Below are 141,962 nucleotides of genomic sequence, written 5' to 3' on the forward strand. Positions count from 1 at the left end.
TGTGGAGCCAGGACGCTTCGCCTTTGGGGAACGCTGGCGCAGGGCTTGGGCCTCGGCAGGGTGGCGGAGCCCCTACCCACTCCGGAGAACCCCCGGCCCCGCCAGCGCGGCCGGGCTGCTGGCTCCCCTGGCGTCAGGTCGGGGCGCACACCCGCCTCGGTCCGACGGTGACCCCGGTGAGCTTCGGACCGTTCCGCCCGGGGACCTCAGCCTGAGAAGGCCGAGGCCCTGCCAGCTGCCGGAGCCATAACTTCAGTTGAGTCGCTTCTTCCGCGGATCCTGAGCTGGGCAAAAGTTGAGGAGTCAGGAAGGCTCAGAGGAGGGATCGTGGGCTTCGGAGTTCCCAGGCTGCTGGCGTGGGGCACCAACACCTTATATGGAGGGGTTTCTGCTGCCAGAGCAGGCAAGGCCCTCCCCTCCCTGGTTTCTCACTTGCGCCTTCTGGGTGTCCTCACGCAACTACACCAGCCACTGGTTTCCGCACTTTCCAGAGGGCCTGTGGCAACTACGAAGCCGAACACTGTCAACCCATCCACCCAGCATCCCCGCAGCATGCACAGAAAGGTTCACCCAGCATGGTGTGCAGTAGGAACCTAAGCTCCTATCTCAGCCTATTTATGGACTGATGCACGCTGTGCAAAATGCCATGGCAGCAGGAAGAGGGCTGCACATAGGCATGGGCGTTCTGGAAATTGAGACATCTAGAGGAGAAAGTATGTGACATCCCGTGATGGCAATGCCACCGCCACCCCCTTGCCTAATCAAACGGTCCTCTGCGCCGGGCAGGTGGCCATCTGGGAGCATTAGCCAGGGAGGCACCCATTGTGTCTTGCCATCTCGCCCACAGAGGGGGCCCCACACCTTGTCATACTCATTTGACAAACTGTCCAGAACTACTGGTGCCAGCCCCCACGGGTCATCTTACAGGCAACTCCAGACTCCACAATGTGAGTCTAATATATGTTCCAAGTATCAAACAGGATGAGCACCAAGGCATAAAGCTTAGAAATAGCAAGACCGCTTTTCAAATGCACACGCACACTTGTTTTCCAAAGGAATTAGATTTATTCTGCATGAAAACGGAAAGTCAAGTGTTCACTCCCCAAGCTGAAAGCTGAGGAGGTGGCACTGTGCTGAGAGCCCAGCCAGGGCTTGTGTCCTGCCCCAGTCTGACAGGCCTACTGAGCCTGGAAGGGGCCCAAGAGAAAGTCCCTGCAGAGCCCCAAAACCTACATGCTAGGAATCATGTTCTGGAGTCACTCAAAGGGGCCTGTAGCTGTCAATCATCCTAGCTTCCCCCGGTCGGCGGCGGCGAGTTCTCCCTTTCCGATGATGATGATGATGAAGTCTCTGCTGGCAAGCCCCTTGTATCTATCCGGCAGAACACGCATTGGGTGAACACTTCAGAAGAGGTGTCACTCTTGAAGATGGAGAAAGGCCTGTCACATCTTTCGCACTGACATGGGATATTTTAAAAGAGCAGAAAGGAGGTGCTGGTCAGAGGGGATCCAGGCAAGCCGTTAGAATTCTCCTGCCTGATCCAGCTACTTTGAGCTGGGGCAAGGCAAGGGCTCCCCTCTCTGGAATCTCTTTTTTGTTTGTGTTTTTTTGTTTTTTGTTTTGAGACAGAGTCTCACTCTGTTGCCCAGACTGGAGTGCAGTGGTGCCATCTTGGCTCACTGCAACCTCTGCCTCCCAGGTTCAAGCGCTTTTCCTGCCTCAGCCACCCGAGTAGCTGGGATTACAGTCATGCACCACCACATCCAGCTAATTTTTGTATTTTTAGTAGAGATGGGGTTTCTCCATGTTGGCCAGGCTGGTCTCAAACTCCTGGCCTCAAGTGACCCACCTCGGCTGCCCAAAGTGCTGGGATTACAGGCATGAGCCACCGGGCGCAGCGGAAATTGCAGAGAGAGAATGAGCACAGGCTTCTTCCCCACCAATGGCTAAGTAGGTCCTGCCAGCTCATGTCTCCTGCCATGGGGGCCCTGAGGACATGCGTGGCAAGCCCCTTGACAGTCGGGAGGATGGGGGTGGGTGTCCAGCCCCATCCATTGTTCTGTGCAGAGTAAAATTGTGGGACTAAGAGGATTACTCCCTGACATCCTGAGAACACCCAACTTTTACAGAACCATGAGACTAATGTAGGCAAGATTTCTGAGCAAAGCAGCGGTGTGAAGTAGATTGACGCAGGTGCTACGCGCCCTCCTGCGTCCATGAGCCTGTTTCTGGCCAAAGCTCACAGAGAACACTGGAAACAAATGGCACAACTCACCCACCACGTCTGCTTCCCACTAACAAGCAAGAATCCCATGGGATGGGGTCTCCCAGGCTATGGGCAGAGGCCCCTCAGGGGTTCCCGCCATGCATGGTCCCCTGGAGAAGAGCCTGCAAGGTGGCACGCCCCTGCTCTGGCTTTCCCAGCCCCTAGGCTTTGCTGTCTTGCCCGCTCCAGGACACTGAGGCCTGCTGGAGAGAGGGGTAAACCCCGCCTGGGGCAGGCCTCGGGGCAGCCTGGCCTCTGAGGCTTCTCATGTTGATTGATTCAGAGCAAGTCAAATGCAGCAGGTTCATCCTTGCTTCAGCTTCAGGTAGGCCTCTTTCTTTTCCTTTTTTTGCAAGAAATAAATTAGATCCCAGTTCGGGAGCGGATAGCTCACGCCTGTAGTCCCAGCACTTTGGGAGGCTGAGGTGGGTGGATCACTTGAGCTCAGGAGTTCGAGACCAGCCTGGCCAACATGGTGAAACCCTGTCTCCAATAAAAACACAAAACAATTAGCCGGGCGTAGTGGCAGGCGCCTGTAGTCCCAGCTACTCAGGAGGCTGAGTCAGGAGAATCACTTGAACCTGGGAGGCGGAGGTTGCGGTGAGACGAGATCGCGCAACTGCACTCCAGCCTGGGTGACAGAGCTAGACTCCCTCTCGAAAAAGAAATAGAGAAAAAGAAAAAAGAAATTTGATCCTTTACCTACCTTATCCTACATTCCTACATCCCACGGTCCAACCCCAGAACAGCAGGGCTGACAGAGGAGGTGGCTCCCAGGCCCTGCCCTAGGTGGCCAGTGAAAGACAAGAGCCATCACTGCTCTGTAGCAAGTCAGCTTTCAGGGTTTAATGGCCAACACAGCCACAGGGACAAGGCCCATTTGAGTCCCACCCCTCATACTCCTGCCTTGCTGTGCGGCTCCCAAATTAGCCATTCCCAGAAGCCGTGGCTCCCAGTCAAACCTGAAAGGAGGTCAAGTCTAGATGGCTCCAGGATTCCCAGGGAAGGACTCAAGTGGGCCCAGCCCACACTCCAAGGCAGCAGCCAGGTGTGTGCACAGAGAGGCTGCAGCGGGGAGTTGCCTCCACTGCCCAGGGACAGCCTCTGTGGCCAGCCTGGGTTGGGCCTGGTGAAGCAGAAAATATGCTGGCCCAACCACCAAGCTCTTGCACTAGAGAAGCGCGGGCACCTGAGTCTCTTGCATGGGAAGTGGGGCACTGGGGACCTACCCAGGGTAGGAGGCTCACGCAGTGCCCAGCTGTGTACCTGGCCATTCCTCCACTGACCAGTGCTCCTGCGGGCTTCATCCCCTCCACGCCCCCTCACTCCATCCCTCCGACACACCGCTGGCTCCTGCCTCTCAGGCTCTGCACTCTGCACTGGCTGTTCTCTTTGCTGGGAAGTTCTTTCCTTTTTTTTTTTTTTTTTTTTTTTTTGAGACAGAGTCTCGCTCTGTCGCCCAGGCTGGAGTGCAGTGGCGAAATCTCGACTCACTGCAACTTCCACCTCCCAGTCCCAGGTTCAAGGGATTATCCTGCCTTAGCCTTCCGAGTAGCTGAAATGACAGGCCTGCATCACTACGCCTGACTAATTTGTTTGTATTTTTAGTAGAGATGGGGCTTCACCATGTTGTCCAGGCTAGTCTTAAACTCCTACCTCAGGTAATCTGCCTGCTTCAGCCCCCCAAAATGTTGGGATTACAGGCGTGAGCCACTGCATCCAGCTGGAAGTTCTTTCCTTTAAATATCTACATGGCTCACCCCCTCACCACCTTCAAGTCGACACAGCGGTCACCTCTCAATGAGACTTATCCTGACCACCCTTTAAAATCTGGCAACCTCCAGCACTCCTATTCCCGTTTCTTGTGTATTTTTCTGTCAATTACTTATCACCATGTGACTTACTACACATTTTTCTTGTGTCTTTCCTCTTTGTGTCCTCTCTTTTAGAATTTAAGCTCCCCCGGGGCAAAAATGTCAGTCCGTTTGTTCACGGTTGCATCTCCAAGTGCCCAAAGTTCATTTAAATAATAAATTAATTTATAGAGGGAACTAATGAAAGCTTTCCCTAGGCTTAATTTTACCCAATACCAACCTGTTTCACCTTTAAGCCCATAGCCTTTTTGTACTTGATTACCAAAGGAATTTCGTCAATTTCTTCAATATTCCACAGTCTCATGGTCCTATCCTAAAACAAATAGCAAACCAACGGTCACCAAACAGGCTGTGGTACATCCATACAAAGGAATATCATTCAACAATCCAAAGACACGGGCTGTCAAGGCACCAAAAGACAGAGGAGCCTTCAATGCACATTGTTAAGCCACAGAAGCCAACCTAAAGAGGCTACAGAGTATAATTCCAACCACATGACATTCTGGAAAAGGCAAAACTAAAGTAAATAGATCAGTGGTTGCCCAGGATTATGGGAAAGAGGAGGAGGGATGAATAGTAAAACTATTCTGTATGGCCAGGCGCGGTGGCTCATGCTTGTAATCCCAGCACTTTGAGAGGCCAAGGTGGGTGAGGTAGAAGTTCAAGACCAGCCTGAGCAATAATGGTGAAACCCCATCTCTACTAAAAAATACAAAAATAGCTGGGTATGGTGGCGTACACCTGTGGTCCCAGCTACTTGGGAGGCCGAGACAGGAGAATTGCTTGAACCCAGGAGGCAGAGGTTGCAGTGAGACAAGATCGTGCCACTGCACTCAAGCCTGGGTGATAGAGCGAGACTCTGTCTCAAAAAAAAAAAAAACAAAAAACTATTCTGTATGACACTGTATTGGTGGATATATGATATACATTTGGCAAAACCCGTAGAACTATACAACACAAAGCATGAAACGATGTAAACCATGATCTTTAGTTAATAAATAATAGTTCCCGAAAGGAATGCAGTCCTGTTGATACCTGGATTTTAGCCCAGCGAGAGCTTGTCAGACTTCTGTCTTACAGAACTGTAAGATATTAAATTTGTGTTGTTTAATGTTTAAACAGTACAGTCTAGTAACTTATTATAGCAGCAATAAAAAAACGGATACACTGAGTATGTTACATTTCTTGATTCAGCAGTTGCAACTAAATGTCCTATGGGAAAACAAAGGGGACATTTTTGTAATAGATGTGTTGACTTTTTTTTGGTAATAGATGTGTTGGCTTCATGCTGAGTACAGCGGTCAGATCTTACCAATAAGCATACTTCCTACAGTATAGCAAGTGATTTGCCAAATCATGGCAACAAAAAATGTCCTCCTTGCTCTTAGCTACTTTAATTTGAAAGTTAGTTTCAAGCTGGGCATGGCGGCTTACACCTGTAATCCCAGCACTTTGAGAGGCAGATGCGGGAGGATGGCTTCAGCCCAGGAATTCAAGACCAGCCTGGGCAATATAGCGAGACCTTGTGTCTGCAGAATAAAAAAAAATTTTTTTGTTAGGCTGGGCATGGTGGCTCACACCTGCAATCCCAGCACTTTTGGAGGCCAAGGCATGCGGATCACCTGAGGTCAGGAGTTTCAGAGTAGCCTGGCCAACATGGCGAAACCCTGTCTTTACTAAAAATACAAAAATGAGCCAGGTGTGGTGCTGCATGCCCATAATCCCAGCTACTCAGGAGGCTGAGGCAGGAGAATCGCTTGAACCTGGGAGGCGGAGGTTGCAGTGAGCCGAGATTGCACCATTGCACTCCAGCCTGGGTGACAGAGCGAGCTCTGTCTCAAAAATAATAATAATAATAATTTTTTTTAATTAGCTGGGTGTGGTGGTGCACACCTGTAGTCCCAGCTACTCGGAAGGCTGAGGCAAGAGGATTACCTGAGCCCAGGAGTTTGAAGCTGCAGTGAGCTATGATCGCGCCACTGCACTCCAGCCTGAGTGACATGGTGAGACCCTGTCTCTAAAAAAATTAAGTTGGAGTTTTTAATCTTCTGGATTTCTATGAAGATTTTAATAAAACTGCAGAAAACCAAAGCATGTTGGTCCTCATCTAAATGCAAACTAGACTTTGCTCGTCTATCTCCATATTCAGCAGACAGTGCCATTGTAAATTTTGGCAAATTCCATTCCTTCTGTAAATTTCTTACCAAATGGCAAATTCCATTCCTTCTGTAAATTCTTACCAAATTTCTTACCAATGCCAAATGGCCTGCACACTTTGTACACAAAACTCCTAAAAGGGGAGTGTGGTTTTCTTACCTATAATGTTGGGTCTTTCATAATAAAAGTTTAGGGCCACTTTTCACCTTCCTCAAAATGTACAGAAGCACTTAATGAGATTTTTTTTTTTTCTTTCTATAAGACAGGGTTTTATTCTGTCACCCAGGCTGGAGTGCAGTGGTGTGCTCTCAGCTCACTACAACCTCCGCCTCCCAGGCTCCAGTGATTCTCCTGCCTTGGCCTCCTGAATAGCTGGGACTACAGGCACACACCACCATATCCCACTAATTTTTTGTATTTTTAGTAGAGACGGGGTTTTGGCATGTTACTCAGGCTGGTCTCAAACTCCTGGGCTCAGGCAATCTGCCCACCTCAGCCTCCCAAATTGCTGGCATTACAGGCATGAATCAACATGCCCAACCAAGATTTTCAATTAGCGAAATGGAAAGAGATATCTTCTTTAAACATGTGCCTACAAGATGGCTATTATCATTTCTGAGCATAGAAAAGATGTTAAAATGGGCTGGGCACAGTGGCTCATGCCTGTAATCCCAGCACATTGGGAGGCCAAGGCGGGTGAGTCACTTGAGGCCAGGAGTTTGAGACCAGCCTGGACAACAAGGCCAAACCCCGTCTCCACTAAAAATACAAAAAATTAGCCAGGCATGGTGGCGGGCACCTATAATCCCAGCTACTGGGGAGGCTAAGGAAGGAGGATTACCTTAGCCTGGGAGGCTGAGGCTGCAGTGAGCTGAGATTGTGCCACTGCACTCCAGTCTGGGCAACATAGCAAGACCCTGTCTCTTTAAAACATAAATAAATGGGCCAGACGCAGTGGCTCACGCCTGTAATCCCAGCAATTTTGGGAGGCTGAGGTGGGTGGATCACCAGAGGACAGGAGTTCGAGACTAGCCTGACCAACATGGAGAAACCCCATCTCTACTAAAAATACAAAATCAGCTGGGCGTGGTGGCGCATGCCTGTGATCCCAGCTACTCAGGAGGCTGAGGCAGGAGAATCGCTTGAACCCAGGAGGCAGAGGTTGCGGTGAGCCAAGATTGCACCATTGCACTCCAGCTTGGGCAACAAGAGAGAAACTCCGTCTCAAAAATAAAATAAATAAATAAATAAATAATGCACATTTTAGATAGATATAGCCTATACCATGAGTTTATAGTGCAAAGGACTTCATTGACAAATACCTGATCTTTTAAAGCAAGCTTATAGATTTAGTACATTGAACATTTTTGGAGTGCTGGGAAATAAAGCCTGCAAATCAAAGAACCTGTTGTTGCCAATAAGTAAAATCTTTTTTTTTTTTTTTTTTGAGACTGGGTCTCACTCTGTCACCCAGGCTAGAGTGCCATGACTTGATCTTGGCTCACTGCAACCTCCCCTTCCCGAGTTCAAGCGATTCTCCTGCCTCAGCCTCCCAAGTAGCTGGGACTACAGTCACGTGCCACCAAGCCTGGCTAATTTTTGTATTTTTAGTACAGACGGGGTTTCACCATGTTGGCTAGGCCGGTCTCGAACTCCTGACCCCAGGTGATCCACCTGCCTCGGCCTCCCAAAGTGCTGAGATTACAGGCGTGAGCCACCACCCCCGGCCAGTAAGTGAAATGTTAAGTATCCATGCTCAAATGATTTTGCTGAGGGGATATTTAGCTTGAAGTTATCACATTGGGCTGACACCAGGAATCAGTATAATGTGGGCTTGATAAGAATGGAGCTGTGAATTAAAGCGAGTTTTACATTTGACAGTGTTTAGTTTTATTAAAACTACAGAAACTAAAAGGATGTCCTGAAGGTTGCAAGCAGTTCAGAGAAGTATTATTTGCCATGGAAACAGAAAAGCAAAGATATCCTACTGTATTAAGGGACAGAAAGAAACATGTCATTGTTGGTTTTTTTAACTTGTGATAAAATATATACAACATAATATCATTTTAACAATTTGTAAGTATACAATTAAGTCACATTAAATACTTTCACAATCTCCTATCACCATAACCAGTCTCTATACCCAAAACTTTTTCATCATCCCCAACAAAAACTCCATTACCCATTAAATAATTACTTTCTCCCCACCCTCCAGCCCCTGGCAACCACCATTCTACCTTCTGTCTCTGAATTTGGCCATGCTGGATTCCTCGTCTAAGAAGAATCATTACCGTATTTGCCCTTTTGTGACTGACTTATTTCACTTAGCATGTCATCAAGATTCATCCGTGATGTAGCATGTCAGAATTTCCCCCTTTTTATGGCTGAATTCCCTTGTATGGATAGACCACACTTTATGTATCCATTCATCCAACACCTAGGTCGCTTCTACCTTTTAGCTATTATAAATAATGCTACTGTGAACATTGGCATATAAGTATCAGTAAGGCCCTGCCTTCAGTTCTTTTGAATATAAACCCAAAAGTGGGCAGGGCATAGTGGCTCACACCTATAATCCCAGCACTTTGGGAGGCCGAGGCGGGTGGATCACCCGAGGTCAGGAGTTTGCAACCAGCCTGGCCAACATGGTGAAACCCTGTCTCTACTAAAAACCCAAAAAACCTGGGCATAGTGGCACACACCTGTAATCCCAGCTACTCAGGAGTCTGAGGCAGGTGAATCACTTGAACCCAGGAGGTGTAGGTTGCAGTAAGTGGACATCATGCCATTGCACTCTAGCCTGGGCGACAAGAGTGAAACTCTATCTCAAACAAACAAACCAACCAACAAAACACCCAAAAGTGGAGTTGCTGGATCATATGGTAGTTGCATTTAAGCTTTTGCGGAACTGCCAAACCATTTCCCACAGCAGCTGCACTATTTTACATTCCCATCAGTCATGCACAAGCGTTCCAGTTGCTCCATATCCTTTGCCAACATTCATTATTTTCTGAGTTTTTTTTTATTATAGACCTCCTGGTAGATGTGAAGTGGTACCTTACAGTGCTTTTGATGTGCATTTCCCTAATGACTAATGATGTTGAGCATCTTGTCATATGCTTCTTGGCCATTTGTATATCTTCTTTGGAGAAATGTCTATTCGAGTCTTTTGCCCATCCTTGAATTGGGTTGTTTTTTGTTGTTGAGTTTTCAGAGTTCTTTATGTATTCTGCATATTAATCCCTTATCAGATACATGATGTGCAACTATTTTCTCCCATTCTCTAAGCTATCTTTTCACTTTCTTGATATTATCCTTTGATGCACAAAAGTTCTTTTTTTTTTTTTTTTTTTTTTTGAGACGGAGTCTGGCTCTGTCGCCCAGGCTGGAGTGCAGTGGCCGGATCTCAGCTCACTGCAAGCTCCGCCTCCCGGGTTTACGCCATTCTCCTGCCTCAGCCTCCGGAGTAGCTGGGACTACAGGCGCCCGCCACCTCGCCCGGCTAGTTTTTTGTATTTTTAGTAGAGACGGGGTTTCACCGTGTTCACCAGGATGGTCTCGATCTCCTGACCTCGTGATCCGCCCGTCTCGGCCTCCCAAAGTGCTGGGATTACAGGCTTGAGCCACCGCGCCCGGCCAAAAGTTCTTAATTTTGACAAAGGTTAGGTTGTCTATTTTTGCTCTCATTGCCTATACTTTTGTTATCATGTCCATGAAATCACTGCCAAATTCAATGTCATGAAGATTTTCTCTACTGTTTTCTTCTGAGGGTTTTACAGTTTAGCTCTCAAGTTAAGGTGTTTGATCCTGAGTTAATTTTTCTATACAGTATTAGGTAAGGGTGCAGTTTCATCCTTTGCATGTAAATTTCCAATTTTCCCAGAAGCATTTGTTGAAAAGACTGTCCCTTCTCCATTGAATGGTCTCAGCACCCTTGTCAAAAATCCCTTATTTCTGGGCTTTCTATTCTAAGCCATCAGTCTATATGTCCCTATGCCAGAACCATACTGTTTTAATTACTATAGACTTGTAGTAACTTCAAAGTCAGGAAGTGTGAGTCCTCCAATTTGCTTATTCTCCTTCTCCCTCTTACTCTTCTCCTTCCCCTTCTCCTTCTCCTTCTTCAGGATTGTTTTGGCTGTTTGGGGCCCCTTGCAATTTCATATGAAAATGCTGTTGGAATTTTGATAGGGATTATGCAGAATCTGTAGATTACTTTGAGTAGTACTGACATCTTAATGATGAGTCTTCCTGTCCATGAATATAGGATGTTTTTCCATTCATCCAGGTCTTCTTTAATTTCTTTAAGCAATATTTTATAGTATTCATTGTGCCAGTCTCTCACCACCTTTGTTAGATTTATTCGTAAGTATTGTTTTAGATGCCATTGTAAATGGAATTGCTTTTCCTTTTCAGATTGTTCATTGCTGGTGTATAGAAACACAACTTTTTTTGTGTGTTGATTTTGTACCCTGAAACTTTGTTGAATTCATTTATTAGCTTTAGTAGCTTTCTTGTGAATTCTTTGGGATTTTCTATCTTTATGATCATGCCACCTACGAATAGAAATAATTTTGGGGCCAGGCATGGTTGCTCATGCCTGTAATCCCAGCACTTTGGGAGGCAGAGGCGGGCGGATCATGGGGTCAGGAGTTCAAGGCCAGCCTTGCCAATATGGTGAAACCCCGTCTCTACTAAAAATGCAAAAAATTAGCCTGGCATAGTGGCACATGCCTGTAATCCCAGCTACTCAGGAGGCTGAGGCAGGAGAATTGCTTGAACCCAGAAGATGGAGGTTGCAATGAGCCGAGATCATGCCACTGCACGCCAGCCTAGGCAACAGAGCAAGACTCCATCTCAAAAAAAAAAAAAAAAGAAAGAAAGAAATCATTTTGGCTGGGCATAGTGGCTCACACCTGTAATCCCAGCACTTTGAGAGGCCAAGGCCAGCAGATCACTTGAAGTCAGGAGTTCAAGGCCAGCCTGGACAACATGGTGAAATCCCATTTCTACCAGAAGAATTGCTTGAATCCAGGAGATGGAGGTTGCAGTGAGCTGAGATTGTGCCACTGCACTCTAGCCTGGGTGACAGAATGAGACCCTGGGAAGAAAGAAAGAAAGAAAGAAAGAAAGAAAGAAGGAAGGAAGGAAGGAAGGAAGGAAGGAAGGAAGGAAGGAAGGAAGGAAGGAAGGAAGGAAGGAAGGGAGGGAGGGAGGGAGGGAGGGAGGGAGGGAGGGAGGGAGGGAGGGAGGGAGGGAGGGAGGGAAAGAAAGAAAGAGAGAGAGAAAGAAAGAAAAAAGAAAGAAAGAAAAGAAAAAGAAAGAAAGAAAGAAAGAAAGAAAGAAAGAAAGAAAGAAAGAAAGAAAGAAAGAAAGAAAGAAAGAAAGAAAGAGAAGAAAGAAAGAAAGAAGAAAAGAGGATGGGAAGGGAGGGGAGGGGAGAGGAGAGAAGAGGAGAGGAGGAAGACAGGAAGGAGAGGCAGGCAGGCAAGTTGGGAGGGAGGGAATGAAGGGAAGGAAGAGAATTTTACTTCTTCCTTTTCAATTTGGATGCCTTTTATTTTTATTTTTTTTCTTGTCTAATAGCTCTGGCTAGCACTTCCAGTACAATACTGAATAGTAGCAATGAAAGTAGGCATCCTTGTCCTGATCCTGATCTTAAGGAAGAAAAATTTTAGTCTTTTACCACTGAGAATCATGTTAGCTGCAGATTTTTTATAAACACTCTTTATCATGTTGAGGAATTTTCCCTTTATTCCTAGCTTTCTGAGTTTTTTATTATTATCATGAAAGGGTTTTGGATTTTTTCAAATGCTTTTCTGTGTCAGTTGAAATGATCGTATAGGTGTTTTTCCCTTTGTTCTATTAATGTGATATATCACACTGATTTTATGTTGAGCCACCCTGTATCCCTGGGACAAATCCCACTTGGTCATGGTAAACAATCCTTTTAATGTACTGTTGGATTTGATCTGCCAATATTATGTTGAGCATATTTGCATCTATATTAATAAGGGATATTGGTCTGTAATTTTCTTTTCTTGTGACATTTGTACTTGGCTTTGGTATCCAACTGGTGCTGGCCTCATAGAATGAAGTCACTGCTTTATATTAAATATAAGTGATGTGTGTTTCATCAGTTCTATTTTATTTGTGTTTGCTTTTTTAAACAGTCTTACCTCTGTGTATGTTAAGAATATATAATATAACCTACAAAATTTATTTATTTATTTGTTGGACACAGGGTCTAGCTCTGTCACCCAGGATAGAGTGTAGTGGCATGATTGTGGCTCACTGCAGCCTCTGCCTCCCATACTCAAACCATCCTCCCATCTCAGACTCCTGAGTAGCTGGAACTATAGGTGTGCACCACCACTCCTAGCTAATTTTTTGTATTTCTGGTAGAGACAGGGTTTCACCATGTTGCCCAAGCTGGTCCCAAACCCCCGGGCTCAAGCGAACCTCCCGCCTCTGCCTCCCAAAGTGCTAGGATTACAGGCATGAGCCACCGTGCCTAGCCAAAAGTTTAAATATTCAATACTTTTTTTTTTTTTAAGAGACAGGGTCTCACTCTGTCGCCCAGGCTGGAGTATAATGGCATGGTCACAGCTCACTGCAGTCTCAGCCTCCTAAGCTGAAGCATTCCTCCCATCTCAGCCTCCCAAGTAGCTGGGCCTGGAGTAACTGAGACTCTAGGCTCACATCACTATGCCTGGCTAATTTTTTGTAGAGACAGGGTTTCGCCACATTGCCTAGGCTGGTCTCAAATTCCTGAGCTCAAGCTATCTGCCTACCTTGGCCTCCCAAAGTGCTGGGATTGCAGACATGAGCGGCCACCACACCCAGCTTTTTGTTTTTAGACAGGGTCTCATTGTTTGGCCCAGGCTGGAGTGCAGTGATGCCATCACGACTCACTGCAGCCTCGACCTCCCAGGCTCAGGCCATCCTCCCACCTCAGTCTCCCAAGTAGCTGGGTGGTCTCCAAGGCTTATCCATTCGCTAATGCTTTCCCTTCAAGCCCCCGATTGGCTCCACTGCTCACCGATCCAGTCAGACTCTTTTTCCAACAAAGTTCAAATGTCAACAGTTCAGACACAGAAATACCTGGAAACTCCTTGCATTTGCAGACGGAAGGACATGCTCTCCACATTCCCAGGCAGCTCCGTGAACACTATGGCCCGGCCAGGTACAGCTCACCGAACCCACCCAGGAATTTTATACTTGGCAGTAACTCTTCCACCATCACCAATTCTGACGAATGTGATCGATATTGTAAGCTTGGCCACTTTTACCTTGGAAGCAGACAGGATCCATTTCTTGTTGTTGCTAATGGCAACATCCATCACCCAGTCATTATGGCCCTGAAGAAATATCAAATTTTAATGAAAACCTGGAGAAAATAATTTTGAAAGAACAACAAAAACAAGCTGGGTGTGGTGGCTCACACCTGTAACCTGCCCTTTGGGAAGCCGAGGCGGGAGGGTCACCTGAGCCCAGGAGGTAGAAGCTTCAGTGAGCCATGATTGTACCACTGCACTTTAGCCTGGGCAACAGAGTGAGGTCCCATTCTAAAAAAACAACAGAGTCAAGAACCCAGTGTTGCTAACATTTCAGAGTTCCTGGCTGAGCACAGTGGCTCATGCCTGTAATCCTAGCACTTTGGGAGGTTGAGGTGGACAGATCGCTTGAGTCCAGGAGTTTGAGACCAGCCTGGGCAACGTAGTGAAATCCTGTCTCTACTAAAAATACAAAATATTAACTGGGCATGGTGTGACGTGCCCCTGTAATCCCCACTACTCAGGAGGCTAAAGTGGGAGAGTCACCTGAGCCCGGGAAGGTTGAGGCTGCAGTGAGTCATGATCACGCCACTGCACTCCAGCCTGGGCGACAGAGCGAGACTGTCCCAAAACAAACAAACAAACAAAAAAAAGAGCAGAGCAGCTCATTGTACTTCCTTGGTTTCATCAACAACATTTAGGGTGGAATACAAAGTATAAAGATGTGGGATATATGTACATTCTATGTTTTTTTGCTGTTGTTTTTTGGGGGCTTTTTTTGGTTTGTTTTTGAGACAGAGTTTTGCTCTTGTCGCCCAGGCTGGAGTGCAGTGGCGCAATCTCCACTCACTGCAATCTTCACCTCCTGGGCTCAAGCGATTCTCCAGCCTCGGCCTCCCAAGTAGCTGGGATTACAGGTGCCCATCACCATGCCCAGCTAATGTTTCTATTTCTAGTAGAGACGGGGTTTCACCATGTTGGCCAGGCTGGTCTCGAACTCCTGACCTCAAGTGATCTGCCCGCCTAATCCTCACACAGTGCTGGAATTACAGGCATGAGCCACCACGCCCTGCCCACTCTATATTTATTTAGTTAGTTATTTTTATTTTGAGACAGGGTCTCACTCTGTCCCCCAGGCTGGAGTATAGCAGCTCAATCATAGCTCACCGCAGCCTCTACCTCCTGGGCTCAAGTGATTCTCCTGCCTCAGCCTCCCAAGTAGCCGGGACCACAAATCTGTGTGCCACTGTGTATGGTTTTTTAAAATAGTACTCGGGTGTTTAGCAGGATTGGGGGGAAAATATTATATTCCCAGCTGGTCTCAGGTTTTCGTTTGCGTTCTTTGTTCTAGGGAATACCCCTCAGAAGCCCTGTAAGCGAGGGGCTTTTGGCTTCCAATAACTGCAAATTTGATCCACTGTGGCTTAAGCAGAGGAGGAGTGGGATGTTTTCTTTAGGTAAATAGGAGCTCAGAGCAGGCCGGGCGCGGTGCCTCACGACTGTCATCCCAGCACTTTGGGAGGCCGAGGCAGGCGGATCACGAGGTCAGGAGATCGAGACCATCCTGGCTAACACGGTGAAACCCCGTCTCTACTAAAAAATACAAATATATATATATATATATATATATATATGTATAGCCAGGTGTGGTGGCTGGCGCCTGTAGTCCCAGCTACTCAGGAGGCTGAGGCAGGAGAATGGCGTGAACCCGGGAGGCAGAGGTTGCAGTGAGCCAAGATCGCGCCACTGCACTCCAGCAGAGACTCCATCTCAAAAAAAAGAGGAGCTCAGAGCAGATAGCTGCTATTGCTGCCTCAGGCACTGAATGATGGCTGGGCTTTATGCCAGCATCTCTGTCCTTCTTTGGCCTTCCCCCTACGGAAAGAGGCAGAAAGTGAGGCCATCGTGTGGTCAGAGAAAAAGGAATCAGAGAGAAGGTTAAACCGCTCAGTGTGATAAAAGGACAGGAGTTTGGGGATGGGAGAACAGAGAGGAGAGAAGAGGAGAGAGAATAGAACAACCAGCTCTGTCACCCAGGCTGCAGTCCAGTGGTGCAGTCTCAGCTCACTGCAGCCTTGCCTCCCAGGCTCTAGAGATTCTTATGCCTCAGCCTCCCAAGTAGCTGGGGCTACAGGTGGGCATCACCACATCTGGCTAATTTTTGTATTTTTAGTAGATATAGGGTTTCACTATGTTGGCCAGGCTGGTCTCGAACTCCTGACTTCCAGTGATCCTCCAGCCTCAGCCTCCCAAAGTGCTGGGATTACAGGCATGAGCCACTGTGCCCAGATGACAGAGAGACTTTAAGCACAGAGAGGTTTAACATTCCATTTTAAACTGTTTATTTGCTGTGAGTAAACTCGCTTTGTCTCCCCAAGTCCTAGGAGAAGACAGCTCAGCTAGACCAGCCCCAGGGACCTGAACATGGGCTGCTGGAGGACACATGTCTACTTTGTGTCCCTGGGGACAGAAAGACCAAGAATCAGGGATGCACGCATTCACAGCCAAAGGTGACAGTGAGATCGTGAAACCAGGGAGTGTGCAGAAATCCTGGCATGCGGGGCCCCTTGGGGGAACGGGGCACAGCATGAGGCAATCGTGGGTTCTTGCTGTGTTGGATAACACATCCCCTTATCATAGAGCCACTCTGAGTTGGGGCTCCTCTCACTTGTACCCCAGAGCATCCAGTTGACGTCTCCATTTTGGAGCCCCACGCTTTCTGTGCATGCCTCACTATGGTATGTGTCGCTCTTCATGGTCATTTCTGGTTTTTGTTTGTTTTGTTTTGTTAGAGACACAGCCTCGCTTAATCACCCAGGCTGGAGTGCAATGGCACAATCTCAGCCCACTGCAACCTCCGCCTCCCGGGTTCAAACGATCCTCCCACCTCAACCTCCCAAGTAGCTGGGACTACAGGTTCACACTACCACACCCGGCTGATTTTTGTATTTTTAGTAAAGACAGGGGTTTCACCATGTTGGCCAGGCTGGTCTCAAACTCCTGACCTCAGGTGATCCACCCACCTCAGCCTCCCAAAGTACTGGAATTACAGGCGTGAGCCACCGCGCCCGGCCCTGCACAGTAACTTCTGCTGTTCTTGCACACTCCCACCTCAGGGTTTTTGCATCAGCTGTTCCTTCTGCTTGGACTGCCCTTCTTCTTCAAGATCCCCACTTATGCAGTCCTTTCTGTGCTCAGCTCAAACACCTCCTTCTCCGGGAAGCTCTCCCTGCCCGTGCAGTGTGGATGGGTCCCCCGCATCTGTCACCATCATGTCACCCTGTTGTGGTTTCTCCATTTCACTCCTCACTGTTGGTGGTGTGTTTGCTGGCTTCCTGTCTGTCCTTCATCAGCCCACGGAGGCATCTAGACCTGTGTCGCCCACGGCTGTATCCCCAGCACCCAGCACTGAGCATGGGAAGGACTCAGGAGGGAAGTTCAGATCCTCAATCTCATGCTGGCCACATGTACCTTCAAGGAGAGCTTCCGGTAGCCTTCTGCTACGTCCCAAATAGCCACAGTCCTATCAAATCCTCCAGAAATGAGAAAAGAGCCTGCAACCGAAAATGAAAGGGTGGAGATTGGGGTCATATTTCTAAGCCAAGTGAGCCCAAAGCCAGCTGAAGATGCCTTGGCAAGGTGCCACCTCAGCTTATTCTGATGACACTGAAACCCCTTCCTGGGGTGGCTCCATCACCCCAAGCCAATTACAGCTGATTCTCATCATTCACAGTAGTTATGTTCTATGACAGGTGTCCCCAACCCCTGGGCCACAGACTGGTACCAATCCGTGGCCTGTTGGGAGCTGGGCCACACAGCAGACAGTGAGTGGTGGGCAGGTGAGCCAAAGCTTCATCTGTATTTACAGCCGCTCCCCATCGCTCATATTACCATCTGAGCTCTGCCTCCGGTCAGATCAGCTGCAGCATTTGATTCTCACAGGAGCATGAACCGTATTGTGAACTGCACATGCGAGGGATCTAGGCTGTGCGCCCTTTATGAGAATCTAATGCCTGATGAATCTGTCACTGTCTCCCATCAGCCCCGGATGGGACCATCTAGTTGCAGGAAAACAAGCTCAGGGCTCCCACTGATTCTACATGATGGTGACTTGTAGTTCACTGTATATTACAATGTAATAATAATAAAAATAATGGGCACAATAAATGAAATACACTTGGATCATCCCGAAACCATCCACCACACCTCCCATTTGTGGAAAAGTTGTTTTCCGTGAAACCGGTCCCTGGCGCCACAAAGGTTGGCGGCCTCTGCAGTTTTTGCAGACACTAAATTAGCAAATACTGAGCCATCACTCCTAGGGGAAATACAGGGTCAGGTTCCTGTGAGCCTCTGGTCACATTCTCATCAGTTGATCAGTACGTAACCTTGTTTTATGTGTGTTTCTGTTTAAAGACACCTTATTGCATATCTACTGTTGATTTGTTTACATTGAACTCACAGCGAACAGCTATAACTCATGCATGAATGGATGCACGCATTTTCCCCATCATAGCGCTCTTGCACTTAGGAACAGTAAACAGCACTTCAGCACTGTGGTTAGGGATCATTTTATTTATTATTTATTTATTTATGTTTAGAGACAAGGTCTTGCTCTGTCACCCAAGCTAGAGTGCAGTGGTGCAATCCTAGCTCATAGCAGCTTCAAACTCCTGGTCTCAAGTGATCTTCCCAATTCAGTTCCCCAGTAGCTGGGACTACAAGCAGGTGCCAGCACACCTAGCTAAATTTCTTTTTTTGGTAGAGATGGGGTCTCACTATGTTGCCCAGGCTGATCTCAAACTCCTAGGCTCAAGCAATACTCCCACCTCAGCCTCCCCAGCACTGAAATTCAATCTGTGAGCCACCACACATGGCCAAGGGAGCCATTTTACACAGGAAAATCACCAAAAAAAAAAAAAACAAAAGAAAGCCTGGGTGTGGTGGCTCATGTCTTTAATCCCAGCACTTTGGGAGGTGGAGGCAGGCAGATCACATGAGGACAGGCGTTCAAGACCAGCCTAGCCAACATGGTGAAACCCCATCTCTACTAAAAACACAAAAATTAGCCAGGCATGGTAGTGTGCACCTGTAATCCCACCTTCTTGGAAGGCTGAGACAGGAGAATCACTTGAACCCAGGAGGCGGGGGTTGCAGTGAGCCAAGATCGCACAACTGCACTCCAGCCTGGGCAACAGAGGGAGCAAAACAAACAAACAAACAATCAAACAAACGGTGGCACTAAACAGACCACATAAAGGACATTTTACCACTTGGGAGGTGAAACAAGAAGGCAGAGTGTTGCCTTGTCCAGCCTCAGCTGGGAGGTGACTTAGATTTTTTGCTGCTTTTCACGTCTGTGAGTGACCTTGAAAGTGCCATGAATGTTGACTTTAAGTTTCCAAATAGATATCAGCAAGAAGGTGAATTCACAAATACAGAATCTGGAATAATAATGATTGACTGAATGTGATTCTTTTTTTTTTTTTTTTTTTTTTTGAGACAGAGTCTCACTCCGTCACCCAGGCTGGAGTGTAGGAGCACAGTGGCATGATTTTGGCTCACCTGCATGTGATTCTGAACCCCGTAAAGCCAAGGACAGCAGCTGGCAGGGCGTCTCACAGTGGGACTTAGACAAGGGGTGCTGCTGAAGAGGGCAAGTTGCCCAGAAACACCCTAGCACTTCTCAAGCCAAGCCCCAATGGCATGTGTGCCAGCTGAGGCCCCCAGACACACAGAGCTTCTCACCAGGAGAGGGGAGCATACGTTTGGCTCCTGAGTGTCAAGAGCACCCACTTTCCTCCCTGGAGCTGGCTAGCTGCGGTGGCTTCCTGTCACTGCCCCCATTCACATCTATGTCCCTTTATCTGGCAACAGCTCCCCACTTTCCTATGGGGAAACACTCCTTCCCTACTCTTAGTCCCTCTGCATCAGGGGTTCTGACCCCAAACCCTAGCTCTGCAGGTGGGCAAGTCACCCAGACCTGGCCAATCAGAGGCTGTCATTGCCCCCTAAGTGATTCGTTAAGAGATGGACATGTGTCCCAAGCTGAGCCAATGGGAGTCTTCCCTGGGACTTGTTCTGGCACCATCAGACAGAGGGTCTGTTTCTCCAGGACTGCCAGGGGCTAGAACCAGGCTGAGCTGGACCACTAGAGGTCCTCTTTACCTCTTTTATTTTATATATACATACACACACACACACACATTAAAATATATAAAATAAAATTATATATAATTATATATGATAAAAATATATAATATATATTTATAACATATATAAATATATATTATATATTATATATTATATAATATATAATATATAAATATATAATATATATATAAATTATAATATATAATCATATATATATATATTTTTTTTTTGAGACAGAGTCTCTGTCACCCAGGCTGGAGTGCAGTGGTGCTATCTTGGCTCACTGTAGCCTCCGCCTCCCGGGTTCAAGTGATTCTCCTGCCTCAGTCTCCTGAGTAGCTGGGATTACAGGCACCCACTACCACACCTGGCTAATTTTTGTATTTTTTAGTAGAGATGGTGTTTCACCATGTTGGCCAGGCTGATCTTGAACTCCTGACCTCAGGTGATCTGCCCACCTCAGCCTCCCAAAGTGCTGGGATTACAGGTACGAGCCATTGTGCCTGGACTTTTTTTTTTTTTTTTAGACACAGGGTCTCACTCTGTTGCCCAGGCTGGAGTACAGTAGCACAATCACAGCTCACTGCAGTCTCAAACTCCTGGGCTCAAGTGATCCTCCCACCTCAGCCTCTTGAAGAGCTGAGACTACAGGTGTGCACCACCACACCCAGCTAATTTTTTAGTTTTTTTGTAGAGACAGGGTCTTGCTATGTTGCCCAGGCTGGTCTTGAACTCCTGGCTTCAAGCAATCCTCCCACCTCAGCCTCCCAAAGCATTGGGATTACAGGCATGAGCCACCGCATCTGGCCATCTTTGCCTCCTTGGGGGTAAAGACTGATACACAGGGAAGCTAGGTTGAGAGACAGAGTGGAAGAGTTGGGTTCCCAGTAGCATTGACTCTCTTGTCCCATCGATGCCTGAAGTCAGACCTGCTCTTGGAGTTTTCCATTACAGGATTAATCAATTTCTTTGGTTGCATAAGCCACATTGAGCTGAGTTTCTACCACTGTAAACTGGTGCCTGTGGTCTTCCCTCTTGGCTTTTTTGTTCTCGTGGGGAAGAATCCGCCCTCCCTGTCAGCATCATTGGAAATCACTTCTCCATTTGAACGGAACATGGAGAACTCTGCCCAGCACTCCCATGGGAATGAAGGCCTTCTGTGTGTTAATTACTCACTGTCTCTGGCAAAGTGACAGGAACTGACGGAACCTTCGTGGCCCTGCATCAGGGTCACACAGGCTCCGCGGTTTCGAAACTCCCCTGTGTGGACGTTCCATATTTTTAAGTTTTTATCCCAGGAGCTTGTACACAGGAAATGGCCACTGAAGGTAAAACAGCAGTTTGAGATTGCATTGGAATGTGCCCTGAAACACAGATGGTGAGGTGCACACATTAGTGCTTTGCTCCTGAAGGACCTGAAGACATACCTAAGCGGGGGTCAGTCAGCATCTCCTGTGAGCTCATGTTCATCTTGCCTTCGATCGCTGCCTACCGTGGTCCAGATATGAATTGCTCAGCCTGTCACACTGTTCCAGCGTTTCTCAACCGCACCAATTTTTAGAAAAATAATAATAGAGACAGTGTTTCGCTCTGTTACAAAGGCTGCTCTCAAACTCCTGGGCTCCAGTGATCCACCTGCTTTGGCCTCCCAAAGTTGAACTGTGATTACAGGCGTGAGCCACGGCACCCGGCCAACCACACCAAGGTGGACATTTTGTGCTGGGTTACTGAGTTGTGGGGGCCGTCCTATGTTCTGCAGGAGGTGGAGCAGCATCCCTGTCCTCACTAGATGCCAGGAACCCCCACATCCAGTTGTGACCACAAAACACGTGTCCAGACATTGTCAAATGTCCACTGGGGCACAAATTGCCCTCGTTTGAGAAGATTCTGCAGTATTCCCTTGGCGCTGGAGGGAAAAGCAGCTGGTGTCAGGAGCGGCTGATTGACAGGCAGCTTTTGGGACTTGGTGCTGGATCGTGCTTACACAGAGGCTCTCTCCTGCTCCCCATCTTTCCCCCGACAATGTCAGGCATGGTCTCCCCCTGTTCCACCCCTCTCTTCCTTACTCCTCTGCTTCTCCACCCCAACTATTCACTCTCCCTTTTTCTTGCTTGTATCCTCATTTGTCTTCAGTGCTATTCAAGTATATTTCAGTGTTGTATATTTAATTAATACAATTTTGGGTTATTTGGCTGGGTGCGATGGCTCATGCCTGTAATCCCATTGCTTTGGGAGGCCTAGGTGGAAGGATTGCTTGAGCCCAGGATTTTGACAGCAACCTGGGCTACATAGCAAGACCTCATTTCTACAAAAAATATGAAAATTAGCTGGGCATGGTAGCACGTTCCGGTAGTCCCAGCTCCTCTGGAGGCTGAGGCAGGAGAATCACTTGAACCCAGGAGGTGGAGGTTGCAGTGAGCCAAGATTGTGCCATTGCACTCCAGCCTGGACAACAGAGCAAGACTCTATCTCAGGAAAAAAAACAAAAAACAAAAAACAAAAACCATGGGATTATTCATTCCCATTTTTAAGCATCTTCTTTTTCAGAAAAATAATAATAATAAAAAGCCTGTCTGTATTTTGCCACTTTTTGTTTGTAACCCTCAATGTCTTTCTCCTGTGATTCACACCTCCTCTTGTAAGCAGAGTTTTCTCTGAGTAACCTGGATCATAAAATCAATCATTTGACCTGAAGAAAAGGTTGAGCGAAATGATTTTCTACAGCTCAGGTCAGAGTTTTGGAACCCATTTTGGTTCTTTGAAATGCACAAACTGAACAAGGCCAAAGGAGAAGAAATGTCAACTTCGCAGGGGCATCCAGGATAAACCTCACCAATTCCCAGTGCCTGGTGAGGTAAGAACCATGCTGGCGTATCATGGAGGTTGACTGCAAGCTCTGCCAGAAGCCAGACATTGTCATTGAGGTTTAAACCAGAGGTATACCCAAAGGATTATAAATCACTCTACTATAAAGACACATGCACACGTGTGTTTATTGCAGCATTATTCACAATAGCAAAGACTTGGTATCAACCCAAATGCCCATCAATGATAGACTGGATAAAGAAAATGTGGTATATACACACATGGAATACTATGCAGCCATAAAAAGGAACGAAATCATGTCCTTTGCAGGGACATCATTCTCAGCAAACTAACACAGGAACAGAAGACCAAACACCACATGTTCTCATTCATAAGTGGGAGTTGAACAGTGAGAACACGTGGACACAGGGAGGGGAACATCACACACTGAGGCCTGCCAGGAGGTCGGGGGCAAGCGGGGGAGGGAGAGCATAGGACAAATACCTAATGCATGTGGGGCTTAAAACCTAGATGACGGTTGATAGGTGCAGCAAACCACCATGGCACATGTATACCTATGTAACAAACCTGCACATTCTGCACATGTATCCCAGAACTTAAAGTAAAAAAAAAAAAAAAAGACATAGCAATTTTTAAATAAAAAGGCCGGGCGTGGTGGCTTACACCTGTAATCCCAACACTTTGGGAGGCCGAGGCAGGCAGATCACCTGAGGTCAGGAGTTCGAGACCAGCGTGGCCAACATGGTGACACCCCATCTCTACTAAAAATACAAAAATAAGCTGGGCCTGGTGGTGGGCGCCTGTAATCTCAGCTACTCGGGTGGCTGAGGCAAAAGAATCACTTGAACCCGTGGTCTGTCAAGAGATGGAGGCTGCAGTGAGCCGAGATCGTGCCATTGCAGTCCAGTCTGGGAGACAAAAGTGAGACTTCGTCTCAAAAAAATAAAATAAAATAAAATAAAATAAAATAAAATAAATAAACCAGAGGTATCTCTATGGACTCTCATCTCACATAAATCCCACTTCTCACAGAAGGCCATTTCACCTGTACAGAGGTTTGGTGAAAATGGCTATGCTGCACGTACAGTTCTGGACAAGACAGAGTCAACTTCTTAAGTGATTTTTTTAAATGGCTGAAATTTTACCAAATTTGGCAAAATATATAAACTTACAGATTCAAGAATCTGAGTAAAACCCAACAAGATAAATCCAAAGAAATCTATACCCAGACACATAATTACACATCTGAAAACTAACAACAACAAAAATATCTTGAGAGCAGCAAGAGAGAAATGACTTTTTACCTATAGGAGAAAAACAATATGAATGAGAGTGTAAATGAAAACCACAGTGTCGCCAGGCACAGTGGCTCACACCTGTAATCCCAGCACTTTGGGAGGCCGAGGCGGGCGGATCACAAGGTCAGGAGTTTAAGACCAGCCTGGCCAATACGGTGAAACCCTGTCTCTATTAAAAATACAAAAGTTAGCTGGGCATGGGGGCAGGCGCCTATAGTCCCAGCTACTCAGGAGGGTGAGGCAGGAGAATTGCTTGAACCTGGGAGGCAGAGGTTGCAGTGAGCCGAGATTGCACCACTGCAAATGATATAGCTGGTCTTGCTAGAGGATTTAAAAAATTCATAATCTCGGTCAGGCTATATCATTTTCAGTTCTCAGTGCAAAATTAATAAGCAAGGTCCCCATTCCTGAAAAAGCTAAGCACAGTATTACCATATGATCCAACAATTCCACTCCTGGGTATACAGAGTAAAGAATTAAAAACAGGCCAGGTGCAGCGGCTCACACCTGTCATCCCAGAACTTTGGGAGGCCAAAGTGAGAGGATCACTTGAGTTCAAAAGTTCAGGACTAGCTTGGGAGACATAATGAGACCCTGTCTCTACAAAAAAAAAAACACAAAACTTAAAAATTAGCCAGGTACAGTGGTGTGCACCTGTAGTCTCAGCTACTCAGGAAGTTGAGGCAAGAGGATCACTTGAGCCCGTGAATCCGAGGCTCCAGTAAGCTATGATCACACCACTGCACTCCAGCCTGGGCAATAGAGCAAGACCCTGTCTCAAAAGAAATAAAATAAAATGAAAAGAATTGAAAGCAGGAACTCAAAGTTACATGTACATGTGTTCACGGCAGCATTATTCCCAATAACTAAAAGGTAGAAACAGCCTAAGTGTTCATCAACAGATGAACAGATAAACAAAATATAGTGTGTACACCTATAATGAAGTACTATTCAGTCATCAAAAAGAATGAAGTTCTTAATCCCAGCACTGTGGGAGGCCGAGGCCAGGAGTTTGAGACCAGCCTGGTCAACATGGTGAAACCCCGTCTCTACTAAAAATACAGAAATTAGCCAGGCATGGTGGTGGGCGCCTGTAATCCCAGCTACTCAGGAGGCTGAAGCAGGAAAATCACTTGAACCCAGGAGGCAGAGGTTGCAGTGAGCCGAGATGGCACCGCTGCACTCCAGCCTGGGCGACACAGAGAGACTAAGTCTCAAAGGAGAAAAAAAAAAAAAAACAGGAATGAAGTTCTGATGTTCCAATGCAGGCTACAACACAGATGAACCTTGAGGACATTAGTTTAAGTGAAATAACCCCATCACAAGAGGACAAATAATGTATGATTCTACTTATATGAAATATCTAAAATAGGCAAATTCATAGAGACAGAAAGTAGAATAAACATTACCCAGGGCTGGGGGCATGGGCAATGGGCAGTTATTGCTTAACGGGTAAGAGCTTCTGTCTGAGATGATGAAATCATTTTGGAAATAAATAGTGGTGATAGTTGCACAACACTGTGAATGTAATGAATGCCAGAGAATTGCACACTTACAAATGGTTAAAATGTCATGTTTTATGTTGCATATATATATATATATTTTTTTTTTTTTTTTTTTTTTTTTTGAGACAAGAGTCTCACTCTGTCACCTAGGCTGGAGTGCAGTGGCACAATCTTGGCTCACTGCAACCTCCTCCTCCTAGGTTCAAGCGATTCTCCTGCCTCAGCCTCCTGAATAGCTGGGATTACAGGTACCCGCCACCACGCCCAGCTAAATTTTGTATTTTAAGTAGAGACAAGGTTTCATCATGTTGGCCAGGCTGCTCTCGAACTCCTGACCTCAGATGATCCGCCCCTCTCGGCCTCCCAAAGTGCTGGGATTACAGCCATAAGCCCCCGCACCCGGCCCAAAATTTTTTTAAATGATAATGTAGTATCTCCAAAATGACTTAATTCATTTTATTTATTTATTTATTTATTTATTTATTTTATTTTATTTTTTGAGACAGAGTCTCGCTCTGTCACCCAGACTAGAGTGCAGTGGTGCGATCTCGGCTCACTGCAACCTCCGATTTCCAGGTTCACACCATTCTCCTGCCTGAGCCTCCTGAGTAGCTGGGACTACAGGTGCCCGCCACCTCGCCCGGCTAATTTTTTATATTTTTAGTAGAGATGGGTTTTCACCGTGTTAGCCAGGAGGGTCTCGATCTGCTGACCTCGTGATCCTCCCACCTAGGCCTCCCAAAGTGCTGGGATTACAGGTGTGAGCCACCACGCCCGGCCTATTTATTTTTTTAGACAGGGTCTTACTTCATTGTCCAGGCTGGGGTGAAGTGGTGCAATCATAGCTCACAGCAGCCTCAAACTCCTGGGCTCAAGCAATCCTCCAGCCTCAGCCTCATGAGTAGCTGGGACTACAGGTGTGTGACACCACACCCAGCTAATGTTTAAATTTTTTGCAGAGATGAGGTCTCATGACATTGCCCAGGCTGGTGTTGAACTCCTGGCCTGAAGTGATCCTCCCACTTTGGCCTCCCAAAGCTCTGGGATTACAGCCATGAGCCACACGCCCAGCCAGACCTTCCCATTTTACAGGAGATGCTGGAACTTCACATTTTGTGGGATTCTCTGCACAATGGTTTCTACTAGTGGCTCACATTGAAACAAATGCATCTGAGGCCCAGCCAAGCCCACAGGCTGCAGCTGATGGCTCCCTCCCGCCTGCCTGTCCCCAACCTTCTCGGAGCACCCATGACCAAGCTACAGACGTGTCCACATGGATGCTGGCTTGTGTGGAATCCAGGAGGGCATGAATGGGGACGCCCTGTCCAAACTCCCTTCTGACCTCCTGGGGTCCAACTCACTTGGTGATGGTGAGCAGCGTGGCCTGGGATGTAACGTCCCAGATCTTGATGCACCTGTCCAATGAGACAGAAGCCACCCTCTGGCTGTCGGGGTCAAAGCAGCATGACGTGATGGACCTTGTGTGATGATCTGCAGAACACAGAAGAAAGGGACTCGAGATCACGCCTTCCACATGCTGGGCTGGAGGACTCCCACGACTTCCCCAGCTAGCGACAAGATTACAAAACACAATTCCAGTTTTCATGAGGAGCTACACACCTGCACAAACATTCCTGAGTGACTACTATGTCCCAGGCTTTGAACCGGGAGCACACCTGGCCTGTTCCCTGCCCCTACAGAGCTCCCAGCCTGATGGAGGAGACACCCCGGAGCAGGCAATGACCTGCCACATGCCACGGGTCATGAGATGAGTGCACTGGCCACCAAGGCCCAGACAACAGAAGCCTGGCCACCCCGAGGGGTCCAGGAAGGGCCCAAAAAGTCAGCGAGGGAAGCAGAAATGGAAGAGCACTCTAGAAAGAAGGAACAGTGCCTGCAAAGGCCTGGGCTGGATCATGGAGCAGTGTGGGGCAAAGCTGGAGTCTGAAGCATGGTGGGGACATAGTGTCAGGTGGGCTATTAGAGGCTACTAGGGAGGCTGTGGGGCAGTGTACATGGCATAGTGCCACATCGTTAAAAAGAAACACAAAGCACATACGAGAAGCAGTGTTGTGTGTGCAAATGTGTACGCACAGGGACACACACACGGTTCAGGAAGGCCACGTATGGTTCATAACAGGTGCCTCTGGGGAGGAGACAGGACAGACACAGCAGCCTTTTGGTTTTTTCTTTACATAATGAACGATTTTTTTTTAAATTTTTGAGACAGAGTTTTGCTCTGTCGCCTGGGCTGGAGCACAGTGGTGCAATCTCAGTTCACTGCAACCTCCGCCTCCTGGGTTCCAACAATTCAACCTCAGCCTCCTGAGTAGCTGGGATTACAGGCACCCGCCACCATGCCCAGCTAATTTTTGTATTTTTAGTAGAGATGGGGTTATACCATGTTGGCCAGGCTGGTCTCGAACTTTTGAGCTCAGGTGATCCACCCGCCTTGGCCTCCCAAAGTGCTGGGATTACAGGCGTAAGCCACCGCGCCCAGCGCATAATGAATGTCTTTACAATGATTACACATTTTTTTAACTTTAATTTTAAGATAATTGTAAACTCACATGGAGGTGTAAGGAAAAACAGAGAGATCAGCCATATCCTTCACCCAGCAGCCCCTATAGTAGTAACTGTCATATGACAATTACTACTATTCCTATATTTTAAAACTAGGCCGGGCGCAGTGGCTCATGCCCACTCGAGGCCAGGAGTTTGACATCAGCCTGGGCCACGTAGCGAGACCCTGTCTCTACAAAAAGAAAAAAAAAAGAAAAAAACAGGTAAAAATATTAAGAAGGCTGAGCCTCCATTCAATAAAAGATTAGGCTTCAATGACCACATGAGGTTGGAGTCAAACATTGTGTCGTTTGTTAAAAGCACAAGACTGAATGAATGGAAAAGCATTAACTGAAGAGGATCAGTTTTGGGGTGTTTTTTGGGTTGTTTTTTGTTTTTTGGTTTGAGATGGAGTCTCACTCTGTCTCCCAGGCTAGAGTCCAGTGGCTCAATCTCAGTTCATTACATTGTCCACCTCTGGGCTCAAGTGATCCTCCCACTTCAGCCTCCCAAGCAGCTGGGACTATAGGTGTATGCCATCACACCTGGCTAATTTTTGTATTGTTTTTGGTAGGGACAGGGTTTCACGCTGTTACCCAGGCTGGTCTCAAACTCCTGGGCTCAAGCAACCTCTCAAAGTGCTGGGATTACAGGTGTAATCCCAGCCACCGCACCTAGCCTAGTGTCCCAGCTTTAATGACGTGCTTCATACCATTACGGTTTCACCAAATAACGCAATGGAAGGTCACTGTCAGTCAGTGACAAGTGGCTATTCCTATGGCAGACTAAAGAGTCAGGGAGCCGCACACCCTCACCTTTGATGACGGAAACAGTGGTGATGTTCTCAGCGTCCATTATGCAGATTCCATGATCCACGTCGAAGCCTGAGACTACGTATTTACCATCAGGAGAAAACTTACAGGAGACGATGAAGGTGTCATACCTGACCTTCCACTGAAATGAGCCAACAGTCAAAAGGTTGTTTTAAGCCAGGTGTGGTGCGTCGCACCTGTAAACCCGGTGCTGGAAGATCGCTTGAGACCAGGAGCCTGAGACCAGCCTGGGCAACATGCAAGATCTCTACAAAAGTAAATCATTAGCCAGGTGTGGTTGTGCTCGCCTGTAGTCCCAGCTACTTGGGAGGCTGTGGCGGGAGGATCATCTGAGTTTGAAGCTGCAGTGAGCTACGATGGCACCACTGCACTCCAGCCTGGGTGACAGAGTTTGCAAGACCCTGTCTCTAAAAATCGTCGTCATCATCATCATAAAATAAAAACTTGGCTTATCTTGTCTTTCTAAAAATGTTTACAATGAATATAAACTGACCTTTGCACTAACAAGAAAGGTTGTTTTTTTTTTTTTTCTGTTGCCCAGGCTGGAGTGCAGTGGCCGGATCTCAGCTCACTGCAAGCTCCGCCTCCCAGGTTTAAGCCATTCTCCTGCCTCAGCCTCCCGGGTAGCTGGGACTACAGGCGCCTGCCACCTCACCCAGCTAGTTTTTTGGTTTTTTTTTTTTTTTTTTTTTTTTTTTGTATATTTTAGTAGAGACAGGGTTTCACCGTGTTAGCCAGGATGGTCTCGATCTCCTGACCTCGTGATCCGCTTGTCTCGGCCTCCCAAAGTGCTGGGATTACAGGCTTGAGCCACCGCGCCCGGCCGAAAGGTTGTTTTTTTAAGGAAAGGAAGGAGGAAGGGAGAGGAAAGGCCTGCAGGAGCTGAGCGGGAGGGACCGCAGGGGTGGGGCAGGAGACCCCGAGGAGGCCCCTGAGCAGGGCTGAGGCTGCCTGGGGCGGGTGCAGGGCCAAGTGGGAGTCTTGGCCCTGTGGGATGGATGGAGAGCGGCCCCCTCCAAGATATAAAGAGAACAGACTGGTAAGGGCCAGAACCCTGGTTCTTGGGGGCACATGGCCTTTGTCCCATGGCCTCAGCCCCACTTCCTCCCTAATCAAATCCAAACATCTTACCGGGGAGCCCGGAATACCAGCCCCCACATCCCACCCCCCATTCTGGCTTCTTTCTGTGTATCCAAATGCGTCCCATCTTTCAAGCAGAAGCCTTGGTTCCATCTGCCTCCTCCAGGAGTCTTCCTCCTCCAGTGCCCGCCCTCTCACCCTCCAGACTTTTTACAAGCAATGGCTGTTGTGGGGTGCAGTTCACATCTGTACCTTCCATCCCCAGGAACACGCTTCCTTCCTAGAAGAATGGAGTTCTATCACCTCCCCCTACCCAGGGTCCAACCCAAAGCTGCCTGAGGCTTGGTCAATCTGCAACGTGCCCACTGGGCAGGCATACGTACCAGCAGCTTGCCTGTCTCCAGGTCCCAGGCCCTCACAGTCTTATCGTAGGATGCGGCAATGACTCTGGAAATAAGATGATGAACATTGTTTCTTTTTTTTTTTTTTTTTTTAGACAGGGTCTCCTTCTGTTGCCCAGGCTGGAGTGCAGTGCAGTGGTGCAATCCTGGCTCACTGCAACCTCCGCCTCCCAGGTTCAAACGACCCTCCTGCCTCAGCCTCCCGAGTAGCTGAGATTACAGGCGCCCACCACCATGCCCAGCTAATTTTTGTATTTTTAGTAGAAACAGGGTTTTGCCATGTTGGCCAGGCTGGTCTCACACTCCTGACCTCAAGTGATCCACCTGCCTCGGCCTCCCAAAGTGCTAGTATTATAGGCGTGAGCCACCGCGCCTGGCCAAACATTGATTCTTAACAACAGAGACAGTTAGGTCTGTGGTCCTTTTATCCTCCCCTCCCCTCCTTTCCTTTCCTTTTTTGAGACAGGATGTCACCCTGTCATCTAGGCTGTAGTCCAGTGGGGCAATCCTAGCTCACTGCCACCTTGAACTTCTGGGCTCAAGTGATCCTCCTACCTCAGCCTCCTGAGTAGCTAGGACTGTGAGCACTCACCATCATGCCTGGCTTTTTTTTTTTTTTTTTTTTTTTTAAGAGACAGAATCTCACTATGTTGCCCAGGCTGGTCTCTCCTGGCCTCAAGCGATCCTCCCACCTCAGCCTCCCAAAGCACTGGAATTATAAGAATGAGCCACCATGCCTGGCCTGCCTGTGACTTCTATGAAGACTTTTTTCATTTTTCTAATTTAGGACCAAGATTATAAATAATACAATCATCTTTAAAAGACTGCTCCATCACCCATCGTAGGGACCATTCAGTTCTCATTGAAACTAGAGAGAACCAGCCAAGCAAGGTGGCTCATGCCTGTAATCCCAACATTTTGGGAGGCTGAGGCAGACAGAACACCTGAGGTCAGGAGTTCAAGACCAGCCTGGCCAACATGGTGAAACCCCATCCATACTAAAAATACAAAAATTAGCCAGGCGTGGTGGTGCGCACCTGTAATCCCAGCTACTCGGGAGGCTGAGGCATGAAAATATCTTGAACCACGAGGCAGAGGTTACAGTGAGCCGAGATCACACCACTGCAGTCCAGCGTGGGCAGGAGAGGCTCCATCAAAAAAAAAAGGAAAGAAGGAAGGAAGGAAGGAAGGAAGGAAGGAAGGAAGGAAGGAAGGAAGGAAGGAAGGAAGGAAGGAAGGAAGGAAGGAAGGAAGGAAAGGACGGAGGGAGGGAGGGAGGAAGGAAGGAAGGAAGGAAGGAAGGAAGGAAGGAAGGAAGGAAGGAAGGAAGGAGATATAACCTAACACACAAGGAACCACAGCACCATCATCCCCCATACTCTTCAATCACCCACACATGCTCCTTTATATCAAGGGCTTTCAAAGTATCATTTCTTCTGTTTTCCTCTTCTTCTTTTTTTTTTTAAGACAGAGTTTCGCTTGTCGCCCAGGCTGGAGTGCAACGGCATAACCTCGGCTCACCACAAACTCCACCTCCCAGGTTCAAGTGATTCTCCTGCCTCAGCCTGCTGAGTAGCTGGGATTACAGGCATGTGCCACCGTACCCGGCTAATTTTGTATTTTCAGTAGAGACGGGGTTTCTCCATGTTGGTCAGGCTAGCCTTGAACTCCCGACCTCAGGTGATCCGTCCGCCTCGGCCTCCCAGCTGTTTTCCTCTTCTAAAGGGGTCTCTGCACCCACAAGGATCAATCACTTTGCTCTCTGCTCACATGTCTGTGTTTTTATAGGAATATAGTTTAAGAGACTACTTATTTTGTTCTGAAATGTTTTCTTGTACAAAAAAACATAAATGTATCCTTGTCTTCTTACATGGCATGTTTCTGGGGCAAAGTTTGTCCTCTATATAAGATAAATTCCCATGTGGGCATGGTGACTCACGCCTGTAATCCCAGCACTTTGGGAGGCCGAGGTGGGTGGATTACCTGAGGTCAAGAGTTCGAGAACACCCTGGACAACATGGTGAAACCCCTCTCTACTAAAAATACAAAAATTAGCCAGGTGTGGTGGTGTGCACCTGTAGTCCCAGGTACTCAGGAAGCTGAGGCAGGAGAATCACTCGAACCCGGGAGTTGGAGGTTGCAGTGAGCCAAGATCGTACCACTCTACTGCAGCCTGGGCAACAGAGCAGGACTCCATCTCAAAAAAAAAAAAAAAAAGATAAATTCCCATGAAACTTACATTTTCTTTTTTCTTTTTTTTTTTTTTTTTTTTTTTTTTGAGGCAGAGTCTCGCTCTGTGGCCCAGGCTGGAGTGCAGTGGCCAGATCTCAGCTCACTGCAAGCTCCGCCTCCCGGATTTACGCCATTCTCCTACCTCAGCCTCCCGAGTAGCTGGGACTACAGGCGCCCGCCACCTCGCCCGGCTAGTTTTTTGTTTTTTTTTTTTTAGTAGAGACAGGGTTTCACTGTGTTAGCCAGGATGGTCTCGATCTCCTGACCTCGTGATCCGCCCGTCTCGGCCTCCCAAAGTGCTGGGATTACAGGCTTGAGCCACTGCGCCCGGCCGAAACTTACATTTTCATACCAGTTTTCTGCTAACTATTTTATAGCTGCTGTTCAGGGTTAAAGTAAATCCATTTTAAAACAAATTCCTAGTAAGGGTGGTGGCTTATGCCTATAATCACTGTATTTGGGAGGCCAAGACAGGAGGATTGTTTGAGCTCCGGAGTTTGAGGCTGCAGTGAGCTGTGATTACACCACCACACTACAGCCTGGGTGACAAAGCAAGACCCTATCTCAAAACCAAAAGAGGCCGAGCACAGTGGCTCACGCCTGTAATCCCAGCACTTTGAGGCACCAAGGCAGGACTGTTTGAGCCTAGGAGTTTGAGACTAGCCTGGGCAACATGGCAAAACCCATCTCTACAAAAATACAAAAATTAGCCAGGTGTGGTGGTGCACACTTGTAATCCCAGCTACTCAGGAGACTGAGGCAAGAGGATCACTGAGCCCAGGAGTCCATGGCTGCAGTGAACTATGTTTGCATCACCGCACTCCAGCCTGGGCAACATAGCAGAATCCTGTCTAAATAAAAAATTAAAATTAAAAAACGCCAGGTGTGGTGGCTCATACCTGTAATGCTAACACTTTGGGAGGCCAATGCAGGAGGAGAATCGCTTGAGGCCACAGGTTTGAGACCAGCTTAGGCCACATGGTAAGACGCCATGTCTATTACTTAAAACAAAAACAAAAGTGTCACAGGCATGCCTATCTATGGCCTGCCTGCTCGCCCTCCCTCTTCCCAGTGTAAGATGAGGCAAAGATCACCTGCTGCTGTCGGCTGTGATGCTGCACTCTACAACAGGAGCCTTGGGCCTGTGCTCAAAATCGCGAACCACAGAACCATCCACCGCATCCTCAAATCAATGGGGGAGAGAGGAGAAGAGAGTGGTCACTGCCGTGTTTGCTGAAGTCATAAATCGAGGTCAACATTAGCCCTTAGCTTATCTCTGGTAGCAAAATCTGAGAACTCCACGGTCCTGGGACTCTCACTCAGCTCCGAAAGAGGAAAGGACTCTGCAACATGTCCCCTGAGCGGGAAGGACACCCTTGCCATTCTTGGCATCCATGGGAAATTACCCCACAATTCCACAGACACCAGGTGGAAACTGGCCATGCTGGGGGCAAAGCTGCAAACGGATGGTGTTTTCCTTTCCTACCGGCCAAAAAGGCTTTGCAGAATCTAGCAATGTCTTCCGGGCCGGGCGCGGTGGCTCATGCCTGTAATCCCAGCACTTTGGGAGGCCGAGGTGGGTGGATCACTTGAGATCAGGAGTTCGAGACCAGCCTGGCCAACATGGTGAAACCCCATCTCTACTAAAAATGCAAAAATTAGCTGGGTGTGGTGGCACGCACTTGTAGTCCCAGTTACTGGTGAGGCTGAGGCAGGAGAATCGCCTAAACCCAGAAGACAGAGGTTTCAGTGAGCTAAGATCGTGCCACTTCATTCCGGCCTGGGCAACAGAGCGAGACTCCGTCTCAAAAAAAAAAAAAAGAAAAGAAAAGAAAACGATCGTCTTGGGGTGTGGGATCAAGGCCCATGCACGCACTCTGGGCCGGCTGCGGCCAGCTCAGGGCAGCGCCAGAATGGATCAGGGTCCGTGGGGCTGTGCAGCTTTAGACTCAACAGTGACACCACGTGGCCAAGAGCAGGAACAGTGACTGTGCACAGTTTGGCCCACTCCCTCCACACTGGGCATTTGGAAGCAGGACCCCACCCCTGTGGACCCAGACAATTTAAAAGGCAAATACTGGTTAGACTTCAAATGAATGAGGGAAAGGGGGTCTAATAAATAGTTGGAAAATGAAGGAGATGTGACAATATTTGGCGTCTAAGTTTATGGTGAGTACATATTCAGTATTTCGGTACAGTCCCAATTTCATAAATGTATGCGGACGTGCGTGGACAGGAAAAAAATACCTATGCCAACATTTTCACAGCCGTTAACTCTGGGGTCAATGGAAAGATGAGTTTTTTCTTTCTTGTGTTTTCATGTCTTTCCTGTAATAAAATCATATTACCTTTGTAATAATATGAGAAAAACTACCAAACTTTTTTTTTTTTTTTGAGACAGGGTCTTGCTCTATCACCCAGGCTGGAGTGCAGTGGCAAGAACACGGTTCACTGCACCCCTTGGCCTCCTGGGCCAAAGCCATCCTCCCATCTCAGCCTCCCAAATCACTAGGACCACAGGCACACGCCACCGCACCTGGCTAATTTTTTGGTTTTGGTAGAAACAAGGTCTCACTATATTGCCCAGGCTGGTCTCAAACTCCTTGGCTCAAGCGATCCTCTTGCCTCAACCTCCAAAAGTGCTGCGATTACAGGCATGAGTCACTGTGATCAGCATTTTTTTTGTTTTGTTTTGTTGTTTTGTTTTTGACACTGGATCTCACTCTGTTACCCAGGCTTCAGTGCAGAGTTGCACTTATGGCTCACTGCAGGCACCACCTCCTGGGTTCAAGCAATCCTCCCGTCTCAACTTCCCGAGTAGCTGGGACTACAGAAGTGCACCACCATGCCTGGCTAATTTTTTATTTTTTATTTTGTAGAGATGAGGGTCTTGCTACATTGCCCAGGCTGGTCTCAAACTCTTGGCCTCAAGCAACCCTCTCGCCTCAGCCTCCCAAAGTGCTGGGATTACAGACGTGGGCCATTGCACTCAGCTTTCTAGGAGCCTTAAACCCTTTCTTAATCCTCTGGGGTAACTGAGAGGCCCAGGGGCAAGGGAGACTCTCCCCTTGTCATTGCCCAGGGGATAGGATGGTAACTTACCACCTGTACGGTCCACCTTGTATCTTCCAATTCCCCCACATTATTCCCCCTCCCACCACCACCCCCCCCTTTTTTTTTTTTTTTTTTTGGATTTTTAGTAGAGAAGGGGTTTCATCATGTCAGCCATGCTGGTCTCGAACTACTGACCTTGTGATCCACCCGCCTGGGCCTCCCAAAGTGCTGGGATTACAGGCATGAGCCACTACGCCTGGCCCTTGTTTCCCCTTTTGAGTTGGCAAAAGGCCCCCCGGGGCTGCTGTCTGTGTTGGCCAAAGGGCTCTTTTCTCCGTGAAGGGAAAGATGCCTGTTTTCACCTTGGTTGTTGTCCCAAGATTAGAGACCCTAATCTTGGAGAGACCCTCGGTCCCCACAGCAGCCTCCTTGTTCTTGTTCCCTGCCCGTTCCATGCCGCATCCACAATGCAGGCACTGCCACCTCGGCCACCTCGTATGCCCTCCTTCCCATAAGCCGTCCTTCTCCACGTCCCAGGAAGCACATCCAAGTGCTCCCCACCCACACCACAGACCACTCCCAGTCCTCCTCCCTCCACCACCTTCTCCAGGCAGCCCCCATCCCTGTGCTCCCTCCCTCTGCCCTCCTAGCGCCTTCGCCCCTTGTCCCATAAATCGCCACCTCTCCTCTGAGCCCCTACCTTTGCTGGTCCCATTGACTGCCACTCCAGGAACCTGACTCCTCCCCTGGCTCTCTCCTCCCATCTTCGTCCCCTCCTGCTGGCTCCTTGAGACTCTCAGTTGTGGCTCCCACCATGTGCTCCATGTCCCTCCGTAGGGGGTGAACCCATAACCCTACACAGTCACCTCCTCTTGTCACAGTATCTTGGCCAAAATCTCCGCTGGCCTCCCCTCTCTGCCTCATCCACTGACCCCGTTTCCAGTCCCTGCCCCCAGCAACACCTCAAATCCAAATACCTTTAAATCTTTTAAAAGCCCGTTTTCCTCTAGGTGCGGTGGCTCACGCTTGTAATCCCAGCGCTTTGGGAGGCCAAGGCAGGCAGATCACCTGAGGTCAGGAGTTTGAGACAAGCCTGGCCAACATGGTGAAACCCCATCTCTACTAAAAATACAAAAATTAGCCGGGCGTGGTGGTGGGTGCCTGTAATCCCAGCTACTTGGGAGGCTGAGGCAGGAGAAGCGCTTGAACTCAGGAGGCGGAGGTTGTAGTGAGCCGAGACCACGCCATTGCACTCCAGCCTGGGCCACAAGAGCAAAACGCTGTCTCAAACAAAAACAAAAACAATAAAAACCCTTTTTTCCTAATTGGAGATTACTGTGAATAACTTGGAAAGTCCATAAATGTACAGAGAAGCTGGGGAAAATATTCTTAATCCTATGTCCCATCTCCCTCTAATATATTGCCACCTCTTTTCTGGTCATTTAAAAATAAGTTTGGGGCTGGGTTGTGGTAGCTCATGCTGTATCCCAGTGTTTTGGGAGGCCAAGGAGGAAGGATGGCTTGAGGCCAGGAGCTCAAGACCAGCCCAGGCAACAGAGGGAGATCCCCTCTATATAAAAAATGATAATATTAGCCAGGCATGGCAGCCCATGCCTGTGGTCCCAGACACTCAGGAGGCTGAGGTGGGAGGATCACTTGAGCCCAGGAGGTCGAGGCTGCAGTGAGCCATAATTGCACCACTGCACTTCAGCCTGGGCAACAGACTGAGATCCTACGTCAAAAAAAAAAAAAAAAAAAAGTGCTCCCACACCTGTAATCCCAGCACTTTTGGAGGCTGAGGCAGGAGGGTCGCTTGAACCAAGGAGTTTGAGACCAGCCTGGGCAATGTAGTAAGACCCTGTCTCTACCAAAAACAAAAAAATTAGTCAGGCATGGTGGTGTGTGCCTGTGGTCCCAGCGACTTGGGAGGCTGACATGGGAGGATGCCTTTAGCAAAGGAGGTAAAAGGTGTAGTGAGCTGTGTTCTTGCCACTGCACTCCAGCCTGGGTGATAGAGCAATACCCTGTCTCAAAAAAAGAAAAAAAAAATGCAAGTTTGGTAGTTTTTCTCATATTATTACAAAGGTAATATGATTTTATTACAGGAAACACATGAAAACACAAGAAAGAAAAACATTCGTCCTTCCATGACCCCAGAGCTAACAGCTGTGACTATGTTGGCATGTTTGTCTTTTTTTTTTTTTTTTTTGAGATGGGGTCTCTCTCTGTCTCCCAGGTTGGAGTGCAGTGGTGCAACCTTGGGTCACTGCAACCTCTGCCTCCCAGGTTCAAGCAATTCTCCTGTCTCAGCCTCCAGAGTAGCTGGGACTACAGGCACCCGCCACCACACCCGGCTATTTTTAGTAGAGACGGGGTTTCACCATATTGGTCAGGCTGGTCTTGAACTCCTGACCTCAGGTGATTCGCTTACCTCGGCCTCCCAAAGTGCTGGGATTACAGGCGTGAGCCACTGCGCCCAGCCAGCATGTATCTTTTTTTTCTTGTCCACACAAGTCCGCATACATCTATGAAACTGGGACCTTGATGGCCCATGCCTGAAATTCCAGCACTTTGGGAGGCTGAGGCAGGAGGATTGCTTGAGGGCAAGAGTTGGAGACTAGCCTGGGCAATGTAGCAAGACCCCCATCTCTACAATATAAATATAAAAAATTAGCTAAGTGTGGTGGTGCACTCCTGCAGTCCCAGCTACTCGGGGTGTTGAGATGGGAGGATTGCTTGAGTCCAGGAGGTTGAGGGTGCAGTGAGCCATAATTGCACCACTGCACTCCAGCCTGGGTGACAGAGAAAGACTCTGTCTCTAAAACAAAACAAACAAAAAATGCCTCTAGTGTCATCCTGTGGGGTGTGGGGGTGAGGCTCCCAGAGAAATCAGTAGTTTTTCTAACAAGATCTTGAGGCTCTGGGCTCTGTGGGCCAGGTGTCCATAAGGACAGCTACAGAGGGCAGGAGTGGAGGTGAGTTGAGCCCCGGGGCAGCCCCTTCACACAACTGGTCCTGTGCAGCACGGGCAGACCCAAGGAGGCCCAGGAGGTCATGCAACCCGCTGGGGTCACACAGCTGGTAAGTCCTAAACGTGGGGTCCACCACAAACCCTCCTGCCCAGTTGGCATGGCCTTGGCACAGATTGTACCTTGTGGCTGTGTGTGTGTATGTGTGTGTGTATGTATGTGTGTATGTGTGTGTATATGTGTGTGTGTATATGTGTGTGTGTGTGTGTATGTGTGTGTGTGTGTGTGTGTGTATACATATTTTCTCCCATTTCCATTTCACAAAAGAACAAGTATGACGATATAGGCCGATGGTCTTAAATTCATTAAAAAAAAAAAAAAAAAAGACAACAGTGGGGATTGACTGATAATGTCTCAAAAAAATCCTCTGTTCCAAACCCTTAAATCCTTTTGCCTGTAACGCCCTAAGAACCACTCAACTGATGTCTTTATTTCGGATCTCCGTGTGAGTATCTGTCCCCCTAGCAGGAAATACCACAGAAAACACTCTCCTGAGGTCGTCTGTAGGGTGAGGGGCTATCCTCTTTCCCATTACCCAAACCAGAACCCAGGAACCAGCCGCAACTCCCTCCACTCCTGTCCCTGAAGCCAGATGCTGCAAAACTAAGAACGGAGCGTCCTCTCCCGTGAGCCCCAGCCAGCCACACAGCCTTCTGTGGCCTGGCCCCATGGCCACTGCCTTCCCCCAGCCCTGCTCCTCCCCAGCCCTCCTGAGTGACCTGCACTGCCCGGGCCTGCTGCCCATGCCCTGCAGTCCCCAGAAGGGCTCCAGGAGCCACCTCTGCCAACCTCATGTGAACATCACAGCCCCATCCCCGGTGCCCCTGCCTCCACACCTTGGGGTGCTGATCTGAACCCAGGCCTACATCTTCCAACCACCCCTCATGAACAGGTCCCAGGCCTGGACACCTTTCTGTCCTCTGTGACCACATAGACCTGGCCATCCAGTCTCTGTGGATGGAACTCAGTTTTCCAGATGAGAAGGAGACTCAGAGAGATGACATCCTAGGCCCCAAACACAGCCAGGACTTCCGTTCTCTGACAGGTGTGTGGGGTGGCCGGGCGCCATGGCTCACGCCTGTAATCCCAACAATTTGGAAGGCCGAAGCAGGCAGATCACTTAAGGCCAGGAGTTTGAGACCATCTTGGCCAATATAGTGAAACCCTGTCTCTACTAAAAAAAAAAAAAAAAAGAAAAGAAAGAAAAAAAAAATTAGCTGGGCATGGTGGCATGCCTCTGTATTCCCAGCTAGTAGGGAGGCTGAGGCAGGAGAATCACTTGAACCCGGAGGCAAAAATTGTAGTGAACCGAGACCGCACCACTATACTCCAGCCTGGGCAACAGAGCAAGACTCTGTCTCAAAAAAAAAAAAAAAAAAAGAAAAGAAAAAGAAAAAAGAAAAAGAATAAAAGTTGTGGGGGCCAGGCATGGTGGCTCACACCTGTCATCCCTGCACTTTGGGAGGCTGAGGTAGGTGGATCATCTGAAGTCAGGATTTCAAGACCAGCCTGGCTAACATGGTTAAACTCTGTCTCTACTAAAAATATAAAATTAGCCAGAAGTAGTGGCACACACCTGTAGTCCTAGCTACTCAGGAGGCTGAGGCAGGACAATCACTTGAACCCAGGAGGCGGAGGTTGCAGTGAACTGAGATCACGCCATGACACTCCAGCCTGGGCGACAAGAACGAAACTCAGTCTCAAAAAAAAAAAAAAAAAAAAAAAAAAACAGGCCAAGTGCCGTGGCTCACGCCTGTAATCCCAGTACTTTGGGAGGCTGAGGTGGGTGGATCACCTGAGGTCAGGAGTTCAAGACCAGCCTGATCAACATGGTGAAACTCGATCTCTACTAAAAAAAAAAAATTAGCTGGGTGTGGTGGCACATGCCTGTAATCCCAGCTACTTGGGAGGCTGAGGCAGGAGAATGGCTTGAACCCAGTAGGCGGAGGTTGCAGTGAGCCGAGATCATACCAATGCACTCCAGCCTGGGCAACAAGATCAAAACCCCGTCTCAAAAAAAAAAAAAAAAAGTGTGGCACTCTCAGTCCAGAGGTCTCCATCCCATTCCCACTGTTTCCAGGCCCACAAGCTGGCAGCAGCCACCCTAACTTCATCCAGGCTGGGCTCTCACCTTCCCCTCCTTCTGGCACTTTGCTCAGAAGACCTGCAAACCAGGACCCACAAGTGCCTGCGAGTTTAGTGCTGGGGAACTGGACACGGGAGTGCCTAAGCTTACGAAAGGTTTTCGCTCCGGGAGCACCTGTCAGTGGGCCACCTACCCACAGCTTCACCGTGCAGTCATGGGAGCCGCTGAGGAGCTTTGTGTCATCCACACAGAAGTGACAGGTGCTCACAGCGTGCTCGTGCCCACTCAGAATTTTAAATGGGATCTGAAAAAAGGAGAGACCAGATCAGTTAAACATATTGCAGGACACAAGATCAATGTACAACAGTTAATTTTATTTCTAAACACTTGCAATAAACCACCTGGAAAAAAATGAATTTAAAAAATTCTGGCCAAAGCAGGGTGGCTCACATCTGTAATCCCAGCACTTTGGGAGGCCAAGGCGGGCAGATCACCTGAGACCAGCCTGGCCAACATGGCAAAACCCCATCTCTACTAAAAATACAAAAATTAGCTGGGCGTGTTGGTGGGTGCCTGTAATCCCAGCTACCTGGGAGGCTGAGGCAGGAGAATCGCTTGAACACAGGAGGCGGAGGTTGCAGTAAGCCAAGATTGCACCACTGCAATCCATCTGAAAATTTTTTTCCATCTGAAAAAAAAAAAAAAAAATTCTGCCTGGGCATAGTGGCTCATCCCTATAATCCCAGCACTCTGGGAGGCTGGGGCAGGAGGATTGCTTGAGCCTGGGAGTTCAAGACTAGTCTGGGCAACATAGTGAGACTGTCTGTACAAAATTGGAAAAAAAGAAAAGAAAATGAGCCAGGCATGGTGGCGCATACTTGTAGTCCCAGCCACTTAGGAGGCTGAGGCAGGAGGACTACTTGAGCCCAGAAGGTTGAGGTTACAGTGAGCTATGATTGCAGCACTGCACTCCAGCCTGGGTGACAGAGCAAGACCCTACCTTTAAATAATTAAAATTAAAATTTTATATGGGCAAAGGATTTGAATAGATGTATCTCCAAAGAAGATATGCGAGGGCTGGGTGCGGTGGCTCACAACTATAATCTCAGCACTTTGGGAGGTTGAGGCAGATGGATCACTTGAGGCCACGAGTTCAAGACCAGCCTGGCCAACATGGCAAAACCCCATCTCTACTAAAAAAAAAAAAAAAGTAGCCCGCTGTGGTGGTGTGCTCCTGTAATCCCAACTATTTAGGAGGCTGAGGCATGAGAATTGCTTGAACCCGGGAGGCAGAGGTTACAATGAGCTATGATCATGTCACTGCACTCCAGCCTGGGCGATAGAGGGAGACCTATCTCAAAAAGAAAAAACAAAACAAAAAAAACAAAAACAAACAAAAAAATATATATATATGCAAATAGTTGATAGCACATGAAAAGATTCTCAACATCACTCACCACATCAGTAAAGTGCAAATGAAAACCACAGTGTGGCCGGGCGCGGTGGCTCATGCCTGTAATCCCAGCACTTTGGGAGGCCGAGGTAGGTGGATCACCTGAGGTCAGGTGTTTGAGACCAGCCTGGCCAATGTGGTGAAACCCCGTCTCTACTAAAGGTACAAAAATTAGCCGGGCATGGTGGCATGTGCCTGTAATCCCAGCTACTGGGGGACTGAGGCAGGAGAATCGCTTGAACCTAGGAGGCAGAGGCTGCAGTTAGCCGAGATCACGCCACTGCACTCCAGTCTGGGCAACAGAACAAGACTGTCTCCAAAAAAAAAAAATGTGTCATGGCCATGCAACAGAATATTACTTGGTAATGAAAAGGGAAGGAAGCACTGCTACAGGCTACAACATGGATGAACCTTGAGGACGTTATGCTAAGGAAACGAAGTCAGTCACAAGAGACCACATATGGCTTGATTCTATCACTATAAAAGGTCTAGAATAGACAAATCTATGGACAGAAAGTAGAATTGCCTGGTCTGGGCAGGATGGGTATTGGGGAACTGGGGAGTACAGTACTCTGTGAATACCCTAGAAACCACTTCAGCTTCTATGGTTAAATTATATGGCATGTGAATTATATCTCAGTAAAACTGGAAGAAAAAAAGAGGACAGAGCACGGAAGCCTGAAGTGTTCCCCCCGGCCCGCCCATGGCGACACGTCCCAGGTTGAGTTGTGGAAGTGTAGGGGTGGGGAAAACATTGGAGGCAAGACGAGGGGTGTGGCCTGGAAGGCAGTGTCAGGCTGCTGGGCTGAGTCGCCAGGAGGGCAGGGGTGAGGGGATGCGACGGTTGAGGGCGGCGGTGGCCCTCGGGTTGCAGGTGATGTGCGGGGTGTTCGGGAAGCGCAGGTGGGGATGGAGGGGATGAGAAGATACCCCGCTTCTCGGGGACTCGGGGACACAGGGACACTGGAACGTGGGCTTGGGCCTCCAGGGCGCGGGAACACGGGCTCCGTTGCCAGGGAGCGAGGAAAGCTGGGACTGGGCTTTTCTCCGGTAGAGTTCGCTAACCCCGGGCGGTCCGGGGCCGCGCGTGCAGGAACGGCTCCCTACCCCAGGAGCGGCCCCAGTCCCCGGGACGGGACGTGACCTGCGCAGCCCTCCCGCACCGCCCCCGCCCCTGGCGACCCCAGCCCCCGCCGCTCCTGCAGGGTTTGGGTTATCTCTCTCATTAGGAAAACCGAACTATCATTAAAAATTGAAATTAAATTTGCTGGGTGCAGTGGCTCACGCATGCAATTCCAGCGCTTTGAGAGGCCGAGGAGGAGGATTGCTTGAGGCCAGGAGTTTAAGACCAGCCTGGGCAACATAGGGAGACCTCCCTCTGTACAAAAAAAAAAAAAAAAAAAAAAAAAAAATCAAAATTAAAATTAAATAATTTTTTAAATATACAATTTAATTTTAAAAATAGGAAAATACACACACACACACACACACACACACACACACACACACACACCCCTAGAACTCCATCATGGGAAAACATTAGCAAGAGGGAGAATCCATTCCACTACCCCCACCACCACAGGCTTTTCTGGGGCCCTCCTTTCAGGTTTTTTTCTGCACATAATCCCTCGGGATCCACTAGGTAAAGGGGTCCCAGGGGTTGCAGAGAGAAGTCCCCAACACATAAGTACATTTCAGAGGCACTGACAAAGCTCATGCAGAGGACAGAGAATTTGGGCTAAAACAAAACGGTTCTTCTATGTGTAGCATTCATTCACGTATTCCACAGATAAACCTAGAGAGCCTCCTCCCCCCCCATGGGGCCTGGACCTGATGCTGCAGCTCAGCAGCCACCTAGGAGCAAAGTCTCCACCTTTGAGGTGTCAGTTGCTGGCAGCCAGATGACACCTTGAGGACAAAACGGGGATGTCAGGCCATGGCAAGAGGCACAGAGGAGACAGTGGCCCCGGCTACTTTAGACGGGCAGTCAGGGAGGGCCTCCCCAAGAACACAATACCGTGGAGGCAGGGACCCGCCAAGAGCCCTGAGGCCAGATCTGCTTGTAGGTCAGCAAGACAGGGGGACCGGGGAGGAGAACATGGAGAGGTGCCAGATTTGAAATGGCCTGGAAGGCCACAGGCAGATCACCAGACTTCATCTTAAACATGCTGGGAAGCCAGGCAGAGATTTCGACGAAATTACTAAAAACACACTCTGACATCTGCATGTGAGTGCATTAAATCAAGGCCAAGCGTGAAACGCTACTTACTGAGAATGTTCTTTATTGGGTTTTTGTTTTGTTTTGTTTTTGAGACGGAGTGAGATGATCTTGGCTCACTGCAACCTCTGCCTCCTGGGTTCAAGTGATCCTCCCGCCGCGGCCTCCTCAGTAGCTGGGATTACAGGCACACACCACCACGCCCAGCTAATTTTTGCATTTTTAGTAGAGAAAGGGTTTCACCATGTTGGCCAGGCTGGTCTCAAACTCCTGACCTCAAGTGATCTGCTCATCTCGGCTTCCCAAAGTGCTGGGATTACAGGCATGAGCCACCGCACCCAGCCAGTTTTTATCTCTCTCTCTATATATATATACACACACACACACATAAATAGATTATATATATATTCAGCATATATATATATTTATTCTGGAGACAGAGTCTCACTCTGTTGCCCAGGCTGGAGAGCAGTGATGCAATTATAGCTCACTGCAGCCTTAAACTCCTGGGTTCAAGGGATCCTCCTGCTTCAGCCTTTCAAGCCGCTGGGAACACAAGTACGCCCCATCACACTGAGCTAAGTTTATTTTTTGTAGAGATGACCTCTCACTATGTTGCCCAGGCTGGTCTCAAACTCCTGGGCTCAAGTGATCCTCCCACCTGGGCCTCCCAAAGGGCTGGGATTACAGTTGTGAGTCACTTTGCCTGGCCCAATTCATTGTTGTTATTATTAATTATTATTCTGAGTTTCCCGTTTCTTCTGACGCTAACTCTATCTCCTGGAGGGGGAGAGCTGAGCCACCCACCCTTGGGCTGCAATTAGGAGCATCACTGTGGATGGTCCTACGGAGACTGTAAGGTCTAGGTGGGGTCAGGGTGCACATGGAGGCGCAGAGCCTCTTCCCAGCCAAGAGTCCTGCCTGGTTCTCCAGCAGGTGGCAGTGCGGGGAGCCCCCGCCAGCATCTCCAGCAGGCCCTGCTTGGCAGTCTGACCTTTTCCCTCTGATGTACCACAGATGGGGGAATGGGCCTAGGGACTCTCTGGAGGCCCTGGTGAAGCCAGGTGGGTTTTCCATGGGTTCCCCCGACAGCCCGAGCGCCTTCCTCACGTGTGGGGAACAGGCCACTGTCCCCCGCGGCGGTTCTGACCTTGGAGAGAGGCTCCTGGTCGCCCCAAATCAATTTCTCCGGCATCTGCTGCTTCTCAGGCGACAGCTGCGGCGGTGGTTCCCTGTCCAAGGCCAGGGGGTCGAGGGTGGCCAGCAGGCGCGTGTGCGGGATCGACAGCGTGAAGCGGCCTAAGGCCCTCGCCAGGGTTCCCCAGGACAGCTTGCCAGGGGGATACTCGCCGGCAGGGGCCGAGGGTGGCGGCAACTTGCATTCCCTGTCCGGGGCTGTCTGGGAGCACCGCCGCGGCGAGGCCATCTCGAAGCCCTGCCCGCCGGTGGCCGCCCGCAAGCCTGGATGGGAACGGTGGCGCCGCGCGCCCGCGCCCGCACCAAGCACTTTGGAGGCGCGCGCTACGCTGGGCCCGCAACTTCGCTGCCTCCTCACCCGCTGGGTGAAAAATGGTACCACCCCGCGCAACACAGGTTACCCATAGAAAAATGCGCTTTGCAGCTGGGCGCGGTGACTCATGCCCATAATCCCGGCACTTTGGGAGGCTGAGGCGGGCGGATCACCTGAGGTCAGGAGTTTGAGACCAGCCTGGCAGGGTTTAGTGAAACCCCGTCTCTACTAAAAAAAATAAAATAAATACAAAAATTAGCCGGACACGGGGGCGTGCGCCTGTAGTTCCAGCTACATGGAAGGCTGAGGGAGGAGAATGGCTTGAACCCAGGAGGCGGAGGTTGCAAAACAAAGAAAAATGGGCTTTGCATTCGGGGACCAGGCCGAGCCAGCAAAACCAGTGCCTCAGCCTCCAGCCCTCCCCTGTGGTTTCCCTGGCTCCCAGTCACAGGGCAATTTCTTCATGTCCTCTGCCTGGGTACAGCTCCTGGCCAGCCCACTTCAGGTCAAAACAGAAAAGGTCAATAGTTTATGGGGTAGCCCCTGCACGAAATAAGATAGTTATTAGGGGCAGGTTTGCAACTTTTTTTTTTTTTTTTTTGAGACGGAGTCTGGCTCTGTCGCCCAGGCTGGAGTGCGGTGGCCGGATCTCGGCTCACTGCAAGCTCCGCCTCCCGGGTTTACGCCATTCTCCTGCCTCAGCCTCCCGAGTAACTGGGACTACAGGCGCCCGCCACCTCGCCCGGCTAGTTTTTTTGTATTTTTTAGTAGAGACTGGGTTTCACCGTGTTAGCCAGGATGGCCTTGATCTCCTGACCTCGTGATCCGCCCGCCTCGGCCTCCCAAAGTGCTGGGATTACAGGCTTGAGCCACCGCGCCCGGCGGTTTGCAACATTTGTAATAGCATGAGGGAAATATCTGTCACAACCCCAACAACAGTAACGGAATAAAATGCTACCACCAGTCAGATAACAGCCCCATAGCTGGAAAAGGACAGGGTGGAGTGATTCAAAATACTGAAGGTTGTCATCTTTGGATGATAAAACTAAAAGTGATTTTCTTCGTGTGTGTGTGTGTGTGTGTGTGTGTGTGTGTGTGTGTGTGTGTGTAGATAAGAGTCTCTGTATCACCCAGGCTGGAGTGCAGTGGTACAATTTTGGCTCACTGCAACCTCCACCTCCAGGGTTCAAGGGATTCTTATGCCTCAGCCTCCCACACAGCTGGGATCACAGGCGTATGCTCCACAGATCTGGCTAATTTTTTTTTTTTTTTTTTTGTATTTTTAGTAGAGACAAGGTTTCACCATGCTGGCCAGGCTGTTTTCGAACTCCTGGTATCAAGTGATCCGCTGGCCTCGGCCTCCCAAAGCACTGGGATTACAAGCATGGGCCACCACACCCGGCCTCTTCCTTCTTTCTGCTTTTAAAATTGTTGTGATCTAGGATGTTACTTTCATAATGTAAAACACAAATGCTCAGTACTTTATTTTTTGTGGAGACAAGGGTCTCTATGTGGCCCAGGCTGGTCTGGAATTCCTGGGCTCAAGCCATCCTCCTGCCTCGGCCTCCCAAAGCTCTGGGATTACAGGCATGAGCCACTGCACCTGGTCTGCACTTTATTTTTGGAAAAGGTCTCCTTGGTGCACATGAAATGGCCTCAGAGCAGGGAGCTGCAGCCATGCAACCCAGGCTGTGGGTGTACATTCTCCCACCTGGTTTCCCTGCCTGTCTCAGACACTTTAGTGACATCTACCCTGAGAGGATGAGGCCCCCTGCCAGGCCCTGGCTCTGCCCTCCCATGGGGCTTCCCGGGTTGAACCAGCAGCAACCCAGTCACCCAAAGAGGGAAGAGCTTCACTCCCAAGAAACGGCAGGAGGGGGCGCAACCGCCCCCTCTCACACACTTGTCCTTCAGTGAGTCCAGACTGTCTTCATCACAAAACCAGAGAGAAGCCTTCACTTTTAACTTCTTTTTTAACATCCCAGGAAATTTTTTAAAAATCACGAAGAAAATAGAAAAATTCCACCTTCATTAAACTGTTCAGTCTGGATTTTTTTCCCCTGACACTAACTGAAATTAAAAATAGAAATCAATTTCTGCGACCTTTCAAGGCAGTCTTTGAAACGTCAAGGTTTTAAAAATTATTTTACAGCAGGAATTTACATATAAATACACTCTGTACAATGCGTTAACCGAACAGTCACTGGGCTTCCATCACGGAGGAGAAATGATTCCAGGACGAGCCAGTGCAGCATTCAATTACTGCCTTGTTAGCGGAAGACTTTTCAGCCTGGAAAAGAAAACAGAAAAGAAAGAAATGGAAAGTTAGCTACAAGTGAAAAACCAAACAGCTCTGTGAAGGCTGAGAATGCCAGGCCTCCCCAAATCACAGCAGCATGTCTGCACCGATAAAATGCACTCACAATAACCCACAATGAAGTACTGCCTCATCTGTGCTTTTTTTTTTTTTTTTTTCCTCCGAGATGGAGTTCCCACTCTTGTTGCCAAGGCCGGAGTGCAGTGGTACAATCTCAGCTCGCAGCAACCTCTGTCTCCCGGGTTTAAGTGAGTCTCCTGCCTCCGCCTCCGGAGTAGCTGGGATTACAGGCGCATGCCACCACGCCCAGCTAATTTTTGTATTTTTAGTACAGACAGGGTTTCACCATGTTGGCCAGGCTTGTCTCGAACTCCTGACTTCGTGATCTGCCCTCCTCAACCTCCCAAAGTGCTGGGATTACAGGCATGAGCCACCGCACCCGGCCAATCTGTGTTCTTAAAATGCTTCTTCTATTACCCTGAAAACATAGACAGACTCACTCACCCACACCTCGTATTAAGACCATTTATAAAAGCAACTTTTTTCCCTAGTCTTATTTAGCCTTGAGAATACAAGCAATTTTTAATTTCAGTTTCACTCACCTACCGCATCTGTTGCATGACCCTTGGGAAGGAACTAAAATATATTCACTCCAGGGCCCAAAGCATCCACGTTGTCTTTTTTTTTTTTTTTTTTTTAATTTTTTTATAGAGACAGGGTCTCCCTATGTTGCCCAACCTGGTCTCGAATTCCTGGGCTCAAGCGATCCTCCCATCTTGGCCTCCCAAGGTGCTGGGATTACAGGCATGAGCCACCATGCCCAGCTCCCAAATTGTCAATCTTAAATATGAATTTTTTTTTTTTTTTTTTGAGACGGAGTCTCTGTCACCCAGGCTGGAGTATGGTGGCGCGATCTCGGTTCACTGCAGCCTCCGCAATCTCGGTTCACTGCAGCCTCCACCTCCCAGGTTCAAGCGATTTTCCTGCCTCAACCTCCTGAGTAGCTGGGACTACAGGTGTGTGCTGCTACGCTCGGCTAGTTTTTTTAGTAGAGACAGGTTTGGGGTTTCACCATGTTAACCAGGATGGTCTCAATCTCCTGACCTCATGATCTGCCCGCCTTGGCCTCCCAGAGTGCTGGGATTACAGATGTGAGCCACCACACCTGGCCTAAATCTGAATTTCATACATATAGGAATGTTCGTGGCAGTTCTATTTGAAACAGAGCTGGGTCACACTGGCTGCAGATCCCTGCTCCACAGCCTCAAAGTAGAAAACCCAGTATCCACACAACAGAAGAGATAAACACACTGGGGTGCTCACAAGAAGGAATCTTCCACAGCAATGACTACAAGCCCCTCACCGCAGCCTACGATCATCTGAAGGAATCTCAGAAGCCAGACGCTCAAAGAGTTCACACAACACCCCTCTTCCAAATAAAGATAAAATTGGCAAGCGTAGTCTGGCGCAGCGGCTCATGCCTGAGGTCAAGGCAGGAGGATGACTCGAGGCCAGGAGTTCGAGACTAGTCTGGGCAACATAGGAGATCCCATCTCTACAAAAAAAGACTTTTTGTTTATTTATTTATTTATTTATTTATTTATTTATTTATTTATTGAGACAGAGTCTCGCTCTGTCACTCAGGCTGGACTGCAGTGGCTCGATCTCGGCTCACTGCAAGCCTCACCTCCCGGGTTCACGCCATTCTCCTGCCTCAACCTCCTTAGTGGCTGGGACTACAGGCACCCGCCACCACACCTGGCTAATTTTTTTGTTTTTGTTTGAAATGGAGTCTTGCTCTGTCACCCAGGCTGGAGTGCAGTGGCGTGATCTCGGCTCACTGCAAGGTCTACCTCCCGGGTTCATGCCATTCCCCTGCCTCAGTTTCCCCAGCAGCTGGGACTACAGGCGCCCACCACCACGCCCGGCTAATTTTTTTGTATTTTTAGTAGAGATGGGGTTTCACTGTGCTAAGCCAGGATGGTCTTGATCTCCTGACCTCGTGATCTGCCCGTCTCGGCCTCCCAAAGTGCTGGGATTACAGGCGTAAGCCACCACACCCGGCCAATTTTTTGTATTTTTAGTAGAGACGGGGTTTCACCATGTTAGCCAGGATGGTCTCAATCTCCTGACCTGGTGATCCACTTGCCTTGGCCTCCCAAAGTGCTGGGATTACAGGTGTGAGCCTATAATAAAATAAAATTCATACCCTATGAATATATGCTATATAAAATTATATTACTTATATTTAAAATGTGCACAAAAATCTGTATATAGGCCAGGATGGTGGTTCACACCTGTAATCCCAGCACTTTGGAAAGCCAAGGCGGGTGGATCACCTGAGGTCAGGAGTTTGAGACCAGGCTGGCCAACATGATGAAACCCTGTCTCTACTAACAACAACAAAAAAAAATTAGCTGGGTGTAAGGGCGGGTGCTTGTAATCCCAGTTACTCAGGTGGCTGAGGTAGGAGAATTGCTTGAATGCGGGAGGCAGGGGTTACAGTGAGACAAGATCGCACCACTGCACTCCAGCCTGGGTGACAGAATGAGACTCCGCCTAAAAAAGCAAACAAAAAATGTGTATATGCATCCATGTATGTGAGTGAGTGTGTGTGTGTGTGTGTGTGTGTGGTTGCACAAAAAAGGTCTTAAAGGTTACATATGAAACTGATGGCAGAAGTTACTGTGGAGAAAGTAGAGGTTTGGAGAATTGGTCAGGGCTCCTTTAAGCATTGGCTGTAAGGTCTGAATTTTCTTTTTTTTTTTTTAAGGTCTGAATTTTCATTATGATAATATATTCACTTATCACTTACATAATTAGATATTCAAAGTTTTTAAAAAGCCTAGTTAATACACACATTTTTTTTTTTTTTTTTTTGAGACAGAGTCTTGCTCTGTTGCCCAGGCTGGAGTGCAGTGGCCGGATCTCAGCTCACTGCAAGCTCTGACTCCCGGGTTTACGCCATTCTCCTGCCTCAGCCTCCGTACACATTATTTTTTTTAGGGAGAGGGTCTTGCTCTATCACCCAGGCTGGAGTACAGTGGTACGACTGTGGCTCACTGCAACCTCCAACTCCCCGACTCAAGGGATCCTCCCACCTCAGCTTCCCAAATAGCTGGAGGCACAGCTGTGCACCACCATGCCCAGCTAATTTGTTTTTGTTTTTTTTGTGGAGATGGGGTCTCACTACATTGCCCAGGCTGGTCTGAAACTCCTGGGCTCAAGTGATCCTCCCGCCTCAGCCTCCCAAAGTGCTGGGATTATAGGCATAAGCCACTCCACCAGGCCTACCAATTTCTCATTTCTGATATTTGCCTCTAAGCAAACATGTCAAGCACTCAGTAAGCCTCTAAAGGTTTCTTAAAAACCCTCCATCTCCCACTGCCCACCGTCTCAGCAGCTCCTGGGGCGACACGTCTGCTGTTTCCTCGTCACTCTGGCTGTCACTGCTGTCGGAACTCTCGGAGCTACTACTTTTTTCTGGTTTTTTATTCTTTTGCTTGCCTTTGTGTTTGTGCTTCCTGTGTTTCTTCTTCTGTAAAAAAAATAAATAGTGGCAGGGGGAAACAAAGGTGTTTTTTCCTCCTTCATTCAATACAATGAAAGGTTAACAAGGCTGCAGTGATGGAGTCATTAAAAAAAAAAGTTTCAACCTCATTTAGAGTGAGTGAGAGTGAGAGCCTATAAGAAGACAGCACAGGGCAGATGGCTGTGCCCCTCTCAACGGTGCACCCTGACCCAGCTGCGCCTCCAGCAACAAACACAGCAGAACCAATTAGGCGCAGACAGAACCCATCGTAACACTTGGTGTCATAAGACGTGACACCACACATCTTACGCGTGGTGACCTGTGCCACCTCCGGTGAACCTGACTTGTTTATTGTGTCAGGCCCCTGGGAAACTTCATGTCAGGATGATGGGCACCCAGGAAAACCACAAGGAAGAAACTGGCAGAAGGTTACCCAACAGCAGATACACTAGTAAGGACACACAGATTTGGCTGTCGCGCATTTTCTTCCTTTCACTAGGAGGGAACACCAGCCATCCTCTATACATGGGAGTGCTTCCTTCTGGTGGCCAGCAAGAAAACTGTTTCTAATGTCTTCAGCTGCTAGTCCAGACTACTTTGGGTACCCGACAAGAACATTAACCTAATTAAAAGTCTGTGCCGTAATCCAAAAGAAGCCATGGATGATGAAATCAGAGACGTCAACAGTGGAAGCACGTGCCTGCCTTCCATTCGAATTCTTCTACTTCAAATGACAAGTGATGGACTAAAATCTCAAACTGTAATAAAGACAAGGCAGCTGAGAAATGCTGAAAATAATACCTTCACTTAATATTGAATAAATAAGAAATTGTTTTATTATTTAATATCCATTGCTCTAAAATCCTTAAATGCCCTTTTTTTCTGCTTTTTAATGTTCACAAAAAACTTTTTTTAAGGGCTGGGCATGGTGCCTCACGCCTGTAATCCCAGCACTTTAGGAGGTAGATCACTTGAGGTCAGGAGGTCAAAACCAGCTTGGCCAACATGGTGAAACCCCGTCTCTACTAAAAATACAAAAAATTAGGCAGGTGGCACACACCTGTGGTCCCAGCTACTTGGGAGGCTGAAGCAGGAGAACTGCTTGAACCCAGGAGATAGAGGTTGCAGTGAGCCGAGACTGAGTCACTGCACTCCACCCTGGGCAACAGAGTGAGACTCCGTCTCAAAAAAAAACGGAGGGGATGATGCGGTTTACGTGCAAAAGAAAATGTTTCTGAAAAATCAAGGGTTTACATCGAATGTCGACATTTCTGTTAAGTCTCAGAGAGAACTGTGACTTGGCCACCAGGTCCGCTCTTCAACTGCGGTATATGACACTCCTGGGGGCTGACCAACGGGTCCCACCCCACACTGATCCTGGGGTACACACAAGTCTCTCACCTTCTCTTTCTTCCGCCTGTGTTCTTTCTTGGCCTTGTGCTTGTCTTTGTTCTTTTTATGTTTCTCTTTTTGAGGAACCTCAAGTGTCTGACGAGCATCTGAAACACAAAGGTAATAAACACAGGACCTATAGAGGGTGAAAACAAAGACATCCAAAACTAAGCTCCTAAATTGCTGAATCAGGCATCTAGTGTAGACGGAACGTTGAACACTGAGGAAGAACTCCTGCCCTGGGATTAGCTTCTGCCTCACTGAGAAACAGATTAGCACACCACCTTGCAGAGCTGTATTTAGAAAGCCGCCAGAGACCTCAACAAAGACCTGTGTGATCCAATCAGTAGCCTGCTGTGACCCCAGCTGCCAGATGCAGATAAAGTCAGACCAGAAAGCCCACAAGCCTTTTGTAATTCAACATCATCAGATAAGCTCAGAAAACAGACCAGAATTGGAACTCAGCTCTGCTGCCAGCACTGTGATTTTCAACACATCGCCTAACCTCTCCCAGGTCCAGTTTCCCCAACTATAAAATGGGGACAATAAGAATCCTGATCCTTTTAGGGACACAGATTAGACGAGACAGGGCCATGTCCATGATTCCCAAAGCTCAGAATCTGGCACCTAAATGTTAGCTCTTCTTATATCGTCCTCTCTCTACAAAAACATATTTTGTAAGAATTTGTCTTATAAGTGGAAACACTGAAAAAACTACCATCAAAACAACATAATGGGCTGGGAGCAGTGGCTCGTGCCTGTAATCCCAACACTTTGGGAAGCCCAGGCAGGAGGATCCTTGACCTCAGGACTTCAAGGCCAGCCTGGGCAATATAGTGAGATCCTATCTCTACCTAATTAAAAAAATAATAATAATGTATATAATCATTAAAAATCATTAAAGAATTTGCATGTGCCTCAATTCTCCATCTCCAAATTCAGATCAAAATGTTTTCATTTTCATAGGTCATTAATTTCCAGGTAACCAAATCAACAAAAATTCATAATAGTAGAAGCAGTGAAAGTCATTAAACCAATTTTTTTCACCTAAAGAAAAGTTTCAGCCAGGAACGGTGGCTCACGCCTGTAATCCCAGCACTTTGGGAGACTGAGGTGAGCGGATCACTTGAGGTCAGGAATTCAAAATCAGCCTGGCCAACATGGTGAAACCCCATCTTTACTAAAAATACAAAAATTAGCCGGGCGTGGTGGCATGCATCTGGAATCCCCACTACTCGGGAGGCTGAGAGGCAGGAGAATCACTTGAACCCAAGAGGCAGAGGTTGTAGTGATCCGAGATTGTGCCACACTCCAACCTGGGTGACAGAGCAAGACTCCATCTCAAAAAATAAATAAATAAATAAAAAGAAAAAGAAAAGTTTCAAGATGTTTCGTAAGGGTGAATATTTTCTCAACTCGGTTAAACAGATGCCTGTAACTTTGTAGTCCTGTTTCTTTGTGGTTTTTTTGGTGGTTTTTTTTTTTTTTTAGACAAGTTCTCGCTCTGTCACCCAGACTGGTGAGCAATGGCGCAATCACAGCTCATTACAGCCTTGACCTGGGTTCACATAATCCTCCTACCTCGGCTTCCTGAGTAGCTGGGACTACAGGCATGTACCACCATACCCGGCTAATTTTTTTTTTTTTTTTTTTTGTGGAAATGAGGGTCTCCCTATGTTGCCCAGGCTGGTGTCAAACTTTTGAACTCAAGGGATCCTCCGACCTTAGCCTCCCAAAGTGCTGGGATTACAGGTGTGAGCTACCATGCCCAACCAGATTTTTCAAAATTCGACCTCCCAAAACTTTTTATTTTTCCAAAATTATTTTAATTTAATTTTATTTATTTATTTTTTTTGAGATGGAGTTTCACTCTTGTTGCCCAGGCTGGAATGCAATGGTGTGATCTTGGCTCACCCCAACCTCCATCTCTCAGGTTCAAGCGATTCTCCTGCCTCAGCCTCCTAAGTAGCTGGGATTACAGCCATGTGCCACCACGCCTGGCTAATTTTGTATTTTTACTACAGATAGGGTTTCTCCATGTTGGTCAGGCTGGTCTCAAACTCCCAACCTCAGGTGATCCGCCCACCTTGGCCCCCACAAAGTGCTGGGATTACAGGTGTGAGCCACCTCACCCAGCCTTTTATTTATTTATTTGAGACAGCATCTCACTCTGTTACCCAGGCTGCAGTGCAGCAGTGGGATCATAGCTCACTGCAGCCTCAACTTCCTGGGCTCAAGCAATCCTCCCACTTCAGCCTTTTGAGTAGCTGGGACCACAGGCACGCACCACCACACCAGGCTAATTTTTTTCTTTTTTATTTTTTTAAGAGATGCAATCTCTCTGTGTTGCCCAGGCTGGCCTCAAACTCCTGGACTCAAGCAATTTTCCCGCCTCAGTCTTCCAAAGTGCTAAGATTACAGGCATGAGCCACCACACTCAGTCCAAAACTGTTTTTTAACACTAGTTTTTTTCAAAAATCATTTCCCTAAATAACCCATAGACCAAATTAAGTCACTATTACAAGGGTATCAAAGACATTATGGGAAAGGGACATAAAAGACTTGGCTTTCAAGTGCTGACACCAATTTGAAACTAAAGAGGCCGGGCGCAGTGGCTCACACCTGTAATCCCAGCACTTTGGGAGGCCGAGGTGGGCAGATCACGAGGTCAGGAGATTGAGACCATCCTGACTAACACAGTGAAACCCCGTCTCTACTAAAAATACAAAAAAGTTAGCCAGGTGTGGTGGCGGGCACCTGTAATCCCAGCTACTTGGGAGGCTGAGGCAGGAGAACGACGTGAACCCGGGAGGCGGAGCGTGAAACCCCGTCTCTACTAAAAATACAAAAAATTAGCCAGGCACCTGTAATCCCAGTTACTCCATTGGCTGAGGCAGAAGAATCACCTGAACTTGGGAGGCAGAGGTTGCAGTGAGCCGAGATCACGCCACTGCACTCCAGACTGGGTGACAGAGTGAGACTATCTCAAAACAAAACAAAATAAAACAAAAGTGCTGAACAACTATAGCAAATAAATACATTCACTGCAATTTGTCAAAACTTCGTACTTTTTTTCCTCTGCTTTTTAATCCTGTCTTTGAAAGCAGTTAGCTAACCAAACCAGTATTCATATATGGGCACCATGGGAAACTATAAAGTGAGTAATGGAATTTATATGTTATTTATATATCTGGGCCATGTTACAGATGTTTGTTAACCTAGCCCTCAAAGAGATGATAAACAAGTCTAAATGTTTTAACTTGAGATGCCGATTTAAGATGGCATTGAATAGAAGTTGTTGACAGACATTTAGGGAACGGAATGGGGGACAGATTGTATTCACTTCTGAGAGGACCATTTTATGCTACATTAGCTAAAGTAAAAAGGAGGCTTGGCGGCCGGGTGCGGTGGCTCACGCCTATAATCCCAGCACTTTGGGGGGCTGAGGCAGGCAGATCACCTGAGGTCAGGAGTTCGAGACCAGCCTGACCAATATGGAGAAACCCCATCTCTACTAAAAATACAAAATTAGCTGGCCATGGTGGTGCATGCCTATAATCCCAGCTACTCGGGAGGCTGAGGTAGGAGAATCACTTGAACCCGGGAGGCGGAGGTTGCAGTGAGCTGAGATTGTGCCATTGCACTCGAGCCTAGCCAACAAGAGCAAAACTCCGTCTCCAAAAAAAAAAAAAAAAAAAGGCTTGGCTGAGTGCAATGGTTCACACCTGTAATTCCAGCACAGTGGGAGGCTGAAGTGGGTGGATCACTTGAACCCAGAAGTCCAAGGCTGCAGTAAGCTATGACAGCACCACTACACTCCAGCCTAGGTGACAGAGTGAGACCCTGTCTGAAAAATAAATAAATAAACAAATAAAAATTTTTAAATAAATAAGAGTGTTAAATACTCTTCTCCTTGCAATTCTCCTCCAATTTTGTATACTATTTTTTAAATTTCTCTTTTTCTCTTTTTTTAATTTTTATTTATTTATTTATTTATTTTTTGAGACGGAGTCTTGCTCTGTCACCCAGGCTGGAGTGCAATGGCAGGATCTTGGCTCACTGCAAGCCCCGCCTCCCAGGTTCACGCCATTCTCCTACCTCAGCCTCCCCAGCAGCTGGGACTACAGGCACATGCCGCCAAGCCCAGTTAATTTTTTTGTATTTTTAGTAGAGACTGGGTTTCACTGTGTTAGCCAGGAGGGTCTCGGTCTCCTAACCTCGTGATCCACCCGCCACGGCCTCCCAAAGTGCTGGGATTACAGGCGTGAGCCACCGCGCCCGGCCTTTTTTTTTTTTCAAATAGAGATGGGCCTCCATGTGTTACCCAGGCTGGTCTCAAACTCCTGGGCTCAAGCAATCTGCCTGCCTCGGCCTCCCAAATTGCTGGGATTATAAGCATGAGCCACCGCACCCGGCATCTTTTTCTTTTCTTTTCTTTTTCTTTTTTTTTTTTTTTTGAGACAAAGTCTCACTCTGTCACCCAGGCTGGAGTGCAGTGACATAATTTCAATCTCGGCTCACTGCAACCTTCGCCTCTAAGGTTCAAGTGATTCTCATGCCTCAGCCTCCTGAGTAGCTGGGATGACAGACACACACCACCATGCCCGGCTAATTTTTATATTTTTAATAGAGATGGGGTTTCACCAAATTCGCCAGGGTGGTCTCAAACTCCTGACCTCAAGCGATCCGCCCACCTCAGCCTTCCAAAGTGTTGGGATAACAGGCGTGAGCCACCCGCCTGGCTAGAGCCACTGTGCCTGGCTGCAGCCTCTTTCTCTGTTTTTTTTTTTTTCCTTTTGTTTTTTTGAGATACAGTCTCGCTCAGTCACCTGGGCTGGAGTGCAGTGGCACAATCTCAGCTCACTGCAACCTCCGCCTCCTGGGTTCAAGCGATTCTCCTGCCTCAGCCTCCCGAGTAGCTGGGACTATAGGCGTGCACCACTATGCCCAGCTAATTTTTGCATTTTTAGTAGAGATGGGGTTTCACCATGTTGGCCAGAATGGTCCGATCTCTTGACCTCATGATCCTCCCACCTCGGCCTCCCAAAGTGCTAGGATTACAGGCATGAGCCACCGCGCCCGGCCAGCCTCTTTTTCTTTTAGCTCTGTTGGGAAACTTATATTTCTATAACAAAACTTAAGATACTTAGGACCCTCCTGTAAACATGTGGCAGGTAAGGAAATAAAGTTTGGAGGTCTCTGAAGCTGTACAGAAACAACTATCATTTTAGGCACTAGGTGGGGACAACGGGTTTAAAATGTGACTGAAAACATACAAACCAGAAGCAAGCGTGTGTGTTTGATTGGCTGTAAGTCACACTGTCCCCATCTCAGGGCAGTCACACACTGATAAAAATGGGTGAACCAAAGGGCTCTGCACTCACTGGGGCAGAAGACGGGAGGCAGCCGTGGGCCGAACTCTTCTCTTTCATCTATCTGCATCTTTTGTATTGGGATGGAAGGTGGCGGCTCCCGGGGTGCTGGCACGAGAGCTGAAAAACAGCAGGGTGTTCATGTCATTTGTCTGCCCCATGTTCATGTCTCTGAGTCTTTCATTCATGTCTTTTGCCACCAGATAACATATGCTTGCCCACACCACTTCACTGCTGCCAGGTGCTAAGGATGCAGCAGTGAACATGCAGACCCCGGCGCTGCCCTTGTGAACTCCGGAGCTGGAAGTCAGTCACATGAGGGCGCCTGCGACCAAGGGCACCAATGGCTGAGGTACAGAGTGCCGAATGTACCTGTGGGCACATAGCCTAGCGCCCCTAAGACCTGAAAAGTAGAAATGTGTCCCCAAGAAAGGGCCATCTGAGAAGCAAACAACTTACAAACCATCAGGAGTGTAAGACTATGTCCCATCCCAGAGAACTGCGGGACACAGTTTCACTCCAAATAAATTATCAAAGAAACAACCTTGAAGACAAATGATCATATTCATGTTAATAATCTTATTTTTTAAACAGATTACTGTATGTTCAGATAGAAGAGATATAAAAATTTTTAAAGTCTGGAAAACTAGCCAGGCACTGGGATTACACCTGTAATCCCAGCACTTTGGGAGGCTGAGGTGGGCGGATCACCTGAGGTCAGGAGTTCGAGACTAGCCTGGCCAATATGGTGAAACGCCATCTCTACTAAAAATACAAAAATTAGCTGAGCATGGTGGTGCACACCTGTAATCCCAGCTACTTGGCAGGCTGAGGCAGAAGAATCGCTTAAAACCAGGAGGTAGAGGTTGCAGTGAGCCGAGATTGTGCCACTGCACTCCAGCCTGGGCAAAAGAGAGACTCCATCTCAGAAAAAAAGTCTGGAAAACTATACATCAAAGTGTTTACATTGGTTATTTCTGGCCAGGCACGGTGACTCACACCTGTAATCCTAGCACTTTGGGAGCCCACTGCAGGTGGATCACTTGAGGCCCAGAGTTTGAGACCAGCCTGGCCAACATGGTGAAACCCCATCTCTACCAAAAATACAAAAATTAACCAGGCGTGGTGGTGCACACCTATAATCCCAGCTACTTGGGAGGCTGAGGCAGGACAATCGCTTAAACCCAGGAGGTGGAAGTTGCAGTGAATCGAGACCACACCATTGCACCCCAGCCTGGATGATAGTGAGACTCCACCTCAAAAAAAAAAAAAAAGCTATCCTTTAAAATAAAATTGTTACTTCTTTTTCTTTTTTTGCTTTGAGACAGAGTCTTGCTCTGTCACCCAGGCTGGAGTACAACGGTTCAATTTTGGCTCACTGCAACCTCCACCTCCCAGGTTCAAGTGATTCTCCTGCCTCAGCCTCCTGAGTAGCTAGGATTATAGGTGTGTGCCACCATGCTCCGCTAATTTTTGTACAGACAGGATTTCACGGTGTTGGCCAGGCTGGTCTCGAACTTCTGATCTGAACTGATCCACCCACCTCAGCCTCCCAAAGTGCTCAGATTACAGATGTGAGCCACCATGCCTGCCTGAAATTTTTACTATATTTAAATTCTTCTTGGCCGGGCGCGGTGGCTCAAGCCTGTAATCCCAGCACTCTGGGAGGCCGAGACGGGCAGATCACAAGGTCAGGAGATCGAGACTATCCTGGCTAACCCGGTGAAACCCCCGTCTCTACTAAAAAATACAAAAAAAAAAACTAGCCAGGCGAGGTGGTGGGCGCCTGTAGTCCCAGCTACTCGGGAGGCTGAGGCAGGAGAATGGCGTAAACCCGGGAGGCGGAGCTTGCAGTGAGCTGAGATCCGGCCACTGCACTCCAGCCTGGGCGACAGAGCAAGACTCCATCTCAAAAAAAAAAAAAAAAAATTCTTCTCAATTAGGATAAGTTGGAAAATCAAACACAGTGATCCAAAAAATATACCAGAGATACATACCTAATAGAAAAAAAACAACTCTGCTCTATCTCAATTAAAAATATAAAAGATTAGCCAGGCGCGGTGGCTCGTGTCTGTAATCCCAGCACTTTGGGAGGCCGAGGCAGGCAGATGACTTAAGTCTAGGAGTTCAACACCAGCCTGGGCAACGTGGCAAAACCCTATCTCTACTAAAAATACAAAAATTAGTGAGGCGTGGTGGCACATGCCTGTAGTCCCAGCTACTCAGGAGGCTGAAGTGGGAGGACTGCTTGAGCCCAGGAGGTGGAGGCCTCAGTGAGCCAAAGATTGTGCCACTGTACTCCACCCTGGGAACAGAGCAAGATCCTGTTTCAAAAAAAAAAAATTGTATTTATATAAAAGATTACATATCATTGATTGCTAATCATCTGGGTTTAAGACTCTGTCGCAGAGTCATTGTCTTCTTCTTTAGATCCTTGAGTCTGAAATACTGACATACCATGAGCCACAGATGATGTTTCCCCCAAGTCAGTGTCTTGGGAGCTTGGGAAGTTTGCCTCCCCAGAGCCCGCCTGATCGTCCTCGCTGTCGCCTTGCTCATCCTCGGAGGATGAGGACTTTTCATCTGAGGAGCTGGCAAAGATGGCCCTGAATAAGTCCATGGATGGGCGGCTCCCTTCTCCTTCGGCCTGTGCGTCCACACCTTTGTTGACTGTCTGTATTGACAGTGAAATAAGAGTCAGGGATACAGAGGCAAGGGTAAAAGGGAGGAGACATTCTAGAATACACTCCCAGACACACATATTTGTGTTTATGCTCATGTACATGGGTATCCATAGCCACACACCACCCAACTAAACAGTGATCACTCACATAGCTTTTATTTTTGTTGTGTTTCTGAGTCAACAACTGTAGAATGTGATGATGAGGTCAAAGCAACTGAAATCTCTCATCCACTGGTCATTAATCAGAAGTGCAAAGGATCCCCAAAAATGCAGTAGAGCACCGTGCCTCTGTCCTATTTCCAAACTCAGATTCAGGCAACTTAGCAAACCCCAAACAAAATAAACTCAAAAGAATTCACACCCAGATACATCATAATACAACCGCTAAAATCCAAAGACCAAGTAAAAATCTTGGAAGCAGCCAGGAGAAAAAAAGGGTCAATTCACCTCATTATGTACAGAGGAATAATCATTTGTTTTGGGGTTTTTTTTGAGCCAGGGTCTCACTCTGTCACCCAGGCTGGAGAGCAATGGTGCGACCATAGCTCACGGCAGTGTTGACCTCCTGGGCTCAAGTAATCCTCCCACCCCAGCCACTTAAGTATCTGGGACCACAGGTGCACGCCACCACACCCAACTAGTTTTTTAATTTTTTGTAAAGATGGGATCTCACTATGTTGCCCACCAAGAAAGAGCAATCCTAGTTTGAGACCAGCCTGGCCAACATGATGAAACCCCATCTCTGCTAAATACACAAAAATTAGACAGGCATGGTGGTGCACACCTGTAGTCCCATCTACTTGGGAGGCTGAGGCAGGAGAATCAGTTGAACCCGGGAGGGGAGGCAGAGCTTGCAGTAAGCTGAAATCATACCACTGCACTCCAGCCTGGGTGATAGACCAAGACTCCATTTCAAAAAAAAAAAAAAAAAAAAAGAGAGAAATAGCAATCCTAAATGTGCACTTCAAAATACATAAGGCAAAAATAAGTTTGGAATACAGTCTGGCAGCTTCCTATAAAGGTAAATATACATGTACATATTTTCCAGGATTCCCACTACTAGGTTTGTACTCTAGAGAAATTAAAACGTATATTCACACAAAAACCTGCACATGAACGTTCCCAGCAGCTTTATTTGTTATAGCCAAAAGTTAGAAACAAGCCACGTGGCCTTTAAGGGGAAATGGATCAATAGTTGGCTGCCTCTGCTGGTGAGTCACAAGGAGAAAGTTTCAACAAAGAGAAAAGCAAGGGTCACCACACTCAGTGTGGCAAAGAGAATCTGGAAGCCCCAAATACCTGATTTGTGGATGATTCTGGTGCACGCTCTTCCTCTTTGTTTACTAAGGGGCTGGACTCTTGTTTAGGTGGCCCGGCTTTTGATCTAGCCAAACTTAAAAATTCACTAATGGAATCTTCTTTCTTTTCCTGTTTAGAGGTATCCCATCTGGATGGTTTTCTTGATTCTGAAAGGTAGGACATAACTCCAGCATTCGCAAGGAAAAGGCAAGCTCTTCACCACTGCTCTTTCACTCGCTCAGAATGTCAGCGTGCCTACTACAGGGCCTGGCACCGTGCGGGGGGTGTTAGGGAGGTAGGTGGCAGAGGCAGAGACAGAGCCCCAACCCCAAGGAGTAAACATCTGGACCATTACAACATGAGCTAAGTTATTAATAAGAGGAATTCCCTCAACAGAGGGAGAATATGCACCATTCATATCGTTAGGACTAAACTACCCTTTAATTCTGTCTTCCTACAGGCTAGGGGTTGAGGCCCTGGTCAGTCAGCGACCCCGAGGATGCCCTACTCACTGTCGGGACCTCGGTGCTGTGATACTTTTTCCCTTGGTGCTTGAGTGGTGGGCAAGGAAGCTGTCTCTGGGAGCGTCAGAAAGTTGAAGACTGAGTACTTGTCACGCTTCACTCTTGGTAAGCCAACTAAAGTTGAACTGGGAATTGAAAAAGAATCACTTTAATAACAATCAGTAGGACAAAATCCACCTCCTGAAAAACTTTCCGTCTCAAGTTTTCCACCTCCTCTGCATGACTAAAAAGTCCCCTAAGGGCCGGCGAGGTGGCTCACGCCTGTAATCCCAGCACTTTGGGAGGCTGAGGCACGCGGATCATGAGGTCAGGAGATCGAGACCATCCTGGCTGACACGGTGAAACCCCATCTCTACTAAAAATACAAAAAACTAGCCAGGCATGGTGGTGGGCGCCTGTAGTCCCAGCTACTCAGGAGGCTGAGGCAGGACAATGGCATGAACCCGGGAGGTGGAGGTTGCAGTGAGCCAAGATCACGCCACTGCACTCCAGCCTGGGTGACTCCATCTCAAAAAACAAACAAACAAACAGACAGACAAAAAAGTCCCCTGGCCGGGCGCGGTGGCTCAAGCCTGTAATCCCAGCACTTTGGGAGGCTGAGGGGGGCAGATCATGAGGTCAGGAGATCGAGACCATCCTGGCTAACACGGTGAAACCCTGTCTCTACTAAAAATACAAAAAACTAGCCGGGCGTGGTGGCGGGCGCCTGTAGTCCCAGCTACTTGGGAGGCTGAGGCAGGAGAATGGCGTAAACCCGGGAGGCAGAGCTTGCAGTGAGCTGAGATCTAGCCACTGCACTCCAGCCTGGGCGACAGAGCGAGACTCCGTCTTAAAAAAAAAAAAAAAAAAAAAGTCCCCTAAGATGCTTTCACTTCTCAAAGCAGTTCGAGAATCTGGGTGACTGACTTTAGGTCCCATGAGTTTTTCCTTATTATGATAAGGGCAAGAATTTAACTTTGAAAATGGATTTCCATTAAGGAAAAGTTCCACTGATAAAAAAATACCTAAAGTTTCTGACAGTCTGGTTTGACCACCTATGCTATTTTTTTTTTTTTTTTGAGATTGAGTCTCGCTTTGTCACCCAGGCTAGGGTGCAATGGCACAATCTTGGCTCACTGCAACCTCTGCCTCCCACGTTCAAGCAGTTCTCCTGCCTCAGCCTCCCAAATAGCTGGGACTATAGGCGCACACCACTACACCCGGCTAATTTTTTGTATTTTTAATAGAGATGGGGTTTCACCATGTTGGCCAGGCTGGTCTCGAACTCCTGACCTCAAGTGATCTGCCCGCCTCAGTCTCATAAAGTACAGGGATTACAGATGTGAGCCATTGCACCTGGCCTACTATCTTGAAGTGTTCTGTTTGCTTGATTTTTTAGAGATGGGGTCTTACTATGTTACCCAGGCTGGCCTCGAAATCCTGGGCTCAAGCGATCCTGCTGCCTTGGCCTCCCAAGCTAGGATTACAAGTGTGCACCACCACACCCCACCTCCTGAAGTGTTATTAATCAAATAAGAAAGTGTTTAACTTTTATAATGATAATTTTAAAACATAAGTAACATTATAAATGTAAACCACGGCCGGGCGCGGTGGCTCAAGCCTGTAATCCCAGCACTTTGGGAGGCCGAGACGGGTGGATCACGAGGTCAGGAGATCGAGACCATCCTGGCTAACACGGTGAAACCCCATCTCTACTAAGAAATACAAAAAAAAACTAGCTGGGCGAGGTGGCGGGCGCCTGTAGTCCCAGCTACTTGGGAGGCTGAGGCCGGAGAATGGCGTGAACCCAGGAGGCGGAGCTTGCAGTGAGCTGAGATCTGGCCACTGCACTCCAGCCTGGGCTACAGAGCAAGACTCCGTCTCAAAAAAATAAATAAATAAATAAATAAATAAATAAATAAATGTAAACCACATGAGCAGCATTAAGAAGGTGGCAAATGAGAGAAGCATAACGCTTCTGTAACTTGACATATCTGAGTTTCATAGCTTCAATACAGAATAAAGTTTGCTATCTGGATTTCGTTTTAGTAACAAATTATAGAAGTAATTTATCAAAGCAAATCTACAAAATGTGTAGATTTGTAATATCCAGGGATATACAAATAAGTTCATGTAGAAAAAACAAGAATTTATATGAGTATGTAAGGGGAAAATTAGCTTTAATCTCAAGAATACATTTTGTACTGATGTAAAGGTTTATCCAACTTACTCTGGATATGGGTCGGGGACATTAAATCTCTTACATAGCAGCTTGTCAGGGTGCCACTCAAACGTGTCTCGGGTGAGCTTCCCAAACATCTTCATCTTCACAGCCGACTGCTTGTCCCCAACATCATTCTGGGAAAAGACATGCATTTTGTTTCATCAAGTGGTTGCACCATTGACCTGACTGCTCTCCCATTTAAAATTTTCAAGCAATCTTCTAGAAATGAGAAAAAAGTTTGTGCTATAACATTTTTGCTCCAGTACATTGGAAACTAGGCATAAAATGGTTTCTTATTCTCCTATACCATGTATGTTTTGATCTTCTCACCGAGGGACTAAAAATATTTGGCTCGGCTGGGTATGGTGGCTCATCCCTGTAATCCCAGCACTTTGGGAGGCCGAGGTAGGCGGATCACCTGAGGTCAGGAGTTCGAGACCAGCCAGGCCAACATGGCGAAATCCCATCTCTACTAAAAATACAAAAATTAGATGGGTGTGGTGGTGAGCACCTGTAATCCCAGCTACTTGGGAAGCTGAGGCAGGAGAATCTCCTGAACCCAGGACACGGAGGCTGCAGTGAGCTGAGATCACACCACTGCACTCTAGCCTAGGTGACAGAGAGAGACTTCATCTCAAAAAAAAACAAAAAACAAGTTTGGCTAGGCAGTGCTTTAATACTGAAGTTCACCAGGTAAGGGACATGATGACAACAGACCTCTTGGTCTCGAGGGACTTCAACCTGATCTGAGTCATCCTCCTCCTTGGCATGAGTGAACCTTGAGGACAAAGTCGAATGGGAAGACGCGTACAGCAGGGCCGCCCGGGCAAACTCATCCCGCTCCCGGCCTCGCTCCCACTCTGTCATGCTGGGGTCTAGACAGCGTTCCAGAGCATCTGCGGGGCAGAGAACAGGAAGCGTCTTCATTTCTCAGAAAAACATGGGGCTTACAAGAGAACATCTGCTGGGCACCACTGTATATTTCCTAAGTCCTTATCCTTGTTTTTATGACTATGGCAATGGCGAGGTATTTGGCAGGTAATACTGTTCTTTCCTTCAAAATTGTGCTTTTTAAAAAAGAATTTACGCCAGGCACAGTGGTTCATACCTGTAATCCCAGCACTTTGGGAGGCCGAGGCGGGTGGGTCACTTAAGGTCAGGAACTCGAGACCAGCCTGGCCAACATGGTGAAACCCCATCTCTACTAAAAATACAAAAATTAGCTGGGCATGGTGGTGCACGCCTATAATCCCAGCTGCTCGGGAGGCTGAGGCAAGATAATCGCTTGAACCCGGGAGGTGGAGGTTGCAGTGAGCTGAGATTGCAGTGAGCCAAGATCCTGCCACTACACTCCAGTCTGGGCAACAGAGCAAGACTCCATTCAAAAACATAAATAAATAAATATTTTTATATATAAAATATATATATATTATATATATATATATATTTTTTTTTTTTTGGTAGAGGCAGGATCTCACTATGTGGCCCAGGCTGGTCTTGAACTCCTAGGCTCAAGTGATCCTCATCTCAGCCTCCCAAAGTACTGGGATTACAGGCATGAGCCACCGTCCCCAGCCAAAATGATGCTTTTATTGAATTCTGTCTACCAAATATAACAGAGAAAACCACGTGGGAGACTAATGCTTGGTTAAATCTTTAGCAGTAAGGAACCTGTCACCACTCCCAGACAGTGATAAGTTGACCCCAACCACATCCTGACGTTTTGGCAGAAAAAAATTCTTTCACTAACCATTTTTTTTTTTTTTTTTTGAGATGGAGTCTTGCTCTGTTGCCCAGGCTGGAGTGCAGTGGCACGATCTCTGTTCACTACAAGCTCCGCCTCCCGGGTTCACGCCATTCTCCCACCTCAGCCTCCCAAGTAGCTGGGACTACAGGCGCCCGCCACTACGCCCAGCTAATTTTTTGTATTTTTAGTAGAGACAGGGTTTCACCGTGTTAGCCAGCATGGTCTTGATCTCCTGACCTTGTGATCTGCCCGTCTCAGCCTCCCAAAGTGCTGGGATTACAGGTGTGAGCCACCGCGCCGAGCCCACCTTTCTTTTTTTTTTTTTTTTTTTAAAGCAAATGAACATTAGTGATGTAGGTTCTTAGTACAGAGTTAAGGCACAGTAAACAGACTTTATATTCCACAAAGATCTGTTTTTAAAAAATAACCGTGTAATTTACTGATAACCTCTCACGAGGACTACTGCATACAACAGCAACCCCTTTCCTCATTCTTGCCATATTTACTTCAAAGATCACAAAGTGATTGTTTCTCCTCTGTAACGGTTCAATAGCTAACTATTGTTTTAAGTCGAATTTAAGACTATGAGTCAGGAGTGGATGGTTAGGATCTTTGGATAAGGTGGAAGATGATGTTGATATGAAATGTGAAATGCAATGCTTGTAGCAGTCAAGCACTTGCAAATACCAAACGGCCTGTAAGCACCGGCCACCGCCAGTTGTATTCTCTACTTAAACAGCTAGCTTTGGCCTGAGATATGGAGGAACATAAGCTAACTGTTCTTGCTTTCTGAGGTCAAGAGCCTTTGCACTATTTGCAGCAGGACAAAGCAAAAACACTGACAGAACAGGATACCTCAACTGTAAATATGAGTCTAGGATGAGAACAGTGAGAACGTAGCCCCGCCCTGGCCGAGATGTGGGAGACCCAGGCCCAGCACCCACCTTTCTGACCCTGTTTCATGTGTACTAAGAACTCTTCGTATCGCTTTTGCTTTTCCGGATCTTTGGCGAAAGGCTTGAAGCTGCTGGCTTTCAGGGTGGCCGTCCCACCACCTAATGCCACGTGCCAAGAGCAGTGCCCAGCAGCTGCTGCAGGGGAGGGCTGGGCTCTGCTGCTCTGGGCGTTCTGGGCCAGACTCCTGGCCTTGAGCTGAGCTGCTTTCAGGTCAGTTGCCTGCTTCATTTCTTTGATTCTCTCTTTATCTTTTTGGGACAGAAATTCTAACACTGAAGTAGCTGAACCTAAATAAAAACAGTAATTAGAAGAGATGAAAAGAGTCATAAAACAACCACATTTTCATTTCTCTGTACATACATCTCAATATCACAAATTTACATAATTGGGATGAGTATTTTATGTTTAGTGTTTCATTTATGTTCATACATCTTTGTGGACTAGACAGTGAAAAATGAGGTTTTTTTTTTTTTTTTTTTTAGACGGAGTCTGGCTCTACTGCCCAGCCTAGAGTGCAGTGGCACAATCTCAGCTCACTGACTGCAACCTCCTGGGTTCAAGCGATTCTCCTGTCTCAGCCCCCCAAGTAGCCGGGACTACGGGCACATGCCACAATGCCCAGCGAATTTTTTTGTTTGTTTAGTAGAGACAGGGTTTCATCATGTTGGCCAGGCTGGTCTCGAACTCCTGACCTCAGGTGATCCACCCGCCTCAGCCTCCCAAAGTGCTGGGATTACAGGTGTAAGCCACCACACCTGGCCAAATCCTGTTTTTTTGGAGACATGGTCTCGCTCTGTCACCTGGACTGGAGTACAGTGGTGTGATCATGGCTCACTGCAACCTCCACCTCTCAGGCTCAAGTGATCCTCCCACCTCAGTAGCTGGGACCACAGGCACACACCACCATACCCGGCTACTTTTTATATTTTTTGTAGAGACAGGATTTCACCATGTTTCTCAAGCTGGTCTCAACTCCTAGGTTCAAGAGATCATCCCACCTTGGCCTCCCAAAGTTCTGGGACTACAGGTATGAGCCACTGAGCAAGGCCAAGATTCCTGTTTTATAGTCAGCAAAAATGGAAGTTAACACATGCACACTTACAGGGCACGTGAGTGGTCCCAGGATGCGGAGCCTGACATCCCTGGCTCCAGACCTGCAGTCTGCCCCCACTAGCCCTGCTTCTGAGCGCAGCTCCCCAGCAAGCCCTCACTAATGGCACAAACACTCATGGGTGCCAACTCCACGCCAGGACCTGGCCCAGGAGCTCGGAGGGCAGTGGAGACAGGAAAGAAGCCAAGGAGCAACACACCGGCCTCCAGTAGAGGAGGGCTATGAAAAAAACAGGGCAACATGACTGAGCAGAGGCTTGCCTGAGCGGGCTGGCAGAGGGGGCAGGCAGATAACCAGTTTATATGGTGGTCAGGGAAGGCTGGAAGAAGACAACATTCGACATAAGTCCTAAGCTAAAAAAAAAAAAAGCCAGATTCACAAAAATATGACAGAAGAACAGAGAGGGAGGAACAGCAAACACAAAGGCCCTTAGGCAGTGTCATGGGTGACAGCGTGTTCACGGGAGGAAAGGAGGAGGAAGCTACACTGCGGAGGGTAAGGGAAGGTGGTGGATGATGCAGCCTGAAAGGCCGGCGGGGGAGCCGCACAGGGCCTCGTGGGGAGCCTGGAGGTTTCTGTAGGTGGCGGAGGTGCTGGCTGGTATAGTCGGCCTCATCCAGCTGCTGGTGAGGGGAACAGACTGCAGGGGGAATGGACAGAAACAAGGAGACCATCAAGGAGGCTGCTGCAACAGTCCAGGTGGAGGGGCGGGGCTCAGACCCGGGAGGTCACAGAAATGCAGATGAGTAGTGGACGAACCCCGACACATTGTGGGTAGAGCTGAGAGGACTCACTGAGGGCCGGGGAGGGCCAGGGAGGGCGGGGGAAGACCAGAAAGAGAGGAGTTAAGAATTAGGCCTCCAACATTCCAGTCCGAGCAGTGGATCGCAGTGGCACCATTTCCTGAGATGAGAAGACTTAGGTGAGGAAGCGCAGTGTGTGATGAGGGGGTGGGGAACCAAGGGTTCTGTTTGCCAATTATAGGAGACACCTATTGGATTCCCCATGGCAGTGAGGCCCGAGCCCCTAAGAGTCCAGGTCCACCTCTCATGGTGGGTCTTTTCTGCTGCACCCTGCAGGGGATTCTCCATGTCTTTCCAGACTTTCAGATGCATTCATCCCTTTCAGAGTTTCCGGAGAAGAGTTACACAGCGCGATCCCCAAGAGGAAGAAAACGTACTCTCCCAGGCAGTGCAGAGAAGGGGAAGGCACCTTAACCACATTCCCTGATAATTATCACAAGTCTGAAAACAGCGGAGCTTACAATAAAAGTGATTTGAATGACATCAACAAAACTGAAGGTGGAAAAACAAGCCTTGGCTGGGCGCAGAGGCTCACACCTGTAATCCCAGCACTCTGGGAAGCCAGGAGTTCCAGATCAGCCTGGGCAACATAGTGAGACCCTCATCTCCATTAAAAAAAAAATTTTTTTTAATGTGCCAGGTGTGGTGGTGGCGCATGCCTATAGTCCCAGCAACATGGGAGTCTGAGGTGGGAGGATCGCTTGAACCCAGGAGTTCCAGGTTATAGAGAGTTATCACTGCCTTCAGCCTGGATGACAAACCCAGACATTATCTCAAAATAAATAAGTTTAATAATAAAACTTAAAAAAAGAAGTAAAAGCTATGCACACTATCACGTATGGCATTTACAATAAAGAGTGTTATTTCCACAGTTTGGGAATACAAATTCACATAAAAAACTTCAGTGGGAAAACAACTTTCCATTTTTATTTTGATAACTCAAGTTATGTGAAATGTAATGACTTCAGTCTTTTCCATGGCACATACCTTGAATAGGCGTCTCTCCAAGCAACTGTGCCCGTTTGGAGGCATTCAGTTGGTGCTTACTGTGTGTCCCTGGGTCAGGTGTTGCCTTTCCAGCTGACTCTGATAACACCTGCAGTAAGTGTGAGTTCTCGGAGGTGGTGGCCACCATGGGTCTGAAATAATGCACTGGTCGATAGTCTCTTGGCAACTCCGGAGGTGGATAGATCTTAACAAAACAAGACAAAACCCAGCAGATACAGGCTGCAAAATCATGTTTGATTTAATCAGGAAAACCTGTTACCTCTGAGCCTTGTTAACCCCGCCCCTTCCCGGGTTAACACTTAGCAGGCAGGTAGCCCAAGAACAGGCTGGCCAGAGGTCCAGCCAGCATCCCCTCTGGACCGGAGGGTCACGAGAGCCACTGTGTTCCAGTGGTCAGGCATTTCGAATATCCTCCTACCCATTTCTACAGAAAGAAGCCAATGTGCCTGTTTCATAGGATAAGAACAATAAAGATGACAATAGATCATAAATGTCAGGGCTTACAGGTAGGGCTGGCCCACTGTACATCGGAAAATTTAGAAAAGTACCATTCAAAGCATGAAAGAAAAATAATGGCAGAGCACAGTGGATCACGCCTGTAATCCCAGAATGTTGGGACACCAAGGCAGGTGGATCACCTGAGATCAGGAGTTCAAGGCCAGCCTGGCCAACATGGTGAAACCCCATCTCTACTAAAAATACAAAAATTAGCCAGGCGTGGTGGTGGATGCCTGTAATCCCAGCTAGTCGGAAGGCTGAGGCAGGAGAATTGCTTGAGCCTGGGAAGCAGAGGTTGCAGTGAGCCGAGATCGCACCACTGCACTCCAGCCTGGGTGACAGAGACTCCATCTCAAAAATAATAATTAATAATAATAACTGTAGTTATTTTTAAATTCAGAATTCTTTTTTCTAGTTACGTTTCAGTTGCAAATTGAAGCTTCAGGCCTTCCTTTTTATTTTCTTTTTTTTTTTGAGACAGAGTCTTGCTCTGTCGCCCAGGCTGGAGTGCAGTGGTGCAATCACAGCTCACTGCAACCTCTACCTACTGCATATGCAATTCTCCTGCCTCAGCCTCCCGGGTGGCAGGAACTACAGGCACGCATCACCATGCCTGGCTAATTTTTGTATTTTTAGTAGAGATGGGGTTTCACCATGTTGGCCAGGCTGGTCTCGAACTCCTGACCTCAAATGATCCACCCACCTCAGCCTCCCAATGTGCTGGGATTACAGGCGTGAGCTACCATGCCTGGCCTATTTTTTTCATCCAAGATATTACTATGAATAATGTGAGTAGAGCCAAGAGGACCTGGCCCAGGACCTAGGAGGGCAGTGGAGACAGGAATTTAAATTTAGTTGACAAAAGTGAAATGAAAATCTATTTGGGAAATTTGGGGATTTTTAATACTGACAGGCATGAATGATGGCACAGCAGACAAGGTAAAGGAAAGTACTAGATATTGTTAAATAACTGCATTAAATGGTCTCCGTTGCTCTTAGTCTAACAAACCCACATGTATTTGTTATTTAGGTTATTATCTAGACTTTTCTTTACTATTTTCCCCCCAAATTCACACTGAAATGTTCTCTAGATTTTTAAGCTATGTGAAAGCTCAAGTCCATGATGAGGTAACCCTGTAGCTGAAAGCAGTGACCCCTCTCTCCCAGCCCCTCCCTCCTCTAGCTCTCAGGCCCAGGTGCACGCTGGACTCGCCTGAGGAGTTGTAACTATACTGATGCCTGTGCCCCACCCCAGACAGTGTGCTATAACTGGAGTTCCCCAAGCTCCCCAGGTGGTTGCTAAGGTGCAGAGCCTGGCTCCAGCCCTTGGCACAATGAAAGTCCATGAAACAGTGGTGTTATCATTGTCAAGAAATCCTGTTTTTTTAATCATCTTAGCTTTGTCACCTTCTGGAGACACACCCCCAAATCAGCCAGGAAACACTCTCATGTTACCACCACACAAAAACCCAGAGGAGCATGGCAGAAAGGAGGAGTGTGTCCACAACTTCTCTATATCCTCCATGGGATTCAAAGTATTTCTTTTTTTTTTTTCTTTGAGACAGGGACTCACTCTGTCGCCCAGGCTGGAGTGCAATGGCGCGATCTTGGCTCACTGCAACCTCTGCCACCCAGGTTCAAGCGATTCTCTCTGCCTCAGCTTCCTGAGTAACTGGGATTACAGGAGCCCACCACCACGCCCGGTTGATTTTTGTATTTTTAGTAGAGACGGAGTCTTGCCACGTTGGCCAGGGTGGTCTCAAACTCCTAACCTCAGGTGATCCACCAACCTCGGCCTCCCAAAGTGCTGGGATTACAGGAGTGAGCCATCACACCTGGCCAACTGATTTTTTTTTTTTTTTTCTGAGACAGAGTTTCGTTCGTTGTCCAGGCTGGAGTGCAATGGTGCGATCTCGGCTCACCGCAACATCCACCTCCCAGGTTCAAGTGATTCTGCCTCAGCCTCCCCAGTAGCTGGGATTACAGGCATGCACCACCACGCCCGGCTAATTTTGTATTTGTAGTAGAGACAGGCTTTCTCCATGTTGGTCAGGCTGGTCTTGAACTCCCAACCTCAGGTGATCCGCTCACCTCGGCCTCCCAAAGTGCTGGGATTACAGGCATGAGCCACTGCGCCTGGCCCTGATATTTCTTTTTTTTTTTAATGCTTCTTTTTTTTTTTTTTTTTTTGAGACAGAGTCTCGTTCTGTCGCCCAGGCTGGAGTGCAGTGGCACGATCTTGGCTCACTGCAAGCTCCGCCTCCCAGGTTCACGCCATTCTCCTGCCTCAGCCTCCGGAGTAGCTGGGACTACAGGTGCCTGCCACCACACCCAGCTAATTTTTTGTATTTTTAGTAAAGACGGGGTTTCACAGTGTTAGCCAGGATGGTCTCGATCTCCTGACCTCGTGATCCACCCGCCTTGGCCTCCCAAAGTGCTGGGATTACAGGTGTGAGCCCGCGCCCGGCGGCCCTGATATTTCTAACGTAGAATGTTTTTCTAGACAATCACTAGTAACCAGGCTATTGTTTTTTGAAAACAAAATTTACTTATCTTTCCCGTTGTTAATAGAACTCAGATCACATAGCAGCAAATATTTTAAGAACTAAACCACTAAGAAAAAAAAAAGAAAAAAAGTTGTTCTTACTTTCTTAGAAGATAAAGGTTTAGAAGCCAAGGAAAATCCATCCAAAATTTTGCCAATGTATCGAAGGTCTTTCTCTGATTCTACAAAATGATGTCATAGATTAATTCCAGAAGTAGAGACAATCAGAATAAGACAGAACACGTCAGCATTTTATGTTATCTCTAAGAACGTAAATAGCACGTGTCATACCTGCTATCACTCAGCGCAGCAGTAAAAGGAAGAATAAGTGGCAAGCAAAGCCCCACACCTCTGTTGACTCAGTGACTGGGGCCCAGCCCACACCGCCCTCCACAAATTGGGCTACCCAGGTCTCAAGGCTGCGGTCCTCCAAGACAAGTACATTGATGTAACTTTTAGAAAAAGTACCTTAGGGGCACCAAAGGATCTACCCGATGGAGTAAAAGATCAAGAAAAACCACCAAGGGGACCAGTATGGAGAAAAACACAAATCACACCTGTGAGTGTGTCATGTGTAGAACTAGGTGAGAACTACAGGGTGACTACCTGGCCATCTCCCTAGCAATAATCCAAATAGGGACGAAAGGCCATGCCACCAGGTCAGCCTCTAATCTTTAACAAGACATAAAATCACAGACATGGGACACTGAATGACCAACGCCCTCTGACCTGGAGGTGGATCGTCTCCTGGTCATAGGGACAACCCCATCAACAAAATCTCTTTGATTTCATTCTCAAAGTTTTCCTGCATGTACTGGTTATGCCAAAAGTTCGTATAAATGAACTGTATTCTCTGCACTCAAAAGCCCCTTCTACATGACAATCACGAGCTCTTTCACGGGCTAGGAGCTCAGGCCTGAAGCAGGAGCAGACCGCAGTACAGATGAGCTAAGGCTTTTAGCTACTGATCACTCAGCACCACCGCATCTCTCCCCCCTCCCCACAAAACCATCCTTTGTGCTTTGACTCATGTTGGGCTTTTTTTTTTTTTTTTTTTTTTTTGAGATGGAGTCTCGCTCTGTCACCCAGGCTGGAGTGCGGTGGCACGATCTTGGCTCACTGCAACCTCTGCCTCCCGGATTCAAGTGATTCTCGTGCCTCAGCCTCCCGGGTAGTTAGGATTACAGGCACCCACCACCACATCCAGCTAATTTTTGTATTTTCAGTAGAGACGAGGTTTCACCATGTTGGCCAGGATGGTCTGGATCTCCTGACATTGTGATCTGCCCGCCTTGGCCTCCCAAAGTGCTGGGATTACAGGCATGAGCCAACGCACCCAGCATGTTGGGCTTTTTTTAAAGCTTCTAGAACTTACTAAAATTCCTTCAGGTAATGTGGGATTCAATTTCACATTCTTGGAATCTGCATTCTCTCAAAACCCAGAAATTTCATGTTTATGAGTTCATTCTGAAGAATTCTGAATAAATAAATGTGCATAAAGACAGAACCAGAAAAATATTCATTATAGCCCTATTGATCATGGGAAAAAAAAAATGGGAATTTAAAAATCAACCATGGCCAGCTGTGGTGGCCCACGCCTGTAATTCCAGCACTTCGGGAGGCTGAGGCAGGCAGATCACTCGAGGTCAGGAGTTCAAGACCAGCCTGACCAAACATGGTGAAATCCCCATGTCTACTAAAACTACAAAAAATTATCTGGGCGTTGGCACTCTGGGAGGCCAAGGTGGGCAGATCACCCGAGGTCAGGAGTTCAAGACCAGCCTGGCCAACATGATGAAACTCTGTCTCTACTAAAAATACAAAAATTAGCTGGGTGTGGTGGCAGGCACCTGTAATCCCAGCTACTTAGGAGGCTGAGGCAGAAGAATCGCTTGAACTCAGGAGACGGAGGTTGTGGTGAGCCGAGATCAGGCCATTGCACTCCAGCCTAGGCAACAAGAGCAGAACTCCTTCCCAGGAAAAAAAAAAAAAAAAAAAAAAAATTAGCTGTGTGTGGTGGTGCACACCTGTAATCCCAGCTACTTAGGAGGCTGAGGCAGGAGAATCACTTGAACCTGGGGGGCAGAGGTTGCAGTGAGCCGAGATTATGCCACTGCTCTCCAGCCTGGATGACAGTGTGAGACTCTGTCTCAAAAAAAAAAAAAAAAAAAATTTAAAAATGTAAAAAATCAGCCGTGGAGACTGGGTAAAATAAAGATAGATTCACTCAATAGAAAACCATATAGTCGGCTGGGCACAGTGGCTTACGCTTGTAATCCCAGCATTTTGGGAGGCCAAGACGGGTGGATCACGAGGTCAGGAGATCGAGACCATCCTGGCTAACACGGTGAAACCCTGTCTCTACTAAAAAATACAAAAAAAAAACTAGCCGGGCATAGTGGCGGGCACCTGTAGTCCCAGCTACTCAGGAGGCTGAGGCAGGAGAATGGTGTGAACCCGGGAGGCGGAGCTTGCAGTGAGCCGAGATCGCACCACCACACTCCTGCCTGGGCGGCAGAGCGAGACTCCGTCTCAAAAAAAAAGAAAAAAAAAAAGAAAACCATACAGTCAAAACTACAGATGTTGTGGCCCTGCAGGGTGGAAGAGAGGAAGCCGGGGGAGAGAGGTCACAGCAGAGAGGGACAAGGAGACAAGGACAGGTCTGGAGCTCGGTGGACGGAGTGGGAACCAATCAGCTGGGGGCAAAGCTGGTGCATGAGGGAAAAGTGAAAGATGTGGCTCAGCAGGCAGACTTAAGTATATGTCATTACATATGATTATTAGAGGATTAATAAATTAATGTTATTAATATGTTGTATAATATTGAATGTCATTTATATTAACAGAGATACAAGATATTATCAATTTCATTCTCCCACCATTTTTAATAAATAATTAACATATCTATACATTATTATGTAATAATGTATTATATGTTACATAATATACTGACAGTATTGATATATTAATTATATAAAATATAAATCATATATAATATATAATGGTATATTGATAATATAGTATTTAAATTAAATAGTATATTATGATATACTAATATATCTTCATTTAAGTTATATAAAAATAATTCGGCCGGGCGCGGTGGCTCAAGCCTGTAATCCCAGCACTTTGGGAGGCCGAGACGGGCGGATCACGAGGTCAGGAGATCGAGACCATCCTGGCTAACACGGTGAAACCCCGTCTCTACTAAAAAATACAAAAAAAACTAGCCGGGTGAGATGGCGGGCGCCTGTAGTCCCAGCTACTCGGGAGGCTGAGGCAGGAGAATGGCGTAAACCCGGGAGGCGGAGCTTGCAGTGAGCTGAGATCCGGCCACTGCACTCCAGCCTGGGCGACAGAGCAAGACTCCGTCTCAAAAAAAAAAAAAAAAAAAAAAAAATTCATAGTTTGGGAAGAGAAATCAGAAACTATAGGGCGGCAAAAGGAAGAAGGCTCCGAAGCTAAATGACTCAGGGGAAGAAAAAAGAAAAAAAATGGAAGGAAAAAAAAAGGAAATAAGTACTAGTAACCCACTGATCGCCCAGAGGTTAAGTCTCCTAACTCTGGGTACACATGCCCTTCCAGTGTCCTGTATAAAACCCTGGGTTCCCTGTCACACCATCCCAGTCAAGTGACACATGACTATATGATAACCAAAGAACAGTAGGTGCCACTTCTTCAGTCTTTGGGGCAGGTGCTATGCCAGACACTAAGTTATGCCACTGAATCCTCACAACCACCTCTGGAGTGGATTTTATCCTCACTTTACAAATGTGGACTCCGATGCCCAGAGAGGTTATGAGCCTTGCCTAAGGTCACAAAGCTGGGCAGTAGAGAGCTGGCATCCAAACCCAGGTCTAAACCCAGGTCTGACTGACTCCAAATCACATGCTGCACTGTCTGGCCCTGCACCTTTTCTGGAAACAACTGAAATGTGACTTCGAACCACAGGATCTGATACCCCTTGAAATTTCAACACAGCGTGAAGTTAAAGTTGTGTTGAAAGATGTCGGCCTCTTATCCCAAAAAGAGCCTCCTCAGAGCCAGAGACTCAAGGGAGAAGATGGACTGGGTGCCCAGCTCCATCTTGCTGCAAGCTGTTGGTGTACCTGCCTCCTGGTCCCCTGGCCTGACCTTCTAACCTGCCACATGTATTGGCCTCCTTTGGCCGCCTGCCCAGTTCCTCTAACTCTAGGTGCTTCCCTTTGACCCGCTGCCAGCTCTGACCAGCCATTTGGTCACCGGTCCAGGCATTCCTCTTTCCCTGATTACAGACCTCTCCCTCCTTCCCACCTGGGCCCCACCTTGACAGCTGGCTTTGGCCTTGGCCAGGTCTGAATCCTGCGTTTGTTTTACTTCCCACGCTGGGCCTCGCTTCTTTGTTTCTTACCATGTCTTTGATCAACAACAGAGGCTGGTGCTCCTGTACCACTCTTGCAGCCCCTCCTTCCTGGTACCCTGACACTTGATCCTGCCATTAGGTTTGCGTCTGTCGAATTACCTTTCTGGTTTTTATACTGCCTGGGTGCTGTCCAGCCATAGAGTCCATCTCCAGGCTCCTCGTCCTTCAGAACAGTGTCATACTTGGATAGAGTTTCTGTGGCATATATATCATCATCTTCCTCTTCCAGGGCACCCACACCAAAAGCCTTTAAAAAACAAGGTTTCAAACTGAGTACAGGGGTTAGAGTATGTCCGGGATCTTCAGGGATAAAGCTACTTTAAGGATGTGACTGGAAACCACGGTAGCACTTCAAGATCACCAAGAGAGAAGTGAACGGGGGTCCCAGATCAACACACACACAAGATTTTTGGAAAACAATGACCAGAGGTGAAATCCCATGTCCCCAGTGCTAATGCTGCCCTCCAGTCCCCACAATAGCCATGGTTCCAGGTCCCAGCACAGGATGAGGAGTGGAGAACAAAGCTAAGCAGCAGTGCAGGGGTAGAAATGTGGCTTCCAAGAGGAGAAAGGCAGAAATGTTCATCAATTGATCAATGCGGCCTCGTCCAACGCTGGTGGCCAGGGTCTAAGGACCGCTGCTACTCTACTGCCCGCTGGAAGAACTCCTAGTCTCTGTGGGAAGGGGCCTCTAACAAGTAGCATTTTTAAAAGACTGAAAAAAAAAAAAAAAGTTTATAAAAAGAAAAGGTGGCCAGTCGCAGTGGCTCATGCCTGTAATCCCAGCACTTTGGGAGGCTGAGGCAGGTGGATCACCTGAAGTCAGGAGTTCGAGACCAGCCTGGCCAACATGGTGAAACCCCATCTCTACTAAAAATACAAAAGTTAGTTGGGCATGGTGGTGCATGCCTATAATCCCAGCTACTTAGGGAGACTGAGGCAGGAGAATCACTTGAACCCGGGAGACAGAGGTTGCAGTAAGCTGAGGTCACACCACTGCACTTCAGCCTGGGCAACAGAGCGAAACCCCGTCTCAAAAAAAAAAAAAAAAAAAAAAAAAAGAGGGTAAATGGCAAAGTTACCATTTTAAAAATACATTTTCAGAAAGAACCTTTGACCTGATTCCACGTGAGGATTAGGGGAAAAAAAAGAAAATTAAGAACTTCTAAAAAGAAAAAAGAAAGTAGACTCATTTATCAATTTTATCAATGACTCCCCCTTTATAAAATAGAAAATAATTTTACCTGGCCTGAAATTCCCAATTTTCTTCCTTTATTCAGTCCAATTTCTCCAAGATCGCCAGCTCTCTCAGAGCCACCACCGAAAAGATTAAAATGTTCTCCCGAAGTTCCAAACAGTGCCTGGTGGGGATCCAGGCCCTTGTAGGCCAGACCATGCACATTATCTTTAGGTGTGAAATCCACAGGTGTGACATCTTTGGGTGCAAAGGTCACATTATCAGGCAAGTAGTCATCATCTTCACCCTATTTCAGTTTAAAGTGGAATGAAGGTGAGTCATTGTATGATGCAAAGTAAACCCACAAAATACTAATTGAAAATGCAGTGATTAATGCCACACACAACAATTAGCAAACTTTCATTGGTGCTGTTACAAATGACTAAATCACTTTCCGGCACAAAGGATGCTAACACCAACTTCATTTTATGAAGCTGAACAGACCTGCGTGTCTGTGGTGCAGGCACATTGCTGAATACGTATGTTGATATAATGAGGATAGTTTTAGGGCATAAGTATTTCACTATACAGTGGTGGGATCTGATTTCTAAAATTGTCTCCAACCCTAAAATTTCACAATCATACAGAAACAGGTGCTATTGTACCAAACTGAAGGTCAGTGAGCCCGTGCAATACCTCAGATCCTTCCGAGCTTCCAGGGGGTAATGCACAGCCATAGATTTTGACTCCAGGATCTAGAAAAGAGATTTCAAATGCAACAGTCATGAGTGACTACAAATAGAAAACCCCGACCAGGCCGGGGACGGTGGATCACACCTGTAATCCCGGCACTCTGGGAGGCTGAGGGAGGATCACTTGAGCCTAGGAGTTCAAGACCAGCCTGGGTAACATAGTGAGATTCCACCTCCACAAAAAAAAAAAAAAAAAACAATGGCTGGTCGCAGTGGCTCATGCCTGTAATCCCAGCACTTTGGGAGGCTGAGGCGGGTAGATCACGAGGTCAGAAGTTCGAGACCAGCTTGACCAACATAGAGAAACCCCGTCTCTACAAAAAATACAAAAAAAACAGCCAGGCATGGTGGCGCAAGCCTGTAATCCAGCTATTCAGGAGGCTGAGGCAGGAGAATCGCTTGAACCCAGGAAGCGGAGGTTGCAGTGAGCTGAGATCGCGCATTTGCACTTCAGCCTGGGCAACAAGAGCAAAACTCCAACTCAGAAAAAAAAAACTCACTGATACTCTTCAGAGGTACATGGGTACATTTATAAAATGTGCTACAGCATTACGGTCAGAGGCAGATCACTGGAAATTGTTTTAGAAACAGGGTCTCGCCCTGTCACCCAGGCTGAAGTACGGTGGCACGATCACAGCTCACTGTAGCCTCAACCTTCTGGACTAAAGTCATCCTCCCACCTCACTCTCCTGAGTCATAGCTAGGACTACAGGTGCACTCCACCACGCCCGGCTGATTTTTGTATATTTGGTAGAAGCAGGGTTTCACCATGTTGCCCAGGCTGATCTCAAACACCTGGGCTCAAAGAGCCTCTCACCTCAGCATCCCAAAGTGCTAGGACTATGGGTGTGAGTCACTGCACCCAGCCAGGAATCACTTTCTACCAGCACTGGCCCTACTTGGCAGTAGTGTGCTCAATGAGTAACCAATACTGCCCCACGTCATGATGAACCCAAAAGAAACGACTGTTGCCCTCAAAAAGTCACTTACAGTCTGGCTGGGGAGACTTAGGGCAAGAAATAAGTAACAAGTAATAATGTTAAACTGTGACAGTGTGGGGGAGGGTAGGAAACATGAACTCTCACATGCTGCTGGCAGAAGCATAAACTAATACAGCCTTTCTGGAAGCTGTCATGCGTTACACATAAACAGCCTTAGAAGACGCACATACCACTGGGCCCAGCTATTTTGTTTATTGGAATTTGCAGCCATTAAAAAGTACGCTCTTGGCCAGGCACAGTGGCTCACGCCAATAATCCCAGCACTTTGGGAGGCTAAGGCAAGCGGATTGCCTGAGCGCAGGTGTTTGGGACCAGCCTGGGCAACACGGCAAAACCCTGTCTCTACAAAAAATACAAAAAATTAGCCTGGCATAGTGGCACATGCCTGTGGTCCCAGCTACTTGTGGGGCTGACGTGGAAAGATCACTTAAGCCCAGGAGGTCGAGGATCACACCACTGCACTCCAGCCTAGGTGACAGAGCAAGACCCTGTCTCAAAAAAAAAAAAAAAAAAAAAGGACACTGCAGCCGTGATACCAGTTAATCAATTAACATACACACCAGGTTTCTGTCGGCGTGGCCGTCTCTTTACTCGAGGACCAACTCCTTGTCCTTCTTTCCAACCCATTTTTCTTAGCAATTCGAAACCAACAGATAATCTAGGATAGCAAGGCATTGAAAATGAACTTTTCAAAATAACATTAACAAAGAGTATGAAATGAGTGGCTCCTGAGTTCCTGCTCAGTTCCTAGGCCTGTCTGGCTTGGGCCCTTGCCCTCACCCACATTACAACTGGCGTGACGCTGCCATTCCAGCCACAGCAGGCTGCAGTGGGGTGCACGCCTGAACTGGCAAGTCAGTCAGATGACCTCTCTCCTTTAGGATGGGATCACAGGGACTCTAGACAGTCCTTGCCAAGCATGTGGCCTGGGAATCCCTGAAGGTCTAAGGCTGTCATATCAGGCCACAAGCCCAGGATCACAACAAGGAGATACACAGAAAGTGAGGGTAGAAGGAGGCAGGCAGAAGCGAGGCTATAAGGTCTGGAGGGATGGTGTGAGAAGTCACTGCAATTCCTAACAGCTCTCCAGCCTCCACGAGCCCCAGCAGCACAGCTAGTGGCTGGAGTTCTTGATCTCTCAGTGCAGTGACGGTGCAAGATCCTTTAGGCAAAACCGCCTTTTTCACTTACACTTTGAGCCTAAGAAGGCTTGTCTTACTTGCAAACAAACCATCCCTCAGCAAGAGAATCATACACATGCGAAACACCAGTGCTAGGATCACAACAGTCAGAAGGAAATGCTTACTTTGCTGGCGTTATGAGGTCATCAAGGAGGGTGGCTCCAGGAATCGGGGCAGTGGCAGCAGCCAACTGCCTGGCCTTTTCTCGTATTCTGTCTTTGGTTTTGGAGGCAAAATCGTCTGTGGTGACGATCGCTTTAGGTGCTATCCCAAATTCACTAAGATCCTTCAAAAAAATTCAAACAGAATTACATTATTTGGAAAGTGACTATACACAATACATCACATAGTTTGATTTCTGTTAAAAAAAAAAAAGTTAAAACTACAAAATTTAGGTCAGGATCAGCAGAGTGACAGACGTACACACAGACTTTATTTTTTATTTATTTTTTTGAGACGGAGTTTCTCTCTTGTTGCCCAGGCTGGAGTGTAATGGCGAAATCTGGGCTCACTGCAACCTCCACCTCCCAGGTTCAAGTGATTCTCCTGCCTCAGCCTCCCAAGTAGCTGGGATTACAGGCACACACCACCACGCCCGGCTGATTTTTTGTGTTTTTAGTAGAGATGGGGTTTCACTATGTTGGCCAGGCTGGTCTCAAACTCCTGACCTCAGGAGATCCACCGGCCTCAGCCTCCCAAAGTGCTGGAATGACAGGCGTGAGTCACCGTGCCCAGCCTCACACTGACTTTAGAAGCTCATCCTCACACATGGTAAAGTCAGTGGCCAAGGTCAGGAGGGCATGAGAGTCACTACTCATCAGGGCCACCCTCAGCATGACCAAGCTGGGAAGACAGGAAGTAAGGGCCATGTTCTCGACAGCATCTCAAAGGTCAGCATGCAGGGGACAAAGCTTGGAGTCCCAGCCAGCAAGCATTTGCAAGTGTCAGGGCCAGCCTAGAGTCAGGTGCCCTTGCCTTTACTGGAGCAGATGTTGCTGGCTACCTGTCCAACCACCGTCACGCTTCCTCTTTCCTTGCAGAGTCCTGATGTTGTCTAGGTACCTGCCTTCCTCTGCGCCACCACACGCTGCAGGAGTGGTACTCCCAGTGTTGGGGAGGCAGGATTAGGAAGTGGGGCTTTGTGTCTTATCTAAACCAGTCTTTTTGATTCCATTTTCCTTGCCAGGGACTGCATTAGGAATGGGCACGTAAAACAATTTGTGCAAGCAAATGTAGAGAAAATTCATGGTAGGACTTATATGAAAGGCTACTTTTTTTTTTTTTTTTGAGACAGAGTCTCGCTCTGTCGCCCGGGCTGGAGTGCAGTGGCACGATCTCGGCTCACTGCAAGCTCCACCTCCCGGGTTTACACCATTCTTCTGCCTCAGCCTGCCGAGTAGCTGGGACTACAGGCGCCCACCACCATGCCCGGCTAATTTTTTGTATTTTCGGTAGAGATGGGGTTTCACCGTGTTAGCCAGGATGATTTCAATCTCCTGACCTCGTGATCCACCTGCCTCGGCCTCCCAAAGTGCTGGCGTTACAGGCGTGAGCCACCACGCCCGGCCTACTTTGCTTTTAAGAAAAGAGACTGCCAGTTGCACACCTGTAATCCCAGCACTTTGAGAGGCCGAGGTGGGTGGATCACCTGAGGTCAGGAGTCCAAGACCAGCCTGGCCAACATGGTGAAACCCCATCTCTACTAAAAATACAAAAATTAGCCGGGCATGGTGGTGCGTGCGCCTGTAATCCTAGCTACTTGGGAGGCTGAGGCAGGAGAATCACTTGAACCTGGAAGGCGGAGGTTGCAGTGAGCCGAGATAGTGCCACTGCACCCCAGCCTGGGCAACAGAGCGAGACTCTGTCTCAGGAAAAAAAACAGAAAAGAAAAGGGACGAAAACGAAGTTCTTCTCTTGGGCAACATCATCCTGGATGTGCTACCTGGAACTACTACAGCCATCTCGCAGTCATGAGGAGAGGTAGTACAAGGACAAGCTGCCAGCAGAAGACTGAGAAGAGAGAGCCTGGGGTCTCAGCACATCTAGACTTCTTGCTACATGAGATATGTTTCCTTCTAGATGATGCTACTCAAAAAAGGAAAGAGACTTCCTTCCCTCTAACCTGCAGCCTAATGCATGCTGATATAAATGTTTTATTTAATCTTTTTTTCTCTTCAGCTTTTATTTTAAGTTCCAGGGTACACGCGCAGGATGTGCAGGTTTGTTACACAGGTAAATGTGTGCCATGGTGGTTTGCTTCACAGATCAACCCATCACTTAGGTCTTAAGCCCAGCATGCATTAGCTATTCTTCCTGATGCTCTCCCTCCCTATTTAATCTTTATCATGAGTGAATCCACGACCAGATTTTAAGGGAGCAGAAGTTTAATTTTAGTGCAGTCACTCATGGTTCTTTACTGTAGTGTGCCTGAGAGTTACTGTGGAAAGCTGCAGACCCAGCACCATGGATACTGAGCTTTTGAGGCAATGGGGGCTTTTCCAGTAAATTGCCTGTATATGACTTTCCCCTTACACTCTTGATTTTAGAAACTGGCCCCAGTATAAAATGTTCCTCCAATGAACAAGACTCTACTGATGTACAGGACACTGTACATCAAATACCTAAAAGATAAAGCCTTACAAACAAAGAGGAAATCGTACATCGGACCTTCTGGGGAGAGAGGAGGCACTTATAGCAACGAACTAGACCTTTCCCACCAGTGAATTGGCAATTAAAGTTTTGCACACCCACCTCTTCATCCATAAAATCTTCAGGACCAAGAACAGATTTGTCTGCTCTGTTCTGTCGTGAAGACACAAAGGTAGAGGGTGTCCATCCTGAAAAAAAAAGAGTTTAGAGCTTTACAATCCTAGAGAATATTTGGGTCTATGAGTAAATGATTGCATAACATGTATGGACTTGAAACTCCCAATCACTACAAACTCGTAGGTACTTCCCATCTCACTGCTTATATAGACATAATTATTCCACATAAATTTCTTATGAATCCCTGTATCCCCTGATGCAAAACTTAGTGGATCCATTAAGGTTTCCCCATAAGAAAGTGAAACCAAGAGAAGTAGAATTACACATTGAAAGTTAAACTGTGAAATGAACACAAGCAGATCTAAGCAGACAGTTGCAAGGTCACCTTAAAATGCAGGACCTGAGACCAGCAATCTCCACTGGCACATTAACTTTTCTAAAGAAATGATGTCATCACTTCGCAGCCTTTTGGCTAAGATCAAGTGTCAAGATATGATGTCAGGGTGTTTTAATCAGTCACAATGGATAAAGAGAGAGTTACAGAAGGAATCCAGTCAGGGTACCCTGGTACTCAATCTGGCTGGTCCAAGGGCAATGGCTGTGCCAAGCCTCCAGTTCCATCAGACACTGGAATCCTATAATTAATGGCCTTGTTCCCTGACCATGGGTACTGAGCATGTGCCATGTCTACAAACAGGGAACGCCCTGGAGGTCACATATGTCTGTAACCTCTGCCATAAAGTTGTTTAGTTTTCTCTAAGAGGGATGCATCTCCTTCCTGATTCTCTCCAAGGCTCTTGTGAGCTGAGGCACCTGGGGAAGGTCTACTCTCAGTAGGCGCACCACTGCACTAAAGCCTGAGCGACAGAGTGAGACCCTGTCTCAAAAAATAAATTAATTAATTAAATTAAATGGTAGGGCTGGGCATGGTGGCTCACGCCTGTAATCCCAGCACTTGGGAAGGCCAAGGCAGGTGGATCACTTGAAGTCAGGAGTTTGAGACCAGCCTGACCAACATGGTGAAACCTCTACTAAAATATAAAAATCAGCCAGGCGTGGTGGCGGGCACCTGTAGTCCCAGTTACTCAGGAGGCTGAGGCAGGACAATTGCTTGAACCCAGGAGGCGGAAGCTGAAGTGAGCCGAGGTCACGCCACTGCACTCCAGCCTGGGCGACAGAGCAAGACTCCATCTCAGGGAAAAAAAAAAAAAATGATAAAAGATCTAGCCCATCTTTTTCTTGATAACTGCTATGTGAGTTAATCAGTTCATCTTCCATGCTCACTTCAGCAGCACATATAATATCAGTTCATCTTCCATCCATAACTGAGATATAGAAAGCCATTTCTTCCAGTTCAAAAAAATGCTTCTAGATTAATACATCTTAAAACATACAATACTTTAAACAACTTGGCATTTATAAAAGTACATAACATAAAAGATTTAACTGATTTTTCCCCAGGTAGAGAGCACTGAAGAGCCAGTCTTGCTGTGGTCCCCAGTGTCTGAAGAGGACACCTGGTGACTCTTCCCTCAGCACTAACGCCATGCTGGCTCCTTAACCTCTCTGACCCTTGGTGGCCTCATCTGCAAGATCCCTGTGACACCTGCCCTCCTCACTCAGTCACGAGACACAATCAATGATTAACTGAAAGACTCTAAGAGTATGTTGTGAATGGGAAATACTCGGAAACATTTATCACCTTACAATAAAACGGAAGTCATTATCATCATTTAATCATCTGATTAGAAGGTACGCATTTTTTACAAAGTGGAGGAAAACTCTTTCACCATCAGATTGCAATCAATGAACAAGACACAAGTTGACTCTGGAAACATCCAAATATCCAAAGAACACAAAAGGTTACAGTGTATGTTCAGAGAAAGCTGAGCTCAGTGGCTCACACCTGTAATCTCGGGAGGCCAAGACAGGCGGATCACTTGAAGCCAGGAGTTAAGAGACCACACTGGCCAACATAGTGAGACCCTGTCTCTACTAAAAATACAAAAAAATTAGCTGGACATGGTGGGCGGCTGTAATTCCACCTACTTGGAAGGCTGAGGCAGGAGAATCGCTTGAACCTGGGACGCAGAGGTTGCAGTGAGCCAAGATCACACCACTGCACTCCAGCCTGGGCAACAGAGTGAGACTCCATCTCAAAAAAAAAAAAAAAAGCAAGGGTGGCCAGCTGCAGTGGCTCACACCTGTAATCCCAGCACTTTTGGAGGCCAAGATGGGCAGATCACTCAAGGTCAGGAGTTTGAGACCAGCCTGGCCAACATGGTGAAACTCCAGTCTCTACTAAAAATATTTTTTTTTAAATTAGCCGGGCATAGCGGCACGTGCCTGTAATCCCAGCTAACTGGGAGGCTGAGGCAGGAGAATCGCTTAACCCAGGAGGTGGAGGTTGCAGTGAGCCGAGATCACACCACAGCACTCCAGCCTGGGCGACACAGCAAGACTCCATCTCAAAAAAAAAAAAAAAAAAAAAAAAAAAAAAGCTGCCGGGTGGGGTGGTTCACGCCTGTAATCTCAGCACTTCAGGAGGCTGAGGCGGGCAGATCACGAGGTCAGAAGACCGAGACCATCCTGGCTAATACAGTGAAACCCCGTCTCTACTAAAAATAAAAAAAAATTCACTGGGCATGGTGGCAGGCACCTGTAGTCCCAGCTACTCGGGAGGCTGAGGCAGGAGACTGGCGTGAACCCGGGAGGCGGAACTTGCAGTGAGCCAAAATCACATCACTGCACTCCAGCCTGGGCGACAAACCGAGACTCTGTCTCAAAAAAAATAAAAAATAAAAAATAAAAATAAAAATAAAAAAAGCAAGAGTGAGGGAGAATCGGTATTTCGATCATTTGCTTTAATGGTATAATAGCTATAATTAGGAAAATCATACCTTCTTTTGAGCCAACAGTATTGAAGTATCCAGCAGAGAAACCTCCGCTAAAGGCCCCGTGGAATCGTTTATACCTTCCTTTTTCATCTCTGACAGTCTGATCCTGAAGGGGGATTGGTTTCTTTGGTCTTTCACCTAAAAAAAAAAAAAAGTTTTTTAAACGAAAAAGAGAGAAGGAAATGGTCGGTTCTAATTTAGGAAAAATGTCACTTTTTAAACATAATAAATTGTTTACTTCTTATAACTTCAAATATAACCATTTAAATTGTTATTCCTAGACTTTACTACTTTATACAGCCTAAAAAATAATATATTTTATAAGCTTATGTTAGAATGATTGCCTGCTTTTCCCACTAAATTCCATTACAAAACCTGGTCAACATGGCAAAATTCCGGCTCTACTAACAAATACAAAAATTAACCAGGCGTAGTGGCGGACATCAGTAATCCCAGCTACTCAGGAGGCTGAGGCAGGGGAATCGCTTGAATCCGGGAGGTGGAGGTTGCAGTGAGCCGAAATCACGCCACTGCACTCGTCTGGGAGACAGAGCGAGACTGTCTCCCAAAAAACAAAAACAATTATATTGTCAGGAGAGTTCAGACAGATGAAATTGAAATCTCCTGGCTTCAAATGAAGGACAGAGAAGCTGGGGTGGCACGTGGCAAGGAGAGAAACACTTCCATACCTCTTCTAGAACTTCACACCATCTCTGGATCCGGATTTTTTTTTTTTTTTTTTTTTTTTTTTGGTATTGCCCATGTTCCCCAATTCCTAAGAGTTTCCTTAATTTCTGTGCATCTCCTGATTCCAGTGTTCTTTAAACCTATTCCTTTTCCTACTTTGTTGAAAGGGCTGGGTTGTGATATCACACAAGCAAGGGAATTAAACCTAACACACTTTAGGCCTAGCCAAACAATTCCTTAGGTTTAAAGTCCCAGGTACTATGGCACAAATTACTGCCTCATTTTATCAACTGCAATTCAAAATCCTGAATTTATTTAATTTTTTTAAAAAATAAACCAAAAAAAGCAAGTTATTTTCAAAGGTTCACAAGAGGAAGTAGGTTATACAGTAGTTAAGGGTATGAGTTAAGGGGTGAGAGTCACAGTGCTCTGGAGTTTCAAGCCAGCTCCCTTTACTGGCACTGGACTTTGGTCAGCCTTGACTCTCTATGCCTCAATTTACTTATCTGTAAAATATAAATGGCATTAATGGTAACAGCTATTTCATAGAGTTGTTATGCAAATGAAATGCCTATAAAGTACTTAGCAAGAAGAGGGAGACACAAGAAATACTTTATTTTATTTTATTTGAGATGTCTCTGTCGCCCAGGCTGGAGTGCAGTGGCATGATCTTGGCTCACTGCAACCTCTGCCTCCTGGGCTCAAGTGATTCTCCTGCCTCAGCCTCCCAAGTAGCTGGGATTACAGGTGTGAGCAACCACGCCCAGTCAAGAGCCCAGGTTTAAAGACCTAGAAATCTGAATTCAAATCCGCTTCTACTGCTTGTTAAGATTTGTCATCAGCTGCGCGCAGTGGCTCATGCCTGTAATCCCAGCACTTTGAGAGGCTGAGGCGGGTGGATCACCTGAGGTCAGAAGTTTGAGAACAGCCTGGCCAACAGGGTGAAACCCCGTCTCTACTAAGATATAAAATATTAGCCAGGCATGGTGGCAGGCACCTATAATCCCAGCTACTTGGGAGGCTGAGGCAGGAGAATCGCTTGAACCTAGGAGGAGGTTGCAGTGAGCCAAGATCATGCCATTGCACTCCAGCCTGGGCGACAGTCAGATTCTGTCTCAAACAAAAGAAAAAAAAAAAAAAGATTTGTCATCTTGAACAAGTTACTTCATCGCTGTAAGCCTCAGCCTCCACAACTGTAAAATCAGGGTAAGAAAGAAGCCCATCTTTGTAGGGTGGTAACGAGGATTAAATATCATATGTAAACAGCTGAGCACAGTCCCTGACCATGGCGAAAATCAGTTAACATCAGTTAAAATCAGTTAATATCAGCTACAATGTCTTTTCCCTCTAAAGGACTAAATTACAACTTGGGTCCCACAGCCCAAGATGTTCACCATTTCATAGAAATGCAGTACACACACTATGTTACTCTATGTGCACTTGGCATTATTCTTGGCTATGGCAGAGCTTCTCAATCTCAGCGTATTTTGTGCTGGAGAATTCTTTGCTTCAGGGGAATATTCTGTGCACTGCAGGATGTTCAGCAGCATTCTGGGCCTATAGCAGCAGCTTATGCCCCACAGGCATGATAGCCAAAAAAGTCTCCAGGCATTGCCAACTGTCCCACTCGGCTACAGTAAGAGGGAGCAGGTGTTGCCAGTGGTTGGTGCTATTGTCGAAGTGCTTCTGATCTCGAAGGGGAGATACGATCTGCAGACAACTGAGTGCAGCCTGTGGCGGCAGATGATGAGGGCCAAGCACTGTGGCCAACTGCCTCCCACAGGTCTCCTAAGGAGAAGGCACCACCTCTAACCAGTGACAGAAAAACTCCAGAAAGGAGGTGGGTGGCATTTTAACCAGGCCATGTCCTAATTACTGCTACTAATGACAACTCATTCCTTCCTTTAGTACATATTATCTCATTTATCATACCCTGATAAGGATACTGATTGAGTCATTTCCCTGAGACTCACAGCTAATAAGCACAAAGGCGAAACCAGCTCTCAACTGTCTCTAAGCCAGAGATGCCTCCTATACTGTTCCTTCCTCTCATTCCCTGACCAAAAGTTCAACGAGCCCCTGGCTGGCTAATGGTTAGATTTTTTTTTTTTAAGGGTGGGGGAGTCGGGTGCGGTGGCTCACACCTGTAATCCCAGCAACTGGAGAGGCCCAGGTAGGCGTGGTTCGAGTCATTAGAAACAGTGGTTTGAGACCAGCCTGGGCAACATAGTGATGCAATTTTTAAAACTAGCTGGGCATGGTGGTATGAGCCTGTAGTCCTGGTTACTGGGGGCTGAGGGGTGCTGAGCTGGGAGGATCGCTTGAGCCCAGGAGGCCAAGGTGGCAGTGAGCCATAATCATGCCACTGTACTCCAGCCTGGAGGATAAAGCAAGACTCTGTCTCAAAAACAAAAACAAAAAGTTGATGAGGGCCTTGCCATGCAAGCAGCCCTTCTAGACCCGGGGTGTAGAAAACTGAACACAAAACTCTACTCCTATTCTCAGGACACTCAGAGCCCGCAAGAGGAGACCTGCATGTACTGGAGCACTTCTGACAATGAGGAGGTCTGCAACATCAGCCACCGTTAGCAGTGAGCAGAATTTTGACAGAGGCACTGACTCCCATCAGTAAACAGAAGGAGGGATGAAAGGGCAAGGTCGCTGTGCACAGTGGCTCACGCCTGTAATTCCAGCACTTTGGGAGGCTGAGGCGGGCGGATCATCTGAGGTCAGGAGTTCAAGATCAGCCTGGCCAACATCGTGAAACCCCACCTCTACTACAAATCAAAAATTAGCCAGGCGTGGTGGCACGCACCTGTTAAGCTCATCTACTCAGGAGGCTGAAGCAGGAGAATCGCTTGAACCTGGGAGGTAGAGGTTGCAGTGAGCCAAGATTGCACACTCCACTCCACATTACACTCCAGCCTGGGCGACAGAGCAAGACTCCATCTCAAAAAAAAAAAAAAAAAAGGGCAAGGTCAGATGTATTGAGAAAGTGGTCCAGTCTAAAAGGAGGCCAGGGAATGAGTGGAAGATGGAACCAGAAAGGCGGACAGTGCAGGGGGCCTTGAATGTGGTGCTGCAGGGTTTATGGTATGTCCTGGGGGCGAAGGAAGCCACGGTTAGTTTTAAGTGTGAGAATCACAGCATCAAGGAGCAGAAAATTGTCCCTAAAGTTAATCTGGGTATAGAATGAGCTGTAGATAAGAATTCTAGAACCAAGTGGAAATGTCTAAGGAAAGAATTGGTAAGTATCTGGCCCCCTTCCTTCCAGATTAGAAGGCCTATTTGTCTATAAAGTTCAGCCACGGTCACTAGGCTCCCTGGCTCTTAACTAATAAACCTTTCTGTCAGGGCCAGCAACTTTAAAATAGAGTTCTCCTCTACCAATGCCTGTCTAACCTGTCACTAAAACTTCAAAGCAGGGAGTAAAAATAATTATTAGTCTAGTGTGTTATATTGTAAAATACAGAGTGCATTTAAATTTCAAAGTGCTTAGAAAACTAGCTGGGCACGGTGGCTCATGTCTGTAATCCCAGCACTTTGGGAGGCCGAGGCAGGCAGATCACCTGAGGTCAGGAGTTCGTGTCCAGCCTGGCCAACATGGTGAAACCCTGTGTCTACTAAAAATACAAAAATCAGCCAGATGTGGTGGCAGGCACCTATAATCCCAGCTACTCGGGAGGCTGAGGCTGGAGAATCCCTTGAACCTGGGAGGCAGAAGTTGTAGTGAGCCAAGATCACACCATTACATGCCAGCCTAGGTAACAAGAGTGAAACTGTCTCAAAAAAAAGTGCTTAGAAGACAATGAATCAATCCTCAAAAACTTGTATTACTGAGAAGTTAAAGGATGTTTTTAGTCCAAAAAAACAAAGTCTACAAATTCAGTGTCCTTTCCTTGTACTTCAGAAGCAAGGTTGGGAGCCAGGCACAATGGCTCACACCTGTAATTCCAGCACCTTGGGAGGCGAAGGCGGATGGATTGCTTGAGTTCAGGAGTTCAAGACCAGCCTGGCCAACATGGTGAAACTCCATCTCTACTAAAAATACAAAAATTAGCCAGGCGTAGTGGCATGCGCCTATAATCCCAGCTACTTGGGAGGCTGAGGCAGGAGAATCGTTTGAACCTGGAAGGCAGAGGTTGCAGTGAGCCGAGATTGTGCCACTGCACTCCAGCCTGGGCAACAGAGCAAGACTCTTATCACAAACAAACAAACATGGTTGGGGCCGGGCATGGAGAATCACGCCTGTAATTCCAACTCTTTAAGAAGCTGAGCTGAGAAGACCACTTGCGGCCAGGAGTTCAAGACCAGCCTGAGCAACATAGAAGGATCCCGTCTCCTTTTTTTTTTTTTTTTTTTTTTTTTTTGAGACAGTCTCGCTCTGTCGCACAGGCTGGAGTGCAGTGGCGCCACCTTGGCTCACTGCAGCCTCCTCCTTCCAGTCTCATGTCATTCTCCTGCCTCTGCCTCCCGAGTAGCTGGGACTACAGGTGCCCACCACCATGCCCCACTAATTTTATTTTTGTATTTTTAAAAGAGACGGGTTTTCACTGTGTTAGGATGGTCTCGATCTCCTGACCTCATGATCTGCCTGCCTCGGCCTCCCAAAGTGCTGGGATTATAGGCGTGAGCCACCACGCCCGGCCTCATCTCTATTTTTAAAATAAAAAATGTTGGGCACTGTGGCTAACGCATGTAATCCAGCACTTTGGGAAGCCAAAGTGAGAGCATCACTTGAGGTCAAGAGTTTGAAACCAGCGTGGTCAAAATAGCAAGACCCTGTCTCTACAAAAAAAGAACCTGGGATACAGAGATGTCTTAAGGAAACGCAACAGCTGACTTTAAACACATAAAAAGCATTCAGAAGACTAGCCTTTCTCAGCCGTTCGTTTGTTTGTTACAGAGTCTCACTATATTGCCCAGGCTGGTCTCAAACTCCTGACTTCAAGCAATCCTCCCACCTCAGCCTCCCAAAGTGCCAGGATTACAGGTGTGAAGTACTGTGCCTGGCCCCTTTCTCAACCTTTTGTAAGCCGAGAGTGGAAGTAGGGCCAGTATCCGGCAGAAGTTTCCACCAGAACTGTTTGTAGGAAATAAAAGGGGCATAAGTGGAGATATCCCAGAAGCACAATCAACCTGGCAGGATGTGGTCAGGGTGAGAAAAAGGAGGGGACCCCCACCAACAGGAGGTCTGCAAATAAATTGTGGCCCAGTGATTCCACCATTCTTCCTCTGCCTTCCCCACAGGGCTAGCACAGCCAACAGCCCTTACTGGACACTCAATACATACTTCGCTGAACAAGTCAAGTCATTAAGTGGAACAGACCAGAAACACAGGAGAGAACCTTGATTGATCTTGCCCCTCACCCCCACATTCCACCAGCAAGTATGGTCAGCTTTGCTTTCAAAATATATCTCCACCCAGACCACTACACACCACCGCCACTGCTAACTGTCCCGTCTATGCCACCATCGTCTCCTGACCTGTTTTTGCTAATCTCCCTGCTTCACTCTTACCCATCCCCAAACAGTGTATTCTCAACATCAAAGATAGAATAATACTAAAAATTGGCCAAGCACAGTGGCTCACGCCTGTAACCTCAGCACTTTGGGAGGCAAGAGGTGAGAGGATCACTTGAGGTCAGGAGTTCAAGACCAGCCTGGGAAACAGAGCAAAACCCTGTCTCTAAAAATCAAATACACAGATATAGATATATCCCTCCCTGTGTAATTTCCCATGACCCTAACCCTAACCCTAATCCTGCACTTAGTACAAGATCCAAACTCTTTACCCTACCAAGTAAGACCCAGCCCCTGCCAGCCCCTCTGACATCCTCTTCTACCTGTCTCCCCCTCTGTCGTCTGCTGCAACCACACCCGTCCTGCCTGCCCCTCAATTTCCTAAACTGGCTCCCACTTCAGGGCCTTTGCACTTTATGTTCCTTCTGCCTGAAATGCTTTCCCTCCAGATTTGCCCATGGTTGTTTTCTTCCTCGGTTTCAAGGCTGAGCTCAAACGTACTCTCTTGGGGAAGACACTGCCTAAGCACCCCCTGCTCTCACACCAGCTATTCCGTCATTTTCTTGTTTCTATCCCGCCGCCCCCTTATTCGGCCACGCTTGTGTCTCCCATCCCTGTAAGTCTCTCTCTGCCGCTGCAGAAGGTGAGCACCCAGAGAGCGCGGCGAACACCTCCCTCGCCGCCGTGTTCCCAGCACTGGGAACGATCTAACAACGGTCCAGCACCGACTTGTGCTTTTGTGGCCCGAATCCTGGGCCCTTGGCCTGTTTTCCACAGGCTCCGCCGGCCCATGCGGCCCGCACCTTCTTCCGGAGGCTCCAGCCCGGTCCCATAGCTGACCAGATCCTCGTCGCTATCACTGTCCCGCGCCGCCATCCTGCTCTTCCGGGCCCCGCCCCCTCGCTACGGCGGCCTTGGCAGGCCAAACACCTTTCCTCTTTCTCCGCGAACCCCGGTGATTCTGGAAGGCTGGGTCCCGGGAAGGTGTCCTCGCAGCCGGAGCCTGCGCCCCGGATTCTCAGGCCTGTCCTGTGGGAGGCCGACCCAGGCAGGAGTTGCCTCGGAGGATTTGGCAGCCACGACATCCCATCCTAGCCCCGCGATATGCGGGTGAGGAGGAGATTCCTGGCATAAGCTGGAAGCCACCCAACTGTTGCTGCGAGGCGACACCAATGGCTGCCCAGCCCCCCACCCCCGTCCCTCGCGCCAGCCCCTGCCCTGGCAGCAGTCACTGCCCAGCTCCGTCCACTCCCACCGCCCACCCAGCCACCTCCAGGAAAATGCCTGAGCTCCCAGATTTCTTGCTCGCCCCGGTGGGGCTTCACTTTATTTTTATTATTTTTTTTTTTACTTTCATTTTAGGTTCAGGGGTATATGTGCAGGTTTGTTATATAGGTAAATTACATGTTGCAAGGGATTTGGATACAGATTTTTTCCTCCCCAGGTGATAAGCATAGTACTGAAAAGGTAGTTTTTCCGATCCTTACCCTTCTCGCACCTTCCACCCTCAAGTAGGTCCAGCCTCAAGTAGGCCCTGGTGTTATTCCCTTCTTCTTCTTCCTTTTTTTTTTTTTTTTTTTTTTTTTTTAAGACAGAGCCTCGCTCTGTCGCCCAGGCTGGAGTGCAGTGGCCGTGATCTCAGCTCACTGCAACCTCCCCGTCCCCGGTTCAAGTGATTCTCCTGCCTCAGCCTCCCGAGTAGCTGGGATTATAGGTGTCCACCCCACCACGCCCTGCTATTTTTTTTGTTTGTTTTGTTGTTGTGGTTTTGTTTGTTTGTTTTTTGTTTTTGAGACGGAGTTTCGCTCTTATTGCCCAGGCTGGAATGCAATGGCACGATTTCAGCTCACCGCAACCTCTACCTCCAGGGTTCAAGCGATTCTCCTGCCTCAGCCTCCGGAGTAGCTGGGATTACAGGCATGCGCCAGTATGCCCGGCTAATTTTGTATTTTTTTTTTTTTAGTGGAATCGGGGGTTTGTCCATGTTGGTCAGGCTGGTCCCGAACTCCCGACCTCAAGCGATCCATCCGCCTCGCCACCCAAAATGCTGGGATTACAGATGTGAGCCACCGTGCCCAGCCATTTTTTTTTTTTCTTTTGTATTTTTAGTAGAGATGGGGTTTCACCATGTTGGCCAGGCTGGTCTTGAACTCCTGACCTCAAGTGATCCACCCGCCTTGGCCTCCCAAAGTGCTGGGATTACAGGCGTGAGCCATCATGGCTGGCCCCTGTTATTCCCTTCTTTATGTCCATGTGTGCTCAATGTTTAGCTTCCACTTATAAGTGAGAACATGCAGTATTTGGTTTTCTGTTCCTGCATTAGTTTGCTTAGGGAAATGGCCTCCAGCTGCATCTGTGTTGCTGCCAAGGACGTGGTCTTGTTCTTTTTTAATGGCTGTGTAGTGTTCCGTGGTGTGTGTGGACTATATTTTCTTTATCCAGTCCACCGTTTGTGGGCATATAGGTTGGTTCCATGTCTCTGCTATTGTGACTAGTGCCTCAGTGAACATATGCATGCATATGTCTTTATGGTAGAACAACTTATATTTCTTTGGGTATATACCCAGTAATCGGATTGCTGGGTCTAATGGTAGTTCTGTTTTAAGTGCTTCAGGAAATCTCCAAACTGCTTTCCAGTTTTAATTTCATTGTAATTTTCTTTTTTTTTTTTTTTATTTTCTTTTAGACAGTCTCACTCTGTTGCCCAAGCTGGAGTGCAGTGGTGCCATCTCATCTCACTACAACCTCCGCCTCCTGGGTTCAAGCGATTCTCCCGCCTCAGCCTCCTGAAAAGCTGGGACTACAGGCACGCGCCACCACGCCTGGCTAATTTTTGTATTTTTTTTAGTAGAGACGGGTTTTGCAATGTTGGCAAGGCTGGTTTCACACTCCTGACCTCAGGTGATCCACCCACCTCAGCCTCCCAAAGTGCTGGGATTACAGGCATGAGCCAGGGTCCCCATCCTTCATTGTAATTTTCAATTACAGTAGCTGAAAAAATTTACGTTCTCACCAGCAGTACATAAGCAGTTCTGGGGTTTCACTTTATTCTTGGAGGTGGGGGAAAACACTGTAACCATAATAGGTTCATTGCCCTATGCACATGAATGCCTAGAGATAACATGTTGCAACAGAGAAAGAAGTTTAATCCTAGGGCCACCAAAAGAGGAGATGAGAGGAAACCTCAAATCTACCTCCTCACGGAATTCGGGGCTAGTGTTTTTAAGAGTATTGAAGTGGGCTGAAGTGTGGAGATCATTGATTGGTGGAAGAGTGCAGGGTGAAGTCCTGGGACCCAGAGAGGAAGAGGCTGTATTCTCATGCTAATCCCCATCCTCAGTAGGGGTCTTGGTGCTGGTTTCGCTGGAATTCAGAGATCTGAAAAACATCTTAAGGATTCCTTAAACAAAAATCCTATGATTCTAAAGTCAGAGATCCTGTCTATAAGAACAATGGAGATTCAAATCAGGTTTGTTTTTTCGTTTGTTTTGTTTTATTTTAGCCAGAGTCTCATTCTGTTGCCCAGGTTGGAGTGCAGTGGCAGGATCTCGGCGCACTGCATCCGCCTCCCGGGTTCAAGCGATTCTCCTGCCTCAGCCTCCCTAGTAGCTGGGATTACAGGCACCCGCCACCGTGCCCAGCTAGTTTTTGTATTTTCAGTAGAGATGGGGTTTCACCCTGTTGGCCAGACTGGTCTTAAACTCCTGGCATCAAGTGATCCACCCGCCTTGGCCTCCCAAAGTGCTGGAATTACAGACGTGAGCCACTGCGCCCGACCCAAATCAATTTTTTTTAATTTTATTTATTTGTTTGTTTATTTTTGGAGACAGAGTCTTGCTCTGTCACTCATACTGGAATGCAGTGGGCGGTCTCGGCTCACTGCAGCCTCCGCCTCCCGGGTTCAAGCAATTCTCCTGCCTCAGCCTCCAGAGTAGCTGGGATTACAGGCGCATGCCGCCACACCCGGCTAATTTTTTGTATTTTTAGTAGAGACAGGGTTTCACAATGTTGCCTAGGCTGATCTCGAACACCTGACCTCGTGATCTGCCCGTCTCGGCCTCCCAAAGTGCCAAATCAATTCTTGAACAGTCTTAGGACCCCAGTGTCAGAAATCCTACCTGTAATCCCACATTGAGGGATTGGCATTCCCATTGACATGAGGGTCCTCAGACAGAATGGATTGGCATCCCCATTGCTCCTATAGAGAGGATCTCTGTCCATAGAGACCCTGTCTCTCAGGAAAAAAAAAAAAAAGATATGAAGCAATTAGCCAGGTTTAATGACAGTACTTGGGAGGGTGAAACAGAAGGATCACTTGAGCCCAGGAATCAGAGGCCAGCCTGGGCAATATACCAAAACCCTGTCTCTAACAACAACAAAAGATACGGGATAATTCATTAACAGCAATAGGTAATCAGAACAACCTATAACCTGTGACAATACTATGAGCATTTTAAACTCCCCGTGAATTATCTGCAATGTATGTTGATAAATGAGTTGTGAAATTAAATAATTCAAACTTAAAGCTATTGGAACTTTATTGTTGATATTATTGTTTTTTAGAGGCAGGGTCTGGCTCTGTTGCCCAGGCTGGTGTGTGGTGATGCAATCATAGCTCACTGCAGCCTCAAACTACTGAAACGGAATCCTCCAGCCTCAACATCCCTGGTACTGGGACTACAGGCACCAGCCACCCCGCCCAGCTACTGTTGGAATTTTAAATGATCCTGAAACTTGAGAGGAATGTGGTTATGCAGCATGAATCACATGGCGAGCAGCTGCAGCTTCTGCCCCTTTTGCCCTAGAAATAACTAAGACCAAACAGGCCAGAGATAAGACCTCCTCAGACAGGTACCCCCCTCACAGAGTAATAAAGCAATCTTCCTTGGAATGTAGCATCCTATAGCTAGTCAAGTCACTGTAAGGATTGTATGTCTGCCTATATAAGTGAAACCTTAACCTCTCCACTTTGGAATGCTTTTTTTGTGTGTTTTTGCTTTCGTTTTTGAGACAATATATCATTTTGACACCCACGCTGGAGTGCAGTGGTGGGATCATGGCTCACAGCAGCCTTCCTCTCACCTCAGCCTCCTGAGTAGCTGGGACTACTAGTTGACAACGCTCAACTAATTATTTCATTTTTTGTAGAGGCCAGATCTCACTATGTTGCTAAGGCTGGTCTCAAACTCCTGGGCTCAAGCGATCCTCCCAGCTCAGCCTCCCACAGTGTTGGGATTGTAGGTGTGAGCCATAGTGCCTGGCCTCCACTTTGGAATGTTGACCCTATACATTTGGAGTCAGTGTTTCTGGGTGGCTATCCTCAAGCTTTGGAATAATTGAGGATAAATAAACCTAGTAAACGATACTTAATCAGGGTGGGTGCAGTGGCTCACTCCTGTAATCCCAGCACTTTGGGAGGCCGGGGCAAGTGGAACATCTGAGATCAGGAGTTTGAGACCAGCCTGGCCAACACGGTGAGACCCTGTCTCTACTAAAAGTACAAAAATTAGCCAGGTGTGGTGCCGCACGCCTGTAGTCCCAGCTACTTGGGAGGCTGAGGCATGAGGATTGCTTGAACTCAAGAGGCTCAGGTTACAATGAACTGAGATTGTGCCACTGCACTCCACCCTGGGTGACAGAGTGAGACTCTGTCTCAAAAAAAAACAAAAACTATACTTAATCACATTTTCCTGAATCCCATGATTTCAAATTGACAGAGCACAGTCAAGAGTGAGATAAAGTAACGATGCTGTCATTTATGTTAAAAGAAAACATGAATAGCTGAATGTATTGTGGCTATTATAGCATGATGTATGGATACAGTACATCCACAAATATACTCTAATATGCGTATTCTATCTCCAGTAAACTCCCCAAAGTAACAGTGGCTGCCAAAGGACACCAGGATGGGAGGATACATATACCCAGCATTATACCATTAGAATTTTTTGTTTTTGCCGGGCGCAGTGGCTGTCGCCTGTAATCCCAGCACTTTGGGAGGCCCAAGTGGTGGATCATTTGAGGTCAGGAGTTCGAGACCAGCCTGGCCACACGGTGAAACCCCGACTCTACCAAAAATACAAAAATTAGGCCAGCGTGGTGGCGTGCATTTGTAATCCCAGCTACTCCAGAGGCTGAGGTAGGAGAATCACTTGAACTCGGGAGCCAGAGGTTGCAGTGAGCCGAGATCATGCCACTGCATTCCAACCTGGGCAACCAGAGCAAGACTCCGTCTCAAAAAAAAAAAAAAAAAAAAAGTACAGGCACAGTGGCTTACGCCTGTAATTCCAGCACGATCACAAGGTCAGAAGATCAAGACCATCCTGGCTGACACTGTGAAACCCCCTCTCTACTAAAAATACAAAAAAGCAAAATTAGCTGGGTGTGGTGGTGGGCACCTGTAGTCCTACCTACTGGGGAGGCCGAGGTGGGAGAATAGCGTGAATCTAGGAGGAGGAGCTTGCAGTGAGCAGAGATCGTGCCACAGCACTCAAGCCTGGGCAACAGAGCCAGACTCTGTCCCAGAAAAAAATTAAAAAAAAAAAAAATTTTTTTTGGCCGGGTGCGGTGGCTCAAGCCTGTAATCCCAGCACTTTGGGAGGCCAAGACGGGCGGATCACGAAGTCAGGAGATCGAGACCATCTTGGCTAACACGGTGAAACCCCGTCTCTACTAAAAAATACAAAAAACTAGCCGGGCGAGGTGGCGGGCGCGTGTAGTCCCAGCTACTCGGGAGGCTGAGGCAGGAGAATGGCGTAAACCCGGGAGGCGGAGCTTGCAGTGAGCTGAGATCTGGCCACTGCACTCCAGCCTGGGCGACAGAGCGAGACTCTGTCTCAAAAAAAAAAAAAAAAAAAGAATTTTTTGTTTTTAGCTACATGCGTGGTATTCCGTCCAAAACATTTTTGCTAGTGTCTTAGTTTTCATTTTGAAGGTTCTTGTATGTTTTAGCCCCTTTCCTGCCTTGAGAAAGTTAATGTACTAAAGAAAAGGAATCTCCCTGCTTCTTGAAACTCTACAGCACCCTAAGGTCATCATTTGGCCATCTACTGTCATTGTGAATGTAAATGTAGATATTTAAAGTAAAGAAGGTTGGGGCCAGGCACGGTGGCTCATGTCTGTAATCCCAGCACTTTGGGAGGCCAAGGCGGGCAAATCACCTGAGGTCAAGAGTTTGAGACCTGCTTGGCCAACATGGTGAAACTCCGTCTCTACTAAAAATAGAAAAAAATTAGCCAGGTGTGGTGGCACATGACTATAGTCCCAGGCACTCAGGAGGCTGAGGCTTGAGAACCACTTGAGCCTGAGAGGTAGAATTTGCAGTGAGCCAAGACTATGCCACTGCACTTCAGTCTGGGTGACAAAGACTGTCTCAAAAAAAGGAAAGGAAAGAAAAGAAAGTTGGGTGAAGTGGCTCAAGTCCATAATCCCAGCACTTTGGGAGGCCACATTGGGAGGATCACTTGAGCCCAGGAGTTCAAGATGAGCCTGGGCAACATGCCAAAACTACCTCTACAAAAAATACAAAGATTAGCCAGGCATAGTGGGGCGTGTCTGTAGTCCCAGCTACTCCAGAGGCTGATAAGGGAGAATCAATTGAGCCCGGGAGGCAGAGGTTGCAGTGAGCAGAGTTTGCGCTACTGCACTCCAGCCTGGGTGACAGAATGAGACGCTGTCTCAAAGAAAAAGTAAGAGAAGCCAAGTGCAGTGGCTCACACGTATAATCCCAGCACTCAGGCAGATCACCTGAGATTGGGAGTTCGAGACCAGCCTGACCAACATGGAGAAACCCTGTCTCTACTAAAATACAAAATTAGCCAGGCGTGGTGGCACATGCCTGTAATCCCAGCTACTCGGGAGGCTGAGGCAGGAGAATCACTTGAACCTGCGAGACAGAAGTTGCGGTGAGCCGAGACCATGCCATTGCACTCTAGCCTGGGCAACAAGAGCAAAACTCCATCTCAAAAAAAAAAAAAAAAAAAGAAAAGAAAGAAAAGAAAAAGTAAAAGTAAAAAAGATTGGGGACAAATTCATATATTCAGACAAAACACCAAAGTCCATGATTTTATTTCTATGTTACTCATAATTTTCTTATGGCTTGTAGCTTCAAATAGGCAAAGAACACTCAATAACTTTATTTTATGTTGTTTTATTTTATTTTATTTTATTTTATTTTATTTTATTGAGACTGAGTCTTGTTCTATCGCCCAGGCTGAAGAGGCAGCATCGTGGCTTACTGCAGCCTCCACTGCCCGGGTTCAAGTGATTCTCCTGCCTCAGCCTCCCAAGTAGCTGAGATTACAGGCGCCACCACACCCAGCTAATTTTTGTATTTTCAGTGGTCTGGGGTTTCACCTGGGCAACATGCCAAGGTTTCTCCATGTTGGTCAGGCTGGTCTCGAACTCCCAATCTCAGGTGATCTGCCTGAGTGCTGGGATTATAGGCGTGAGCCACTGCACCTGGCTTCTCTTACTTTTTCTTTGAGACAGCGTCTCATTCTGTCACCCAGGCTGGAGTGCAGTAGCGCAAACTCTGCTCACTGCAACCTCTGCCTCCCGAGCTCAATTGATTCTCCCATATCAGCCTCTGGAGTAGCTGGGACTACAGACACGCCCCACTATGCCTGGCTAATCTTTGTATTTTTTGTAGAGGTAGTTTTGGCATGTTGTCCAGGCTGGTCTCAAACTCATGACCTCAAGTGATCTGCCCTCCTCGACCTCCTATAGTGCTGGGATTACAAGCATGAGCTGCCGGACCTGGCCACCACATAGCTTTTCTTTTTTTTTTTTTGAGACAGGGTCTCATTCTGTTGCTGGAGTGCCGTGGCACAATTGTGGCTCACTGCAGCCTCATCCTCCCCAAGTTCAGGTGGTCCTCCCATCCCAGCCTCTCAAGTAGCTGGGACTACAGATGTACACAACCATGCCTGGCTAATTTTTGTATTTTTTGTAAAGAAGAAATTTTGCTATGTTGCCTAGGCTGGTCTCAAACTCCTGGGCTCCAGTGATCCTCCCACCTCAGTCTCTCAAAGTGCTGGGATTACCAGCATAAGCCACTACACCCAGCCCACATACCTTTCCTTTCTTTCTGTTCTGTTCATTTTTTAGAGACAGGGTCTCAGTCTGTCACCCAGGCTGGAGTGCAGTGCAGCCTCGAACTCCTGGGCTCAAACAATCCTACTACCCTAGCCTTCTGAAGAGCTGGGAATACAAGTGTATGCTACCAAGCCTGGCTAATTTTTCTATTTTTTGTAGAGACAGGATCTTGCTGTGTTGCCCAGGCTGATCTTGAAGTCCAAGGCTCAAGTGATACTCCTGCCTTGGCCTCCCAAAGCGCTGGGATTACAGGTATGAGCCATGGTGCCTGGCCTCTTATTTATTTATATTTATGGCAGGGATAATCCAATATAGCCTTTCTTTCTTTCTTATTCAGACATGCAAGAAAGTGCAAATCTCAGGACCTTATGAGGAAACTGCAGATAGGAAGGTGGACTGAATCACCTGAGCCCAGTGTCATTCCTTCCTCTGGGTCCATGCATGGGTGCTAGCAGTGTGATGGTCACTCACAACATGCACAGAAACCCACCCAATGTGCTTTGGAAACAGTCTCACTCTTTTTTGTTTTTTTTTTTTTTTTTTGAGACTAAGTCTTGTTCTATTGCCCAGGCTACATGCAGTGGTACAATCTTGGCTCACTGCAACCTCCGCCTCCCGGGTTCAAGTGATTCTCCTGCCTCAGCCTCCCGAGTAGCTGGGATTACAGGCACCTGCCACCATGCCTGGCTAGTTTTTTTGCATTTTTAGTAGAGATGGGGTTTCATCATGTTGGTCAGGCTGGTCTTGAACTCGTGACCTCAAATGATCTGCCCGCCTCAGCCTCCCAAAGTGCTGGGATTACAGGCGTGAGCCACCGCACCTGGCCAGTATCACTCATTTTTATCATTGTTTTCCTTTTTAAAATATAAAATGGACATGAACTAAAATTTAAGAAAATAAAAATATATATAGTGTGCATAAATCATGAGCACATGGTTCTATGCATTTTTATTATTTTATTTATTTATTTATTTGAGGCAGAGCCTTGCTGTGTCACCCAGGCTGGAGTGCAGTGGCGCCATCTCGGCCCACTGCAACCTCTACCTCCCAGGTTCAAGCAATTCTCCTGCCTCAGCCTCCCAGGTAGCTGGGACTACAGGTGCGTGCCACCATGCCTGGCTAATTTTTTGTGTTTTTAGTAGAAACGGGGTTTCACCGTGTTAGCCAGGATGGTCTCAAACTCCTGACCTCGTAATCCACCCACGTCGGACTCCCAAAGTGCTAGGACTAGAGACGTGAGCCACTGCACCCGCACTATTTATTTCTTTTTTTTTACTTTATATAAAATGGAGGCTGGGCGTGGTGGCTCATGCCTGAAATCTTAATGCTTTGGGAGGCCAAGGCAGGTGGATCACCTGAGGTCAAGAGTTCAGGACCAGCCTGGCCAACATGGTGAAAACCCGTCTCTACTAAAATTACAAAAAATTAGCCAGGCGTGGTGGCACGCGCCTCTAATCCCAGCTACTTGGGTGGCTGAGGCAGGGGAATCGCTTGAACTCGGGGGGTGGAGGTTGTAGTGAGCAGAGATCTCGCTACTTCACTCCAGCCTGGGCGAAAGAGCAAAACGCAGTCTCAGAAAAAAAATAAATAAATACAAATAAAATGGAATGATACAGTATTTGTGTCTAGTTTTCTTTGCTCAATAATATTTTTGTGACATTTATCCATGATGTTGCACATAATAGCAATATGCTAATTTTCATTGTGTGCAATTTTCTATTGTGTGAATATACCACCATTTACAGTCATTTGTTCTATAGTGGATTGGCATTTGGGTACTTTCTAGTTAGAGGCTATTTTGTTTTTTTCTTTGTTTTTGTTTTTAGAGATGGGGTCTCACTGTGTTGCACAGGCTGGTCTCAACTCCTGGCCTCAAATGATCCTCCTACCTCTGCCTCCCTAAGTGCTGGGATTACTGGCGTGAGCCACCACACTTGGCCAGGCTATTTTGAATAGTGCAGCTGTGAACATTCTGGTACCTGCTTTATGGTAAACAGATGTATGCATTTCTGTTGTATATCTACCGAGAGTTGGAATTTCTGGATCATAAATTGCATGCATATATTCTTTTCTTTATTTTTTTTGAGATGGAGTTAAGTCAACCAGGCTGGAGTGCAGTGGCATGATCTTGATTCGCTGCAATCTCTGCCTCCTGGGTTCAAGTGATTCTTCTGCCTCAGCCTCCCGAGTAGCTAGGCTTACAGGTGTCCACCACCATGCTCAGCTAATTTTTGTATTTTTAGTAGAGATGGGGTTTCACCATGTTGGCCAGGCTGGTCTTGAACTCCTGACCTCAAGTGATCCACCCACCTCAGCCACCCAAAGTGCTAGGATTACAGGCTTGAGCCACCGCGCCCGGCCTCCGCATATGTTCTTTAGTAGCATTTGCTACTCAAACAATTTTCCAGTGTGGTCATCCCAATTTACACTCCTGTAAGCAATATATGAGATTCCACAATCTCACCAATACTTGGTATTGTTTGCCATCCTGTAATTCATTTATTCTTTCATTTTTATTTTTATTTTTTTGAGACAGGGTCTCGCTTTGTCCCCCAGGCTGGAGTGCAGTGGCACCATCTGAGCTCACTGCAGCCTCGACCTCCCAGGTTCAAGCAATCCTCCTGCCTCAGCCTCCCAAGTAGCTGGAACTACACAACACCTGGCTAATTTTTGTATCCTTTTTTTTTTTTTTTTTTTTTTTTTTTGAGACGGAGTCTCGCTCTGTCACCCAGGCTAGAGTGCAGTGGCGCGATCTTGGCTCACTGCAAGCTCCGCCTCCTGGGTTCATGCCATTCTCCTGCCTCAGCTTCCCAAGCAGCTGGGACTACAGGCACCCGCTACCACCCCCAGCTAATTTTTAAAAAATTTTTTAGTGGAGACAGGGTTTCACCATGTTAGCCAGGATGGTTTCCATCTCCTGACCTCATTATCTGCCTGCCTTGGCCTCCTAAAGTGCTGGGATTACAGGCGTGAGCCACTGCGCCCGGCTGTATCATTTGTAAAGATACAGTTTCACCATGTTGCCCAGGCTTGTAATTCATTTATTTTAACCCACAATCACTTCCTCCCTATATGTCAAAACACTTTTCCTTTTAAGTTAGTAGAGAATAGTGTGATACAGTATAGCATATAGCATAGCATCAGACAGCCCTGACTCTGCCACTTAGTGGGCTGGTGACCTCTGAGGCTCAGCTTCCTCCTCTGTAAAATGGGGATGATAAAGTACCTACCTCATAGGGTTGTGGGAGAACTGAGCTAATGCATGCAATGTACTTAGGTCAACACCTCGCATGGAATAAGTATGCAGGAAGTGACAGCTATGTGCAAGAATTTATTGTGACCGGGTGCGGTGGCTCATGCCTGTAATCCCAGCACTTTGGGCGGGCGCGGTGGCTCACGCCTGTAATCCCAGCACTTTGGGAGGCCAAGATGGGCAATCGCTTGAGATCAGGAGTTTGAGACCAGCCTGATCAATATAATTTAGCCTGACTAAAAATGCAAAAATTAGCCAGGCATGGTGGTACACGCCTAAGATCTCAGCTACTCTGGAGGCTGAGGCAGGAGAATAGCTTGAACTCAGCAGGCAGAGGTTACAGTGAGCCAAGATCACACCATTGCACTGCACTCCAGCCTGGGGGACAGAGCAAGATTCCATCTCAAAAAAAAAAAAAAAAAAAAGAATATATTGTAAAGTGGGGAAAACTGAGACTGTGAGGTCCAAAAAGGTGTGGCTAAGGGGACTTTGAGCCTGTTGAACTTGATGTGGTTCTCTCTAGTTGGTGTTCCTCAGAGGCACCAAATGGCTCCAACTTCTGAGAATTTTAATTTTTTTTCTTTTTTTCTTTATTTCTTTTCTTTCTCTCTTTTTTTTTTTTTGAGACAGAATCTTGCTCTGTTGCCCAGGCTGGAGTGCAATGGCACAGTCTTGGCCCACTGCAACCTCCGCCTCCCGGGTTCAAGAGATTCTCCTGCCTCAGCCTCCTGAGTAGCTGGGATTACAGGTGCGTGCCACCACGCCTGGCTAAGTTTTGTATTTTTAGTACAGACAGGGTTTCACTATGTTGGTCAGGCTGGTCTCGAACTGCTGACCTCGTGATTCACCCGCCTTGGCCTCCCAAAGTGTTAGGATTTCAGGCGTGAGCCACCGCGCCCAGCCTATTTCTTTTCTTTCTTTTCTTTTTCTCTTTTTTTTTTTTTTTTTTGAGATGAAGTCTGGCTCTGTTGCCCAGGCTGGAGTGCAGTGGCACCATCTCAGCTCACTGCAACCTCCTCCACCTCCTGGGTTCACACCATCCTCCTGCCTCAGCCTCCTGGGTAGCTGGGACTACAGGTGCATGCCACCACGCCTGGCTAATTTTTTGTATTTTTAGTAGAGACGGGGTTTCACCATATTAGCCAGGATGGTCTCAATCTCCTGACCTCGTGATCCACCCACCCCAGCCTACCAAAGTGCTGAGATTACAGGTGTGAGCCATCGCACCTGGCCAATTTTTAAATTTTCTTTATAAAACAGGGTCTTGCTCTGTAGCCCAGGCTAGAGTATGGTGGTATAATCTTGGCTCACTGCAGTCTTGAACTCTTGTGCTCAAGAAATCCTCCTGCCTCAACTTCCTGAGTAGCTGGAACTGCAGGCATGTGCTACCGCTCCTGGCTTTTTTTTTTTTTTTTTTTTTTGAGATGGAGTCTCACTCTGTTGCCCAGGCTGGAGTACTGTGGTGCGATCTCGGCTAACTGCAACCTCCACCTCCCGAGTTCAAGCGATTCTCTTGCCTCAGCCTCCTGAGTAGCTGGGATCACAGGTGCCTGCCACCACGTCCAGCTAATGTTTTGCATTTTTAGTAGGGACAGGGTTTCACCATGTTGGCCAGGCTGGTCTTGAACTTCTGACCGCAAGTGATCCCTCCGCCTCAGCCTCCCAAAGTGCTGGGATTACAGGCGTGAGCTACTGTGCCCGGCCACTCTTGTCTAATTAATTAAATTTTTTTGTAGAGATGGATGTTTCAGTATGTTGCCCAGGATGGTCTTGAACTCCTGGGCTCAAGTGATCCTCTTGTGTTGTCCTTCCAATGTGCTGGGATTACAGGTGAGAGCCACTGGGCCTGGCAATTTCGAAGAATTATTTTTACAAAAATTGCAAAATGGGCCAGGCACAGTGGCTCATGCATGTAATCCCAGCACTTTGGGAGGCCGAGGCGGGTGGATCACCTGAGATCAGGAGTTCAAGACCAGCCTGGCCAACATGCTGAAACCCCATCTCTACTAAAAATACAAAAAATTAGCGGGGCATGGTGGCGCACGCCTGTAATCCCAGCTGCTAGGGAGACTGAGACAGGAGAATCACTTGAACCTGGGAGGTGGAGGTTGTGGTGAGCTGAGGTCGTGCCATGGCACTCCAGCCTGGGCGACAGAGGGAGACTCCGTCTCAAAAAAAAAAAAAAAAAGAAAAAAAATTGCAAAGTTGAGTTTAATATTTACAGTGATTTTTATTCATTCAAGGATTATCTTATAATTTCTGCATTTAATTTGGCAAACTTCATCAGATTTCCCAAGAGAGGATGTATGTCAGGTTATCCTCAAAAACCAACGTTCCTTTTGTCAACAAGAAGGTCTTAGGACGTGACACTTGAATTTTACTTGAGGAACTGGGTCTCTGGACAGGCAGGCACCTGCTGACCTAAACCAGATGGTAAAATGAGACTTAACAAAACAGTTGTTTGCAGTTGAGATTTTAATCTTTTGCATAGCTCAGAAGTTCCCACCCAGCTCTTTTGTTAGTAGCACAGGGGCTCATGGGTGGTTCTTGTTGCACAGACCACCAATGGGGTTGACAAATAGGAAGTGAGATGCTGCTGTCCTGTTGGGTCAGCGGCGGCAGTTCTAATTTCCTGGTCATAGTGGGATCAGAGATAAAAGAACACGTGGGGTACCACTGCGATGAGTCATGAGAATGTCTAACAATATCTGGTCCTGCGCAACTGCAGCCCCAAGCACTGACACTCAGATGGCTCATATGGCCAGGAGATGCCCCGCTGGGACTCTCACAGAGAGGCGCCCCTTTCTTCTGAAGATGCTCAGGAGGTAGTCTTTGGGTGGGCTGGCGTGTCTTTAACACCACACGTCCTTTTCTTACTCTTCATCCTTTTTATTTTTTACATTATTTATGTATTTACCTACTTATTTGAGACAGAGTCTCGCTGTGTTGCCCAGGCTGGAGTGCAGTGGCGCGATCTGGGCTCACTGCAACCTCCGCCTCCCGCATTCAAGCGATTCTCCTGCCTCAGCCTCCTGAATAGCTGGGATTATAGGCACATGCCACCATGCCCGGCTAATTTTTGTATTTTTAGTAGAGACAGGTTTCACCATGTTGGTTAGGCTGGTCTCAAACTCCTGACCTCCTGATCCTCCTGCCTCGGCCTCCCAAAGTGCTGGGATTACAGGCGTGAGCTACCGTGCCTGGCCTATTGATTGATTTATTTTATTATTATTATTGTCTTGAGATGGAGTTTCGCTCTTGTTGCCCAGGTTGAAGTGCAATGGCCCAATGTCGTCTCACTGCAACCTCCACCTCTCATGTTAAAGCAATTCTCCTGTCTCAGCCTCCCGAGTAGCTGGGATCACAGGCGTGTGCCATCAGGCCCAGCTAATGTTTTTTTTTGTTTTTTGTTTTTTGTTTTTTGTTTTTTAGTAGAGACGGTGTTTCACCATGTTGGTCAGGCTGATCTCATACCCCTGACTTCAGATGATCCATCCGCCTCAGCCTCCCAAAGTGCTGGGATTACAGGCATGAGCCACTGTGCCCGACCTATTTATTTATTTTTAAACAGAGTTTTGGTCTGTTGCCCAGGCTGGAGTGCAGTGGCAACGATCATAGCTCACTGCAGCCTCCACCTCCTGGGCTCAAGGAATCCTCCTGCCTCAGTCTCCTAAGTAGCTGAGACTACAGGCTACAGTCTCCTGAGTAGCTGAGACCTGTGACATCTATCGCGACCGCTGAGAGCGGTCCCTTTGTTGGGGGAGAAGCAGCTGTAACAGCAAACAGTGGCCGGGAGGAGTGTCGCCCCACGGGCTGGGTGTCCCTGCTTAGGTGGCAAGGTCCTGGCTTCAAGTGCTGCCAGGCATCTGCCTACAGAGTCTAGCAGCCAGCAGGAGGTTGGTGGGAGACTGATACAAACCCTGTCCCCATGGGTCACCCTTTCCCTCCTAAACTAAGTTCATCCCTACTTTCCAATACTCACTTTTGTCCTACTACCCTCCATCAGCCCGAGAAAAAAAGAATCCAAGAATAATAAAAGAGCCCCATTTTGCAGCCGAGAAAACCGAGGTCTGTAGTGGTGGTGAAGAACCGTGCTCCGTGCTGGGCGCAATGGCGAGCACCTGTAATCCCAGCATTTTGGGAGGCTGACGAGGGAGGATCACTTAAGGTCGGGAGTTCGAGGCCAGCCTAGATTATCATAGTGAGACTCCGCATCTGTTAACAACAGCAACAAAAAAACAAAAGCCGGGCGCGGTGGCTCACGCCTGTAATCCCAGCACTTAGGGAGGCAGGCCGAGGCGGATGGATCACGAGGTCAGGAGTTCAAGACAAGCCTGGCCAACAAGGTGAAACTGTCTCTACTGAAGATTAGCCGGGTGTGGTGGTGGACACCTGTAGTCCCAGCTACTCGGGAGGCTGAGGCAGGAGAATCGCTTGAACCCGGGAGGCGGAGGTTGCAGTGAGTCGAGATCGTGCCATTGCACTCCAGCCTGGGCGACAGGGCGAGACTCTGTCTCAAAAAAAAAAAAAAAAAAAGCCGGGCGTGTTGGCACGCGCCTGTAGTCTCCGCTACTTGGGAGGCCGAGGCTGGAACATCGCTTGATCCTGGGAGGTCGAGGCTGCAAAGAGCCGAGATCGCAACACTGACCTCCAGCCTGGGCGACAGAGCGAGGTCCCATCTCTTAAAAAAAAAAAAAAAGATCTGTGTTCAAGGACATCCGCCGTGTCTGGGGCACAAAACCCCTCCTGGTCCCCTCTCTCGGGGCCGTCCGCGAGCCCAGCGGATCCCACTCGTCTTTGCAGCGGGACCGGGGGATCGGCTGAGTTGACCCCATGCCAACAAGCCCGAGTAGTCCGGGCAAGGCGCTCGGCGGCGCAATCAACGCTCCCTCGGCCATGGGCTCCCCTCCTGGGAAAAGCTTTTCTAGACCACTGGGCCCAGGGCCCAGAGCTACCGCCGCGCCCTAGACGTGGCGTCGAGTCTGGCCCCTTCCCCCGCGGCGCGCGGGCTTCACCCGGGAGGGACGCGCCTGGACCCACGCCCTCCTCACTGACTCCCTGGGCTCCAGGGCAGGGCACAGGTCCACAGCCAGGGCTTCGCTGCGGCCCCTGAGACCCCCGTGCCTTCCCTGCGCTCTCAAACTCGAGCCAGCCACGACGCCCAGAGACAACCCCGAGGCGCCGCGCCCAAGGCACAGGTCTCCGGTGACGAGCGCCGCAAGGGGCGCGGGCTCGGGGCCCGCCACGGGGCGGGGCGCGTCTCCAGGGCTCCCGGGCTCGGCCCCAGGCGGGGCTAGAAGGGCCGCCGGACGCGACTGGAGTGAAGGGGCGGGGAAGGGCGGGTTAGGGGCGGGACCGCACGTCCTCTCCGGCCAGTCTCAGCCGCTGCGCCTCAGTCAGCCCTCCGCTCCCGCGCCGCCAGCATGACTGATGCGCTGTTGCCCGCGGCCCCCCAGCCGCTGGAGAAGGAGAACGACGGCTACTTTCGGAAGGTGTGCGACTTCGGACGGGCAGGGAACTGCGGGCCCCAGACCGCCTTTCCCCCAGGCCCTGCAGGGGCTGTAGGAGCGCGCGGTCGGGGTCCACCAGGCCAGGAGGGGGAGGGGGCTCACTGGGCCGGCGCTGGCCTGACGGAGGCCGGCGGGGAGGAGGGGGGCGGCGGTGTCCTCGGCGTCCAGGGCAGGTGGCATCCGGGGCTGGGCGGGGAGTAGGGGAGGCGCAAGTGGCCGCCCCGCGCAGGTGCGGGCGGAGGACCTGGAGGGGTGGTTGGGTCTCCCCCTCCACCCGCCGCCACCCCTCGCTTGCGATCCCTAGTGCCTGGGTAAAGGAGCCGTTGCTGGCTGCGCTGGCGCCCTTGGCCTCTGGGCGCGTTGCAGGAGCGCTTAGTGGGAGCGCGGGTGGAGACAGACTATCCCAGGCGGGTTGGCGGTCTCGTATTTATTTTAGGCGCTCTGTCGCCCAGGCTGGAGTGCAGTGGCGCGTTTATAGCTCACTGCAGCCTCGACTTCCTGGGCTGCAGCGATCCTCCCGCCCCAGCCTCCCGAGTAACTGGGACTGCAGGCGCGGCACCTCGCCACGTTAATTTTTTGTAGGACTGGGGTATCGCTCTGTTGCCCAGACTGGTCGCGAACTCTTGGGCTCAAGGGATCCTCCCTCCCCAGTCTCCCAAAGTGCTGGGATTACAGGCGTGAGCCACTGCGCCCGGCCGGCGGTCTCTTTTTGCCTCCAAAATGCTTCCAACGTCCGCCTGTGGGACTTTTCAGGGAGCAGGGGAGAGCCGCTGGTGGGAGGGAGCCTCTGGCGTTGCCCTCTCCGGGTCGTCCAGGAGGGTGTGAGCACTGCAGGTGAGGCCCATGGTCTTGTGCGTCTCACTGTGTGCCAAAGCGGATTTGTCTTGTTGTCCGGGAGACTCGGCGGGGGCTGGCGGCGGGCGGCGGGTGCGGGCTTCGCTGGCTCTTGGCACGTTCGGGAGCTCCTGGGCTCACACTGCGGACTTCTGCCCAGAAGATAACAGTGAGGGAGCTCAGTCCCTCAAAAGCGACCCCAGCCTGCGGAGCAGGGGCCCTGGGATACCCGCAGGCGGCAGGGCCTGGGCTACAAAGATGCTTTGGAGCCGGGAGTCATGGTGATACCGTCCACGCCTTCCTCCCTCTAGGTCCCGAGCAAGTCTAAAAATAGCTTTTGGCCCTTGGCCAGTGATCCCTGAGTGGATGGAGAGATTGTTGTTGATCTTCGTTTTTATAATAGATACGACAGTGCATAATTATAAACAGAGAAGTGAAACTTTCCCATAAACGAATCAATTCTTAATTGTTCAGAGCCTTCGGATCCAGTTCCTAAATAGTCTTGGCGTCTTCCTCCTTCTCCGCGGTGACACAGAGAGACTTTGGGCTTTGCTCACTGGTGAGGCGTCCTGGGCAGGACAGTGTGGGACAGAGTGGGAAAACTTCTTTTTTGTGAAGTTGCTTTTAGCTTTAAAAAAAAAAAAAGTAGTTTTGAGGTATATTTAAGTTCAAAGATGTCATCATGGAATTACAGGATTATAACTTCTAATTATGTGTGGTGTTTGGGACAGAGGATCACAGGCCATGGAATTGCAGGAGGAGGGCCTGGCCTGGGAATTCCTGTGTCTGTCCTCAGGGCCTGACAGCCACTCCCACAAAATTGCTGTGTGTCCTCCCGCAAGTTGCTGCCTCTTTCTGGGACTTTTCCTCCCCAGATTGTTCTCTGAGCAGGTGTAGCTCTGGAACTCCAGCAGCACCTGGGGGGGAAAATGGCAGCGAGAGAAGCACGCCTGTGAGGGTTGGTGCCAAGCCTCCCAGAACACGTTTTCCCATGGGAGCCCTCCATGCCTGTGAGCCCAGGGAAGGGCTTCTTGCTCCCTTGTGGGAAAGAGTGAATGGCAAGAGAGCTGGGAAAGGTGCACAGTTGGGTGTTCTTCGTTTATTTATCTACTTATTATTATTATTATGAGACAGTCTCACTCACTCTGTTGCTCGGGCTGGAGTGCAGTGGTGTGATCTTGGCTCACTGCAACCTCTGCCTCCCGGGTTCAAGCAGTTCTGCCTCAGCCTCCCAAGTAGCTGGGATTATAGGCGCCTGCTACCACGCCTGGCTGATTTTTTGTATTTTTAGTAGAAATGTCATTTCACCGTGTTGGCCAGTCTAGTCTTGAACTCCTAACCTTAAGTGATCCACCTACCTCAGCTTCCCAAAGTGCTGGGATTACAGGCGTGAGCCACTGCGCCTGGCTTTATTATTTATTTATTTATTTATTTATTTATTTATTTATTTATTTATTTTCCTGAGATGGAGTCTCACTATGTTGCCCAGGCTGCAGTGCAGTGGCACCATCTCGGCTCACTGCAACCTCCATCTACCAGTTTTGAGTGATTCTCTCACCTAAGCCTCCCCAGTAGCTGAGACTACAGGCGCGCACCACCACGCCTGGCTAACTTTTGTATTTTTGGTGGAGACAAGGTTTCGCCGTGTCGGCCAGGCTGTTCTTGAGCTCCTGACCTCAGGTGATCTGCCCACCTTGGCCTCCTAAAGTAGGGTGTTTTTTAGATGCAGTGTCTCTGGTGTTGGATGAGACAATCAAGGGTGGAAAATAAGAGGAATCATTGCTTTACAATTAAAACCGTCAATTTTGAAAATGAGACCTTGAAACGATTGTTGTGCTACTCCGTGTTAAGTCATACCAGTTCAAAGAGTCTATTTGTCCTAGGAAAATAAAAGGTGTTGACGCTGAATCTTTCCTGATCTATGACCTGAGCCAGTTTGACCTAAAGCAAATGAGGGCCAGGTGTGGTGGCTCACACCTGTAATCCCGGTAGTCTGGGAGGCCAAGGTAGGTGGATCTCTTGAAGCCAGGAGTTCCAGACCAGCCTGAACAACATAGCAAGACCCTGGCTCTCTAAAAAATTTTAAAAAATAAAATGAAAACAAAACAAAACGAATGAAAGGCAGGTGCTGGCCAGGCACAGTGGCTCATGCCTGTAATCCCAGTGTTTTGAGAGGCTGAGGTGGGTGGATCACTTGAGGTCAGGAGTTTGAGACCAGCCTGGCCTACATGGTGAAACCCTGTCTCTACTAAAAATACAAAAATTAGCTGTGTGTAGTGGCAGGCGCCTGTAATCCCAGCTACTCGGGAGACTGAGGCAGGAGAATCCCTTGAACCTGGGAGGCAGAGGTTGCAGTGAGCCGAGATCGCACCACTGCACTCCAGCCTGGTGACAGAGCGAGACTCTGTTCCCCCCAACCCACCCCCCCAAAGAAGAAAGGCAGGTGCTGTCCAGATGAAAGGGGAGGAAGAGCCCTTCAGGAAGAGGGAACAACTTGGACAGAGCTGTGGACTTGTGAGTGCTTTGTAGGCATCCCCAGGTTGTGGAGGTGTTAGTGGGAGCCAGGCAGTTCAGGGTCATGCATCTTGCTTGACCTGGGAACTGTGGAATCCATCAAAGTATTTAAAGCAGGACCAGACCTGTGAGATTTGTGTAAGAGAAAGACCGCTTTGAGAAGCTATGGTGGAGCCCGGCAGGGAGGCATAGGGAGGATTTAGCCCCTTGTAATACCTGTCATCTTTGCCCTTCCTTCTCTGTTATGGACTACTGATGATGCAGTCAGTGACAGAAAGTGCTGTGAGTGGGGTGCAGTGCCTCACACCTGTAATCCCAGCATTTTGGGAGGCCAAGGTGGGAGGATTGCTTGAGGCCAGGAATTCAAACCCACCCTGGGCGACATAGCAAGACCCCATCTCTACAAGAAGTTTAAAAATCAGCCTGGCATAGTGGTGTGTTCCTGTAATCCCATATACTCAGGAGGCCGAGGTGGGAGGATATCCGGAGCCCACGAGGTCGAGGCTGCAGTGAGCTGTTACCGCGTCACTGCACTCCAGCCTGGATGACAGAGTGAGACCCTGTCTCAAAAAAAAAAAATCACCCGTTCTTTCCACCAGCTTACACCCTTAGCTCAGACCAGGGGTCCACACTGAAAGCAGGGATTCCAGTGACGAGGGGGTTGGAATGATAAAGCTGGAGAAAGGCAGTATCTGGCAGAGAGGGAAAGAACTGATATAACAGGTTATGGCAGGGAAGGAGCTGCCAATGATAATCCAAAATGCCTGCCTATTAGCCAGGTGTGGTGGAACCCCACTGTGGTCCCAGCTACTCAGGAGGCTGAGGCAGGAGGATTGCTGATCCTGGGAGGTGCAGGCTGCAGTGGGCAGAGATCACGCCACTGCATTCTAACCTGGACGGCAGAATGAGGCCCTGTCTCAAAAAAAAAAAAAAAAAAAAGGCCGGGCGCGGTGGCTCAAGCCTGTAATCCCAGCACTTTGGGAGGCCGAGGCGGGTGGATCACGAGGTCAGGAGATCGAGACCATCCTGGCTAATACCGTGAAACCCCGTCTCTACTAAAAATACAAAAAACTAGCCGGGCGTGGTGGCGGGCGCCTGTAGTCCCAGCTACTCGGAGGCTGAGGCAGGAGAATGGCGTAAAACCCGGGAGGCGGAGCTTGCAGTGAGCCGAGATCGCGCCACTGCACTCCAGCCCGGGTGACACAGCGAGACTCTGTCTCAAAAAAAAAAAAAAAAAAAAAAAAAGTCACAGTGCCTGCCTGAGGCATCTTGTCATGCGCCTCCTCGAGATGGGGTGAACACGGAGGCTAGTGTGTGGATGGGTAGACTTGAGGTCCCCATGGGATATCCACGTGGCGGTCCAGGTGGAGAGCCCGCTCCATGGGCCCAGCAGCCATGCAGGCGCCCTGGCTGGAGATGCAGTTTTGGGTGGCACCAATTGGGAGGCAGTTGGGGTGTTGAGTGAAAGGATCTGGGCTAGAAGGGAATAGTTCCTCCACTTAAGGGGTGGGTGGAGAGGTGGGAGGAAAGCCAGAAGGGTGGCCAGGTCTAGGAAGCTGAGAGGTCAGTCTTATTAGTGGAGCGAGGCTTGACAAGTCAGAAGAATGTGGGGAAGGTCCTGGATTTAGTCCTTTAGGAGTCGTTAGGAAATGCATGGTTGGAGAATTGGAGATAGAAGTCAGCGTGACAGGGTACGGGGGAAGAAGGGCAGGGAAGATATTGCTGGAGAAAGAGGGGAGCTGAGAAAAGAGAAGGCAGCTTTGTTTTAGAATGTGGAAGCCCAGAGCTGGTTAAAGACAAAGGTGTGGCAGGGTACAGTGGTTCATGCCTGTAATCCCAGCACTTTGGGAGGCCGAGGCGGGCGAATCACCTGAGGTCAGAAGTTCGAGACCAGCCTGGCCAACATGGTGAAACCCTGTCTTTACTAAAAATACAAAAAATTAGCCATACGTGGTGGCGGGCACCTGTGATCCCAGCTACTCAGAGGCAGCAGAATCGCTTGAACCTGGGAGGTGGAGGTTGCAGTGAGCCGAGATCACGCCACTGCACTCTAGCCTGAGCAGCAGAGCGAGACTCCGTCACGAAAAAGAAAAAGACAAAACTGAAGAAGTTGGGTGGGGAATGGCTGGAGATTCAGGGAGAAGGTGGGCTGGGGAGGGGTCCCAAGAGTTAAGGAGGGGGTGAAGATTGCCAAAAGCTGCTGCATTCATTGGGTGGCTGAGCCAGCAGGGGGCTTCCCTTCTTGTATTTTTTTTTTTTTGAGATGGAGTCTTGCCCTTTCCCCTAGGCTGGAGTGCCAGTGGCACAATCTCAGCTCCCTGCAACCTCCACCTCCTGGATTCAAGCGATTCTCATGCCTCAGCCACCTGAGTGGCTGAGACTACAGATGTGCACCACCATGCCTGGCTAATTTTTGTATTTTTTAGTAGAGACGGGGTTTCACCATGTTGGTCAGACTGGTCTCAAACTCCTGACCTCAAGTGATCCACCCACCTTGGCCTCCCAAAGTGCTGGAATTATAGGTGTGAGTCCCTGCACCTGGTCCTGTATTTTGACTGTTGGGATTTTTTTTTTTTTTTTGAGATGGAGTGTGGCTCTGTTGCCAGGCTGGAGTGCAATGGCACGATCTCGGCTCACTGCAACCTCCGCCTCCCGGGTTCAAGTGATTCTTCTGCCTCAGCCTCCCAAGTAACTGGGACTATAGGCACACACCACCATGCCCAGATAATTTTTGTATTTTTAGTAGAGTTGGGATTTCACCATGTTGGCCAGGATGGTCTCAACCTCTTGACCGCGTGATCTGCCCTTCTCGACCTCCCAGAGTGCTGGGATTACAGGCGTGAGCCACCGCGCCTGGCGACTGTTGGGATTTTGTGCACACTTAAGGATCAAATGAATTTCCACTGAAGTCAGGCTTCTCTTTCATCCTGTTCTCTGTGTCATGCCTTCCCTCCCCTTTTCTTTAAAATGACATTATGCTCCATTCATCCGAAAAGGATTTATGGAGTGACAGCTCAGTGCCTGACCCCTGGTTAGGTTCTGGGGCACTCCGGACCCTGACTCGATATGGTTTCTTTGGCAGCAGTTCCCAGCAAGTCTCGTTTCCTGGAGTGCTGAGCAGTGCTGGGAGTTGGTGCTTTGTTGGGATAGCTCCGGCCATGCTTGAAAAGGAATCTGCCTCTTGGCCTTTTTTGTTTTTTTGAAATGGAGTCTTGCTCTGTTGCCCAGGCTGGAGTGCAGTGGTGCACTCGCGGCTCACTGCATCCTCCGCCTCCAGGGTTCAAGCAATACTCGTGCCTCAGCTTCTCAAGTAGCTGGGATTACAGGCGCCCGCCACCATGTCCAGCTAATCTTTGTATTTTCAGTAGAAATGGTGTTTCACAATGTTGTCCAGGCTGGTCCTGAACTCCTGACCTCAGGTGATTCACCCGCCTTGGCCTCCCAAAGTGCTGGGATTACAGGGGTGAGCTACCGTGCCTGGCCTGGAATCAGCCTCTTGGCTTTAGAGAGCAAAAAGTGGGGGTGGTCCACGGGCCGTAATCAGAGCTTCAACTGTGTTTTGTGCACCTAATTGCTCAGAAGTCCCTTATGTGGGCTGGGTGTGGATCCTGAATGTGTAAGACAGTCACTGGTGGGGGATGGAGGGAGTCCCCTTGTTTTTTTTTTTTTTTGAGACAGAGTCTCGCTCTGTCGCCCAGGCTGGAGTGCAGTGGCACAATCTCCACTCACTGCAAGCTCCGCCTCCTGGGTTCACGCCATTCTCCTGCCTCAGCTTCCCGAGTAGCTAGGACTACAGGCGCCCGCCACCGCGCCCGGCTAATTTTTGTATTTTTAGTAGAGACGGGGTTTCACGTGTTAATCAGGATGGTCTCGATCTCCTGACCTCGTGATCTGCCCGTCTCGGCCTCCCAAAGTGCTGGGATTACAGGCGTGAGCCACCACGCCCGGCCTCGCTTGTTTTTTTTGAGACAGAGTTTCCCTCTTGTTGCCCAGGCTGGAGTGCAATAGCACAATCTCAGCTCACCACAACCTCTGCCTCCCGGGTTCAAGCAATTCTGCTGCCTCAACCTCCCCAGTAGCTGGGATTACAGGTGCCTGCCACCATGCCCAGATAATTTTTGTATTTTTAGTAGAGACGGGGTTTCTCCATGTTGGTCAGGCTGGTCTCAAACTCCGGACGTCAGGTGATCCGCCCTCTTTGGCCTCCCAAAGTGTTGGGATTAAAAGCGTGAGCCACCGTGGCCAGCCCAGGAGTTCCCTTGTTAATTGGTCTTTTTGGGATCAGGTAGGGTGACTTGGCTGTACAGAGCCTCAGGACATAACTTAGCCTCAGGTTGGAAATGGACACCACCCAGTGCAGACCTCCTGGTCTGGGCCAGCACCTTCAGAGGTCTCTGAAAAAAGAAACCTTTGAGGTCTATTTTTTTTTCTTTTCTTTTCTTTTTTTTTTTTTTTTGAGATGGAGTTTCACTCTGTCACCCAGGCAGGAGTGCTGTGACGCGGTCCTGGCTCACCACAGCCTCTGCCTCCTGGGTTCAAGTGATGTGCCTCAGGCATGCGCCACCATGCCTGGCTAATTTTGCGTTTTTAGTAAATTAGCTTCATGTTGGTCTCGAACTCTAGACCTCTGGTGATCTGCCCTCTTTGGCCTCCCAAAGTGTGGGATTACAGGCGTGAACCACCATGCTCAGCCTCAGGTCTATTATCAAATCATGTCTCTCACTTTTTTCTTTCTTTTCTTTTCTTCTTCTTCTTTTTTTTTTTTTTTTCCTGACAGGGTGTTGCTGTGTCATCCAGGCTGAAGTGCGGTGGCATGATCATAGCTCACTGCAGCCTCAACCTCCCTGGTTCCAGCAATCCTCCTATCTCAACCTCATGAGTAGCTGGGACAACAGGCATAAGTCATAAAGCCTGGCTAATTTTTAAATTTTTTTGTAGAGGCAGGGTCTCACTATGTTGCCCAGTCTGGTCTCGAACTCTTTGGGCCCAAGCCTCAGCCTTCCACAGTGCTACGATTACAGGCATGAACCACCGCGCCCAGCTTTCCCTGACTTCTCACTGTATTTTCTTCTTTCTCATTATGTTACTGTGTTTAAACAGGTACAGCTCTGTAAGATTACTATAAATTACTTTCTCAACCTATAAGGAATGGAAATGCAACTTCTTTTCCCCAGATTTGTATGCTCTTCCTACTGAAAATCTTGGAAGAATTATTGTGCTCTGGCCTGTAGTTAAATGCAGAGTAATGTAATTTCTAGACTGCTGCATCCTGATAGAGATTCCTTTTCTGCGACTGCCCCTGTACCCCATAGTACTAAAACTCACAGGAAAATCTGTTCTTGGCCATGAAGAAAAGCAGCTGGAAGACCGGGAGCGGTGGCTCACGGCTGTAATCACAACACTTTGGGAGGCCAAGGCAGGTGGATCACCTGAGGTTGGCAGTTCGAGACCAGCCTGACCAATATGGAGAAACCCCATCTCTACTAAAAATACAAAATTAGCCGAGTGCGGTGGCACATGCCTGTAATCCCAGCTACTTGAGAGGCTAAGGCAGGAGAATGACTTGAACCCGAGAGGCGGAGGTTGCGGTGAACTGAGATTGCGCCATTGTACTCCAGCCTGGGCAACAAGAACAAAAAAAACTCCATCTCAAAAAAAAAAAAAAAGAAAGAAAAGCAGCTGGAAACAAACTAGAGAAAGCCTTTCCCCAGGGCCGTTGAAAGGCCCAAAATGAAAGGTCTTGGCACTATGTGGAAGAGGAGAGTGAGTACACAGTGAGGCATTGTCACTTCTTATCTCTGCCTCTTCATCCTTTGGGAATGCTAATGCCCCAAAATGAATTTAGCTCTATTGTTTTTACTCAAGAGCTGTAGGAGAAGTTTCTTATTCACAGTAACCTCCAGGCTGGACAGGGCCTCCGAGTTCATTGTGTCCTGGTTTATGGTCCCTATTGATGCTGGGCTTCCTGGAGGCTCCGGCAGAGAAAGAAGGATAATTTTTTTTTTTTTTTAACCCAGAAGCTCCTTGCAGTCTTCTCTCTGCAAGGAGCAGTGATCTGCTCTTTGATGAATGAGCAGCATTCATCTTAGCAAGGGCTAATTTCATGGTAGACACTTGTGTGCATCCTTTATGAGTGCACATGTGGATGAGGAAGCCTGCTGATGGGCTGAGTCCACCAGGCACAGCCTGGGTCATGTGGGATCAGCAGCTCCAGCTCTATTGGTACTGATACCACCCCTCCGGCTGTTTAGATCCATCCCCTTGAAGCCTTGAGTCAGTTTCCAGGTGGAGAGGGAGGAAGGCGGAGGAGAGTAAAGGCTGGTGATGCCGACCCCATTCCTGATTCCCCATCATGGTCTAAATCGGTATTTTATTTTATTTTTTAAGATGACAGAATCTGGCTCTGTCGCCCAGGCTGGAGTGCAGTGGCACTGTTGTAGCTCACTGTAATCTTGACCTCCTGGGCTCAAGTGATCCTCCTGCCTCACCTTCCCAAGTAGCTGGTACTACAGGTGTGATTAAAAATTACCACACCTGGCTGATTTTTTTTTTTTTTTTCTTGTAGAGATGGGGTCTTACTGTGTTGCCTAGGCTGGTCTTGAACTCCTGACCTCAAGCGATCCTCCCTTCTCAGTGGTGGACTAATACAGATGTGAACCACTGCACCCAGCCCTAAGCCAGGTCTTGAAGGCCAGGCTGGATCCAGGCTGACTGTGGCCTTGGAGAGGGTCTGCCCAGCTGCATGGTATCTGCCATCAGCCTCGAGGGCCTGCCTGACCAACAGTCCTCAACTGTGGGATCGTGGCTGGGAGGTGTCCCCTGGCAGAAACAGAATTTTCAGGGTGACTCAGAGGAGAGACAACTTGATGACCTGTAACACTGTAAATGTCCCTTGTTTCCTGGGGCTATTTGGATGGTTGCCACGACACCACCTGATGGTACTGGGCATTGGCTTTGGCCTGATCCACACTTCCTCCTTTGGCTCAGGTACCAGAGTCCCGTGACACAAAGGCTGCATTGGAGGTAGCCAGTCGAACTGGACACGGTTGAACTGCAGGTACTGCTCAGCCGGCGGCTGGGTGTCTGGCAGAGCAGCAGTAATGGGTGCCAGGTGAGGACAAGGTCCCCCACTTAGAGCACCAGGGACGGAGACACCACGGTAAATGATGCGAGTCCCTCGGGGCTGCCCATTCAGACCCTCGGAATTCCCTATGGCCAAGTTTCCATTTGATTGTAACAAGAGAAAAGGGGACTAGCACGGTAGCTCACTCCTGTAATCCCAGCACTTTGGGAGTCCGAGCAGGAGGATCATTTGAGTTCAGGAGTTGGAGACCAGCCTGGACAACATGGTGAAACCCCATTTCTACTAAAAATGCAAAATTAGCTGGGCGTGGTGCTGTGTGCCTGTAATCCCAGCTACTCGGGAGGCTGAGGCAGGAGAATCACTTGAACATGGGGGTTGCAGTGAGCCAAGATTGTGCCCCTGCACTCCAGCCTGCTGGGTAACAGAGCAAGATTATGTCAAAAAAAGAAAAAAGGGCAGATGGTCAAAAACAAGGCTGGATGCAGTGGCTCACGTCTGTAATTCCAGCACTTTAAGAGGCCAGGGTGGGCGGATCATATGAGCTCAGGAGATCAAGACCAGCCTGGGCTGCATTGACAAAACTCTGTCTCTACAAAAAATACAATACAATTAGCCAGGTGCGATGGTGTGGACCTGTAGTCCCAGCTTCTTGGGAGGCTGAGGTGGGAGGATTGCTTGAGCCCCGGGATGTTGAGGCTGCAGTGAACAGAGATCGTGCCACTGCACTCCAGCCTGGGCAACAGAGTGAGATCCTGTGTCAAAAATAAAAACAAGAGACCAGGCAGGGTGGCTCACACCTGTAATCCCAGCACTTTGTGAGGCTGAGGTGGGCAGATCACCCGAGGTCAGGAACTCAAGACCAGCCTGGCAAACATGGTGAAACCACGTCTGTACAAAAAATACAAAAATTAGCTGAGTGTCTGGGTGCAATGGCTCAGGCCTGTAATCCCAGCACTTTGGGAGGCCAAGGCAGGTGGATCACAAGGTCAGGAGTTCAAGACTAGCCTGACCAACATGGTGAAACTCCATCTCTACTAAAAATACAGAAATTAGCCAGGCATGGTGGCACACGCCTGTAATCTCAGCTACTCAGGAGGCTGAGGCAGGAGAATCGCTTGAACCCAGGAGGCGGAGGTTGTAGTGAGCTGAGATCACGCCACTGCACTCCAGCCTGTACGACAGCGAGACTCCATCTGGAAAAAAAAAAAAATTGTTAAAACTATTGGTGAGTGTGTCCTACTAGTTTAAATGAGCAGATCATTCATCTGGAAATACAGTTGATTCATGGAAATGTTCATGATTTGATGTGGGGGGAGGCACAATAAAAGCCTAGTTATTGAAGGCTGGGTGTGGTGGCTCAGGCCTATAATCCTAGCACTTTGGGAGGCCGAGGTGGGCAGATCACTTTAGGCCAGGAGTTCGAGAGCAACCTGGCCAACACGGTGAAACCTTGTCTCTACTAAAAAAAAAAATACAAAAATTAGCCGGGTATGTTGGCACATTCACGTAATCCCAGCTACTCAGGAGGCTGAAACAGGAGAATCGCTTGAACCCGGGAGGTGGAGGTTGCAGTGAGCCAAGATCGCGCCACGGCACTCCAGCCTGGGTGACAGAGCAAGACTTCGTCGAAAAAAAGTTATTCAGCATATTGAAAAATAACTGTGATTGGCACACAGTAGGGGTTTATAGAGATTTCTGGAACAGACTGAAGGGAGCTTGTAACTAAATATCATGGCAGTGTTGATTCATATCGAGCCCCCCTCCACCACCCTGTGAATGGATTGGGATTCCTGGGGGAGGCAGCTGGGCCCTAACCTCCAGCCCTGACACCTGGCAGAGATCCTGGAAGGGCAGGAGGGCTGTTGACAAGTACTGAATTCATGTTTTTATTTTTATGGACATGGACAAGCTAGATTCTTTCCACCCAGCCTGCCCTGAATCTCCAGTGTGGTGAAAAGTTAAATTAGATGTATGTGTGTATTTCAGGGTAAGGCACGCTCTTTTCTGTGTTTTCTCATTGGCCGCTCTGGCTGACTTACAAACAAGCAATTCTGTTTTCCAGAGTTTGGTGGTTGAGTGAGGGATTGTGTAACCAGGAAGGAGTGAGAAAGGCAGAGAAAATAATCTTTGCTGGAGAAGCAGCTAAAAACACCTGCCTTCCTGTGTCCCGTGGGAAGGTCTCTCTAGCTGGGAGCTGGCCCAGCCCTACTGTGTCATCTCTCACTCAGTTTTACGCCTGAACCTTTAGATCTCAAGCTTGCACGTTGCCCTGAATTTGCTGGAAACACCGCTGCATGTGCGAGCTTTATCTTCGGCTGTGCGGAAGAAGGGCCCGTACTGTTGCTTATGGTGGAGGGAAAGCAGGCGCCAGGCACAGCCCAGAATGGAGCGGGGCCCCCAGAGGGGAAGAAAAAAATACAGTTGATTCATGGAGTAGCTTGACCACCCTTTTCTTTCTTCCTAATTAAGTGCCTGCCTCCAGTTTTATTTATTTTTTAAACTTAACACAAATTTATTTTTCATAGTTCTAGAGGCTAGAAATCCAAGATCAAGGTGCCAGCATGGTCAGTTTTTGGTAAGGGCTCTCTTTCTGACTTTAATTCTTTTTTTTTTTTTGAGACAGGGTTTCAGTCTGTCACCCAGGCTGGAGGGCAGTGGCGAGTTCTTGGCTCACTGCAATCTCTGCCTCCCGAGTAGCTGGGACTATAGGCACATGCCACCATGCCTGGCTAATTTTTATATTTTTTGCTAGAGACGGGGCTGCACCACGTTGGCCAGTCTGGTCTCAAACTGCTGACCTCAAGTGCTCCGCCCACCTCAGCCTCCCAAAGTGCCATGATTATACAAGTGAGCCGCCATGCCGGGTCTCTTTCTGATTTTAACCAGCCACTTTCTCACTTTGTAAGAAACTTGTAACAGTGGCAGAAATGTCACTATAGCTGTGATCTGTCTGTTCACTGAACAGATTTCACCTAGGATAACATTCTGAGGCTTTTCTCTGGGTACACATTTAGTTGTTACACCACATTATTTAGGTATTTTATGAGCTCAAGAACAGTAGTTACAAGCGAGGTGAGTCTGCATTTCTGCACTCGAAGCTTTCAGATAGGTATGTATGTGCCACACTAATATAAATGGTTGCTGTACAGGTTCAGAGAAACTTCTGTAGTAACGAACTGTAGAAATGATCCCTGGAAGTACAGTCTTCCCGCTTGTAGGCTTTGTCTAGGTGCTGCTCTTAAATACTTGTCTTACAGGTGAACAATCTGACTGTACATTAAGGCATGTAAGTGACATATAAAGAGAGTTTTCACTGTAAGCCAGGTGCGGTGGCTCACACCTGTAGTCCCAGTACTTTGGGAAGGAGAGGAAGACGGATCATTTAAGTCCAGGAGTTTGAGACCAGCCTGGCCAACATGGCGAAACCCTGTCTCTACTAAAAATACAAAAATCAGCCGGGCATGGTGGTGTGCACCTGTCATCCCAGCTACTCAGGTGGCTAAGACAGGAGAATCGCTTGAGTCCAGGAGGCGGAGGTTGCAGTGAGTTGAGATCATGCCACTGCACTCCAGCTTGGGTGACAGAGTGAGACTCTGTCTCAAAGGAAAGAAAAAGAGTTTTCACTCTAGGTAAACTTATTTGAGTTAGTACTTTTTTAGTTGCAGGTGCCATAAAATTTAATCCAAAATAGCTTCGGCAGATAAACACACTGTAGTACGTTTCTTCAATAGAATTCTACCCCACAATAAAAAAGGAACAAACAAATTAGCCGGGCATGGTGGCGGGCGCCTGCAGTTCTAGCTACTCGGGAGGCTGATTCAGGAGAATCTCTTGAGCCTGTGAGGCGGAGTTTGCAGTGAGCCGAGATCACGCCACTGCACTCCAGCCTGGGCAACAAGACCAAAACTCTGTCTCAAAAAAAAGGAAAAAACTACTGGTAAATGAAACAGCATGGGCGAATCTCAAAACATGGTATTGAGCAAAATAAACCAGACACAAGAGACTACATCCTATCTGATTACATTTACATAGTTCAAAAGCAGACAAAAATATGTGGTGATAGAAATCAGAGTATTGGTTGCCTGGGGATGATGGAAATGGAAATGTTCTGTGTTCTGTATTTTGATAGGAGTGATGGTTACACAGGTTTATACATTTGTTCAAACTCTTTGAACTAAATACACTAAAATATGTGTATTTTATTGTGTGTAAATTGTACCTCAATGCAAAAAGTGGCTTAGGCAAAGAAGGGAATGAATTGATTGCTGTAAAGGAAAAGTACAGAGGGGTGTCTTCAGGTCTGGCTTGATCCAGGGCTCAGATGACATCGCCAAAGCTGTTTCTCAGCTCAGCCCACCTTGGGGTTGGTTCCATGTCTAGAGAGGCACTCCTGCTGGTGGTAAGGTGGCTGCACCTGCTCAGTGTCACAGCCTCCCAGGTTCAAGGCCAGTGAGGACCTCTTCCTAATGGGTTTCAATTGACCCTTGTCTTCAGACTTTGGTTTTCCAGCTGGCCAGGCAGAAGTCAGATGTTCTTCCCCTTGGAAAGGATGTTGGGGGAGCATGGATTTACACACACCCCTACCCCTCGCCAGGCCATCATGAGCTATGAGGTGGGAGAGTGGGCTGGCGTCACTGTTCCCCCAAAAGATGTGGGGTGATGGTGGGCAGCCATCACCCATGAAGGGGTGTCTGGGGGTTGCATGCATTCCCACAGCTCACAGTGCCTCACTGTTCATCCTGGAGCAGCAGGAAGGACGGGATCTTAAATCCCACCCCAACTTTTACTGCCTGCCTGTAGGATCTCAAGTTGCTCCTATAACCTCCTTGCTGCAGAACCATGGGATCTGGGATACTGTACCAGGGTCCACATAAGCGGTCCACCCCAGGAGTTGCCTGTAAAGCTGGTGATGACATGGGGGTTCACGCAGCACTTGCTTTTCTTGGGCGTTCACTGTCTGCCCACTCTTCAGGTTTTCGGACTGACGGAAATGTCGGAACCTTAGTGTGGGAAGGGAATAGACTCTGTGGAGGAGAAAGTCTCACTTCACTGTAGAACTTGTCAACAGCAGCCCCTGAGGTCAGGAGAGCTCAGTTGGCCCCACAGGTGTGAGAGGTTTAGGTGCCCCCCCCACCCCCCGCCCCGGCCCATCCCTGGTGCAAACCTTCACTCCAGTTTCAAAGCAGCTCTGTGTTCTGTCGAGAACCAATCCCTGTCTCTGAGTTGCAGAGGTTGTTCTGGAAGCTGTTTGTTCAGGGCTAAAGTCTTGTTATTAGACAAGATAGGGGATGGGGTGAGGAATGTATGGGTGGGGATGGTGGACCCGCCACCTTGTCCCCTACAGAGCAGCCCCTGGCAGGGGCTAGTAGATGGCTAATAGTTTCTGGTGATGCCAGGGAGTCTTCCTGGCAGTCTTGTCCAGATTTACCTCTCAGGGAAGTTTCTGCACACAGCCCCGTGTGTGTTTCTTGTGTTCCCCAGCAGGGCCCAACATTCCTACCTGTCAGGAATAAGTAATGTGGTTTCGGGTCCAATTACTCAGTCAAATCTAACCCTAAGTGTTCCTATGCCTTATCTAGAAACTTAACCACATATCTGTGGGCTGGTTAGGGCGTAGTGATTCCAGGCCAGCAGAAGTTGGGGAAAGTATACGAACAGAAAAAACGTTCTTGTCCATAGTCTGGAACGGCTGCTTATCTGAGCTCTGGGAATGTACATAAAGGAATTATTCAAGCTTCCCTGTAAGATGAAACACAGCAGTGGTGATCCAGGTAATTCAGAGTCAAACTGAATCATCGTCATTTTTGGAAGTGGAAAGGAAAGAGGCGAACAGTTATTTTAGTTCTTTAGTATTAAATTATAATAGCGTAACATTAAAGTTTTCTTTTCTTTTTTTTTTTTTTGAGACGGAGTCTTGCTCTGTCGCCCAGGCTGGAGTGCAGTGCAGTGGCACGATCTTGGCTCACTGCAACCTCCGCCTCTCGGGTTTAAGCAATTCTGCCACCTCAGCCTCTCCAGTAGCTGGGATTACAGGTGCATGCCACCATGCCTGGCTAAGTTTTTTGTATTTTTAGTAGAGATGGGGTTTCGTCATGTTGACCAGGCTGTTCTCGAACTCTTGGCCTTAGGTGATCCGCCCGCCTTGGCCTCCCAAAGTGCTGGGATTACAGGCGTGAACTACCACACCCGGCCAAAGATATTTTAATCTTAAATCTGAAAAAAGACAAAATTGGAAACCATTTAATGCTTTAAACGATATTAATTTTAAGATCCATTCCAGGGCTGGGTGCCATGGCTCACGCCTGTAATCCCAGCACTTTGGGAGGCCGAGGCGGGTGGATCACCTGAGGTCAGGAGTTCAAGAGCAGCCTGGCCAACATGGTGAAACCCCGTCTCTACTAAAAATAGAAAAACTAGCTGGGCGTGGTGGCGGGTGCCTGTAATTCCAGCTACTCAGCAGGATGAGGGAAGATAATCACTTGAACCCAGGAGGCAGAGGCTGTAGTGAGCTGAGATCGCACCACTGCTCTCTAGCCCGGCAACAGAAGCCAACTCAGATTCTGAATATCTGTGCAATTTGAACTGGGGGAAAGCGTCCTTGTGAGATAGGGAAAATTAGGTTGTGGGGCTATGTCGGGGACAGGTGGTGGTGACCTGCTGGGAAATGAGAATGAGAAGTCTTTTTTTTTTTTTTTTTTGAGACAGAGTCTCGCTCTGTCGCCCAGGCTGGAGTGCAGTGGCCGGATCTCAGCTCATTGCAAGCTCCGCCTCCCAATTTCACTCCATTCTCCTGCCTCAGCCTCCCGAGTAGCTGGGACTACAGGCGCCCACCACCACGCCCAGCTAGTTTTTTGTATTTTTTAGTAGAGACGGGGTTTCACCGTGTTAGCCAGGATGGTCTCGATCTCCTGACCTTGTGATCCGCCCGTCTCGGCCTCCCAAAGTGCTGGGATTACAGGCTTGAGCCACCGTGCCCGGCCAAGTCTTTTATTTTTATTATTATTTTAACATTTTTATTATTCTTTGTAGAGACAGAGTCTCACTCTGTTATCCAGGCTGGAGTGCAGTGGCGCAATCGTAGCGCACCACAGCCTCAAACTCCTGGCCTCGAGCGATCCTCTGGCCTCAGCCTCTCAAAGTGCTTGGGATTACAGGCATGAGCCGCCATGACCGTTCTGGCCAAGAATGATAAATCTTTCTGGAAGGAGAATACTGGGATTCCTGAGGAGGTTTCCGCTATAGATAACTCACAGCTCCCTCCCTGGGGTCCAGGCCATGGGTGTGGCTTGGGCAGAGGTCAGGGAGGCCAGGTATGTGCAGGCCTGAGATGTGACTCATCGAGAGAGAAAGGGCAGTCTCTTCACCACATAATACTGCCTGCCACACCGCTCCCAGGGAGTAACCACAGTGGGCAGGGCCTAGAGATAAACGTCAAAGAGGAATGTGGTCCTAACTCAGGTCCTGGGGCTTCTACCTGTCTAGGGTGGGAAGAACACCATTACGTTAAAATGCAACTTTTATTCCAATCTTAAACTTTTAGCATGAAACGTTGTAATCCAGATACCCCAGGGCATAATGGTCAGAGAACACAGACAATTTGTTGAAAAAGAAATTAAAGTGTTAAGATTATATGGAAAAACCTTTACATTCACTGTTGTAATAAACATACAAATTAGAAGAATGAGCTATCTATTTTTGCATGTCAACTTGGCAGAGATTAAAAATCAGCCGGGCGCGGTGGCTCAAGCCTGTAATCCCAGCACTTTGGGAGGCCGAGACGGGTGGATCACGAGGTCAGCAGATCGAGACCATCCTGGCTAACACAGTGAAACCCCGTCTCTAATGAAAATACAAAAAACTAGCCGGGCGTGGTGGCGGGCGCCTGTAGTCCCAGCTACTCGGGAGGCTGAGGCAGGAGAATGGCATGAACCCGGGAGGCGGAGCTTGCAGTGAGCTGAGATCCGGCCACTGCACTCCAGCCTGGGTGACAGAGCGAGACTCCGTCTCAAAAAAAAATAAAAATAAAAAAAAATAAAAAATAAAAAATTAAAAATCATAACTTTCAACTAGACAGATAAAAAGACAACCCAGTTTAAAACTGGGCAAAGGAGGGCCGGGCGTGGTGGCTCACGCCCGTAAGACCAGCACTTTGGGAGGCCAAGGCGGGTGGATCACTTGAGGACAGGAGTTCAAGACCAGCCTGGCAAAAAATGGTGAAACCCTGTATCTACCAAAAAATATAACAATTAGCCGGACATGATGGCATGCACCTATAGTCCCAGCTGCTCAGGAGGCTGAGGCAGGAGAATCACCTGAACCCAGGAGGTGAAGGTTGCAGTGAGCTGAGATCACACCACTGCAGCAGTCCAGTCTGAGTGACAGACTGAGACCCTGTTTCAAAACAAACAAAAAATGTGCAAAGGATCTGAATTGATATTTCTTCGAAGAAGATATACAGTTGGCCAATAAGTTCATGAAAAGATATTCAACACCATTAACTGTCAGGGAGACACAATTCGAAACCACAGTGCGAGACAGCAAACACGTAAGATAGCTGTAATAAAAAAGACAGATCAGCACCTGTATTGGTGAGATGTAGATGGATTGGAACTCTCATGCTGTTAGTTGGATTGTAAAATTGTATAACCACTTTGAAGAGTCTGATAGTTCCTCAAATCATTAACATAGAATAAGTCATATGATCTAGACCGGGCACAGTGGCTCACGCCTATAATCCCAGCACTTTGGGAAGCCAAGGCGGGCGGATCACTTGAGGTCAGGAGTTTGAGACCAGCCTGGCCAACATGGTGAAACCCCCCTCTCTACTAAAAATACAAAGATTAGCTGGTCATGGTGGTGCACACCTGTAATCCCAGCTACCCGGGAGGTTGAAGTAGGAGAATCGCTCGAACCCGGGAGACAGAGGTTGAAATGAGCCAAGATCGAGCCACTGCACTCAAGCCTGGACGACAGAGCAAGTCTCTGTCTCAAAAAAACAAAAATAAAAACAAAACAAAACAAAAAAATCCCATCTGATCTAGAACTTTTATTTCTACATTTAAGAGAAACAAAAGCATATGTCCATATAAAACCTTGTACGCACATAAACAGCCTTATTCGTAATAGTCAAAAAGTGAAAACACTCCCCATGCCCATCGTATGATGAATGGATAAAGTACACAAGTGTGGTGTATCTATATAATGAAATCTTATTCAGGGACAAAGAGACGAAGTTCTGAGATATGCTACAACCTGGTTAAACCTTGAGAACATTATGGCAAATGAAAGAAGCCAGATGCAAAGGCCACATATTATATGATTCCGTTTATATGAAATAATCTTGAATAAGCAAACCTGTAAAGACAGAAAGTAGATTTGGGGTTGCCTAGGGCTGGGTTTAAGGGGAAAAGGAAATAGGGAGTGATGCTAATGGCTACTTGCTTTCTTTTTAGGGTGATGAAAATGTTCTAAAATCAGATAGTGGTTGGTAGGTGTGGTGGCTCATGCCTGTAATCCCAGCACTTTGCGGGGGCTGAGGTAGGCAGATCACCTGAGGTCAGGAGTTCAGGACCAGCCTGGCCAACATGGTGAAACCCCATCTCTACAAAAAATACAAAAATTAGCTGGGTGTGGTGGTGGGCACCTGTAATCCCAGCTACTTGGGAGGCTGAGGCAGGAGAATCACGTGAACCTGGGAGGCAGAGGTTGCAGTGAGCTGAGATCATGCCACTGCACTGCAGCCTGGGTGACAGAGCAAGACACCATCTCAAAAAAAAAAAAAAAAAAAAAAAAAAAAATCAGCGTTGATGGTTCTGTAACTCCTGAATATACTAAAAACAATGAATTGCTTATTTTAAAAGGGGAAAATATATGGTATGTGGATTATATCTGCATAAAGCTGTTATTAAACAAAAAGTAGGTCAGGCGCAGTGGCTCACACCTGCCATCCCAGCCCTTTGGGAGGCTGAGGCAGGTGGATCACTTGAAGTCAGAAGTTCAAGACCAGCCTGGGCAACATGGCAAAACCCTGTGTCTACTAAAAATAGAAAAATTGCCTGGACATGGTGACATGCACCTGTAGTCCCAGCTACTTGGGAAGCTGAGGCATGAAAATCACCTGAACTAAGGAGTTGGAGATTGCAGTGAGCCAAGATTGCACCACTGCACTGCGTCCTAGGCGGCAAAGTGGGACTCCGTCTCAAAACAAAACAAAACAAAACAAAAATTGTAGATACTCAGTAACAGTGAGGGGGAAAGCAGTCACAAGGGTGTGTGTGCCTTTCTGTCCTGAAGGATGATTGGGCTGGTCCATGGGTAGCCCTAAAGATGTTTGATCTTATAACTCTGCCCCAGAGATATGTCTTTAATTAATTAATTATTATTATTATTTTTTTTTGAGATGGAGTCTCGCTGTGTCGCCCAGGCTGGAGTGCAGTGGCCGGATCTCAGCTTACGGCAAGCTCTGCCTCCCGGGTTTATGCCATTCTCCTGCCTCAGCCTCCCGAGTAGCTGGGACTACAGGCACCCGCCACCTCACCCAGCTAGTTTTTTGTATTTTTTTAGTAGAGACGGGGTTTCACCGGGTTAGCCAGGATGGTCTTGATCTCCTGACCTCGTGATCCGCCCGTCTCGGCCTCCCAAAGTGCTGGGATTACAGGCTTGAGCCACCGCGCCATTCTCCTGCCTCAGCCTCCCGAGTAGCTGGGACTACAGGCACCCGCCACCTCACCCAGCTAGTTTTTTGTATTTTTTTAGTAGAGACGGGGTTTCACCGGGTTAGCCAGGATGGTCTTGATCTCCTGACCTCGTGATCCGCCCGTCTCGGCCTCCCAAAGTGCTGGGATTACAGGCTTGAGCCACCGCGCCCGGCCCTTAATTAATTTTTGAGACAGTGTTTCACTTTGGTTGCTGAGGCTGGAGTGCAGTGGTGCAATCTCGGCTCACCACAGCCTTCACCACCCAGGTTCAAGCGATTCTCATGCCTCAGCCTCCTGAGTAGCTGGGATTACAGGCGCCCACCACCACACCTGGCTAATTTTTTGTATTTTTAGTAGAAACAGGGTTTCACCATGTTGGCCAGGCTGGTCTTGAACTCCTGACTTCAGGTGATCCACCCACCTTGGCCTTCCAAAGTTCTGGGATTACAGGCGTGAACCACAGTGCCTAGCTGAGACCTTGTCCCTAAAATAAATTAAATAAATAAAATAGAAGGAAAGATCAATTCACAGTGGATGTTTTGCAATTGTGTTATGAGCGACTTTTCTTTATACTTTTCAATATTTTCTACATAGATGTTTTGTTTTCAGAAAAGATTATTTTTGAAGTTAAAAATTTTCCATTATATTAAAACCTGTCATCATTTTTAGAGTGGCCGACCTCTGAAGGGGCATCTCTTATTTTTCCTCAGGGCTGTAACCCCCTTGCACAAACCGGCCGGAGTAAATTGCAGAACCAAAGAGCTGCTTTGAATCAGCAGATCCTGAAAGCCGTGCGGATGAGGACCGGAGCGGAAAACCTTCTGAAGTAGGTGTCTTCTGGCTTCCCTGCCTTTCCTGAGTGCTAGCCATCTGTTCCCTAAACTCCCAGGCCAGGCTCTTGGTTTCAGCGTTGGGTTTCCTCCTCATTTCTGGCATCTGGAGCCGTCTCTTTCTTGCCTAGAACTTGATTATGTTGAAAACAGATATTTTACCCTGCCTGTTTGTGTGTTTGGGAATTGGTTGGGTGGGAGATAGATGCAGATGGTGTGGCGTTTGGCTTCAATTCAGTCAGCCATCTTGATGGGAAGCCCAATTTTTGTCTTGAGGTTTGTTTTCTGGCTTTCTCTGGGACTTGCCTATTTTCTCCACTGCCTGACACTATTCCTGGTGCAGAATCTGCTTGGTAAATGTTTATTGAATATATAAAGGAAAGAAAAGCAGAAAGGAGGGAGAAGGGACATTTCTGTTGCCAGTGTCCACCTTACTAATGAGAGGGCTCAGTACACCCCCGTGCTCTAGGGCACTCATTAGTATGCTATGGTGGTAAAACAGTTACTTATCCAGCAGAGAACTCGGGGAAGCCTTATCTGTGTCTAGACCTCTATAAACCCTCTCCAGGCAACGAAATGCAGCAAAAGACAAAGTGCCAGCTGCCTTCTGTTTACAAAGAGTGCAGAGTTTCTTTTTCCTTCCGAGTTCTACTGGTGACTCGTTACCCCCATGCCACCTTTTTTTTTGTTTGTTTGGAGACAGTCTTGCTCTGTCACCCAGGCTGGAGTGCAGTGGCACGATCTCGGCTCACTGCAACCTGTGCCTCCTGGGTTCAAGCGATTCTCCTGCCTCAGCCTCCCGAGTAGCTGGGACCACAGGTGTGTACCACCATGCCTGGCTAATTTTTTGTCTTTTTAGTAGAGACCATGTTTTGCTATGTTGGCCAGCCTGGTCTCAAACTCCTGGCCTCAAGCAATCCATCTGCTTCCACCTCCCAAAGTGCTGGAATTACAGGTGTGAGACACCGTGCCTGGCCCCATGCCACCCTTTTTTTTTTTTTTTTCCTTCAGATGGAGTTTCTCTCTTGTTGCCCAGGCTAGAGTGCATTGGTGCGATCTTGGCTCACACAGCCACCTCTGCCTCCCGGTTTCAAGCAATTCTCCTGCCTCAGCCTCCTGAGTAGCTGGGATTACAGGCATGTGCCACCACACCCGGCTAACTGTGTATTTTTAGTAGAGATGAGGTTTCTCCATGTTGGTCAGGCTGGTCTCAAACTCCTGACCTCAGGTGATCCACCTGCCTCGGCCTCCCAAAGTGTTGGGATTACATGCATGAGCCATCATGCCTGGGCTTCATGCCACCTTTTATAATGTGTAGTCGAGGTGGGCACCACACCTGCTGCCCGGGTGAGTGAAACAGATGCCTCCTGGGGCCTCAGGAAGAAACGTGGAGTGCCTTTGGGGACCTAGAACCTGAAAACCCAGCAGAGATGGGGTCCAGCCTGCCTGCTTGAAACTGCAAGTCCCTTGGAGCTTCCTGGGACTTTCAGGGATTCCAGGGGCGAGGGTGCCAAAATGTCTGCAAGGATATTGATCATGGGTGTTCCCAGTGGGTTAGCTTCATCGTTGGAGGCCAAGCTTGGGGGAACCTGGAGCCTTCCTGTAGAGGTTGTTTGGAAAAACAGAATGTTTGCAAAAGAGCCATAAGACTCTGAGGCTCCCAGTCACTGGTCACAGACTTGAGTGAATGGCGGGATCACCTCCTCAACATGGGCTGCTCCCCTGAGCACTCAGTCAAGCAGGAGGAGGGGCTCTGATCATGACCTTGGGGGCAGTTCATTTCTGAATGGGTCTGTGTTTACTCCTTAGGAAAGACCTCTGAGATGTTAAGAGGGGAAAAGAAGAGTTCAGAGCAGCACACCCTGAGTGTGTGTGTATGTTTAATGGATGTTGTACATATACAGGCATGGGCTCACGCCTGTAATCCCAGAACTTTAGGAAGCCAAGGCAGGTGGATCCTTTGAGGCCAAGGATTGGGACCAGCCTGGCCAATGCGGCGAAACCCCATCTCTACTAAAAATACAAAAATTAGCTGGGTGTAGTGGCCTGGGCCTGTAATCCCTGCTACTTGGGAGGCTGAGGCATGAGAATTGCTTGAACCCACAAGGCGGAGATTGCAGTGAGTCAAGATTGTGCCACTGTACTCCAGCCTGGGCGACAGAGCAAGACTGTGTCTCAAAAGAAAAAAAAGGATGTTGTACATATGCTTTTGTATATGCACAAAAGGACCAAGGTAGAAGCTGTTAGCAGTCAGTTCTTTGGGGCAAGACTGGGGATAGGGGTAGAGGTGACTCAGTTTTCATTTTATTCCTGTCAGTGTTTGAATGTGCTTCTACCAAGTGCATGAGTTATTTTTATTTATTATTGTGAAATACTTCAGAGGTCCAGAAGAGTTATATAAGCAACCCTCTTGAACCACCCAATCCATCAGGGAAAGCAGTGCTGCTCCTGTGTTGGGCTTGGTTTAGTTTTGTTTTGAGACAGGGTCTCGCTTGTTGCCCAGGCTGGAGTGCAGTGGTGCAATCACAGCTCACTGTAGCCCCAACCTCCTGGGCTCAAGCAGTCCTCCTAACACAGCCTCCTGAGTAGCTGGGACCACAGGCAGGTACCACCATGCCCGACTAATTTTTATTTTTATTTTTGAGACGGAGTCTTGCTCTATCACCCAGGCTAGAGTGCAGTGGCAGGATCTCGGCTCACTGCAACCTCTGCCTCCTGGGTTCAAGCGATTCTCCTGCCTCAGCCTCCTGAGTAGCTGGGACTACAGGCGCCCGCTACTGTGCCTGGCTCATTTTTGTATTTTTAGTAGAGACGGGGTTTCACCGTCTTGGCCAGGCTGGTCTCGAACTCCTGACCTTGTGATCCACCCACCTCAGCCTCCCAAAGTGCTGGGATTACAGGCGTGAGCCACTGTGCCCGGCCAATGCCCGACTGATTTTTTTAAAAATTATTTGTAGAGACAGGGACTTGCTATGTTGCCAAGATTGTTCTCGAACTACTGTCCTCAAGTGGTCCTCCTGCCTCGGTCTCCCAGAGTGCTGGGATTACAAACATGAACCACTGTGCCTGGCCTGTGTTGCTTTTTTACTCACGGAATACCTGAGGACTTGAGGTCCTGGGTGGGAAGTTTGTCTGGGAACCTCTTCTCCAGCTCCTTTTGCAACTGGGTGCAAAGGAGGTTGTTACTGGAGGAGTCTGGGAAAAATACAGTAGCATTTTGGCTTTTAAAAAGTCAAGCCGTGTCCCCGTCCCAAGACAAGTCTGGACATGGGAATTGTCCGCTCCCATAGTAGCAGAGAGGATCTCATGTCGTCTGTGTAACGTGGGCGAGGGCCCCTGATTTTGGGACTCCCTGCCATGTGCTGGGAAGGCTGTGGTGTGTTTTGTGGCCTAGGGTTCTGGTTGGCCCTTGGACAGGCCTGCTCTGTGGCTCAGGGGGCAGATGGGTAGCCTGGATGCTGTGTGGCTTTCCTAGGAGTGGACAACAATTGATTTATCTATTTATGGATTCATTGAGCACCTTTTTTTTTTTTTTTTTTTTGAGACGGAGTTTCACTCTTGTTGCCCAGACTGGAGTGCAATGGTGCAGTCTTAGCTCACTGCAATCTGTGCCTCCCAGGTTCAAGTGATTCTCCTGCCTCAGCTTCCCAAATAGCTGGGACTATAGGCACGTGCCAGCACACCCGGCTAACTGAATTTTTTAAATTTTTAGTAGAGACAGGGTTTCACCATGTTGCCCAGGCTGGTCTCAAACTCTTGGCCTCAAGTGATCCCCCTGCCTTGGCCTCTCAAAGTGCTGGGATTTCAGTAGTGAGCCCCTGTGCCTGGCTATTGAACCACCTGTTCAGTGGCAGGCACAGTTGAGGTGCGTGAAGATCAGGCGAGGCCCTGCTTTTGTGATTTCTCTTGTTGGGGGATGGGAGGACACCTTTATAGGCAAGTAAACAAATCAGATCACCTAGGGAAGCGATGTTTTCTAGGGAATAATGAACTCTGAATGTCATAGAGGTTGGCCCAGGGCGACCAGCCTTAGAGACAAAGGGTGGTCGGAGAGGCCCCTGTGAGCAGGAAACTTGGGAGTTTCTCAGGCAGGAACTAGGGCAATTTTGTGTGCCTTGTTCTCTTTTAACGACACCAGCAGTCACCCTTTCTGAGGCCCGAGCCTGGCTCAAGCTCATTGTTAAACTGGCAGTGGTTTGGTTGGCAGGGGTAGGGGTGGGGGTTGTTAATGATTCTCACAGTGGCCTAAAGGTTCAAAGTGCCTCTTGCTGGAGAATGTTGTCAGAGGAAACCCTGAAGGTATTTATTAATCTGACTCAACAAGCACCAACGGTTTCCCGAAAACAAATAGGGCATTTTGCCAAGCTCTGCTGTGGCCCCTCAGTGTCCCTGGGCAACGCATTACGTGGCTGTCCCCGCAGGCCATGGGTGGTTTCAGTTGTAAATTAGGCTCTGCTTTCCTTCTGTTTGTCTTCTGGTTCCCAGGTGTCCTACCGCAGCACCTAAAGGAAGGTAGAACCGTTGGAATGGGGTGGGAGATGTTTGGAAATGTCCCCAGAAATGCAGGAATGGAAATGGGGGTGCTGAGCCCTTACCTGAGGGCTGTCGGAGGGTATTGTAGCTAGGCAGGCACTTGAAAAACCAGATTTTGTGATCCTTCAGAGTCTTCCCTTCGCTAATCCATTCGAGCCGGGAGTCCATGAGCTTCCTGGAGTTGTGTTAGGAAGCCATCAAATGTTTCAAATGCACTTTTTTTCAGGTTTTGTTTGTTTGTTTGTTTGAGACAGAGTCTCATTCTGTCTCCCAGGATGGAGTACAGTGTTGAGATACCAACCTCCACCTCCTGGGTTCAAGCAATTCTTGTGCCTCAGCCTCCCGAGTAGCTGGGATTATAGGCATGTGCCACCATGCCTGGCTACATTTTGTGTTTTCAGTAAGATGGGGTTTCATGGTGTTGGCCAGGCTGGTCTTGAACTCCTGACCTCAGGTGATCCACCTGCCTCGGCCTCCCAAAGTGCTGGAATTACAGGCGTGAGCCACCATGCCTGGCCGTACTTTTTCATTTGGTTTCATTTTCAATGAGACCTTTTCATTGTCTCAACCAGAGACAATATTCTATCTTCTCCCAGCTTCCTTCCCTTGAGGAAAGCTAGGGTAGAAACATGATGAAGTTTATGTGAAATTGAGGCAGTCTTTGTGAAATTTAAAGCAGGGCCGGGCATGGTGGCTCACATCTGTAATCCCAGCATTTTGGGAGGCCGAGGTGGGCGGATCACGAGGTCAAGAGATTGAGACTATCCTGGCCAACATGGTAAAACCCCCGTCGCTACTAAAAATTAAAAAATTAACCGGGTATGGTGGCACGTGCCCGTAATCCCAGCTACTCAGGAGGCTAGAGGCAGGAGAATCGTTTGAACCTGGGAGGTGGAGGTTGCAGTGAGCCGAGATCACACCATTGCACTCCAGCCTGGCAACAGAGCGAGTCTCCATCCAAAAAAAAAAAAAAAAAGAAAGAAAGAAAAAACAGGTTGCCTAGTTTTAACTAGTTTTAGTTAACTAGTTCTTTGAACAAAGCAGGTCATTTAACCTGTCTGGGCTTCAGGTTCCCCTGTTGTGCTGAGAGTTTTTGGGCTAGATCAGAAGTGACCTGCTCCGAGGTTTACAGGGTTCAGGTGGGCTTGAAATGAGTGAATGGGGCTGGATTCTGTGCTGTGAGACAATAAGGAATGGTGGGGACTGTGGTGAAGTGCACAGCATATACCCTCTCTAGATGAGGCAACTGCAGTTTGCCTCATGGAGGGTAGGGCCAGAGTTGCTGTATCTTCTAATTTTTTTTTTCCAGGAGAAGTTAGGAATATGTATATATATATATATTTTTAATCTGATTGTTGGATTTTTTTTTTTTTTTTTCTTTTTGAGACAGAGTCTTGCTCTGTCACCCAGGCTGGATGGAGTGCAGTGGCGCGATCTCAGCTCACTGCAACCTCCGCCTCCCGGGTTCATGTGATTCTCCTGCCTCAGCCTCCTGAGTAGCTGGGACTACAAGCACGCACCATCATGCCCGGCTAATTTTTGTATTTTTAGTAGAGATGAGGTTTCTCCTTGTTGGCCAGGCTGACCTCAAACTCCTGACCTCAAGTCATCTGCCTGCCTCAGCCTCCCAAAGTGCTTGGATTACAGGCATGACCCACTGTGCCTGGCCGATGGTTGAATTTTTAAGTTTTGGGGACTCGTTTCAGAGAGGGGATAGTAACACCCTGAGAGCCAGGTGAACAAGTCCCTCAGGTCTTCAGTTTGTGACCCCTGGACAAGGGTGATGAAATTCTGGGTCAGGAGTGACGTGGAATGGCCTTGACTGTCATGAGTGACTTGAGGTTAATGACAGCTCACACTGTCAGTTGTGGGAGGACTGGTGTGTGTCTCTGGTGGGGTTTGCAGGCCCTCCATAGCCTTTAGGGCTGATACCAACTCCAAGGCCCGCCTTCCTCCATCAAGAGGCTGGGAGCAGATGTCCTGCCGGTCTGGCAGCCACCTCAGCAGGGGATGGGACAGTCCTCACTCCAGCCTCCGGAAGCCCTGGCAGAGCGGGATTTGGGATCAGATGGACTAAGGCTAAGCTGCTCTAATAAGGTTGCTGAAGCTGTGGCAAATCACTGTGTCAATGTGGTGCTTATTCCTGGAAGGACAGTTTTGTGAAAAGACTTGGGAGAAAAAAAAATTACACTAAAACAAATGGGGACAGAATGCAAAATACATATGTATTATTAAAAAAAAAAAAAAACTTTTTAGGCCAGGCGCAGTGGCTCAAGTCTGTAATCACAGCACTTTGGGAGGCTGAAGCGGGCAAATCGTTTGAGGTCAGGAGTTTGAGGCTGGCCTGGCCAACATGGTTAAACCTTGTCTCTACTAACAATACAAAAATTAGCCACGCGTGGTGGTACACATCTGTAATCCCAGCTACTCGGGAGGCTGAGGCTGGAGAATCCCCTGAGCCCAGGAGTTCCAGGCTGCAGTGAGCCGAGATTGCGCCGTTGCACTCCAGCCTGAGTGACAGAGTGAGACGTTGTCTCTTAACAAAAAGAAAAGAAAATGAGCTAGGTGTGGTGGCGTGCACCTTTAATCCCAGCTACTTGGGAGGCTGAGGCAGGAGAATCGCTTGAACCAGGGGGACGGAGGTTGCAGTGAGCCGAGATCATGCCACTGCACTTCAGCCTGGGTGACAGAGGGAGACTCTGTCTCAATAAATAAATAAAATTTTTATATTTATTCATTTTGAGGTAGGGTCTTGCTCTGTTGTCCAACCTAGAGTTCAGTGGTATGATCACAGCTCACCGCAGCCTCAACCTTCAGGGCTCAAGCTATCTTCCGCTTCAGCCTCCACAGGTGTGTACCACCACATTAGGCTAATTTTTTTTTTTTTTTTTTTTTTTTTTCCCTGAGATGGAGTCTCACTCTGTTGCCTCCCGGGTTCAAGCGATTTTCCTGCCTCAGCCTCCCTAGTAGCTGGGATTACAGGCATGCACCACTGCCCGGCTAATTTTTGTATTTTTAATAGAGAGCGGGTTCACCATGTTGTCCAGGCTGTTCTCAAACTTCTGACCTCAGGTGATCCACCCACCTCGGCCTCCCAAAGTGCTGGGATTACAGACATGAGCCACCACACCTGACTGGCATTCAGCCAATTTTAAAAATTTTTTGTGGAGACTGGGTCTCCCTGTGATGCTCAGGCTGGTCTCAAACTCCAGGACTCAAGCAATCCTCGTGCCTAGGCCTCCCAGAGTGCTGCGATTACAGGTGTAAGCCACCGTGCCTATTTATTTTTTGAGAGAAGGTCTTGCTCTGTGGCGCACACTGGAGTGTAGCAGTGCAATCCTAGCCCACTGCAGCCTCAGACTCCTGGGCTCAAGTGATCCTCCTGCCTTAGCCTCCTGAGCAGCTGGGACTATAGGCGTATAC

General features: G+C 48.2%; 3 protein-coding genes and 1 pseudogene across 5 annotated transcripts in view; 1 reads left to right on the forward strand and 3 right to left on the reverse strand.

The window, feature by feature from the left end:
* Positions 1-2,570: 2,570 nt before the first annotated feature.
* WDR88 (WD repeat domain 88) lies at positions 2,571-45,885 on the reverse strand. Of its 2 annotated transcripts, XM_073016671.1 has the most exons (11): positions 45,455-45,885; positions 40,827-40,937; positions 33,559-33,647; positions 30,215-30,278; positions 28,734-28,872; positions 26,718-26,847; positions 20,904-21,091; positions 17,046-17,128; positions 13,590-13,658; positions 4,361-4,453; positions 2,571-2,609 (listed from the first exon to the last, which is right to left on the reverse strand). In XM_073016671.1, the coding sequence occupies exons 1-11, from the start codon at positions 45,728-45,730 to the stop codon at positions 2,571-2,573; spliced, it is 1,281 nt and encodes a 426-aa protein (XP_072872772.1). In that variant the 5' UTR covers positions 45,731-45,885. The 2 variants fall into 2 exon arrangements, 1 of the variants encoding a protein (XP_072872772.1); XR_012093202.1 differs by lacking the exons at positions 2,571-2,609; positions 4,361-4,453; positions 13,590-13,658; ... (4 more) ...; positions 40,827-40,937; positions 45,455-45,885 and having other exon boundaries at positions 33,364-34,238.
* Positions 45,886-47,928: 2,043 nt separating this feature from the next.
* Positions 47,929-95,343, reverse strand: GPATCH1 (G-patch domain containing 1). Of its 2 annotated transcripts, none has more exons than XM_037991507.2 (20): positions 94,992-95,343; positions 87,982-88,116; positions 85,067-85,152; positions 82,441-82,601; positions 81,695-81,792; positions 80,078-80,136; positions 79,449-79,688; positions 78,304-78,451; positions 73,908-73,987; positions 70,742-70,946; positions 67,828-68,127; positions 65,854-66,032; positions 65,143-65,270; positions 62,922-63,058; positions 62,410-62,576; positions 60,885-61,101; positions 58,440-58,547; positions 53,065-53,162; positions 51,524-51,669; positions 47,929-48,104 (listed from the first exon to the last, which is right to left on the reverse strand). In XM_037991507.2, the coding sequence occupies exons 1-20, from the start codon at positions 95,062-95,064 to the stop codon at positions 48,074-48,076; spliced, it is 2,796 nt and encodes a 931-aa protein (XP_037847435.2). In that variant the 5' UTR covers positions 95,065-95,343; the 3' UTR covers positions 47,929-48,073. The 2 variants fall into 2 exon arrangements, with proteins under 2 accessions (XP_037847435.2, XP_072872771.1); XM_073016670.1 differs by lacking the exon at positions 94,992-95,343 and adding an exon at positions 91,481-91,592.
* A 16,561-nt stretch (positions 95,344-111,904) lies between these two features.
* The window catches only part of RHPN2 (rhophilin Rho GTPase binding protein 2), an 86,524-nt gene continuing 56,466 nt past the window's right edge, over positions 111,905-141,962 (forward strand). The window contains exons 1-2 of the mRNA XM_007996233.3: positions 111,905-112,029; positions 133,887-134,002. Coding sequence (XP_007994424.3) covers positions 111,961-112,029; positions 133,887-134,002 — 185 coding nt within the window. The 5' untranslated portion in view covers positions 111,905-111,960. The remainder of the gene's footprint in view (positions 112,030-133,886; positions 134,003-141,962) is intronic.
* Positions 125,581-125,686, reverse strand: LOC119621827 (small nucleolar RNA U3; annotated as a pseudogene).

The sequence above is a fragment of the Chlorocebus sabaeus genome, chromosome 6 (genome assembly GCF_047675955.1).
Source record: "Chlorocebus sabaeus isolate Y175 chromosome 6, mChlSab1.0.hap1, whole genome shotgun sequence".
NCBI classification, from domain to species: Eukaryota; Metazoa; Chordata; class Mammalia; order Primates; family Cercopithecidae; genus Chlorocebus; species Chlorocebus sabaeus.

What these genes read in the sequence shown, in the direction of transcription:
- WDR88 (XM_073016671.1), bottom strand. Translation starts at nt 45,730, where the DNA reads ATGGCCTCGCCGCGGCGGTGCTCCCAGACAGCCCCGGACAGGGAATGC. An exon ending in ACCGGAAGCTCTCCTTGAAG is followed by an intron (nt 13,659 to 17,045) that starts GTACATGTGGCC and finishes ATATTTCTTCAG; the next exon opens with GGCCATAATGACTGGGTGAT. An exon ending in GGATCCTGTCTGCTTCCAAG is followed by an intron (nt 4,454 to 13,589) that starts GTAAAAGTGGCC and finishes TATTTGTTTTAG; the next exon opens with GATAGGACCATGAGACTGTG.
- GPATCH1 (XM_037991507.2), bottom strand. Translation starts at nt 95,064, where the DNA reads ATGGCGGCGCGGGACAGTGATAGCGACGAGGATCTGGTCAGCTATGGG. An exon ending in AACCTTTATCTTCTAAGAAA is followed by an intron (nt 70,947 to 73,907) that starts GTAAGAACAACT and finishes TGTTTTGTTAAG; the next exon opens with ATCTATCCACCTCCGGAGTT. An exon ending in AAGTCCCTCGAGACCAAGAG is followed by an intron (nt 65,271 to 65,853) that starts GTCTGTTGTCAT and finishes GTCTTTTCCCAG; the next exon opens with AATGATGTTGGGGACAAGCA.